This window comes from Myotis myotis, unplaced genomic scaffold (assembly GCF_014108235.1).
Source record: "Myotis myotis isolate mMyoMyo1 unplaced genomic scaffold, mMyoMyo1.p scaffold_m19_p_12, whole genome shotgun sequence".
NCBI classification, from domain to species: Eukaryota; Metazoa; Chordata; class Mammalia; order Chiroptera; family Vespertilionidae; genus Myotis; species Myotis myotis.
Genome location: NW_023416316.1, coordinates 44,039,110 through 44,183,288, shown reverse-complemented (window position 1 = coordinate 44,183,288; position 144,179 = coordinate 44,039,110). Strand labels below are relative to the sequence as shown.

The window sequence follows — 144,179 nt, the reverse complement described above, 5'->3', positions numbered from 1 at the left end:
TGCTCGCACCTGCTGCCGGCGCTGGCCCCGCTCACACCCGCTGTCAGCGCCCAGAGCTGGCCCTGATCACTTGGCACCATCAGGGGGTGTGAGCAGCGGCTGCTGACCCCAATCGCCCCTCAGAGCTTCTCCACCTCCCCCTGCTCCTGAGGGGCTATTGAGGCTGGCAGCCGCCTCTCGCACCCACTGCTGGTGCTGGAGCCACTGCTTGCACCCACAGCAGGTGCCAGAGCCACCACTCGCAACCACTGCTGACGCCTGGTGCCAGTCCCGTCACTTGGTGCTGTCAGCGGGTGTCAGTGGCCCTGATCACCCCTGAGGGCTTCTCCACCTCCCCCTACTCCTGAGGGGTAATTGGGCCAGCAGCCACACTCAGACCCGCTGACGGCAACGGCCCCAATTTCTCTGTGCCATCAGCATGTGGGAGCAATGGTGGGTGTGGGGCTTCCAGCAGAAAGGGGACCAGGGGCAGGAGGGGCGGTGCGGGAGGGGGGGGTGCGGAGGATGGGCCAAGACCCACCCCTGTGCCCACTGCAGCCTCGCAGCCCACATTTCCTTTCAATGTGCACAAATTCATGCACTGGGTCCCTAGTGTGAAATAATGAGTGAACTTCATGTAGGATAGTCTTTGAGAATAATATGTGTGACCTGGCACTGCTTTTTTATTTTTCTTTTATTTATTTATTTATTAAAATATATTTTATTGATTTTTTACAGAGAGGAAGAGAGAGGGATAGAGAGTTAGAAACATCGATGAGAGAGAAACATCAATCAGCTGCCTCTTGCACACCTCCCTACTGGGGATGTGCCCACAAGCAAGGTACATGCCCTTAGCCGGAATCGAACCTGGGACCTTTCAGTCTTCAGGCCAATGCTCTATCCACTGAGCCAAACCGGTCAGGGCACTGCTTTTTTATTTTTAATCAGACCTGTTGATGTCCACTCACGTAAAACTGAACACATCAGTACACTCTCAATATAGAATGTGTTATACTTAATTAAATGTAAGCCATTCTTTCATCAGTATACAATAGTTATATAAAAACAAGTGAACTTTACACATGTTTCATCATGACTTGTAGTTATAGATAGTTTCACAATTTATAATTTTGGGGTGCTTATTTGACTTTTTAATCATATGAATAAATGTCAACATTGAATTTTCAAACAAAACTATTGAATAGTCCTTAAAGTATTTAGATCAATTTAATTAAAAATATATATAAATTACAAAGTGAACCGCTGAAAACTTTAATAGTTGAAGCTACTTATTTTTATAAGTAAGGATTTTTCTCAATGTTGTATAACCAAAACAAAAAAAGGTATGACTTTAAAATCTACAATATTGATTTCTGATATTTATGCTCCTAAAAATGGCTTTAATTCACTGGATGGCTCCCCAGTGAGTAAATTTATACTAATAAAATGCTTTTATCAAGTAAATTTATACTAATTTGATTTTTATAAAGTAAATTTATACTAATAAAATGCTCTGAAAACACCCCTTTGGGATCTCATTCACATTTTTTATCAGCTTTGGAGTTGACTCCCTTCTCTGAAGTCCCATTGCTCTTCTCAGCCTCTGCTGCCCTACTTCAAGCCATCTATCCTAAGACACTTGCAACCACCTCTCTCATTAGATGTTTCGGTCCTTTACCTCTAGTTTGTGAGATCCCTGAATTACCTCTTTCACATCTGGTGGGAAGGTGGAGAACAGCAGGTTAAGCCAGCCTCCATACATAACAGAATCTGGCCTGACTTTTACAACTCCTGGAGTGGAAAGGACCCTGGGTACAGCATGCACACATGGGAAATGCTCCTAATTAGAAGAGCACTTGTTAGAGCATTTCTTAGGACGATGTTGGCTGACCCCAGAAGCATTTGCCATCCAAGGTGGTAGCCAGGGGGCCGTCTGGAGAGAGGTCACCTCCTCTCCTCCCTTCAGCATCTGGCCCATCATCTGTCTAAGCTGCCCTGGAAGTGCCGGCAGCTCACAACAACAGTGGGAAGAAGCTAGGGTCTCGGGGGGCTTCCAGCATAGGCCATGAGCCAGGTGAGCTGGAGGGAGGTCAGCTGACTCTTTCCAAGCTATAAGGGACCTCCTCTCCAAAACCTCTAGGGAGAAGTCACAAAGGTTATTATGGTTCCTGAGTAAACAAAAATCTGGAAACACATGCTTAGGAATGGATGGACCTAAATCAGAAATTCTCCAGCAGGGCTACGCATGTTTCTTTATAACCAGCAACTGCTGATTAATTACATAATATTCAGCATTTAGTTGGTGCTGCCTTAGCCTGCCTGACCCAACAGCTGCTGAACTTGGCTCCAGGCATTTATGACTTTATTTTGAACAAATCTCGAACATTTTCATTTGACTTTTCCCAACTAGACTGTACAACTCAAAATTTGTTTTAAATTTTACGGTGCTTTTCTTTCTTCTCTCTCTCTCTCTTTACTTTTCCTCTTCCCCTTCTTACAGCTGTACCTTTGGAATTTGAGTTGGTTTTCTTTAGGCAACAGCAGATTTTGCGCTGCAAAAGAAAGGAAGTTTGCAGGAGGGAAGGGGTAAAGTAGGAAGGTGGGGAAAGGTCATTTTACTAACTCTTTGGATAAGAACAAGTTAAAACCTAATACTATATAAATATTGAAGTGCACAGTAGAGTCAAAGTGTTCAATAAACATTTACTGTGAATGGAGGCATTAGGGAAGGCTTAGGCCCCGCCTGAATTCCCATGAAATTTGTAAATATTTCTTTCATTTGTTCTCCATTTACAATTAGTTGCGGTCAAGCTGATCAAAGCCAGAGGAGGCCTGTTGCATGTGAACCCGCATCCCTCACAATGACATCCACGAAGCAGAATGAAATATGGAATATCGGGTTTCTACGGATGTATGAACTTGTAAAAAATCTGAAAGAATAGGAGGTTTTTCACACTGAGTAATGTGAAACATTTGGTGCGGATTGTAGGCCTCTGAAAGGGAAAGGGAGCTCCCAAATCCATCAGGCCATAAAACAGAAGCAGGCCCAAGTGGACACAGGGTCTTCCCCAGCCAGCATCCAGAGGTCCTGGCACAGAAGCCCCCGGGCAGGGGAGAGAGGAGGTACCAGGGCTCCACCTGAGACGATGGCTTTTCAATGATCCACACTCAGCTCCACCTCTCCCACTCCTCTCCCTTTCTGGATTGTTGAGTTACTGCTCTCTGATCCCAGCATAACACACACACCACTTTAATCAATGAATTCACACCATTTCCAATCAAATAGTGAAATAGTGTTAAAGTATTTGGATAAGTACTTAGGTAGGATCTTCCCATTTTTATACACAGTCTAAGTAAACAAATAACCCAAGTGAATCCAGCAGTATACACACAATCACACAACCACAGCCTCAAAGCCTCAAAGCCAAGTATAACTGGTACCCTGGCTTGCTCGTTCTCTCTCTCTCTCTCTCTCTCTCTCTCTCTCTCTCTCTCTCTCTCTCTCTCTCTCTCTCTTTCTCTCTCCCTCTCTCTCTCTTCTCTTTTTAAAGATGTTTTTGTTGATTATTTTAGAAAGAGGAAGGGAGAGGGATAGAGGGATAGAAACATCCATGAGAGAGAAACATCATCAATTGGCTGCCTCCTGTACACCCCCTACTGGGGAGCAAGTCTGCAACCTGGGCATGTGCCCTTACTGGGAATTGAACCAGTGACCTCTTGGTTCATAGGTCTGCGATCAACCACTGAGCCACATCAACGGGCCCTTTCTTTTTTTACAGACCTCCTCCTTCCATAAAGTCTATATCACTGTTAGCTGGGCCTGGACTCACCTTTTGTGACAAGTCAACGTTTCAGTTGCTTCTTTTGTTTTCCCCAGCTATCTGACCATAATGGGGTCTGAGGCAGGAACATGGGGGGCTTATGCAGTTTACATTATTTCACCTCCACAAGTGCATAAGGCCATGAGGCAATGTCTTCTTTCTTATTAGAAAATTGAATGGCTACTACTCTAGCTTAATCAAAGATGTCATGGTCATTCACAAATATTCAAAAGGAAATAATCAAGCGTTACTGCCAATGATTTCCAACCAGCAAAGGTAGGTGGACTTTAAGCATGTGCAGCTCTCTCTGTAAAATACAAACAATCCTCCCTTCTCCCACTGCTCACCCTCCCCTCACCCAAGGAGGCTGTAATTCTACCTCCTCTCCTCCCCAGATTTGTGAGTGGAGCATACATTATTCATGGTGCATTCTAGCATCAAAACACCAGGAAGGTAACAAAGGCTGAAATCCACTATGTTTTACCAAGCAAGGGAAAGGTCTGTCAGTACTAAAGACCGGGCACAGGCAGCAGTAAACAAATAAAGCAGAACTGAGTCTTCATGAACACTGAGCCTCCCCCCACCAAATCACCCGTGCACCCTCCTGTGCTCCACTCTCATCTACTCAGAAAGGTTAGAGGAAAACCAAGTAGCCGGCACAAACAATGGATGATGGGGGTGGCGTGGAATAAGGATCACCTTTGAACTGAAAGCCACTATGTGACACAAGCTCCACCTTCAGAGGGAGTTTTCCACAGCTTGGGGTTGGAACTGTCCTGAGTTCCTACAGTGGACAGAAGCTCTTCCCATGACCTCAGAACCACTGATGCTCAACACTGTGCCATGCAGAAGGGAGAAACCTTAATGTTCATGGAAACAAAACAGGCAGAAAAACATCACTTGGCATTGCATGGGGGTCGTTGGCTTAGACAAACTGAATCATACCCAACCTCTCAGAATGTGTTGGGCAAGGCAGAGGGAGAAAAACTTTAAATAGTGTAGCCGAATCACCACAGACCTTGTGAAAACAAGTAGCTATATAAAAATTATTTTTGGCAATTTGGTCACAAATGATTTGAAATGGGTTAGGTTTGTTTTTAAATGAATATGTGTGGCTAGTTCTGAAGGGGAGAGTGCTCAAGAGAAAACTACACTGGACATTTGGTTAAAACCAAAATCGGCTCAACACATTTAGCTCACTCAAAGTGCACATCCTTTGCCAGGATGCGGGTGACTGCAGAATCATTGGGCAATGCCATCCAGCCCAAACAGAGAGATGGCTGCAGCATTTTTTTCTTAAATGAACACTCCCACCATCCATCTCAAAGCTGAACAAAACCACTTGTATATGTCACCCATTGCAACCCATTCCTGCCACCTCAGTAGGTATCCTGAAACAATCATGGAATCATTCCAATATATTCTTATTTAGTGACTTCCTTTTATCAATTTAATATTGTGTTTGTGAGATTGATCACAAAGAGGCACAAAAATGATTTTTATATTCACTGCTGTATAGTATTTCACTATATAAGTATATATCTTTCTTTGGATAAATTGGTTAGGCTTTTCCAAAGAAGCAGAAGCAATATATAGTCTATTGGCTCTGCTATAAATTTAAGTAAATAAATGATAGATAGATAGATAGATAGATAGATAGATAGATAGATAGATAGATAGATAGATAATCTGTTTATGTATATTGCAAATAATGAGGAATTGACTTTTGCAATTATAGAGGCAGAAAAGTCCCATCATCTGCCATTTGCAAACCAGAGACCAAGGAAAGCTGGTGTAATTCCAGCCCAAGTCTGAAGGCCCGAGACCAGAGGAGCTGATGGTGTAGGACTCAGTTCAAAAGCAGGAGAATACCATGTCCCTGCTCAAATAGTCAGGCAAGGAGCAAAAGGTCATGCTCATGGTTCAACACTGACAAACTCATTTCCAAAATGGGTAGACTCATTTCTACTTCTAACAGCAGTAGAAAAAATTCCCTATATCTCCATATCCTAGTTAATACTTGGCATTGTCCAACAATTGAGCATGAAATGGTAGGTCATGTTAAGTATACACCTGGTCATTAAATTCCCTTTTCCTCAGCCTTTTGTTCAACTTAGGGCTTCAATGGATTGAATGATGCCCACCCACATTAAAGAGAACAGTCTACCGAGTCTCCAGTTCAAATGCTAAACTCATCTAGAAACACCCTCACAGACATACCCAGAAATACAGTTTAATCTGGGTACCCCATGACATAGTTAAGATAACACTTAAAATTAATTATCATAATAAACAATTGGACTATTTATACATACAGTATTATTTATGTTCATGACATACAAATATGTTAAAATATTTTGCTCATAAGAAAAGATAACATTGTAAATATCTTTGTACATGTCTCCTAGTATACATATGCAAGATTTTCTGTAAAGTATACACCTGGCCATGAAATTCATATGTCATAGGTCATGCTCGTGGTTCAACACTGACAAACTCATTTCCAAAATGCTAGATTCATTTCTACTTCTAACAGCAGTAGAAAAGAATTCCCATATCTTCATATCCTAGTTAATACTTGGCATTGTCCAGCAATTGAGCATGAAATGGTAGGTCATTGTGATTTCAATTAGCATTTCTCTGACTAGTAATGAAATTGACCATCTATCCATTTGTCCTATGAAATTGGTTCCATAAAATTGCTATTTATTTCATGTGCCCGTTTTCTATTAGGTTATTTCTCTTTCTTATTAGTTAATAGGAATTTCTATACTCTGAATAATATTTTCACTTTTTTAATGAACAAGAATTCTTAATTTTACTGTAGACTATTTTAATCAATATTTCCTTAAGTGCTATGCTTTTGTGTCATAAGTAATCTTTCTCTATACTAATGTCACAATGATATTCTCCTATATTAATTTCAAAATATTTCATAAGCCTGAACAGTGTTGCTCAGATGGTTGGACCATTATCCTACCCCTGGAAGGTCAAGGTTTTGATTCCGGGTTAGTGCACATACCTAGCTTGTAGGTTCCATCCCCAGTCGAGGCATGTATGGGAGGCAATAGATCAATGTTTTTCAATCAATCTCTCTCTCTCTCTCTCTCTCTCTCTCTCTCTCTCTCTCTCTCTCTCTCTCCCCCCTCTCTTCTCCCTCTCTCTCTTTTTCCCTTTCTCTTTCTCTCTCTCCCTCTCTTCCTCCCTCTCTAAAATCAATGAAAAAAATGTTATAACCTTGCTTTTCACATTGTCTTTAATGTACCTGAAATTAACCTTTGAATATGGTGTGAGGTAGGAATCAAATTTTTTCTTTCACTCTGTCAAGTAATCATCACAAATTCCCTTGTATTTATGGGTCTATTTCTAGTCTCTCTATATTATTCAAGTGGTTTATTTTCTACCCATCTCCCAATAACCATCTACTTAGTAGAATGAGTCAGAGGAAAAGATATGTAGGGCCTTTACAGGGCCCAAAGCAAAACTGATAGCTGATCTAAAAGAAACTGCAGAAGGAAGGAGGCAGAAGGAAATAATGTGCCCAAGTATAATTTTCTTCTTATTTTTCTTGTTTTGGAATAATGACACCTCTTGAAACTATAACTTCAAGTCTTTCATCTGTTTTGGAAAATTCTCAGCCACTACCTCTCCAAATGTTTCTGCCACATTCTCTCTTATCAACTTCTGTTAAACAGTTTCAGTTTGTCCCATATATCTCTTATGCTCTTTTTAAAACTGTCCATCCTTTCCCATTTCATTGTTCAGTATAGATATTTTAGTCTGATCTTCCAGTTTACTCATTCTCTTGGCTGCTGTGTTTAATCTGAAGTTAAACCCATCCAATGTGTTAACATAAATATTGTATTTTTTTCTCTTTTAAAGTATCCATTTGATTTTCTTTTTTAAAAAAGTTTCTCATTCTTTGCCCACATTCTGCATATTTTCTTTTAACTAATTAATATGCTGATCACAGATTTTAAAGTCCATATCTAATAACTCTAATAACTGGACCTCCCCGTGGGGTCTGCTTTTTACTCTTATTTTTCAGTCAAGTCTTATCTTTTTGAATATCTAATTATTTTTATAGTAGGCAGGATATTTTTAGGAAAAATTATAGACATAATATGTGGCTCTAGATCAGTGATGGCGAACGTATGACAAGCGTGTCAGAGGTGACACGTGAACTCATTTTTTTAGTTGATTTTTCTTTGTTAAATGGCATTTAAATATATAAAATAAATATCAAAAATATAAGCCTTTGTTTTACTATGGTTGCAAATATCAAAAAATTTCTATATGTGATACGGCACCAGAGTTAAGTTAGGGTTTTTCAAAATGCTGACACGCCGAGCTCAAAAGGTTCGCCATCACTGCTCTAGATGATATTATTCTCCTCCAAAGAGGATTTAATTTTACAGGTAAATCACAGGCAGTTAATATGGAAACAGATCACCTTAAATCATTCAGGATTAAGTTGATTTGCGGTTTATTCCTATAAGGACTTAACTACTTCTGGTTCATGCACATTCCTAGTGTGTAGCCCTTTCATGTCCTAACTAAAGCTTAGGATGTTTAACAGGGCATCTTCTTCTTAAAGGGCCTTGAACTCTACTTTTGTCCCTCCAACCCTAACAGTCCTGAAAACTTGGTCATTTCTGGGTGTCTCAGGCATTGCATTTGCTTTCAAAATCTATAGTTGTCTCAAGATGAAAACAACACCCAAATTCTGTGCTCACTTCTTTTATGGCTTCCCTGTTATTCCAGATCTTGGACCTGAAACTTCTCACTGTAACTTCAAACATTTACTTTTTGTATTTCACCCAGCTTTCCTCTGAGGGTTGGTCTGTGCTATCCTCATGAGCCATTACTAGAAGTGAAGCTCTGATACTTGACACATTTGATCCTACCGTAAGTGCTATCTTTTTCAAATAAATTTTTAATTGGATTGGTGTACAGAAATGTAATTGGCTTTTTAAAAATTTATTTTTATATCCAGCAACATTACCAAATTCTCTGAGTAATTCCAATCACTTATGTATAGATTCATTCGTGTTTCTAAAAAATAACCAAACAAACAAAAACAAAACAAAACACCTAGTGATGCATATCTTCTGTGAATTATAACTTTGCTTCTTTCTTTCTAATGCTTGAATTCTTTTTCTTGTTTTTCATGTTGATTAGAAATTCCTATACAATGTTGAATACAAGAGAACATGTGTTCTCCATCAAGTCTGATGTTTGCTGAGGGTAATTTATAGAGGTTCTTTATCAGGATAAAGAAGTTTTCCTATAGTTCTGGTAGACTAAGACTGGGTGTGCAGAAATCAATGTTGGCTCAGGTGTTTAGCAGACTCGAGGTGCACCAACTTTTGTCAATGTGTGACAGTATGCAGAATTCCAGAACAATATCTCACCCCTCATATAGAGACAGCAAGTTACAAGAGTCATTTATTTATCCTTTGGAATAGGGCCTCAAATTCCAGATATATTATTAAAACTTGTTTTTGCCTCTTAGGCCCCAAAGTAACATCAGCATATATGTTCCTTTTCCTCATATGCTTTTTCACATTTTAGGTTGGAAAGTTCTTTCTAATGTTTATTTTATATTCTCATCTCTTTCTGGCAAAATAAGGATCAGCTAATCTCCATCTTTCATGTAATAGCACTTTTTCCTACATTTGAAAAATGTTAAATATTCCCCTCAGTCTTCTTTTCAGCATGCTAAATAAAATAAACCTTTTTTGCTTTACTTTGTAGCTGATATTTACTAGTCAGTCTCCTCTAAAAGTATTCAAAGTTCATCCTAACTGCACTGCAGTCCCCAACATCCTAACTTGGACAATACAATGTCAAGGTCTAACAATGTCAAGTGCCAGGGAAAGGTTCAGTCATGATTTCTTGCTACTTACACTTCACATGCTCTGATTTTTCTCTGCCTTTTTAATCAGTCCTCATTGCTGAGTCATTGTCCACTTGTAGTGCACTTTGACCTCTGCATACTGCAGGGACAGGATGGAGGTCCTCTGAGACCCAGCAGGGCTCTTACACTCGTCCACACTTTTCCCCCTCTTGTCACAGTCACTTACATTTCAGTCCTGATGGTTTTCAGAATGTTAGCTGTGCAATTCCCTATCACTGGCTGATGGAATCTGTATATCCTAAACCTACTCCTCTAAATCACTAATAACATGCTACGTAGTACCACGTCAGGGTTCAACTCTTTCAGAACTCCAATCAATAAAGCAACATTCCCAGATTCATATGGGCACCCACCGTCTGGGATCACATTATGGACCTTTTTAAAAAGGCCAATACCTGGGTTCTACTCCACAAGAGTCTGATTTAATTGGTCTGGGGTGGGGCTACCCAAATGATTCGAATGTGCAGCAGGATTGAGACCACTGATTAATAGCGTTGATACACTATGCTATATCTGGAACTATGTTTTATCACAGTTCTCAAACTTCCCTGTACATCCCAAGCACATGGGGATTTTTTTGAAATTGCAAATGATTCTGTAGGTCTGGGATGGGACCCGAGATTAGGCATTTCCAACAAGCTTTCAGTTATACTGGTGCCATGCACCAAAATTTCAATCGCAAGAGAACAGAGACCCTTACTCAAGTTGAGCACCTAGCTCACTGTTGAACAGTCTATTCTAACTACATGGAGCATAAACATGCTACACAAAGTGTCTTTTAAGCATAACTCTGATAACTTACTCAAAATGATTGCTGAAACACCCTGAGCCTTTGCCTGGGCTTTGTGGTTATTCCCAGAATTCTCTTGCTGTCTCTGTTTTCTGATCCATATTGTACGTGACATGCTTTCCTGGGTTTGTAAAATGAGTGAGGATATGGAGCTGGATTTCCTAACCAATATCTTGGCATAATCTGCTAGTGGCTACTCATGTCTCTCTCTACTCGGACATGGGTTTTGACAAGAAGCCTCCTTCTCTGCGGTTGGCTGGGCATTCTGGAAGGAAAGGGGTTCCAACCACTTCAGTGCCTTTGCACACACACAGCACCCACAGCACACACCATATACCCTCACACACACCTAAGTGTCAGCATTTCACATGCAGAATATTGCGTTGTCAGACCCCTGCTCTCCCTGGGATCTTGAGATTTCAGGAAATGAAAGTAGTTGCTTCCCTCTCCACAAGAAGGCTGGGACCCTGGGTATGAAGGGACTCTATGCAAGGCCCTCAGCCTGAGCCCTGCCTGTTTTCAATTCCATCATAAACACTCCTCTCTTATATGCCTTGTTTCCTCCTCCCCAGTGTTGGAGCCATTCAGGGATGTGTACCTGGATGCTTGCAGCCAGTATACTCAAGAGTATCTTGGCGTTTCTTTCAATAGCTCTTTGGGGGAACCCATGAGGCTTTTTAAGGAAGACAAGAATCCAGCTCAGTCACTAGCAGTTTTATGAACTTGACAAATTATTTGATTGCTCAGGACATCATTTTCTTCATATGAAAACGGTGCTAACAGTACCTACCCCACACGATTGTTGTAAAGATGCACATGAAATGTTCCTACGGTGTCTGGTACTTAACACGGGTTCAATCGAGGCTAATAACCTACATCAGAAGTCTATGTGGGTCCTACCTAGGATGCTTCAAGCCCTATTTTGATGCTTCACAAATTCTGCTAAAGGCCTAAGAGAGGTATATAACCTTTGTTCCCAGACTAGGTCTCATATTTATTAAGCTCTGAACCACCCTGTACACACTTCCACTGAATTTCCCTACCCCTACCCAACATTCTCTTCCCTCATATACACGCACAAACAGTAAGAAAAAGAAATTAGCATCAAAAAAATGAAATAGTTTTATCTTTTTATCTATGCTAACCAAAATCAGGCATTAAATGTAGGCATAAGCATTCCAGCAGACATCACTCACTTTTATAGTTTCATTTTTCTTTTGAAGCCTGAAATGTTGACTCCTGAAAGGACCTGAGGGGAGAATAAGAACTAGGCCTTTCCTGGTGGGGGGTGGGGGGGGAGGGGGGAGTGGTAAGAGATCAACTGAAGGACTTGTATGCATGCATATAAGCATAACCATTGGACACAAGACACTGGGGAGTAGGGGAGGCCGGGGGAAGGTCGGGGGGGGGGGGGAGGAGGCATATGTACTACTCTTTGTAATACTTTAAGCAATAAAACAAAGTTAAAAAAAAAAAAAGAACTAGGCCTTTCCGAAGGGCAGAAAAAGTAGACTGGACTGTCCTTTCTTTCACAAGGAAAGTGATGAGAGAAGCTAGAGAGTATCTAACGATGGGCACTAGGGCTGCTTCCAAACCATGGCTATTGTAAATAACTCTGCAATGAACATAGGGGTGCATATATTCTTTTGAATCGGTGTTTCTGTTTTTTCAGATATATTCCCAGAAGTGGAATTGATGGGTCATAAAGCAGTTCCATTTTTAATTTTTAAGGAAACTCCATATTGTTTTCCACACTGGCTGCAACTACCTGCACTCCCACTAACAGTGCACAAGGGTTCCTTTTTCTCTATCTCCTCGCCAACACTTATGGTTTGTTGATTTATTGATGATAGCCATTCTGACAGGTATAAGTGATATCTCATGGCTTTAATTTGCATCTCTCTGATGATTAGTGACTTTGAGCATCTTTTCATGATTATTGGTCATCTGTATGTCTTTACTAGAGAAGTGTCTAGTCAGACCCTTTGCCCATTTTTAATAGGATTATTTATTTGTTGTGTTGCATTCTTTAAGTTATGTAAAAATATTGGCTATTGACCCCTTATCACATATATCATTGGCAAACATGTTCTCCCATTCAATGGGCTGTCTTTCATCTTCTTGAAGTTTTCCTTTGCTGAGCAAATAACTTTTAGTTTCATTTAGCCCCATTTTTTTTCTTTTGTTTCCCTTGCCTGGGGAGATATATCAGAAAAAACATTGCTACAAGAAATGGCTCAGATTTTACTGCCTATGTTTTCTTCTAGAATTTTTATGGATTGGAGTCTTACATTTAAGTCTTGGCTTCATTTTGAGTTTATTCTGTGTATGCTGTAACTTTGTGGTCTAGCTTCATTTTTGTTTTGACCTTGTCTGTCCACTTTTCAAAACACCATTTATTAAAGAGACTGTCTTTATCTTATTGTATGTTCTTGCCCCTTCAAATATTAATTGACTACATAGGCACATGGGTTTATTTCTGGGCTCTCTATTCTGTTCCATTGATCTACATATCTGTTCTTATTTCAGTATTATGTAGTTTTTATTACAATGACCTTGTAGTATCAATTGATTTCAAACAGCATAATTCCTCCAACTTTGTTCTTCTTTCTCAAGAATGCTGTGGCCATTGGGAGTTTTTTGTGGTTCCATATAAATTTTTGGAATATTTGTCCGAGTTCTGTGAAATATGCTATTGTTATCTTGATAAGAACTGCATTGAATCTATAGATTGCTTTGGGTAGTAAGGACATTTTAATGAAGTTAATTATTCCTGTCCATGAACATGGTATATGCTTCCACTTATATGTATCTTCTTCAATTTCTTTCTTCAGAGTCTTATAATTTTCTGGGTACAGGTCTCTTACATCCTTGGCTAAATTTATTCCTAGGCCTATATAAATAAAACTACAAAATATTGGGAACATAAAGCAATAAAATTTGATAAATATATATAATTTCTATTTCTCAATAAAAATACTCAATGTCAAAAAATTATTCCTAGGGCCGAGACCGGTTTGGCTCAGTGGATAGAGCGTCGGCCTGCGGACTGAGGGGTCCCGGGTTCGATTCCGGTCGGGGGCATGTACCTGGGTTGCGGGCATATCCCCAGTGGGGGATGTGCAGGAGGCAGCTGGTCGATGTTTCTCTCTCATCGATGTTTCTGACTATCTCTCTCCCTTCCTCTCTGTAAAAAATCAATAAAATATATCTTTAAAAATAAAATTATTCCTAGGTATTGTATTTATTTTGATGCAATTGTAGATGGCAGTGCTTCCTTAGTTTACATTTTTGATAGTTCATTATTGGTGAATAAAATTATAACTGCCGAAACCGGTTTGGCTCGGTGGATGGAGCGTCGGCCTGCGGACTGAGGGGTCCCGGGTTTGATTCCGGTCAAGGGCATGTGCCTGGGTTGTGGGCACATCCCCAGTGGGGGGTGTGCGGGGGGCGGCTGATCGATGTTTCTCTCTCATCGATGTTTCTGACTCTCTGTCTCTCTCCCTTCCTCTCTGTAAAAAATCAATGGAATATATTTTTTTAAAAAATTATAACTGATTTCTGGAGATTTATTTTGTATCCTGATATTTTACTGAATTCAGTTATTAGTTCTAATAGTTCTTTGGTAGAATCTAGAGTTCTCTATGTACAATATCACATCATCTGTAAATAATGACAGTTTTACTTCTTCCTTTCCAGTTTGGATGCCTTTTATTTCTTCTTTTTCTCTGAATACTGTGGCTAAAACTTCCAGTACAATGTTGCATAAGAGTAGTGAAATGAGACATCTCTCTCTTGTTCCTGATATTAAGAAAATTCTTTTAGCTTTTCCCTGTTGAGTGTGAGCTTGACTGTGGGTTTGTCATATATGCCCTCTATTATGTTGAGGTATGGTCCCTCTATTCCCACTTTGCTAAGAGTTTTTATCATAAATGGGTGCTAGATTTTATCAAATGCTTTTTCTGCATCTATTGATATGACCAGGTCATTTTTATCCATTATTTTATTTATGTAGTGTGTCACTTTAATTTATTTGTGGGTATTGTACCAATTTGCAACCCATGAATAAAACCCACTTGGACATGGTGTATGACCTTTTTAATGTATTGCTGGATTCAGTTTGCTAATATTTTGTTGAGAATTTTTGCATCTATTTTCATCAGGGATATTGGCCTATACTTTTCCTTCTTTCTTGTGTCTTTAGCTAGTTTGGGAATTATGATAACACTGGCCTTTTAAAATGAGCTTGGAAGTCTTTCCTCTCTGGAATTATTTGGAATAGTTTGAGACAGAAAGGTGTTTGTTCTTTGAATGTCTGGTATAATTCATTGGTGAAGCGATCTGTTCCAGAACTTTTGTTTGCTGGAAGTTTTTTTTATTACTGCTTCAATTTCATTAGTTGTAGTTGATCTGTTCAGATTTTATGTTCCTTCTTGACTCAGTTTTGGAAAATTGAATATTTCTAGGAATTTATTCACTTCTTCCAGATTGTCTAATTTGTTGGCATTTAGTTGTTTTCTTAAAATCCTTTGTATTTCTGTGGTTTCAGTTGTTATTTCTCTTCTTTCATTTCTGATTTTATTTGCTTAGGTCCTCTATTTTCCTTGGTGAGTATGGTTAAAGGTTTATCAATCTTGTTTATCTTTTTAAACAACTAGTTCTTGGTTTCATTGAGATTTTGTATTTTTTTTAGATTCTATTTTATTTATGTCTGCAATGATTTTTATTATCTGTTTGTTCTACCCACTTTGGGCTTTGTTGTTCTTTTTGTAGTTCCTTGAGGTGTAAAGTTAGATTGTTTATATGAGATTGCTAATATTTTGTTGAAGATTTTTGCATCTATTTTCATCAGAGATATTGGTTTACACTTTTTTTTGAAGTAGGTCTGTATTGCTTTGAATTTCCCTCTTAGAACTTCTTTCGTTGTATCCAATAGATGTTGTGTTGTGTTATTTTCATTTTTCTCAAGATATTTTTTGATTTCTTCCTTGATCTCATTGTTAACCCATTCATTGTTAAGTAACATGTTATTTTCCCTCCATGTGTTTGTGTGTTTTTCAGTGTTTTCTTATCCCTAAAAAATTTTAGTTTTATACCATTGTGGGTGGAAAAGATACTTGATATGATTTCAAACCTCTTCAATTCATGTTTTGTGTCCTAACATGTCACCAATCTTGGAAAATATTCCATGTGCACTTCAAAGGAATGTATATTCTGCTGCGTTAGGATGAAATGCTCTGAAAATATTGATTCAACTCATCTGGTCTACTGTGTTATTTAAGGCAACTGTTAGTTTTCTGTCTGGAAGATCTATCCATTGATGTCAATAGGCTGTTAAAATTCCCTAGTATGACTGTATTAGTGTCAATCTCTCCCATCAAGATTTGTTTTGTTTTGTTTTAAATCTTTATTGTTGAAAATATTACATACATTCCCTTTTTCCCCCATAGGTGTTCTTGTGTTGGGTGCATAAATGTTATATTGAACCCTTTTTCATTATATAAGGTCCTTCTTTATCTCTTATAGCCTTAATTTTAAAATCTATTTGGTCTTATATAAGTATTACTTGCCAAATTTTATTTTTATTGTCATAAAATATCTTTTCCATCCCTTTACTTTCAGTTTTTGCATGTCTTTTATTCTGAGGTGAGTCTCTATGGGTCTTGTGTTCTTATCCATTCAGGTACCCAATATCTTTTATTGGAGTGTACAATTTTTTACATTTAAAATGATTATTGATAGGTATATATTTATTATCATTTTATTCTTTATAACTGTGTTCCTCTTTTTTCTTTCTTCTTTTTAAAGAAGTCCCTTTCATATTTCTTATAACACTAGTTGGGTAGTAATGAACTCCTTTAGCTTTATCTTGTCTGGGAAGCTCTTCATTTCTACTTCCATTTTAAACAATATTATTACTGGGTAGAGTAGTCCCCTCCTTCTTTTTCCCTCCCTGAGGTCTCAGGCCCAGGTCTTGGCATCCCTGCTTTCCCAAACAAAGTTCAAAGTGAACAAGGTAGCCCTGGCCAGTGTGCTCCGTTAGTTGGCCATTGTCCCATGCATCAAAATTGTGCTAGTTCGGTTACTGTTCAGGGCGCATGCCTGGCTTGCTGACTCAATACCCGATAGGGGTCGTGCAGGAGGTAACCAATTGATGTTTCACTCTCACATCAATGTTTCTCTCTCTCTTTTCCTCTCTCTCTAAAAATGAATAAAAATATCTTTTTAAAATGGACAAGTTGACCTAAGATGTACAGAACTTCCCCCAATACCTTAAAATCATGTTTACGTGAGACCAAGAATCTCCACTTCTAGGACATGTCCTAAACAAATAAAGATTTATGGATGCAAATGTTCCCTTCAGCAGGATGATGGGAGTGAAAAATCAGAAATGGCTCATGGTCCACAGCAGGGGCTTCCAAGGAGTCTGATGAAGAGCTGGAGGTGTGGGCACCTCCAGAGGTCATGTCACCTCCAGCAACCACTCCAGCTGCAGCTGTGGAGTCGGGACCGGCCTGGGATGCACCTCCAGACCCCTGGATGAGGAGCCCTCCCTGGAATATGCCCTGGGTCCTGCCTCAGGGGAGGAGCTGCCTCCTGAAAACCTAGCAGGGCCAGCTCCAGAGCCACTGGCTGAGACTGCTTGCCGTCTCCCCTCAGAAAAACTTGAGGTATGCCCCCTCATTGACCTTTTCCTCTTCTTTTCTTTTTCTGTTTTACTTTTCTTCATAAAGTGATTCAGTTATTTATTTTTAAATTTTTATTATTTGGGGTATTTTGGGTATTTTCCTTTTCCTCTGTTCTTTTATGCTTTGTTTCTCCATGGGGTGATTCAATTTTGTAAATAAATAAATAAATAAATAAATAAATAAATAAAATTATTGTTTGTATTTTAAATGATACCATTCCTGAGCAAGAAGGACATTTATGATGCTGTGCAAGCATCACCACCATCTAGTTGCAGGATGTTCCATCCCCCAAAAGGAAACCCTGCACCAACAGTAATCACTCCCCACTCCTCCTGCCCCTGGCAACCCCTGGTCTGCTTTCTGTCTCTGTTCAGTTACCTGTTCTAGATGTGCCCTATACATGGAATCTTACAATAGGTGCCTCTTTTGTATCTGCTCACATACTTTTGTTTCTTTTTATCTGAAATAGTATTTTTGTTATTTGAAAAGGAAATCCCATGCAGATTTGAGGTCAGATGTAGGAGGGGCGGAAGAAGCCCTTTTGGTAAGTGTGCGCATCATCTCAGGGTAGAGACCGCTGTGCTAAGTGTGACCAAAGGGCCAAAGCTGGTTGGGCCATGGCTGGCTCTTCCTGTGCCAAAACCAAAATGAGAAAAATGCAGAAATCTGGGGAGACAAACCACAAGCTGAAAAGCATTCCTCCCCATCCAAGGCCAGATAAAGGTGCTGCAGAGGACTCTCACAAGTGGGTGTTTTCTAAAGGAATAAAAGGCAAAAACATGCACTTCCAAGGAGAGGCAGTGCACACACACACCCCACATGTCCCCACCTCTCTGATGGGGACACATGCACTGCCAACACTGGGGAGAGAGCAGTGTCACCATCAGACTGGCAGGTTTCTGGTAGGAGGTTACCCCACAGATACTCTTGTTCAATCATTCAAAGATATATATTTTTAAATTATCCATCAGAGCACTGATGAAATAACTGAGAACTGAAAATACCACTAATGTCCATAGAGAGGGGATGGGATCCACCGATCCTGGCCCACATGGACAAGAGAAGCTGAGCAGCTGCTAAAGTGGATGCAGGTGCCTCTAGTTGCTGATATATAAAGACCTCAGGCATCCTCTCACATGAGTCACATGGACCAACTCTCTGCATCCAGGATCCCACCTGTTAGACCACATACATGTGTTTTTAACTGGCAGACACCTATATGTGAAAATGATTTGATACTATATATAGAGAACCCTCAAATTTTACCAAAAAACTATTAGAACTGATAACTGAGTTCAGTAAAGTAGCAGGATAAAAAATAAATATCCTGAAATCAGGTGCATATTTTATATACCCATAATGAAATATCAGAAAGGATAACCATGAAAAAAATACCATTTACAACTGCATTTAAAAAGTATTATAGTACCTAGAAATAAAATTGGCCAAATATGTAAAAGACCTGTACTCAGAAAATTATAAGACACTAAAGAAAGAAATTGAAGTGGATATAAATAGAAACATATACTGTGTTCATGGATAAGAAGAATTAATATCATTAAAATGTCCATATTACCCAAAGCAATATATAAATTCAATGCAATTCCTTTCAAGATATCAATGGTGTATTTCACAGAACGAGAACAAATATTATAATTTCTATAGGTCAGAAATTTAGAAACAGCTTATCTGGGTGGTTCTGACTGATAGTCTTTTTAAAATATATTTTTATTGATTTCAGAGAGGAAGGGAGAGGTAGAGAGAGATAGAGACATCAATAATCAGAGAGAATCATTGATTCTACACACCCTACACACACACCCATACTAGGGATCGAGACCGCAACCCGGGCATGTGCCCTGACCTGGAATTGAACCAGGACCTCCTGGTTTATAGGTTGACACTCAACCACTGAGCCATGCTGGCCAGGTAGACTCATGGTCTTTAAAGAAGTTGTACTCAAGATGTCAACCAGAAATATAGTCAATGGAGGCACGACTAGGGTTAACAATCTTTTATGGTTATTGAAAGAACTCAGTTCATTGACTCATGGATCTCACTATGGGGCTGTTTGAGCGTTCTCATACACAAACTAGCAACTAGATCCTCCTAGAGTGAGTGATCCAAGAAAGATCGAGGGTATCCCAAAAATTTATATGGAACCACAAAGGACCACAAATAGGCACAGTAATCTTGAGAAAGAAGACAAAGTTTGAGGAATCAGGCTATCTGCTATCAAACTATACTACCAGGTCATAGTAATCAAAACAGCACGATACTGGCATAAAAACAGATATATAGTTCAATGGAACAGAATAGAGTGCCCAGAAATAAACCCATGCCCTTATGATTAATTAATATTTGATAAAAGAGATAAGAACATACAATAGGGTAAAGACAGTCTATTCAATAAATGGTGTTGGGAAAATTGGACAGACAGGTAAAAAAAAAATGAAACCAAACTTCCTTCTTACACCATACACAGAATAAACTCAAAATGGATTAAAGACTTAAATGTGAGACTTGAAGCCATAAAAATCCTAGAAGAAAACACAGGCAGTAAAATCTCAGATATTTCTTGTAGCAATATCTTGTCTGATACACCTCCTCAGGCAAGGGAAATAAAAGAAAAAATAAACAAATAAGACTATATACAACTAAAAAGCTTTGCACAACAAAGGAAACCATGGACAAAATGAAAAGATAATCCATTGAATAGAAGAACATATTCTCCAATGATACCTATTATAAGGAGTTAATTCCCAAAATTTATAAAGAACTTACACATCTCGATACCAAAATAATAAACGATCCAATTAAAAAATGGGGTAAAGACCCAAATACACACTTCTCCAAAGAGAACCTATAGACAGATGGCCAATAGACATATGAAAAGATGTTCAATATCACTAATCATCAGAGAAATGCACATTAAAACCACAATTAGATATCACATAACACCTATCAGAATGGCTATCATCAATAAATCAACAAACAAGTGTTGGAAGGGATGTGGAGAAAAGGGAACCTTCATGCACTGTTTGTGGGAATGCATACTGGTGCAGCCACTTGGAAAACATAATGGAACCTCCTCAAAAAATTAAAAATGGAACTGCCTTATGACCCATCGATTCCACTTCTGGGAATATATCCAAAGAAACTCAAAACACTGATTCAAAAGAACACATGTGATAATTATCTTTCTCTGACTGACTTATTTCGCTTAGCATAATGGTCTCCAGCTCCATAAGCATAACCAATGGACACAGACACCAGGGGGGTGAGGTCATGAATGGGAATGGGGTGGGGGGGCAATGAGAGGATAAGGACACATATGTAATACCTTAATCAATAAGGGGGAAAAAAGAAAAAAAGGAAAGAAAATCCAAAAAAAAAAGAACACATGTACCCCTATGTTCATTGCAGCATTATTTATAACTAGAGGCCCAGTGCACGACATTCGTGCACTGGGGGGGTGGGGGGGGGAATCCCTCAGACTGGCCTATTCCCTCTTTCAGTCTAAGACCCCTCAGGGGATGTCCGATTGCAGGGAGTAGGCCTAAGCCAGCAGTCAGACATCCCCCAAGTGATCCTTAGCACTGCTGCAGAGGCAGGAGAGGCTCTCGCCACTGCCAGTATGCTCACGAGCTATGAGCCCGGCTTCTGGCTGAGCAGCACTCGGGGAGTGCACTGACCACCAGGGGACAGCTCCCGCACTGACCCCTGGTGGTCAGTGAGCATCATAGTGACCAGTCATTCCGCCGTTTGGTCCATTTGCATATTAGCCTTTTATTATATAGGATAACCAAGATTTGGAATCAGCCCAAGTATCCATTAGTATCTGAGTGGTTTAAAAAGCTCTGGTTCATTTACAGGATGGAATACTACTCGGCTGTGAAAAAGAAGGAAATTTTACCTTTTGCAACAGCATGGATGGACCTGGAGAGTATAATGCTGAGTGAAATAAGCCAGTCAGAGAAAGACAAATACCATATGATTTCACATATGGAATCTAATGAACAAAATAAATAAAAATTGAAACAGACTCATACATACAGAAAACAGACTGACAGTTGTCAGAGAACTAAGGATTTGTGGGGTTGGGTGAAAAAAAAGTGAAGGGATTAAGCAATAACAAAAACCCATAGGTGGAGACAGACAACAGTATCATGATTACCAGAGGCAAAGGACGGTTAGGGGAGGTAGAAGAGGGTAAATGGGTGGGGTGGGGAGATAAATGGTGATGGAAGGAGACTTGACTTTGGGTGATGAACACACAATACAATATATAGATAAAGTATTAAAGAAATGTACACTTGAAACCCATATAATTTTATTTACCACTGTCACTCCAATAAATTCAATTTTAAAAGGAAAAGGCAGAATGGGTACACAAAAGATAGCAATTCTGTGCTTCTGGACAATTTAGGAAGACTCTGGATGAGTCTGTAAGGAGTCAAGCATTGGGCTGGTTTGGTTTGATGCTGTTGGCTAATCAAGCAAGTCACTCACAGGACAGACTCCAACTCCCTCCATCTCAAACCCTGAAAAAGCTCCAAATGCACGAGACCTATACTAGGTAATATCAAGACTCTCCAGATCATCAGTACCCCCTGTTTGTATTACCTAGCACACCACCACATTTGTTTTTGCCCAGGTTCATACAGAGAGTGAGAGAGGGAAGGGGGAACTATTTTTTAAGGTTTTTTTAATTGGAAAAATAATGCATCCATCCTTTTGTAAACATCTACAGTAATAAAAGAGAAACATGCAAATTGGTGTCACTCCGCTACACTTCCCATTGGCTAATCAGGGCAATATGCAAATTAACTGCAGGCCAAGATGGCGGCCGGCAGCCAGGCAGCTTGAAGCGAACATGAGGCTTGCTTGCTTCAGTGACGGAGGAAGCCAACTTTCCCCGCCTGCCGCTGCCGGCCTCTGAGCTTGCAGTCTGAAACACTGTTACAAATATAGAAGCTAAACAAAACCCCAGAAACCTGCTTTCAGCCAGCCAGGCTTCAGCCAGCAGGACCGCAACATTGTTTCAATTATAGAACAAACGCAGATCCCTGCTTTCAGCCAGCCAGGATCTCAGAGCTGGAGTTGAAACAGTGTTTCGATTATAGAACCCAAACAAACCAGATCCCTGCTTTCAGCAGCCGAGGCCTCAGAGCTGGACCAAGCCTCAGAGCTAAAGCTGGCCCAGAATAAAAAAAAAAAAAGAAAAAAAGGAGCAGTTGGGAGCTTCAGTCACCCCCCAGCCTGAAAACAGCCCTTAGCCCCTCACCCAGACTGGCCAGGCACCCCAGTGGGGACCCCCACCCTGAAGGGTGTGTGACCAGCTGCAAACAGCCATCATCCCCTCACCCAGGCTGGTCAGGCACCCAAGCGGACCCCCACCCTGATCCAGGACACCCTTCAGGGCAAACCAGCCGGCCCCCACCCGTGCACCAGGCCTCTATCCTATATAGTAAAAGGGTAATATGCCTCCCAGCACTGGGATCCGGGGAGCCACGAGGCCTCCCAGCACCGGGATCAGCGTGACAGGGGGCAGCGCCCAAACCCCCTGATCACCCCTGCTCTGTGCCTGGTAGGGGGGAGCTCCCCAACCCCCTGATCGCCCTGCGGCTCTGTGTGTGACAGGGTACAGCGCCCCAACCCCCTGATAGGCCCTGCTCTGTGTGTGACAGGGTGCAGTGCCCCAACACCCCCTGCCCCCACGGGCCCTGCTCTGTGTGTGACTGGGTAGAGCCATAACCTCCCCATTGGCCCTGCCCTGAGTTTGACAGTGGCGGCGCCCCAACCCCCTGATCCGCCCTGCTCTGTGTGTGACAGGGGGAAGCTCCTCAACCCGCTGATCGGCCCTGCTCTGTGTGTGACGGGGGGAGCTCCTCAACCCCCTGATCGGCCCTGCTCTGTGCGTGACAGGGGGGAGCTCCCCAACCCCCTGATCGACCCTGCTCTTGGCGTGACAGGGTACGGAGCCCCAACCCCCCTGATGGGCCCTGCTCTATGAGTGACAGGGGGCAGCGCCCCAACCCCCAATCGGCCCTACCCTGAGCATGACTGAGGGTGGCATCGCAATCTCCCAATCCGCCCTGCTCTGTGCATGACAGAGGGCAGTGCCCCAACTCCCCAATCAGCCCTGCTCTGAGCCCGACCAGGGGCTGCACCTAGGGATTGGGCCTGCCCTCTGCCCCCCGGGAGCAGGCCTAAGCCAGCAGGTCGTTATCTCCCGAGGGGTCCCAGACTGCAAGATGGCACAGGCCGGGCTGAGCGATCCTCCTCCTCCCCTAAGTGCACAAATTTTTGTGCACCGGGCCTCTAGTGATCATTAATAAGATCCTAAAAATACTCCATCTAACAGAAAACAAACACATGGCTGGGACTTCTCTACCTTTCCTTTTAAAGTTGGAAACTGCTGTCAGAACTTAATCTCTGGTGAAGGCAAATGTCAATTGTGCTGAGATAGTACTGAAAACTGTCAACATACATTTATACCCTGCATATTTTTCTAAACCAAAATTCAGAATTCTGAGTTTTGTAAGAATATACTAGTATTCTGATTTGTGAAAAGAATTAAAAGGTTTTTAAATAAGAAGGACACATATGTAATACCTTAATCAATAATGAAAAAAATATTTACAAAAAGATTATAATTAGCATATTTAGTTATCTATTTAGTGGACTGATTCACCCCCTCCCCCAAAATTACATGAAATTCTCCGTCATAGAAAATATCCTATAAAATAAAAGCCTAATATGCAAATTGACCGAACAGTGAATGACTATTCACTACTATGCGCACTGACCACCAGGGGGCAGATGCTCAATGCAGGAGATGCCCCCAGCTCACAGGCCCCAGGCCAGCCAAGGAGGGTGCCAGTGGGGTACCCCTGATCACCCTGCCGGTCGCCCCACAGATCGGCCCTGATCACTGGCCAGGCCTAGGGACCCTACCAATGCACAAATTTCATGCATCGAACCTCCAGTATAACAATATAAATATGCTAACTCAGGAAACTAATCTTCAGATAGCAGTTACTCTGCAAATGCACTGCCACACTGTGGGTGGACAGGATCCCAAGTCTTTTCCATCCTTCAAAATCACTGATGGCTGAGCAAGTCTAGAGAAGGTGAAAAGAAAGCTACAACTGTTTGAATTCAACTGGCAGTCTCTGACCTCAACTAAGTTTAGTTGAGACATAAGACACATACATGCCTGAAGAAGAATGAAAAAACAATACAGATTCTTTTTGGTTAGGATTGAGATTTTCAACCCTGTAAATCTCAATTTCAAGAACATTCTCAGGTACATAGAAGGTACTCAATAATCCAATAATTGCCAAATGAATACATAAATGAATGAATTACATATTACTGAGTCCTGACAAAAATTAAAATGCTTTTAGCTCAAGCACAATAACCTTATTTTTTTTCCCAGAGTCATGAGAGATTTGTAGCATCCTGGGCTCAAAAGAATAAAATCTAAGTATTCACACCTGAAGCATAAGGAGAAATGGGAGAACGAACAGGGATTCCAGATGAAAGAACAGATAATCACATAGGAATCCAAGGCAATCTGGACACCTCAGAAGACAGTTAGAGGTTGGAGATCTCCCAAACCCAATGGTGTTAAGCCAGAGCCCAAGATAGAACCACTGTGGAATTACCATACATAAGAATATATACCCTAAGGCAGTAGGGTCCATAACCTACTTGAAGGCCCAACCAGTCTTTACTACATATTAGTTGCTACATATATGGCCCTCTTTCATTAAAGAGGTCAAAGATTGCCCTGACTTGGTGGTTCAGTTGGTGGGAGCATCGTCTTGAACACCAAAGAGTCATGGGTTTGATTCCAGGTCAGAACAGTCAGGGAATATACCTAGGTTTTGAGTTTGAGCTCTCATCAGGGCACCTATGAGAAGCAACTGATCAATGTTTCTCTTACACTGATGTTTCTCTTCTCTCTCTCTCTCTCTCTCTCTCTCTCTCTCTCTCTCTCTCTCCTCCCCCCCCCCCTCTCTTTCTCCTTCTCTAAAATAAATAAACATATCCTCAGGTGGGCAGGAGAAAGGAAGGGAGGGGAGAGAAGGGGAGAGGAAGGGAAGAAGAACAAGGTCAAAGACTGATGGTGAGGAAAGGGGGGACACAAAGGCCATCTCAAAGCTCAACTTTGTTTCATATCTTTTCTATTTGAGAGAGAGAGAAAGAATGCAGAAAATTTTTCCAGTATTTGAGCTTTTAGGTTATGTAGACACCAGAATTTATGTCTACAATTTATATGCCGGGTTCATATTAGTTTGCATCTTTTAACACACATCATCTGTCTAGAGGAGGATAGTTAATGGCATCCTGGATGAGAAGAGGAAGCCTACTGTGGTTTCAAAATCTGCTACTGACATTTACTAAGACAACAATGTACAGACAGATGGACAAATGCTGACAGGGCTTCAGTGGGTGCTTGGGCCCTGAGACTTGCCATCACACTGCCTGTGCATCCCTATACAGGACACAGACCCAGCACTTCAGCGGGAATATCCCGCTGAAAGGGGAGAGCCAAGTCACACACTCTGGTTCAACTTGTCCAGAGAATTCTGTGGGAGCAGACTCCACACTGAGCCAGGTCAACTCAACTACTTAGTATTGAACCAACTAGGAGATAGAATTAATGGTGTTCTGAGTATAGTTAAAAGATATGTTTTGCATTTGCTCTTAAGTGATAAGAGGAAAGGAAACGTCTCAGAATCCTAGAGCCAGAAGGAGAAGAGAGAGCCAGAGAGAGGCGTCCACAGCCCAAGAAACAGAATAAGAAAACTAACAGCAGATAGATGGTTCTCAAGTGAAAATATAATCTATATTTTTGGAATCTATGAAATCTATAGTTTTGGAAATTTTTGAAGTATGGATAATGTTGAGCATTCACATTTTAAAAAGTCATTTATTTATGTGGTTCTACTGTCTAACCTTTATAGGTCCACTAAAACTTTAAGTAACATATATGTTATCACTATAAATAAATAGAATTTTGGTAAATTACTCCTCAGTAAAAACATTATCCATTGGTAGACAAGTGGAGCTTAAATTCCGATAGGGCAGGAACCTGAGTGCCCTCTTTGCACACAGTAGGTAACGCAAAAGACTATGGGAGTAAGTAGGGAAGAACTGCAACATCCTTGTATCAATCAGTTTGTTGTGATGGGATTAACATGCAAAACTGTCCTTGAAAAATTATTGTCCCTGACGCCCTCTTTCATAAATATTAGTCCATAATAGAAACATCTGATATCATATTAGTACTCTACAACCTGCTCTTAAAATTCTCCATTTCTGAGACCATGGGGAAATATGGTCACCAAATGGTACAAGCGTGGCAAGCATAACATATTTGTGCCTCCAAAGCTGATCCCACCTTTGGATGACCCCTCACCTGCCCCTCAAAATCGAGAGAGCTCTCCGATTCATGCCTGGGGAGCTGTGCAGACTCAGGTCCGTCCACACTTGGAGTTTATTGAACAGGCTAATCTGGGATTACTAAGAGCGGGTGAACCATGTGGCAGCTTTAACATCAAGAAGGTAGTTGAACAGAATGGGGCCATGTGGGACCAGGATCCTGACATCACACAACTCCACAGCTTCATCTGGACTAAGTGTTCACATAGATGATAACATAAAGGATGCTTCCAAGAGTTACACCACACAATCCTGTGTGGGAAAATAATCGGAGATCGGACCCACTGGACTGGTGCTGAAGATTCCAGAATGAAAATTTCTAAGGCTTCTGAGACCCCATATTTCACATCATAATTTTTTAATTCAAAAGAAAAATGGTCCTCAAGCCTATGAAGTAACCAAACCAAGCAAACCCTCATTCTTTATCGCCATAGAGGGCCACCTAATAGAAATTAGGGATAAGTAATAGATTACAGCCTTTAGAATCTAACTAATTAAATGGATTTTTTTTATTTGAAATATAGGTTCTTCTATGTTTTTTCTGCAGACAAAAAGTGTGGCCTCTGAAATAAAAAATATCTGGTTTCATTACTTTCTAGTTCTATGATCTATTGATCCTCAGTTCTCTCATCTGAAAAAATGGAAATGAAAACAGTAAAGACAACATCAACATGACTTATATGTTGTCATGGGGATCCTCCAGGTACTTCCCTCCTTTGATTCTCATTAGTAGTCATTAGCTATTAGAATGCTCCTCGTTCTCCCCAAACAGGGCTGTTTTGACTTACGGGGAACTTGTACCTCCTCAGTTTCCTTTTATTTATACCCTGTTGACCTCTACCTTCATTCCTCTTTGTCTGCCCCCATCTCATGCCCACTTCTGTCCCAGCTCCAGTTCTGACCTTCCAGGCCCCACGAGGATCATATTTCATCACATATTCCATATTCCTAAAAATTCTACAAGTTCCTGAGTGTTAAATCTCTGGATTCATAAATGGCTTTCAAAAGTTAAACAAAACTAAGCCAAGAAATGAGACTTAACAAGCATAGAGCATGCAAAGAACATGTCCATCCTATTTGCTTTATCTCACAATTGATGTCTAGTTAGTACATTTAAAATTTCTAAGAGCATGTAAATAATAAATAATTGGTTTCAAAATATTCAAATAGATGTCCCATATAGTTCAGGATTTTCTCTTTTGATGTTAATGGGGTCCCTTATTTTCATGATACTTTCCTTCAGCTAATAAGATAGGTTTTTATGATGTGACAACTGACCCATCAATCATGGGGAGGTGGATCTATTACAAGGGCTCTCCTGCAGAATGCAATTAATGTCAGAGAAGCCTATTGAGGTTGAGCTTTCAGCAGCTTGATTGTTGGGTGTTACCTATCATAAGGTCTGAGGACTGTGAGAGCAGGATAGACATGAGAGAGGAAGTACTAGTAACTTGGTCTGCTAAATGCCCACAAATCACTAAACTCTGTTCCTATAGGATTCCTAAAACAAGTCACCTCAGAGGTCACTGCTGAAACTAAGAGAGTGATGTCCAATATCAGGGGCTGGTCCTTTCCATTTTGCACAGGCTACTCATCAAAGAATGAGAACTACATCAGGCTCTGCAGCTGTACAACACATCTGATCATATGCATTGCTGTGGAGACCAATTGGTGCTCTGGGGGAACATCAGCACAGTATCCAGCAGACGCATGATTCGCAGCACCAGAATCCAATAAGGCAGAGGAACTGAACACTGGGTAAACCTGGTCCAGAAAAGCCACAGAAAGGGCAAAGTCAGGAAAGTAAATATTTGTCTAGTAGCATGTGGTTTCGTGCTTGTAAATTAGGCCACACAGTTAAACTTTACTTAGGAGCAATAAAAGTTATTCCACTGTAAAAAAAAAAAAAATCCAAAAAACATCTAAATAGAGGATACATTATCCTCAGACCTAATGCTATCACAAGATATCAATTATGTTTCTACTCTTGGGATTGGATCCATAGAGAAGATCAGACAAATTTCCTTCCTTAATGCCAAACTGTCAGGCAGTTTTCAAAGGCAGTGGGCTGATTCCTCTCCCTTCTCCTGACAAAGATGACTGTGTCCCAAGGATGTTAAAATCATCAGTCATTTCAGTGGAGAAAAAAAAAATTTTTCTAAAACAAAACAGATGTTTGACAAAAATAACTATGTTTTAAAATACTAATAGTCATTCAACCAAAACCAAATACTTTGTATTACTAGTAGTAACACAGTCTTAAAATACCGAAGTCTGGACTCTCCCACAGCCAGTGGGCAATGCCTCACTGCTCTTTCGGGGCATTCAACAATGGTGCGGGGAACATTAGGGTAAAAACATAAATCCTGCCACCAAAACCAAGATAAAACTTTCAACTTAGCGCCAATTTGGATACTGCTGTATTGCCTATTTCAACTGTGTGTTAGCCCTTCTACTCACCCTTACACTGCACCAACCTCAATGTGCCCATGTCCCCCTGCTGTGTCGTCAACTGCTCTTGATGTCTCTCCTGTGGGCCCACTCAGCATGTTCCAAACTAACACATCCTCTTACCCTGGAAATCTGCTTCTTCTTCCATGTTCCCTGTTCAGTCAAAGTCCCAGCCTATCTCCCCAATCACTGGCCTCTACTTCCATATCCATGTTCACAATATTTCCCTCCTCTCTTTTCCCCTTTCCCGTTCAAGGTACTCAATGTCCCTGACCTGTGTTATCTCAAAAGCCTCCTAAATTTTCTACCCTCCTCCAGCCTCTGCACATCCATCGTATGCATGATGGTCTGGCTAATCTTTCCGAGGCATTGTTTTGTTAGGCCACATTCCTGCTCAAGAATTTCTGGTGGCTTTCCATCATTCCCAGAGAGTAAGGCCCACATGCCTAAGCTTGAACCAAGACATCCCTCCCTCCATGCTCTAACTTGATCCAGTCTATCTTCTCAACTTATTTTTCTACTGCTCCCTTTCATATACCACACTTTGAAGCCAAACAACTTTTTTTTTTGCTATCACTCACCACTATGTAATTAACACATAACTCTATTCACATTGTTTCTTTCTCCCAGAATTCCTTTCTGAGCACAATTTTTTTTTTATTGCTTAAAGTATTACAAAGGGTATTACATATGTGTCCTTTTTTCCCCCCCGCCCTTGACAGTCCCCTAGCCTCCCCTATCCCCCAGTGTCTTATGTCCATTGGTTATGCTTATATGCATCCATACAAGTCCTTTGGTTGATCTCTTACCCCCCTCCCTCCTGCCCCCCAACCCTCCCCGGCCTTCCCGCTGCAGTTTGACAATCTGTTTGAGGCAGCTCTGCCTCTGTATCTATTATTGTTCAAAAGTTTATAATGGTCTCTATTATCCATGAATGAGTGAGATCATGTGGTATTTTTCCTTCATTGACTGGCTTATTTCACTTAGCATAATGCTCTCCAGTTCCATCCATGCCGTTGCAAATGGTAAGCGTTCCTTCCTTTTTACAGCAGCATAGTATTCCATCATGTAGATGTACCACCGTTTTCTAATCCATTCATCTACTGATGGGCACTTAGGCTGTTTCCAGATCTTAGCTATGGTGAATTGTGCTGCTATGAACATAGGGGTGCATAGATCCTTTCTGATTGGTGTTTCTGGTTTCTTGGGATATATTCCTAGAAGTGGGTTCACAGGGTCAAATGGGAGTTCCATTTTCAGTTTTTTGAGGAAACTCCATACTGTCTTCCATAGTGGCTGCACCAGTCTGCATTCCCAACAGCAGTGCACAAGTGTTCCTTTTTCTCCACATCCTCTCCAGCACTTGTCGTTTGTTGATTTGTTGATGATAGCCAGTCTGACAGGTGTGAGATGGTACCTCATTGTTGTTTTGATTTGCATCTCTCGGATGATTAGTGACTTTGAGCATGTTTTCATATGTCTCTTGGCTTTCTGAATGTCCTCTTTTGAAAGGTGTCTATCTAGGTCCTTTGCCCATTTTTTGATTGGATTGTTTAACTTCCTTTTGTTAAGTTGTATGAATTCCCTATAAATTTTGGAGATTAGGCCCTTATCAGATATGACATTGGCAAATATGTTTTCCCACACAGTGGGTTTTCTCGTTGTTTTGTTGATGGTTTCTTTTGCTGTGCAGAAGCTTTTTATTTTGATGTAGTCCCATTTGTTCATTTTCTCTTTAGTTTCAAGTGCCCTAGGAGCTGTATCAGTGAAGAAATTGCTTCGGCATATGTCTGAGATTTTGTTGCCTTTGGATTTTTCTAGAATTTTTATGGTTTCCTGTTGTACATTTAAGTCCTTTATCCATTTTGAGTTTATTTTTGTGTATGGTGTGAGTTGGTGGTCTAGTTTCATTTTCTTGCATATATCTGTCCAATTTTCCCAACACCATTTATTGAAGAGACTATCTTGGCTCCATTGTATGTTCTTGCCTCCTTTGTCAAATATTAATTGAGCATATTGGTTCGGGCCGATTTCTGGGCACTGAGCACAAATTTACATGTATCAATTATATCCCCCTTCAAGGGCCAATGGGAAGCCACCTCCTCCATAAGACTTCTCTGCTGATACAGAAAATTTTATTCCCTCCTCTGAATCTCGAAACACTTATACCTCCTCATAGGACACCTGCCATTTGCTTTCTTGAATTATAATTTTTTTATGTAAAGCCTATACGCTCTACTAGACTTTAAGCTTTTATGGGTAAAGAAGCATATTTAAATTATATTTTATCTTCCAAGTTCCGTACATAATGCCTTTGCATAGCACATGCTCTATGACTATTTTTAATCGACTAAATAAAGAGATAATTATAAATTGAGGTTAAAGACTATGTATTAGAATGTGGCCCCACAATGCTTAGAATGAACACGGCTCAAGATATCTTCTGTTATGAGAAGCCACACAGCATAATTAAGGAAGGGCAGAAACTGGAACCATTGATGGGCAATCACTCACCAGCTGTAGTGACTTTGGGAAAATAATTTAACCTCTCTCAGCCTCAATTCTTTTTTTTTTTTTTTTATCTGTACCACTTCCTTTACAGAGTCATGGTAAGGGTTATAAGAAAAACACCTGGGCCAGATTTTGGTGCATAATAAGTATTCAATAAATATTAGCTGCTGTTGGGATTCATGACTTACTTGCTGTTTCCTCTCTGCTCCACAAGTCAGCTCCATCTGGTCAACACCAACATGGGTTTGAAGTAGAACTGGCTGGTGTCAGGCTTCCAGAGTGAGAAGATTTACTCCCATCAGAAGTGAGCCAGGTAAGTTCCATTTGTGGAGACATGGGCCAAATCTGTGTGTTCAACCTGAACTAGACCAGTCCCAGCATAAAGTAAGTTATTCCATTTGCTCGTAATTGTAGAAAGACAATTTATTAATGTAACCCGCTAGATATTTTATAATATGTATAGCTCATCATGTATCATCCAGATATTTAGAGTATGTCAGTCACTAATGATATTGCCCTAGCCTGCCGTAAAATGGACTGTGAGGCCTTTTTTTTTTTATATCCTTTCATAGTTGTGAAATTTTTCCATGGAAAATATTTTTCAGTTGCTTAGTTTCCTACTAGTTTCAGGTTTCAGTCCTTTCTTAGTCATTGCAAAGTGAACAGTATCCCTTGTGGATTGTCTAGTACAGTAGTTTTTCACACTTTTTTTCTTTTCCTTTTTGTAAAGGGAATCTCAAAACATAAAACAGAAACACGGGGCTATTCTTGGTGAAGCTATGGACGGTACAGGGGAGGGAGCTGACACAGGCTGAGGGGAGGGACCCTTCTTCCCCCTGGCCATCTAGAAACTGCTTAAGGGTCTCTGTAGCCTCCAAGGACTCATACCAAGCACCATTCATTCATATCACATCAAACAACATTAACTCACATCAAACAATATTGACTCATATCAGACAATGTTAGATCTGCTGCAGAACAGATAAAATGAAATCCTTCCTCTCCCTTTTATAAGAAAAAAGCCAAAGTGATAGATTGCTCAAAAATTCACAGTAGAAACAGGGCAAAAGCAGACAGGAATCCACACCTCTGGAGATCAGACCAGTGTGATTGTCACTATTTCTAGCTGCCCTCCAATGAAAACAAAATCTCCCTAGAAAAGGACTATGTTGGAAACAACACATACCACAAATCACATACACTCTAAGCTTTGGTATCATGGGAACCCCTGGACCTGTACTAAAGGAGATATATGCATATATACATACTTTGCTCTGAGATTGAGACTTAGTCATTATCTGTCTTTCAGATCTAATGTTCTTCCATCCCTCCTGCTTCCTCTTTTGTGATACCCATTATATGGCAGGAAACAAGAGAAAGCATGACTGGGCAGGGAAGTCTATGGGGTGTCTCAGTCTCAACCGCTTGGATGTCTCCATGTCACCAGCTTACTAGAGGTGCATTATCCTTCAGATGTAAGTAAAGTTGACTTCAACCCTCATTTCCTAGGATTCAGAAAAAAAGCCAGCATTCCTCCCAGTAACCTCAATCAGCTCAACTCCCAGTCTCTGCTTCTATTCAATTTCTTCATTCTGCTTTGTTTGGTTTTATTAAAATACTAGAGGCCCAGGGCACGGATTCATGCACCAATGGGGTCCCTCAGCCTGGCCTGTGGGGATCAGGCCAAAACCAGCAGTCTGACATCCCCCAAGGAGTTCCAGAGTGTGAGAGGGCACTCTGCAAAGTTGCTGTTGCTTGGCAGCTCCTGAATTGAGCGTCTGCCCCCTGGTGGTCAGTGCACATCATAGCTACTGGCTGGTCGGCCAGTCAGCTGGCCACTTAGGCTTTTATACAGATAGATATTTTTTATTAATTTCAGAGAGGAGATAGAAGGAGAGAGAGATAGAAACATCCATGAGGAGAGAGACATTGATCAGCTGCCTCTTGCACATCCGCCACTGGGATGGAGCCCACAACCTGGGCATGTGCCCTGACCATGAATCAAACCACAACCTCCAGGTCAATGCTTAATCACAAAGTCATGCCAGCTGGGCTCAATTCTCTCATTCTGCTTTGAGTTTTGCTGGATACCTTCCTGGTTTTTTTATAGTCCACCTCTCCACTGGACCTAAGTTATATACCTCATACAAATTTCTAACAAAGGAGAGAGGGTGGGGATAAAGATAAGGTGCAGTGCAGAACTGCACAGAAAACAATTTAAATGTAAGAAATAGACATTCTTATTATTAAAAGTCCCTCAACCATTTATTCATCTTGGGAAATTGTACTCATTTCTTTTCCACTCAGGGGCCATTCCCTATCCATGCTGCTGGATTCCCTTGCTCTTCTTTCCTTACTGCTTCCTAGCTTCGCCCCCTTAAGTACCCCCCAAATCCTTCTTCATTCCTTATGCAGATGTTAAATATCTCTTAATCTTATTGCTCCCCCAGCCTATCCATATCCTAAGGCTGTGGTCGGCAAACTGTGGCTCGCGAGCCACATGCAACTCTTTGGCCCCTTGAGTGTGGCTCTTCCTAAGCCTTAGGAGTATCCTAATTAAGTTAATAAAAATGTACCTACCTATATAGTTTAAGTTTAAAAAATTTGGCTCTCAAAAGAAATTTCAATCATTGTACTGTTGATATTTGGCTTTGTTGACTAATGGGTTTGCCGACCACTGTCCTAAGGTAATGGTTTTCAAATTGTTTTATTGAGCTCAATAGAAAAAATTTATATTTTATACTGTGAACACATACAATTGCATACACATATGATAAGCATATGCATACAAAAAATTATGTGTGCATGTATATGCATGTGTGTATAATATATATACCAAAACAAAGGTTTCCTGAAAAAATACTTACCATTGCCGGCTGGTTCAGCTCCCCAGTGAGGGCTTTCTTCCTGGCTCACCTGGCTCTCTACCTTCTTGCTGAGTTCTCACATGGCAGAGAGGGAGCATCTCTGGTCTCTCTTCCTCCTCTTATAAGGACACTAATCCCAGCCTGGGGGCCCACTCTGATGACCTCATCTAAATCTAATTATCTCCCAAGGGCCCCACCCAACATCACATTGGAGTTAGGGCTTTAACATATGAATTAGGGGGGATGCAAACATTCAGTTCACAACACCCACAGTTTGAAAAACACTCCTTAGGGCCTATCCTTGCAGGGTCCAAATGGTCCATAAAAGGGTTTTGCTAAGAAGGGTACCTCTAGTCTCATAAAAACATGAAAGTTACATCAGAAAAACTTGGCATATCATTCCAAAGTAAGCAATAGAGTGTAATAATAAAAACGGATGGGCTATGGAATGATAAATGGCTAGATTTAGATCCTGGCTTCAACTCAGTTCCTAACGTCTGTAAGTTTTAGTTTTCTTATCTTTCAAGTATACTGTTACAATGATCACTAATTCACAAGAATATAGAGTCTCAAATTAAATTAAAGCATGTTATGTAAAATGCAGAGCATAAAATTTCCTACAAATGACTGATTAAATGGTAGCCATTATTATTATTCACAAATGCAAATTATATCTGGAGTCTCTGCTTATTGAACCTATCTGTGCCATTGGTTGCTTTTAGTAGCCTGTGCAATGGAAATTTGGCTGCTGTCTGTGGTCTGCACTTCTCTGGCAAGATAGTTCCACAGTATATGTTACCAAAGGAGAATAGTTCAATGTGAGAAGGAACACATCAGGTTTTACATTTATTTCCAAAACCATCACCACATTTCATTGCTTAGTCAGAACCAGAATTTTGTATCCAAGCAAATTTGAAACTGAAAATGCAACCCATTGGGAAGTAAACAGAAAACGTTTTAAACAACCTCCATGATCCTACACGTGGTTTCCTTGGCTCCCCATCAACTATGAGAATATGTCACCCTGTGGGAAGAGACAAGAGAATGGGATAAAAGCTACTTCCATGACTGCATCACTATGTGCATGTGGTTTGCAGAGGGCGTGGATCAGCTATTTCGAAGCCAAGAACCCACAGGCTTTTAAGTAGAGATTCCGAATCTCCTATAATGGGGTGATAAAGGAAAGAGCAGGATTTGCTTGAGCAGACCCCCAATTTCTAATATGCCGGTCTGACCAGTAAGTATTTTTTTATGTTTTTCTTGCTTGTAGAGAGAGAAACATTGATATGAGAGAGAAACGTTGATTGGTTGCCTCCTGAACATACCCCAAACAACGATCGAACCCACAACCTGGGTATGTGCTCTACCCAGGAATCAAACCAGTGACCTTTTGGTGCATGGGACAGCACTCAACCAACTAAGCCACACTGGCCAGGGATAATATGCTATTCTGATCATCAGAGCCTATGGCTTTCTCATCATTGACCTGGTGACTCATCACTGGCAAACAATTGAGAAGCTTGGAGGAGAACCTATCCGAATGGTAATATTCAATGTCATCCACCTCCTCAGCAGCACACTTGAGAGCTCACCTGTCAATTCTTTGGGGCTCATTCACTTCTGTCACTTTGGGAAACCTATAGAGCCTCACACTCTGCCACATGTGGGCATCAGAAACAAAAGTAATTTTGTTTTGTTTTGCTATGATCTAATAGACCAGTAATAAAGGAATGTCAATAAAAATTCTTTACCTTATTCGTCTTGTTCATAAAGCTCTTAGATGTGCCCAAGTCACCATCCCTCTCCCCACAGAGAAGTGATAACTTCTTAGTAGATAAACATCCATTTGAGGCTTCTTAAACCAGACTCTCCAGGTTAACCGAGCTGCTACTAGAAACTTAACCTAGCACATTAAAATGACTCATTGGGGATGCTGCCCTCTACAGACCCACGCCAACTCATGCAACCCTGTCCCATTGGAATCCGTAATCATTAATCTAAACACTAATTCATAATACTGACCAAATCTGGGAAGTCCATGTTCTAAGGTCAACCTGGAACTTCAGCTCTCTCGTATTAATCCATGTATCAAGGAGAGCTCTCCCAGACTACCATCTGTGTGTGTGTGTGTGTGTGTGTGTGTGTGTGTGTGTGTGTTTATTGATTTCAGAAAGAGGAAGGGAGAGAGAGACAGAAATAGAAACATCAATGATAAGAGAGAATCATCGATTGGCTGCCTCCTGCATGGCCCCTACTAGGGATCGAGCACGCAACCTGGGCATATGCCCTGACCAGGAAGGGAATCAACCCTCCTGTTTCATAGGTTGATGCTCAACCACTGAGCCACACCAGCTGGGCCAGAATACCATCTTTTGACTCTGTAGCTCCTACCCCTATCACAGTGCCTGGCACATTGCACATTGTCAACAAATGTTGGTTGGGTTGAACTGACTTGACTTGTGAAAGCCAAAATAATACCAACAGAACAAGTTGAGGCATTTCAATTCAGTGCCTTAACTTTCCATATTGACATTTTTTTATTAAACTTTTAAATAAAAAACAGGCATATATATCACCCTAAATTATCTGATAACACTGCATACCCCAAACCACCTAGCTCTCCCTGACTTTTATGAGCATAAATCAGAGTCTGTGGTACTTGAATGGGGTTCTTTAAGGGTCTAATCTTATCTCAATATCATATTAAATCTGCATTTATTAAAAGTATGTCACTTTACAGGCCATTCCGGCCTCAGTCCAGCTTATAGGAAGATGTAAGAATGAATTTTTTATTTAAACCCTTTTGGAAAACACGAGCAAATGATAACCAGTTGTGATACTTTTCCACATTTTTACAATGTTTAAAAATATGTATTCAGATATCCAAAACTGAGCCCACAATTTGATTTATTCACAAGTCCCCTGAAGTGCTTAATAAGTACAATATGGTACAATGAAAATCATGCTTATTACTGCTATTGGGTTGGTAATTCTCCAAGATGAAATCATACTTTTCAGGTTATAAATATACATTTTATTGTTGATTTTATGCTGCATTTTGAAATACTGCTTCTCTGCTTTCATATTTTCAGGGCCTTACAAGGGCATCATAAATCAGCCCCAAGCTGGAGGAATGCTAATTGATATCAGGTGATTTCAAAATAGGCTAGGTTAAACTTGCTATGTTTCATGAATTCCAATTCTTGTGGAACTCTTTCAAAACCAAGACATCCAAGGAATTCATCTTCCAAGGTTAATTAGTTAAATGTAAGCACATTAGATATTTTAGATATCTAAAAGGGAGCTTAAAGGAGATGTGTGTGCAATTCAGCTTCAATGCCAAAACATAGAAGAGGTAGAAGAACATACATATGCATTGTCATAGGATCCAATGCTTTCTCAGGGAACAAGGAAAGTTCTATTACCCATAGCTTGATCTGAGTTATTTTTCTATCCCTCCTAATGCTGATTTCTAGCTCTTCTCATCTTATAATCTGTGTTACACAAAGTTTCAGGTGGAGATCAATGGGTGTTACTGGGAAGACAAGGTTACCATTTCTCACAGCTTTCTGGAGCAAAAATGAAACACTTCAAATTTTTTGTGGCTATTGGTAAATAGCCTATGAACCAGCATAAATATTGATATATCAATTTATAATCCCCACCAGATTAAGTTATTCAAGCTAGAAAAATTAAATTTGAGTAGTTGTATATTAATCTCTCTAAAAAAATACCATAGCAACATTTCTCAAAATGTGTTATTACATGCAAGAACACACACAAAAATGTTAATAGCTGGAGATTCGGCATGTGTGTATTTGTGTGTGTATGTATTTATCATCAAGTCTGCAAATTCTCAAATATTACTGTGGAGGAGGAGGAGAATTGTAACCATGACTGAAATATAAAATATTAAGCAAATTATTGTCTAGTTTAGATGCTGCATAGACAACGGCAAAAATATGGACTAAGATGACATAAAAATTAGTTTATTTTGAGACATATGCATTAGAACATACTCCAGAAAAACTGTATTTGAATCATATAATGCTAAAACTCGAGATGTTAGAGACCAATGATGTCTAACTCCCTAATATTACAATGTGGAAACTGAGGACTGGAAAATCAAAATATTAGCTGAAAGTTATAAGTTGGTTAGCAGCAAAGCAGGTCAATAACTGAGGTTTCCTGCCCCTGGGCTAGCTCTCCATTTGTATGATGATAGTAAGGACAACGAGTGGACCGTCTGCAATCTCTCCCTTTCTGGAGAGTAACAAGGGAACTTTCTCACCTTGGTCAGCTCACAGGGTGACACTTCTCAATTGGGACACTTCTCAATCTCACCAACAAAAGTTCTGCTGAAGGAAGGCAGTAGTGTTTGTGTTCATTTATGATCTTTTACAAATTATAAAGAGAAATCAACACCCTACACAGACTATAAGCCATGGACTGTAGAGACATATTTTGATAACTTTTCTTCAATGACTTCCTTGTAAATTTTCTCTGATACCGTCAGAGCATCATCCTGCAGTAAATATAAGAACCCCATCCTCCTCCCACCTCTTCTCTCCTCCTCTGTCTCTGATGGTATTATACAGAGTGAGTAAGAAGATCAGAAAGGTACATGTAATGGCTAACTCAATTTCATAGATACCAAGTTCACACTCTGTGTGTGTATGTGAGTGTGTGCATTCCTGCTTTTGCACATGACTGGGTGCTCCCCTGGTATGTGTGCTCACAATGTGTGTAATGTATGGTAGTTGTTATCTCCAATACATACATTCTTTTCTAGGCATATTTTCTTTGATCACCAAGAGAATAGGCCAAAAGTCCATTTCTGCCTAGTAAAAGCTACAGCAGTCTAAGCTCCAACAAAAAAAGGAAAACTAAATTACATATTTGCAGCTCCTCTGAGGAGAAAGTGGTTAGTTTTCAATATATGGAGGGCAGGGCAGGGGAAGCAAATAATTAAGTACTCACTATGAATCAGGACTTGAGATATGTCTCATGAATACTCACCTTGACTTGAGAGGGAAAAGGTATCATCCCTATGTTATAAATTAAGGAAATGAGGATCAAAGAGGCTAAGAACTTGCCCAAAGTCAGCTAGGTCTGTCTGATGCCAAAGCCCATTCTCTAGGTCCAACTTAATCATATAGTTAAGAAAATCAAGATCCAAAGAGATGAGGTACTGTCTAGGGTCACAGGCCAAATAGTGGCAGAGATGAGAACAGAATCCTTGACTCTAGTCCAGGGCTTTTTCTACAACGTTTAGAAAATTTTGTAACTTGCAAACTCAGAATTAATAACAAAACAAAATACACAAATTAGTACAAGACTGTTTGAAACTTCAAAGCAGCAAAATAAAATAAGACATAATACCAATACCAACATGTGAAGCATGTTAATATAGGGGAGTGTGTGTGTGTTGATATGGTTGTATACATCAATTTGTTATGTATCTATGTCAGCTACATGTGTGGTAGGGAAAAAAATAAACATTAACAAATTGTACTTCTCTTTTACATTTCCATTACCAAAAGCTAATCATTTGGCAGAGAGAAGAATTTTTTTTCCTTAAGAAAATTTATCCCTGAACTACCTAAGTAAAAATAAAAGGGTGCACTTTAGCTGGTATTTTGGAATGAACTTATTTATGACTGATGAAATGTAAACATTCTGTGTAAAGCAAACAATTTCTGTAGTCAAAAAATAAAAAACTAAATAATTATATGCCATTCCTGAGGATTAGACATTTAAGTACACTGCTGGTATTTCACTAAAAAATTAAATTAAAATTTTTGTGTCAAATTATCTTTGCAGTTAATGTTCATTCTATTATAACCTTATCAATCTATCTTATGGATTTATTAGTTTTATATTAAATTTTATATTTAATTTTTTATGCCACCATTTCTGCCACACACTAAATGAAAAGGCAGAAACTCCAGAAAAGAATTAATCCAAAACACTAATTTGAAAAGATATATATTCATCCCTATGTTCACTACAGCATTACTTACATTAGCCAAGATATGAAAGCAACCTAAATGTCCATTAATAGATGACTAGATAAAGGAGATTTGGTACATACATACAGTGGAATATTACTCAGCCATATAAAAGAATGAAATCTTACCATTTGCTACAACATGGATGGATCTGGAAATTATTGTGCTAAGTGAAATAACTCAGACAAAGAAAGTCAAATACCATATGATTTCACTTATATGTGGAATCCAATAAACAAACAAGCAAAGCATAAGCAGACTCATAGATACAGAGAACTAACTGATAGTAGCCAGTTGGGAGTGGGTTTGGGGATGCATTAAAAGGTGAAGGGATTAAAAATACAAATTGGCACTATTAAAGTACTCACTGCGATGTACAATAATATGTTAATAATAACTATATATGGTGCCAGGTGGGTACTATACTTATCAGGGAGATCACTTCATAAGTTATATAAATGTCTAACCACTATGCTGTATACCTAAAACAAATATAATATTGAATGTCAACTATAACTGAAAAAAGTAATTAAACAATATATATTCTTAATAGACTGGCAAAGACAAAACTAACAGCCACAGCAATTAATATCAAAAACTCAGTGGTACTACCCGTATGTCATTCATGTTATATGTAATAGAAATCTCTGAGACAAAGGTTTTCTCACTGCTCTATACATACTTTCATTCAAGAGCCTAGGACTTTTTTTATCCCATGGCTTAACCAACTTCCAGGGATTTGGGGTCCTCTACTATTGTATCCTTGGGGTTGAGGTGGTAGACACAGGAACAGTGACAAAGTATGGAGATTGGTTGAGAAGGTTTCAGGTGCCAGGATTAGGTACCACTGAACAAAACCTAATTATATGGACCCACTCAGCTTTTCTATATGCTGAGAAATAAAAATATTGTGGGTTTTGGTGTGCAGATAGCAGTCTTAAATAATTAAATTTTGATTCTAGAAAATTATATGTAAAAAATAAGCAATAGTCTATAGAAGGTAGAGAAATAAGAATGAAATAGCTTAAACTAGTTCTAAATTTAATTTTTTTCTGTAAGTTGTGTCACATGTAATACAAGTGTGTGCATGCACACGAGTATGTTATAAGAAATAATCAGACAAAATCTAAACCTACATCATATGGCCACCAAACTTCCTCCTACAATACCTACTCTCTTCCATTTTCCCATCGGATTTTTCCTCCAGATCACATTGCATCCTTTGGTATGAATCCTCCTATCCCAAGCACATTCCACCTATAACCTGTATTCTAAAGATGGTCTTGTCTCTATCCCCACTATACTTCTTCACTAGAAAAGTTGCCACACCAAAAAGACACTGCTATGAACCAAGAGAATACCCTCTACACCAGCTATATTTGAACTGACCAAAGATGGATGCCTGACCCCAATGGGCCAAGCAGTCATTATTCTAGGAATTTTCAGTTGAGACTAAAGTCAGTAATTACTGAACAGGGTTCCACAAGAATGGTCAAGCTGCCTGCCTGTTGAAATGCCACCCTTAATTCAAGTACAATTCAAAGTTATGGAAGAGGATTAACTAAGAGCCTTGCAAAAGAAGACACTGCACATTGAAGCACATGCTAAAAGAGTTAACTGAGAGAACAAGCACTCCAGAAAAAGAGCAACAGAAACAGGAGCTTCCTGAGACAATGACACCCAGCTGCACCTTGTGCCAGTGGGATCCATGAGTCTCCCCGGCCTGGGTCCACTATCACAGCACCTGCCCAGACAAGAGCAGTGACTTCACTTCCTTGTGAACACTGACCTCACTTCCTGAAAATGGAGCACATCAGAACTTGGAAGCCTGGTAACGAGGGAGCCCCATTCTATAACTGCCCCTTCCCGGCTCACTCGGATAGAGACATTGGAGAGGACACCATGTTTTCGTGTTGTCTCCCCGTGTCCCGAGGCCGAGGCCTCAAGAGAGGCAGTGATGACAGTAGGTTCCGCAGTGGCTGCCGCTGGTTCGGGACTCAGCCCAGACCCCTATCGCCATTGACACAGTTGGAGCCAGAGGTAACACAGGGAGGCCCAGGGTGGTTATGTGAGGGCCAGGCCACCACTCTTAGCCCAATGTCCACTGAGCACGCGCGCGTGCGTGCGTGTGTGTGTGTGTGTGTGTGTGTGTGTGTATGTTTAGGAGGGGGGCTCACATAGAAAGGGCCTGAGCAGAAACCTGCTGAACCACTCATGTTCACACCCAGGGTCAAGACTGGCTGGGTGGATGTGGAGTGTGGTGGCACCCTCTGCCCGAGGTCTATCCCGAGCCCTGAAGGTGAATCTCATTTCCCCTGGGTGGAGGTCTGTGCAGACACAGGGCTGGGCCTAATCCGGGAGCAGAAGGTCCAGTGGACAGAAGCAACAGCTGCGACTAGGGCCAGGCAGGACTTGAGGCCTCTTAACCGGCTTCCGGTCACTGTCATTGCAGAGCTCAACCCCAGTCCTGGAAGAACAGCAGCTGGTCCATGAAGACCCCAGCCCTGCCTTCACCATTGAGGGGCAGGTGGGCCATACTACTGAGGGCCAGAGCAGGCCGGAAGTGCATATGGCCAGCTGGGGGAATGGGGGACCAGGGTCCTTGAGTGGACAGAGATGGAGTCCTCCCCAGAAGCCCATCAGGTTCCACAGACCTCCGTCATGGAAGCTGCTCAGTCAGCAAAGACAGATCGCACTTTGCAACCCCTTCCTGGAGCCCCCCAGGCTCCAGAGGAGGTTCCCAATGTGTAATGCCTACCTGGAGCACCAGGCCGATGTGAATCACACTGGGCCAGAGGACCTGCAGCCCCAGGAGGCAGAGCCCAAGGGCGAGAAGGTGGAGGAGGTGGCGGGGATGAGGGGTGGAGGTGCATGGGAGCTTAGGGGGAGGTCTCAGTGCCAGATACACAGAGAGCACCCCCAGTGGCTGGCCAGGGGCAAAGACTGGCCCCAGACTACCCACCTGCTGGACTGCCAACAGGGAGGACGTCCTGTGGTGGGTCCTGAGCCATGGCTTCTCTGGAAGGCTATGGCTTCTGTTATGTCCTTGAGGGGAGATGAAAGGGGCACATAGAAAAGCAAGCACATGGGTGATCTTTTCTCCTCTCACAACCACAGCACCAGCCCAGGAGGCAGAGAAGACTCCTGCAGTAACACCTGAATCCCATCCTGCGGTGCCTGAGGCAGAGCTGGGGTGTTGCACCTCCAGAGGTCCTGCCACCTCCATAAGCCACTCCAGCTGCAGCTGTGGAGCCAGACCGGCCTGGGAAGCACCTGCAGACATGACTGAGGCCCCACAACCCCTGGATGAGGAGCCCTCCCTGGACCCTGCCCTGGACCCTGCCTCAGGGGAGGAGCTGCCTCCTGAAAATCTAGCAGGGCCAGCTCCAGAGCCGCTGGCTGAGACTGCTTGCCATCTCCCCTCAGAAAAACATGTGCTACCCTCCCCTCGTTGATCTTTTCCTCTTCTTTTTTTTTCTTTTTCTTTTTATGTTTTAGTTTGCTTCATGGGGTGATTCAGTTGTTTATTTTTAAATTTTTATTATTCAGGGTATTTTGTGGTCTTTTTCTCTATTCTTCCTTTTTCATGCTTTGTTTCTCCATGGGGTGACTTAAATAAATATATATATTGTTTGTATTTTAAATTGTGCCATTCCTGAGCATGAAGGATATTCACAATGTTGTGCAAGCATCACCACCGTCTAGTTGGGGGATATTCCATCACCCCAAAAAGAAACCCTGCACCAGCAGTACTCACTCCCCACCCCTGCCCCTGGTGAGCCCTGGCCTGCTTTCTGTCTCTGCTCTGTTTCCTGTTCTAGACGTTCCTTATACATGGAATCTTACTCTAGGTGCCTTTTGGTGCCTGCTTACATAAATTTATTTTTTTTATCTGAAATGATATTTTTTATTTGAAAGGGAAATCCCAAATAATTAGAGATAAGATGTAAAAAAGAAGCCCTTTTAGTAAGTGCGTGCATAATCTCAGGGTAGAGACCTCTGTGCTAAGTGTGACCCCAGGGCCAAAAGCCAGTCAGGCAATGCTAGCTCTTCCTGTGCCCAAAACTAAAAGAAGAAATACAGAAATCTGGGGAGATACACCACAAGCTGAAAAGCATTCCTCACAACCCATGGCCAGAGATTTATAAGCCCTGTGGTGCAGAAAACTCTAGAAAGTCATTTTCTAAAGGGACAAAGAGCAAACACATTCACTTCCAACAAGAGGCAGTGCACACACTAGTACCTGTCATAGGTGCCCCACCTCCCCGATGCGGGACACATGCACTGTCAACACTGAGGAGAGAGCACTGTGACCATCAGACTGGCAGGCTTCTGGGCTGGTGGTGACCAGCCTGGGGACAAAGTGAGGCAGCAGAGGCCCCAGCAGGTCCCCTGGGGAAAAGGGGGAAAGGCCCCTCCTCTGGGAGAACAGTGAGCAGGACCTGCCAAAGCTCCACAGGGGCACACCTGCACCTGGCAGTGCTCCCCCTAGGGGTTACCCCACAGAAATTCTTGCACAATTGTTCAGAGATGGATTTTTGAGACTGTCCTTCAGAGCACTGATGAAATAGCCTGGAATTGGTAAAACCACTAATGTCCATGGAGAGGGCATGGGATCCACCAGTCCTGTCCACATGGAGGAGGGAAGCTGAGCAGCTGCTAAAGTGGGTCCATGGGTCTCTACTTGCCAAGAGATAAAGACCTCAGGGTCCTCACATGTGAGACACATGGATCAACTCTCTGCATCCATGATCCTACCTGTTATTTCAAGAGGCAGGCACACATATGTGAAAATGAATCTGCCTGTGACAGAGACAGACAAACAGATTGAGAAAGGGAGATCCTGAGAGATACCCACCTAGGCACTCATGATGATCACCTAGCAGACAACTTGCAAATCTCTTAGCTTCTTCAGGTGATAATATCTAAATTTTTTATAATGCATGTATGACTTTGATAGTTCTAAAAATATTAAAGTTACATGTTCAATGTTATCCACTGATCACTCATCTATGGTGTAAAGTACATTATTTAGTTTAAGTTGTAAAGGATTTATGACAAGAAAAAAAGGCTTATTATGGCACAATAATGAATTCTAAAGCAATTCAGAATCAAGTAAAGAACAAAGTCCTCCCAGGGAGGAGAGCCCTGACGGGCGCGCTCACAGTTCCAGTCCTTTCCCTGTGTGTGCACATTATGTCTGCATGTGCACGTGTGTGTACCTGTGTTCCCATGCTCATGCATGCATGTGTGAGCGCCTGTGTGTGTTCACATGGGTGCATGCTCACTTGGGAGTGTTGAGCTGGGAGGATTCCCTGGCATGTTCCCTTCTGGAACCTCATTTCCCTAGGGGTGGACCCTGCAGTCAGTCCTTTTCCTCTGTGGCATTTTCTGTGTCCCCACATTGGAATTTATGAAGCTCCTGCTGTGGAACATGAGCCATTTCAAATTTTTCTTTCACATCATCTTGCTGAAGGGAACATCTGTGTCCATAAATCTTTTTTTACTTAGAACAGGTCTCTAGGAGTGGAGATTCTTGGTCTAATGTAAACATGATTTTAAGGTGTTGGGGGCAGGTCACTACATCTGAAGTCATCTTGTCCACTTTGAGACTTTTGGGGGAAAGCAGGGGTGAGGAGACCTGGAGCTGAGAACTCAGGGAGGGAGGAGGAGAAGGGACTTGGAGTGACATGCCCAGCTAGAAGATCCATCCATCTTGCCTCTGCCTTGCCCTTTGTTCCACTCTTAACCCCCGCCACCTTACTCCCTCCCACCCCAACCCCCCCACTCCATAACTTACCTGAGCTGAGCAGCCTGACCCTGCCATCCAGGACACTGGAGGGTACAGCCTACACATTCTGGCCTGCTCCCTCTCCCTGCAAGCGTGAAGCCCCTTCCTCTCTGTCAGGAAAGCCAGTTTAGGGAGGTTCAGCCTGTCACAGGGACCAGCATGAACATGCTGTAACAAGTTCTCAGTTGCAACAGCAGGACCCACTTGAGCTTGTGTGAGCAGAAGGGACCTCACATGGGGCCTTACGGAAGGTAAGCCGGAGCATCAGCCTTGAGGTTTTGGGGCAGGACACGGCACCCAAACCACAGAGGTCCTCCAGCGGTGACATCTGCCCCAGTCCTGTGCCAGCCCAGCCCACATACCCAGCACATCCAGCTTCTGTGAGTGGAGCTCTGCTCAGTGGGGAGAAGGGAGAGAGCTGTCATCTCATTCAAAGTCATGTCAAGTAAAATACACTTAGTCTGAGGCTGCCAAGTCAGAGACATATCTCTTGTCTACCCCCACTGAGCAGAGAACATAGGTCCTTGAAGTGGGGACTCGTTAGACTCTCCCTGGAGGAAGAAAAAGAAGTCTCTAATGATAGAGGGACTAGGAGAGAGGGGAAAAGAGGACACTTTTGTGGATGTCAGTTTTCTACCTATTTTAACATAAGCCACAGACTCAGAGAAAGTGTTTTCAAAATCAGATCTGAGAGAAAAAACTTGTATCAAAATATATATTTAAAACTCTTAATCCTCAACAATAAGGAAACAAACAACCCAATTAAAAAATGGGCATAAGGTCTGGACAGACACCTCAGCACAGAAGATACACAGATTGGGGGGATGCAAGATGGCAGGGGAGTATATGGAAGGTACACACACCTCCTTCTAGGACAAATGGGAATGACAACTAAATTATAGAACAATCAACCTGTATAACCAAATGAAGATTAGTTGAACAGAAGTCTTATAACCAAGGATTATAGAAGAAACCACTTCTAGTGTGGTTAGAAAGACAGAGACACAGAAAGGCCTGGCCCTGCACCCAAGTGCAGCGGTGGGTAATAGGCTGGGATATCTCAGCTGCAAAGATCCCCCCTGAGAAGCAAGGGGTCTCCACCCCACACTGGGCTTCCCAGCTTGGAGCACCAGAGTAGGAAGGAGGTTCCCACATAACAACTGGAGGTGAAAATCAGTGGGGATTCCATCTGTCGCCAGGGAGAGACAGGGGGTTAGGCAGTTCTGGTAGAAAAATCACGTGCCTTTATAAAAGGCCAGCACACAAAATCTCCTTTGTCAGCACTCCACTGGGGCTCCAGTAGAGAGACTGGCAGCTCAGAGCAGACTGGAGTCATACAGGGAGAGGGCTGGAGGAACAGCTGCCAAGGTTCCTGTCCTGAATCCATGTCCCACACTACCCAAGGTGCCATCTTTCCTGGGTCGAGCATTCCCCTCCATAGGGCATCAGTCCTGACTCACTGTGGCCCCACCCTGTCCAGCTCCCACCCTGGGCCCACATTGCAGACTTTCTTGAAGACTCTTGAGGAGGTCTAGCCAGACTCAGAAGATGACAGAGAAGGACAAAGAGAGACTGAGTTTTGTGGCTCTCCGGTGATGGCCATTTCCCCCTCACATGCCCCATCTGCACCACAGTTTCTATGCAGAGCCCTCCCTACACAAGGCCAAATATTAATCTGTTTTAGTCTGATGAACTCTCCTGGCCACTCCCTGACACCCCCCTAAAACCTTGCACCACCACAAAGGCCCCAGGAAGGTGGCAGTTGGCTTGGTGTACACTGAGACTTTGCTGAGTGGCCTCAGGTCCAGCACAGTCACCAAGTTTGAATCTGTGAACACCACTGGTAAACACCACTCGCCACTACCTTGTGACTTATTGAGGACCTACTCACACAACTGTGTACTCTTTCAGTAACTGAGCCTAACAAGCAGCCAGCAAGAGGAGGCAGGTCCCAGGGTGCTTTGAGCCTTTTGCTGACCTGCCCCAGGGTTGGGTATTGGTGGAAGCCAGCCTTGGTATGGAGCCTGCCTCCTATCATGAACACCCGGGCGCAGCAGGGGCAACCACAAACTGTAGATCTCTTTGTAGCTCCAAACAGGTATCCCAGGACAAGTCATAGGCAGCATGTAACATTGGCCTGCAGGAGAATCTTAAGAGCAGCAAGAGAAAGACAGTTATTTATCTACAAGTGAGCTCCCATAAAGCTGTCAGCTGGTTTCTAAATATAAACACTTCAGGTCAGAAGGATTTCACACAAAATATTCAAAGTGATGAAAAGAAAGGACCTACAACCCAGACTACTCTATTCACCAAGGCTATTGTTTAAAATGGGAAGAGAAAATTAAGAACTTCCAAGACAAGAAAAAGCTAAAGGAGTTCATTACCACCCAACCAGTATTACATAAAATGTTAAAGAGACTTCTTCAAAAAGAAGAAAGAGGAACATCATTATAAAAAATAAAATGGAAATAAATATGTACCTATCTATAATAACTTTAAATGTAAAGGATTAAACACTCCAATCAAAAGATACAGCATAGTTGAATGGATAAGGAAACAAGATTCATATATATGTTGTCTACAAGAGATCCACCTCAGAATGAAAGACACACACTGACTGAAAAGAAAGACATATTTCATGAAAATGGAAAATTTCATGAAAAAAAGCTGGAGTAGCAAAAGTTATAGCAGACAAAAGATTTTAAAACAAAATCAATAATAAGAGACAAACAAGGACATTATATCACAAAAAAGGGATCACTACAACAAGAAAATGTATCCCTTTATGAACCAAACATAAGAACACCTAAATTATAAAGTAAATCCTGATGGACACAGAGGGAGAGATTGGCAGTAATACAGTCATGGTAGGGGATTTTAACACCTCATTGTCATCAATAGATAGATCTTCCAGACAGAAAATCAACAAGGAAAAAGTTGCCTTAAATGATACAGTAAACCAGATTGAATGAATTAATATTTTCAGTGCAGAATATACATTCTTTTCAAGTACACATGGAACACTTTCCAGGATAGGCCACGTGTTAGAACACAAAGCAAGTATCAGTAAATTGAAGAATATTGAAATCCTTTCAAGCATCTTCTCTGACCACAATGGTGTAAGACTAGAAATCAGTTAAAAAGAAAAACTGAAAAACACACAAACACATGGAGGCAATAACATTACTAAAGAATGAAAGGGTTAACAATGAGGTCTAGGAAGAAGTCAAATGACACCTTGAAACAAATGAAAATAAAAACACAACAACACAAAATCTGTGGGACACAGTGAAAAGCAGTCCTAAGAAGGGAAATCATAGCAATACAGGCCCTACCTCAAGAAACAAGGAAAATCTCAAATAAACAATCAAACTTTACACTTAAAGAAACTAGAAAAATAACAACAAACAATGCCCAAAGTGAGTAGAAGAAAGGAAGCTCATCTTAACTAATAATATCTGCAACAAACTTACATATAAATAAGGTCACATTCTGAGGTACTGGGGGTTAATATTTCAACGTAAGAATTGGGGGAAGGAACAACACAATTCAACCCGTAACAGCTAGAAAGCAGTATAAAGTGGAAAGAGAGCTTTTGAGGTGAAAAACTTGAGTCAGCAAAGATAGGAGCAGAAACAAGGTTCGTATAGCAGGGCCAATGCTCACCATAGGAAGCACTGAGGAAGAAAGAGCAATAAGGTCGATTGGGTTCAGCTTGGGTCAGAAAGACCCTCCAGGAATCTTTCCCCAGAAAGGTTGTGGCATACACCTAAGGATTATGGGAGCGAATGTGTTTGCAGGCTTTTTAATAGCCTTGGTCTCTCACTGTGTTACTCCAAATAGCAAAAATAATCACATGAAATAAAGGGTGAATGTTTCTATTTAAAAGGAATTAAAAGGCATCCATAAACATCATCCAGGATAGAACAAATGAGGGACTCTTCCCAAAGGAGGAGGAAGGGAAGGAGCTCTTACAGCAAGTGAAGACGCTCTCAATGCCCACCTCACACCCTCTTGGCCCACCTCTGAGTCCAGCTCCCACAGTGAATTCAAGATAAGTGTCCCACTTCAAGTGCGTGTACGTGCCGCTCTCTGCCTCGAAACCTTCTGTTGACAGGGGGACTGGAAACAGTGCATAAATGCCTCAGCCTCTGTCCTCACGCTGGAAAGTCTGGGAGGCACTCTGTATTTTTCAAAGAAATTCCAGCAAAATAAACTCCGCACCAATGTCTATAGCAGAGGCCTTGATAATTCTCCCTCATGTTTTCTCTTTCCCATTTCCTGTCCCATTGTTACCTCCCCCTCACACTCCTTCTTGGAATCACCTGGAAAATATGCTACCTGCACCCAAGTTCCTACCTCAGGTTCTGCTTTTGGGAAAAATCTAAGCTAAAGCAGTAAAGAATGACACAGAGGTCAGCTAGAGGGATCTCAGCACTTAAAAGTTACCTACTGTGACTGAGAGCTTGCTCCCCAAGGGCTGAATTCAGTAAATAGTTTGTGTGTCTGCTATATGCTAGCTAGATACTTGCAAGATGCTGAGAATAGAAAGTGGAGAAAAACATGGTGTCTGCCCTCAGGAAGTTTAAAATTTGCAAAAAAAAAAAAAAAAAAAAATTATGATGTGGACTATCCTCTTAACTCTGGCTGAAACCCAAAGATCCATCTTCATTTGATATTGTGATCCACAAGGTCCCCAATTATTGCCCCCAAATCCACTTCTCCTGCTTCAGAACATCCCATTCAATTTACAACCCAGGTTCCCATGGCTCCAATTTACATGTGATTCACATAACATCTGTTTAATTTTAAAGTTTATATGGCAGCTTTTTGAAATCCCAGGCACTTTTTCAACTTTTTCCCCTCTTCCCTCAAACACCAAGAGGATGGAGAAAATTAATTTCCTGTTTAAAAATGCAAGATGACAGCAGGTCTAAGGTTAAACCTATTTACAAAGGAAATTGTTGCCAATGTTTAGAAAAGTCTGTTTTTATTTGAAAATTTCAGTGATCTACCTGGCTTCTAGTGTCTCATGGCATTTTATTATGAAAGAGTTTCAATCTATAAACAGCAATGAAGAGAAAAATGGTCAGCATTTGCTTTTCCCCAGTGTGCAGTGAACTGTTGGCTAATAGACCAATCAATTTGTTTTGCTAAACAGCCGCCCTGGGAAGTTCCTCACTTTCCCTTTTTCTGGGGTTGCCTGAGAGTCCCACACCCAGAGCCTCAGGTTGGCCTGGCCTCCCCTACCTTCCCGAGGCTTTTCTCTTTTAGTGCTAATGGCATGAACAGTTCTGGACTTCATTTCTGTCTGGCCTGGAGCAAGCCAAGCTTTGTTCACCTGAGTCCACGCTCCAGACACTACGCTGGTGGAGAATGGAGAGAAGAGCCGAGTGCTCTCAGAGTCGGAGAATAATTGAGATCACTTTCCTTCCTCCACATTTCCACGTATATGGAGGCTCCATTCTTTCTCAATTTCTGTCCAAAAAGACCATCTAGTTTGAATCTTACTCTGAGTTTAGGGGGATCTTCTCAGTGCATGAACAGGTCCTGCTGCTCCAGCACCAGCATGGGGTTTCAGGAAACATCATGAGCCCTCTAAGGCCATGTCTCTTGTAAGCCTGCTTAGCCACACAGGACCATTTTGCTGCTCTCTGCCTCCTGTAAGGTGAGGCTTCTCTGTCTGTTCCTGCCACCTGGTCATTTCCACTTTGAGGTCTTGTCATCTACTCGAGGAATGTGGCCCACATACCCCCAGTATGTCAGGGATTGTGCTATGGGTTGAATTGTGCGCCCCCCCCCCCACCAAATTAATATATTTAAATATTAACCCCCCAGTACCTTAGAATATGACCTTTTAGTAAATAGGGTTGTTGTAATTAGTTAAGATGAGGTCATAGTGGGATGGGTGAGCCCCTAATTCAATAAAAAGAGGAAATTTAGACACAGAGGCACAAACACAGGGAGAATGCCATATGAAGATGATGCATCTACAAGCCAAGAAAGATCAAAGATTGCCAGTCTACCACAAGAAGTTACGCATAAGGCATGGGGCTGATTCTCTCTCACAGCCCTCAGAAGGAACCAATCCTATCAACACTTTGATCTTGGATCTCCAGCCTCCAGAACTGTGAGACAATAAAGTTCTGTTATTTAAGCCACTCAGTTTATTATATTTTGTTATGGCAGATTTTATTATTGCTACCATAGATTCTTTCCCTAAAGCAATCAATATTTCCAGTCCATTTGGCTGAACTGGAAAAGAGTCAAAGGGACAAAATGCATTGGGGAAAATACCAAAAATATTTTCATGCTACCATCTATCCTATCTAATAAAAGAGAAATATGGTAATTGGCATACAACCACTACCCTTCCCATTGGCTAATCAGGGTGATATGCAAATTAACTGCCAGCCAAGATGGCAGCCAGCAGCCAGGCAGCTTGAAACTAACATGAGGCTTGCTTGCTTCAGTGACGGAGGACTCCAACGTTCCCCGCCCGCAGCTGCAGGCCTCTGAGCTGGCAGTTTGAAACATAGTTACAAAAATAGAAGCTAAACAAAACCCCAGAAACCAGCTTTCAGCTAGCCGGGATCTCAGACCTGGAGTTGATACAGAGTTTCGATTGTAGAACCTAAACAAACCAGATACCTGCTTTCAGGAGCAGAGGCCTAAGAACTGGAGCCTCAGAGCTAAAGCTGGCTCAAAATAAAAAAAAAAAAGAAAAGAAAAAAAGGAGCAGTTGGGAGCTTCAGTCCCAGCCTGAAAACAGCCCTCAGCCCCTCACCCAGACTGGCCAGGCACCCCAGTGGGGACCCCCACCCTGAAGGGTGTGTGATCAGCTGTAAACAGCCATCATCCCCTCATCCAGGCTGGCCAGGCACCCCAGTAGGGACCCCCACCCTGATCCGGGACACCCTTCAGGGCAAACCAGCCAGCCCCCACCCATGCACCAGGCCTCTATTCTATATAGTAAAAGGGTAATATGCCTCCCAGCACCGGAATCAGCGGAGCCGCGAAGTCTCCCGGCACCAGGATCAGCATGACAGGGGGCAGCGCCCAAACCCCCTGATCGCCCTATGGCTCTGTGTGTGACAGGGGGCGGGGCCACAACCTCCCTATCGGCCCTGCTCTGTTCCTGACAGGGGAAGGCGCCCCAAACCCCTGATCGGCCCTGCTCTGTGCCTGATAGGGGGGAGCTCCCCAACCTCCTGATCGCCCTGCGGCTCTGTGTGTCACAGGGTGCAGCGCCCCAACCCCCCAACTCCACGGGCCCTGCTCTGTGTGTGACGGGTTAGAGCCATAACCTCCCCATCGGCTCTGCCCTGAGTGTGACAGTGGCGGCGCCCCAACCCCCTGATCAGCCCTGCTCTGTGGGTGATAGAGGGCGGCGCCCCAACCCCCTGATGGGCCCTGCTCTGTGTGTGACAGGGGGTAGCTCCCCAACCCCCTGATGGTCCCTGCTCTGTGCGTGACAGGGGGCAGCGCCCCAACCCCGATTGGCCCTGCTCTGTGCGTGACAGGGGGTGGTGCCACAACCTCCCCATCGACCCTGCCTTGAGTGTGACAGGGGGCGGTGCCCCAACCCCCCAATCGGCCCTACCCTGAGCGTGACTGAGGGTGACATAGCAACCTCCCAATCCGCCCTGCTCTGTGCATGACAGGGGGTGGCGCCCCAACTCCCCAGTCGGCCCTGCTCTGAGCCCGACCAGGGGCTGCACCTAGGAATTAGGCCTGCCCTCTGCCACCCGGGAGCAGGCCTAAGCCAGCAGGTCGTTATCTCCCGAGGGATCCCAGACTGCGAGAGGGCACAGGCCGGGCTGAGGGACCCTCCCCCCTCCCCCCCGAGTGCACTAATTTTTGTGCACCGGGCCTCTAGTATATATATAAAAGCCTAATAAGCAAATTGTTCCCGTGGGAGTTTGACCAGGAGACCAGGAGTTCGATCGCTCGCTATGATGTGCACTGACCACCAGGAGGTGGCCCCAGCTGGCAGCTGGAAGGCCCCAATCGGGCCTGATTGCCAGCCAGGCCTAGGGACCCTACCCGTGCATGCATTTCATGCACTGGGCCTCTAGTTTCACCTATAAGAAAGACCTATACAATAAGAATTATTTTGGATTTCAATTAGGAAAAGCTTAGCATTTTAACATGTTATCAGCATTTTCCAATCTTCATAAAGTGACTCCTGGGTTGTTTTAATACCCAACATAATATTATTACAAAACATTATTAGCTTGTCACCCTGGCCAGTGTTTATCAGTGGTTGGAGTATTGATCTGTGCACCAAAATGTCACAGGCTCAATTCCTGGTCAGGTCATGTACCCAGGTTGCAGGTTCAATTTCAGTCAGGGAGCATGCATAAGGCAACCAATCAATGTTTCTCTCTCTCTCTCTCTCTCTCTCTCTCTCTCTCTCTCTCTCTTTCTTTCTCCCTCTCCCCCCCTCCCTTCCTCTTTCTTTAGAATCAATGGAAAACATATCCTTGGGTGAAGATTAAAACAAATTTTATTAGCTCATGGTTTGCTTGGTAGAGTCTGTGGAAAAGATATTGGCCCATAGGGGCCCAATGCTAGTCCCAACATTTGTTGACTAGATGGGATCTTGGGCAACACAAAATCCCTCTCAATACAGTGGGGCCTTGACTTACGAGTGTCCCGACTGATGAGTTTTTCAAGATACGAGCCATCTCTCAGCCGATTTTTTGCTTTGAGTTGTGAGCTAAAATTCGGGTTATGAGCCAGCTTCAGATACCCCACCGCTAGTTGGCGCAGCAAACATCACAGTGAATGCCACAACATCAGCCCAGCATCACGTGTCTCATTCGTTCACTTTTTGATTTGACATATGAATAATTTGAGTTAACGAGCTCCATCACGGAATGAATTAAACTCGTAAGTCAAGGACCCATTGTATGTTTTCTCATTTGTAAAAGAAGAATATTTCCTTGCAGAGTTATTCAGGAAAGAGATAAAACAATTTATATGAAGCACAATGCCTATCTAATACTTAAATGTTCTTTTTTTTTTTCATAGTCCTTGCATTTACTGTACAACCATCTGAAAATTTAGAAAGGAAAAATTGGTGTCAGGACCAAAGAAACAGTAGTCCTTTCACTTTATTGAGAAACTATGTTTGTGCCCCACCATCTTATGTAGTACCTACAATCATTAGTAAGCAAAAGAACCTTCACAACACCCATGCTTCCCTGAAGTAAACCAAGTGATTCAAATGAATTTTCATCATCATAAATCTCCTCCTTATACTAACAAAATATAAAAAGAAACTCTTAAGGAAATAAAACCTACAAAATAAGATTTATACAAAGTTATTTAAATATTGTTTCCACTTGGGAACAAGATCACCTCTTTGATTCTAAAGACATGTTTCTGAATTTTCATCATCCACGAATGAAAAGATGACATTCCCTGAAAATAGAGATATTACTTTTGGAACTCCAGAAAGGGCCCCATCATTTAAGGGGATCCCCAAACCAATCCAGTTGCTGCCTTAATATGAGCAGAGTGGAGGCACCTCCTTCAGTTGGCAAGGGACATTCACAGATGTCTCCTGGGAGAATGCAAGTATCATTAACAGCCTGAGAATCCAAGGTTGGCAGCTCAACACTGATTCTCAGACAAGTCTGATGAGCATTGAGAGACTTAGGAAACATGCTCTAAGTAAATAAATCCAATTGGTTAAGAGTATATCCTTTTAAAAATTAACTAAGGGATATATATGTATGTGCATGTATACATTTATGTGTACATTTCTCTGCGTATATATATACTAGAGGCCTTTTGCATGAAGAGATTCGTGCAATAGGCTTTCCCTTCTCCTGGCTGCCGGCACAGGTTTTCCTCCGGCACCCAGGACCCAGGCCTTCGCTCTGGACAGAGCCTTCAGTCTTCCATCTTCGCTGCTCCGGCCGAGCTGCCTTGAGTCTTCTGTCTCCGCTGCTCAGGCCAGAGCTGCCTTCAGTCTTCCATCTTTGCTGCTCCAGCTCGCCTTCAGTCTTCCCTCTGCTGCTTGGAGCCTACATATGCAAATTAACCGCCATCTTTGTTGGTGGTTAATTTGCATATCACACTGATTAGCCAATGGGAGGCATAGTGAAGGTACAGTCAATTACTGTGTTTGTCTATTATTAGATAGGATGTGTAATATAAAAACATATACAGATATTCATATTCAAAAGTAATCAAATTATTCTGCAACCTACTTTTTTCCACTTAAAATACACATGCATATCTTCCCACATCAACACATATAGATCATTCCCAAATGATCTAACATCATTTTTAACAACTATGTAGTATTCCATTGTGTAGCTATATTTTCATTTATTTAACCAACTCCATTTTTTTTCTTTATTTATTTATTGTCTAAAGTTTTACATATGTCTACTTTTTCCCCACTTGATGTCCCCCACAGCCATTCCCACCCCCGGACAAGGCTATTCGGGGTCTTTTTTTTATTCCAGATGAATTTTTGGAGAGTTGGTTCTAGATCTTTGAGTATGCCGTTGGTATTGTAATGGGGATTGCATTGAATCTGTAGATTGTTTTGTGTAGTATGGACATTTTAATGATGTTGATTCTACCAATCCATGAACATGCTATGTTCCTCCATCTGTTTATGTCTTCCTCTATCTATTTTTTCAATGTCCTATAGTTTTTCGAGTATAGGTCTTTTACCTCCTTAGTTAAGTTTATTACTAGGTATCTTAATTTTTTTGGTGCAATGGTAAATGTGGTTTTTTTTCATTTCTTTTTCTGTGAGTTCATTATTGGTGTATAAAAAGGCCATAGATTTCTGGGTGTTAATTTTGTATCCTGCTACATGGCCAAAATCACTTATTAGGTCTAGAAGGTTTTTGATTAAGTCTTTGGGGTTTTCTATGGATAATATCATGTCATCTGCAAATACGACAGTTTTACTTCTTCTTTTCCAATTTGGGTGGCCTTTTATTTCTTCTTCTTGTCTGATCACTATGGCTAGCAATTCCAGTACTATATCGAACAGGAGTGGTAAAAGTGGGCATCCCTGTCTTGTTCCTGTTCTCAGGGGAAATTAGTTTAGTTTTTGCCCATTGAGTATGATGTTGGCTGTAGATTTGTCATATAAGGCTTTTATTATGTTGAGGTATGATCCCTCTATTCCCACTTTGCTGAGAGTTTTTATTAAGAAAGGATGTTGAATTTTATCAAATGCTTTTTCTGCATTGATTGATATGATTATGTGATTTCTGTCCCTCATTTGTTTATGTGATGTATCACATTTATTGATTTGTGGATATTGTACCATCCTTGCATCCCCGGAATAAATCCCACTTGCTCATGGTGTATGATCTTTCTAATGTAATGCTGAATCCGATTTGCTAGAATTTTGTTGAGGATTTTAGCATCACCAACTCCATTTTAATAAGTGTTTGGATTGTTCCAGGTTTTTTCTATCACAGAGTTGCATATGTTTGATACAAGTACAAATACATCCAAAGGATGCAGTAGAATTACTGGTTCAAAAGAAAGTGTATTTCACATTTTGACTGAATTAAATTGCCCTCTCAGACAAGAGTCCACTAATTACCAGCCTGCCAGCAATATATGAGAAGACCTACTAGGGATGAGCAGAGGTAATTTTTTAAAAATAGAGATGCTGAAGCCATTATAAATTCTGATGAAGTGTTTCTCAAGTGAAGTCCAAAGTATCTGTATTTTTCTTAAGTTTCTGAGGAAATGGAATGATTAGCCAGGATTAGGACCCTCTGATGTAAACCACCTACCCATCCTTGCAGGAGGTACCCATTATCTATGTATCAGTTATTCATATATTTAGGAATTACTCACACATGTGGCTCTGACCTGTGTAGAAAAAGTAGCATTGGAAAAGCAGCTGGAATTAGTGCCAGAGAGACAAGCCCTGTCTGCTGATTCTATTTCCCTACACAGAGCTGCAAAATTTCACAGTTTATATTGCTGGGATCTATTTTGAAGCTAAAAAAATAATATTTTATTCTAATACTTTATTTAGGAATAGAAAAGAAAATAATATACCGTTGTTATTATTCTATTGGTGGTTCAGTGTGTGAGTTAAAGAAACCTAGTGCTTCAGAAAAGATTCATGACCTTGGATGGAGCATTTAGTTAGTGGATAGTGACAACAAAGGACATTTGCTGCTACAAGCATTACCCTCCAGTGTGGTGGGAGAGTAAGTATTGAACTGGACCCCTGTATGGTAAATGGGAACGGGGGGCCTTTCTCATGCTCCAACTCCCCATCCCACACTGTGGGAATATAGTGAAGACCATCTGTAAGTAGACAGTGAGACCTTGGGAGCCTGGCCAACTCCTTGGTCTAAGAAAGGCCAAAGAGAAACTACTTCTAGATGTGAGCCCGATTGTAAACAGCTAGTGTTTTATCTCACACAGCTTGCACATGGGCACGCGCACCTCCCCCTGCATGCCCCGTTTGCTTTGTATTCTGTACTCTGTAAAACCTTGTACTGGGAAAGTCTGGGTTGTGATAAAGCAATAGCACCGGTCTGGTGCCCCCATTGCCAGCCGGTCCGCAAGCCAGAAGGAACTTGAAAAACTTCACTAGTAGTGGCTGCCACCAGTGCAGCAGTGAGTTTCACCAATCGGCTGCCATGGGTGCGCATGTAAGTCCTAATAAACCATGTCTTTCACAGCCAGTCCTCCAGGTTATTTCTTTGGAATCCACAAACAATATGCTGAGGTTTTCTCAGACATTGGCTCTTTGCATAGCAACCCCTTACCTGGATGGAGAAGAAACCTGCCCTCAGCCTTCCCAGCGAACTCCGGGAATGAAGAGTAGAACAGTGAGGAGTGCGACCTCTCACTCGGGAGAATGAGTTGATGCACACAGATAGTTACGATGTTCATTATCTAAGACACATCCCTACAACTGCCTTGAAAGATAGCAAAGGACATTCATAACTTCAAAGGCCTGAAGGACCTCGGTAAACCTCCTCAAAAGCCTAGCCAAGCAGTTCTCAATCCTGGATGCACATTAGACCCACTTAGGGAGCTGCAAACATTTGTGACGTCTAGGCCCCACCCTCAGAGACTCTAAGTTGGTCTGGGGTGGAACCCCGGCAGTGGCATGTTCTAAATGAATGCATAGAATTTAGTGTGCAGCTGGGATTGACAACCACTGTATAGCCTATTGTGCATGGAACAAACCTAGCATGCCTCCAATCCCTGCTTTGCAATATTCTGGTCTGAATTACGATACCTATGACAGAGAAGAGTAGGGATGGAAAAAGAAAAGTTAAATGAAGCCTAAAGAGATTTCCTGGGCACCCCTTCCTTTTTCTCTCCACCCCAGCCACCCCCACCAGATTCTCTCAGCTTCTAATTATGTCTCTATGAAAAGAGTTTTGGAGCACAGTGACTTTTAAGCAGAAGAGTGGGGAACTCAACTGACCCCAGGGGCTAGGCAAGAAACAAAGATGAGGGTGCAGCCATATAGAACTGTAGCAAACAGCCCACAGGTTACTAGTTAGTTCTACCCAAACACTGACATGTAATTATTCAACCCCCATAGCCCCAGACAAATTAATTTTCTAAAGGTGCCAAAAATACAATGTTACCCGAAACGTCCCCATTTGTAAAGATTGGAACTGTTTTCTTTTTTATTTTTAAACCCTAAATAAGTGAATAAAACACATCTGTGGGTTAAACGAGGACTAAAGCCTACCGGCCTATGGCCTGTGATTTCAAGGAACCCACCACTTTTCATGGTTCAAGTCTGGAAGCATTGATCATAGAAGTGATAACAGGAAAATTCAGCTGGAACCCAAACAGTGACAGGCTGGGTTAACTTATTAAAGGGCATACCTGCATCTCTTAACCAGATGTTCTTCAGAAAACCACAGGTAGACGGTGCAGGGTTTGCATTGAAAGTTAACCCAGATGAACTGGGTGGAGCTGGTTAAAGGTGCATCTTCCCTGGAAGTCATTTCCCTTTCATTCCCGGCCCCTCTCCCATGGAAGTCCAGGTGCACTTTCCACTTTGTTGCATATTAAAGGAGAGACTCTTTCTAAATTACCTTCATTCCTTTGGTCACCATCTGTGCCCCTAAACCCCACTTTCAACACCAACACAACAGAAACATTTTCCATAATACATGCAGAATAGTCTGCTGATAGAATTTGCCTTCAGTGCTGACAAACCTAAAGGGTGTAAGACAAATGGACCATAGCATCAATTAAACTATAGGGTGGGGCAAAAGGAGGTTTACAGTTGTTCATGTGGAAAATAATACAATAATTAATAAATAATAATACAAGAATAAACTCTGTGTTTTGTGTACTCACAACTATAATCCTACTTTTGCCCCACCCTGCAGTAAAGAAATATATGCAACCAGAGGTAAAGGATTGGGATGCCTTTCCTTTGAGAAAGACATTCTGTGGCCAGTGACAGAGGAAACCTTATAATTCTTCTATTTCCCTTCTCTCATCTGTGAAGGGGGCTTTAGAGCTCTGTGCTGTCTGTTTTCCATGGTTATTTTGATTATCAAAGATGTGTGAAATTGGCCGGAAAAGTGGGATTATAAGATTCTGGCTGGGTAGTAAAACAAGATTGTGGAGGATGTGCTCATAAGGTTCCTCTCCCCAGAAAAAGCAACTGTGTGAGTCCTGGCCACTTGGCCAACTGAGGGGAACTTGCACTGGAGACTGGTTGAGGAGGAAGAGAGGGCCAGGCAAAGTGACTAGGCCTGATTCCTATACCCACACCCACCACTGTCTCCAGTGAACTGCAGGCCTTCACCTACTACCAGGTTGGAAATACCGAGATTGTCATGGAATGAAGGCTCTCATTTCTTACATTACTCAAGGCTCCAACATAGCCATTCCCAGACTTATTGTAGCCACCTAGAGACCCAAGAATTGTGGCACCATCAATCTGAGTTTCTCCATCACAATAGCTACATGGTTATTACGGTATGGATGCAATGCAACAGTTTTTGAGGATACACCTACCCCATGCCCAGAACAGTGTTGTACTAGGCACTGTGAAGGATTCAAAATTATTCCCTTCTCTCTAAATGGTCAGAAAGTCTAACTTCATCTATGTGAGAAATGTCAGAGAGCTACTCACTGGGGGAAAAATAAAAGTAGACTCAGAAGGATGAAAGAAAGGGGTCCGAGAACCAGGCTCCACTGTGTGAAACACACACAGATTTTTTTTTTTTAATTTTGTATTGATTAAGGTACTACAAATGTGTCTTTATCCCCCCATTGTCCCCTCATTCCCCAAGTCTTGCCCTCACCCTCACCCCCTGTTGACTGTGTCCATTGCTTATGCTTATATGCATGCATACAAGTCCTTTGGTTGATCTCTCCCCCTTACCCCCACTCTCCCCACACACAGATTTTAAGGGGGCAACAGATTTGCTGAGATGAGGAGGAAAACTTCTTAGTTTGTCACGCAATGCCAGGCCTTTGGTATTTGTAGAAAGGTTAGAGTAAAATTTAATGGATGTTCAATTTCTTTTAGATGTTGAATGTACATAGTTTCTGAATGTAATTCTATTGGGACTGGTCAGAAGGAGGATCAATTCATTGTGAGTTACAAGCAAGAAAGTTAAATCAAACACAGAGTTGATTTATTTATTAAAGTGACAAAATAAGATTCTTACGTCAGTAAAGGTTATAGGTGATTTGAACAGTGAGAGAGCAACATGGTCAGAGCACTGGATAAAGCATTATAAAGCAGGCAGAACCGAGAGGGCCCTGAGGGTGGAAAGTATTTTATTAGGCAGAGAAGAAGGGATGGGGGGAGGTTGCCAAGATGTGGAAAAAGAAAATAAGCAGGGACACCCCTCCTGTGAAGCCATAATGACTATGAAAGCCCAAGACTTCCCCCAGGGTAAAGTGCTTGCATAACCATTATTGTTCTGATCTGCACAAATCCATGTGTCTATATACAGCTACTCATTTTATATATTAGAAAACTGATTTTAGCACCCCATTTTACAGATTAGATAATGGGGTTTTAATTTTAAGTCTTGCTCAGTAAATGGCTCTGACTCATAGCAGGGATCTTTCCACCACACTTGTCCCTAAAGAGAAGCTAGGATCTGCTGAGCCCTGAATGTGCTCCAGCATTGAACTCTACAACTTCCAAATCTGGTCCATGAGGCAGGTGGGTCAGCAAGCAGTATTGGAAAGGAAGGTCTCTGGGGAGGAACAGGAGGTGTGGTAATAAGGAAGGGGAGAGGCTAGTTGATGGGAGGCATTGAGAACAAAAAGAAAATAACTTGTCCTTTATCCTGAAAGCATTAGCTGGCTGAGCACTAATAGAGATATTTCTAAATACACTGAAGGTATGTGCTATGTGGTTCGCTGGGTATTAAAGAATAGATATGCACTCAGACAAGGACTCTCCCTCGCTCTTCTGTGAAAAATAATGAAAACATACCCACCTGCAGCAGCTGGAGCCTTTTGGAAGAAAGCAATCCATCCATGCAGATGAAAGAAGCTACATCAACATACTTTTGCTGTTGCTGGTGAGAGAGACGTCAACATACCATCAGCTCAAAAACCAAGCTGGGAAATGTAAGGAAATTTGAGAAGTCCGGTTGTGCCCCAGTTCAGAATGCAAGGCCTCAGAGGCAACAGAAAGTATCTACATTCAGCACTTAAAATTAACTCTCTTTCTCCTTTTCCATTTGGAGGCCTTATCAGGTTGGGAAATCAGACACTGTCTCTAGTCTGTCCTGAAAGGCATTTTCTTTTCCACATACGCACAAACACACGTTGCACAGAATTATTCCATCCAATAACCAGGTAAAAGGTAAATCACTGCTTTCATTGAAGGGTTACTAGGTGTTCTTCTGGCCACCCCTGTTTCCTTTGAGAATGTTAAGCCTCTGGAAGGAGGTAAAGCAAGCTAAGCTTCGATTCTTGGTAACACCACCATGGCAGAGAGCAAAGGCAGGTGAGAAAGAAAGAAAGGATGGTGGAATGAAAATGTTAGATTCAGTATCTGCAGAGATTCTGTTCTGTTTCAGAAAAAAAACTGTGTTAATTAGATGAGCTAGCCATAAACTTTGCCCCACTCCCTACTGTTTCCTGCCTGTCTCTTCCCAACAGGTTCCTTTGATGGCCCATATAATGAAGAGCCCATTGTTTTTTACATGTTAGCTTTCCTAACCAAGCATCACACAGTGCTTCCCCGCTAGTTACCAGCTGAGTGATGGTTATAAAAATAATCCCCATATTTATGTTGAGGAGAAATTTGTACATTATGGGGCCTCCATCAATACTCAGCATATGAATCTAGACAACCCATTATCTCATGCAGAAAAGTATATCAGGATAGGGACTACTTATTTGAAGAAAAATTCCTTGAGATATTCAGATGACTGAATACTAAGAGTATATTAATTTATAGACATCTATGGGAAATCAGACACTCTGTCTCTGGTCTACTCTGAAGGCATTTTCTTGTTGTATGTCATCATACACAAACAAACACAAGTTGTACAGAATTATTCTACCTGATGACTCAGAAATAGGAAAACATCACTGCTTTCATTGGAGGGTTACTAAGTGTTGGCCACTCCTGTCAGCTTTTAGGAACCCCTGTTTCTTTGGGACATTAACTGAGATGTCTCTAAAAACAAACAAACAAACAAACAAACAAACAGGTTTTTCTAAAATAAGATGCCATTATCAAGCATAAAATCTTCACTTGGAACAGAAAAGGAAGTTAACTGAAATGTATTGGGCTTTACTCTCTTGTAGACACTGTGGTAGGGATGTTACCATCTGTGTTATCCTCACAACACCCTGCAATGGAGCATTCATCTCCATTTCACCCAAGAGGAGCAGAAAAATCAAGGGTGGTTCCCAAGCTCACCAACGCTCCCATACCTCAGATTGTGTAGCTCTGCTCATTCATTCATTTGCTTGTTCACTGATTTATTGAGCACCAACTCTGTGACTAGCTCTGTGTTCAGCACTATAGATAGAAAGCTAATTAAAACACATTCTCTCACTCATGAAACTTCATATCATTTGTTTCTTTGTCTATTGTAATTTCCAAAACCAAAGAAAGTATATTTGAATAGCATAACATAGTGCCTACATTCCCCAAGAAGAAGATACTGTCTATAACTGATGCTTCCTCTTCTCTCATTTTTGTCTTCTTTCCTTCCTTCCAACATTCCCTCCTTCCTTCCATTTCTTTCTTTCATAAGAGATAAGGGAGTTATAAAACTCAGTACATTTGATCTATGTACATCTATGGTGCAATGTATGATGATTACTGGAACATAATGTCCCAAATCAGTGTTCCCCATAAGACTATTCTAGTGAGTCAATTCCAGGTATAACAGAAACAAAAAGGGCTCCATCGTCAAGAAAGTTTGTAAAACTGGGTACACAGTACTTCCCTCTGATGACTCACACACACCCATTTTCAAGGCCTCCAAAAGTATTTAACATTGCTCAACATAGCAATCTCCAAATTTTACCAAGGATTATAATTCTTAATTAACAACTTGACAGTTTTCCAAATATTAGCCTTCAGGGAAATATTTGAACTGGGGCACAGTTAAATACTTTAGGGGAAAATATGTGGGCCTTAATTCAAGGTAGCACCTTATGAAGGAGCACAGAAATGGATATCAAAAGCCCTTGCTTCAAGTCCATAATCTATAGCTACATTAACTTGGGCAAGTTACTTAACCTCTTTGAGCATTTACTCCCTTTTGTAGTAAATGATTGGATAAAATATACCTTACATTTACTATCACAAAAATAGAGATGATGTATATACATTTTTAAAGGCCTAAAAGTGCCTGATAAATAAGTTCACAATAAATGATGCCCATTTTCAAATATAGAATATTTGTTACATATATAGAATATATTATATTACAATCTAATACAATTAAAAAGAAGTCCTCACAACATTGTAATCTATTGTTCCATGATTTATGAATGCCTTTGAGCTGCCAACCATTCACATTTGTGCCAGAGATCGACTGACTAGAGTCACTCTTACATTCAATAAGAAAATTGGCCTTTACTGTGATCAGCATCATGGTCCACTCAACCTACCTAACTAGCAGGAGACTGACAGGAAATTACAGAAAAAGAAAAAGAGAACTTTGCATGAGGAATTATTTTTTTTTATCGTTTATTTTCTGTTTTTGTGTTTTTCCTTTGTATTGTATTTGCTTCATTGCTATTTTTTTCTCTCCACAATGGTTTTGCTTGTGTCTTCACTACATAAATTAAACAAAGAATTTTTAATCTAATTATCAAAATAAAAAATAAAACAGAATTTTTATATTCCATTATCTTCTACAAATGATTTGGCAGTTTATACTCCACACTCCTACCTACCTTCATTCCTTACTCTTTGTTTAATATAATCTGGTAGCTAAAAACTAGAATATTATTATAAGACAATTCTTTTTAACTTTCAACAATTTGTATTTAGCATTATAAACATATTTACAAAGTTATTTAGACAATCTTTATTATCTGTTTCAATCAAGACTAATATGAAGAATTAAGTAAATTTTAATACCAGGTTAAGATGATCTTGAATGAGGTTACCAAAAGTCTGCATATAATAACCCCATATCCCTGTAGTTAATAAATAAAAATATATTTATCTTCATAGCTCTATATCAAAATTATACTAATAATGGTTATGTCTAGAAGGTGAGATTATTTGTGACTTTTAAATAGTTTACCTACCTTGCATTTTCTAATTTTTCTAAAATGAACACACAGAGTTTTTTTTTTAAATAAAGAATAAATGGACTACTAGATAAAGGCAAAGTGAGTGCTTGTCTTTGCATATAGTGCCCAAATATTCCCCACTAAAATGATAATAAAAGGGTCTTTATAAAGATATAAACCCATTAGGATAAAGAGAACAGGAGAAAAGACAACAGCAACAAAATTTTGGAAGCTGGAAAGCAGATGGCCCATGATAATTGACTTAGCAGACCCAAGAAAGCTGAATCCTAAGCTGACAGTGGGAAAACCCATGAAAAACCCAATTTACCCTGAAAAACACCCAAAAGACTCAGAAATTGGCAGCACCAGGTACCTCTGTTAGTGGGAGGTGAAGGTCAGACTAAAGAAGGATTTGTGCAAGTCTGTTTAATAAGTAATGAGATCCCCATATCCCTCCACCACTTCATGTGGTGAGGCAACTGGCCACCCCTCCCCCCAAGTTCCCCTAACTCACACATAAGACTGGAAGTTTAATCTCTACCTAGGATATAACAGAAGGCACTGGGCAAGGATATATCAGATACAGGTGAGAATGAGGGTCCTGAGCCATACAGGAAATAAAGAGATTAAGCAGACATTCCGAACCCCACCATCCCTTGGTGCCAGCCTCCTTCCCGGGGGAACTTCCCACAATGCAGGCAACCAGGTCTGATGTCCACTATAAGCAGAAAGTGCGAAAAGCCAATCTAGTGTATCTGATCTGTCCGAAAAGAAAGACTGAAACTAACAGTGGTTCCCAGTGAAATAGTCCAGTCAGCTCAAAATACAGTACCACTAATAATCCATAAGCCCATCCAAGTTGCTCCTTGGCTATGAATTGTATTGATGGAGTAATGAGAACATAAATTCTGAATAGAAACCAAACCAAGATTACACTGTAAATATACAAATATATCAGGAGAAAATGAAAAGGATGTATCTGCATGGGGTGAGGATCCTGAGTATGTCTGTGTGGTTGTATGTCTCTGGAGAAATCAGAAGAATAAATCTTTGTCCTCCACTGTGGAAAGTAGCAATATTAATATGTCATGTGGCACACGGAGGTAAATGCCAAAAGCATCTACTGAAAGGGCTGGAAGTGGTAGCCTCTGAGAAGGGCAGATGGTGGGAAGTTGGGGCCAGAGAAAGATGCCTGCTCTTTATAATAAGCTCTACAGAATTTTTTGATTCTTTCAACAATGCTAAAAACAAAAGGAGTGAGAAAATTATTTTGTTACATGATGAGACCCAATGGAAATCCCAATGAATTAAAAATATAGGCCACATTCTTTAAACATATTACAGCAAATTTAGAGATTAATACACCAATGTTAAAAAAATAAATGTACAAACTCCTAGCAGATGAGGTGGGGCAAGAAGAGAATATCGTGAATGATTCCACATCAGGGTTAGCACACAATCAGTCCTTTCTCTATTAGCTCTGTGCAAAACAATTCAATAACAAAGGAGAAAGTTTCTAGAGCCCTTCTATAAGACCTACATAAGCCTTCAGCCCCAGAGGTTGGTTCTCTATCAGTCAACTCAAGTAAAGTTAGAGTCTTATCTTACCAGTATATGCCAAAACAATATTCACATAAGTTAAAGAATCATACACTTTAAAAAGTATGGCATAAGAAAATATAGGGAGCTATTTAACTGATCTGAAGAAAGCCATTCAAAATATAAAAAACTAGTCAAATCACAAAGTAAATATTGGCATATTTGAATACATTTAACTGTCTTTTAAACTTCTGTATGCCTATAACAGAATCTAAGTAAATGTTAAATTATTAATTAGAAAAAATTATTAGCTATAAGCACAATAAATGGTTAATAACTATACTAAATTTACAAATCAACAAGAGGAAACATTAATACGTTAATAGAAAAAGAAAGAACATAAGCAGAAATTTTATCAAATAATAAAATGGACACAAAAGTTATATAAAAAAAAGGAAAACATGTTCAACTAGTGATTTTTTTAAAAGACAAGTTGAAATTTCTATCAGATCAAAATATGTTTTTAAATACAAATAGAAATGAAAAAAGATGGTATTCTCATATGATAGTATTAGACTATTAACTTGGAAAGCTATTTGGCAATATATATTAAGAGCCATAAAAATGCTCAGACTTTTGAATAAATAATACCACTCCTACAAATCTATCCTAAGTAAATGAGAGATGTAGTAAAAGATTTATATATAAAAATATTTATCACCTAGTCATGATCTCACAATAGGAAAAAGATTCAGTAAATTAGAGTACAGCCTTGTAATAGAATATTAGGTAGAAATTAAAAGTCATATTTTTGAAGAATATTTAATAGCATGGGCAATGTTTATGACGAAATATTAATGTTAAAAACATATGGTACAAATTATGTACAACAATGATTCCAATTTTCTAACATACACATATATCAAATTTAGTTTCATATGTATATATGCTCTATATGTGTATTTGAAATTACTAGAAGGAAATATATAAAAATTAATAATAGTTAACTCCAAGTAAAAACATCATGGGTGAACTCTACTTTTCATTACCTTTCTAAGTTTTCTAAACATGTTTCTAGCAAGTATGAATTAATTTCAAGTGAAAAATGTAATAGAAGTAAAGTAGTAATTAATCTTTCTATACAAATAATATATATATATATATGTGTGTGTGTGTGTGTGTGTGTGTGTGTGTGTGTGTGTGTGTGTGTATTCTAAATATCCAAATGGCCCTTGGCAGAAAAATAGTTCCCCACCCCCAATCTAGATATATATATATCTTCACAGAAAAATTTTAAGCATCCTCAGAAATTTTTGACATATAATACACATATAAGCACCCTTACAAATTAATCTTGTATCTTATCATAAGCCTCCTGATTGCTATTAATCAGGATTGTTGGAAGGAAGAAAGGAATTACTGAATGATAGCTTCCAGCCATAGGTATATTATGATTTTTAAATCAATATTTCATGTATTCATACTCCTCTTAAGTAACTATGTTGTGCTGTAGTCTCTTTCCCCACTTGCTTTGATATGACAATCATTAAAAGTTAGTATCAGCAAGATTCAATCAAGTCAAATGCAGGATCTAGATGGCCTCTCCAACCTTTGTCCATACCTGGCTCCCCATAAAACAGACCATGACAGGTTTATAGGCATGTTAAAATGCTTGTTGGCTTTGTTATTCAGATAAAAGCTCCAGCTCTGAAAGACTAGATTGCATCAGCAGTTGCTTCCACGTGAAATACTGCAGAGAACCTAAAACCCAAGTCTACAGGGAGAAAGGCAAACTCTCTGGCATAGCACACAACCAACTCCAATGAATGTTCATCTAATGAAAGTGCACTGCCTGCAGTAGCTTTGGGACTTCCATGGCTAACTGTCCTTTCAACAAACCATAGTAAAGAACCAAAGTGCTTTGACCCCAACACCTGCCACAGAAAGAACAGATGACTCACAACCCAGAGGTCTTGGTTTTCAACAGGATGCTTGTGGCTCAAATTATTCATGGAGTGGCTCTGCTCTGGTGATTAAAGCAAAGTGGTAATACTTTGCATATGTCTGTGCTACAGGCATTTTTCACGGTATGACTGCAAATTTCTTATAGGAAGACCCAGACTGGGGTAAATGAGAAGGACAAATCGTTCAACTCAATAAAAGAGGGCAAATTTGGAAGAAAAACCTTGTTGGCTAAAAGCCAGAAGCTTAAAACAATGAACAGAATCACAACATAAAGCTTTGTGTGTGATAATATATAAATGACAGAAAATAAAATATTTCCACTTTGCGTATCTCTTAATTAAACCCAAGGTTTTGCCCTGCCCAATTTTCTCAGTGGTTAGAGCATCGACCCCATGATCTGAAGGGTTGCTGGGGCAATTCCTGGTCAAGGGCATGTACCTCAGTTGCAGGTTCCATCCCCAGCCCCAGTCGGGGCTCTTCCAGGAAGCAACGAATTGATGTGTCTCTCTCACACTGATGCTTTTTTCTCTCTCTCCTTTCCTCCCTTCCTCCCTTTTATTCTCTAAAAATCAATGGGAAAAAAATATTCTTGGGTGAGAAAAAAACAACAACAACAACACAACAATCATGGTTTCTACATTCTACATATATCTATATATCATGAAGAATTCACAGGGGTACCATGATATACTCATAAAAGATAAGTCTCCACAGTGGCACATAACTGAGAGCCAAGGGAGACAAGAACACTTGATGGGTAAAGGATAGTCTCTTCAATAAATGGTATTGAGAAATTGGATAACCGCATTCAGAAGCATGAAATTGGACCCCTATCTTATACAACCCTGAAAAATTAAGTTGAAATGGATTAAAGTCTTAAACACATCTGAAATTTTAAAACTTCTAGAAGAAAACAAGGAAAAAAGCTCTTTGACATTGGTCTTAGCAATGATTTCTTGGATTTTTCACAAAAAGTAGAAAGTAATAAGTGGGACTACATCAAACTAAAAAGCTTCGCACAGCAAAAGAAACCATCAAAAAAATGAAAAAGGAAATCTACAGAGCAGGAGAAAATACTTTCAAATGACATATCTGATAAGGGGTTACTACCCAATATATTTTTAAAAAAAAAACAACTCATATACCTCAATAGCAAAAAAAAACTAACAACCTAATTTAAAAAAGAGAGAAACTGAACAGACATTTTTCCAAAGAAGACATACAAATGGACAACAGGTACGTGAAATGATGATCTACATCACTAACCATCAAGAAAATGCAAATTAAACTGATAAGAACAGATACTACACTTGATCTCAGCCAAAAGGCCGAGAAGCGATGAGAAAATGCAAATTAAAACAACATTGAGGTACCACCTCACACATGTCAGAATGGCAATCATAAAAACAAGAGGTAACAAGTATTGGTAAGATGTGGACAAAAAGGAAGCCCTTGTGCACTGTTGATGGGAATGTAAACTGGTACAGCCACTAGAGAAAAAAAATATGGAGGTTCTAATTTTTTAAAAATTAAAAATAGAACTACCACACGATCCAGCAACCCCACTTCTGGGTATCTAAGTCAAAGAAATGAAAACAAGATCTCTCTAAGAGATACCTACATCCCCAGGTTCATTGCAGGATTATTCTAAGTAGCCAAGATATGGAAACAACCTACATGGCCATCAACAGATGAATGGATAAAGAAGATGTGAAGTGTACATATGATGAAACATTACCTAGCCATGAGAAAGAAGGAAATCCTGCCATTTTTGACAAAACGGGTGAAACTTGAAGGCAATGTGCTAAGTCAAATAAGTCAGACGGAGAAAGGCACATACTATATGTATGACATCATTTATATATGAAATCAAAAAAATCCAGCCTCATAGGAAGAGAGAGTAGAGTGGTGGTCACCACAGAACCACTTGGGAATTTACATGTCACCTCTTCTGTAGACTGAATAATGTAAAACTAAAAGGTAAGTACACAGTGCAGTGCCTGCCTTTGAGAGGCAAGGCTGAGATGAGCAGAAATCATGATGATTGAATTGGACAGCCCTGGGCTACTAGTCAGGCTTTGCCACTTGGGCAGTTATAAACCAGCCTGAGCCTCCACCTTCTTAACACTAAAATAGGCTACTAACACTTTAAAGGGTTATTTTGAAGTTTAGCTGCAATGAATGTAATTAATGTGCTTAACAGACAATAGGTGCTTAACAAACTGTTACCACTATTACTAGATACAAAGGATTGAATATATGAAATAAACATAAAATCCTTAGAGAACACACAAGATAAACACTGAACTATATAGAACTGACTACAAATGCAACAGAAATCCAGAGAGAGAATAAACTAGGTGGGCTGGAAGAGTCAGGGAAGTCTTCATGGGAAAGGCTAGGAAAAGAGCTGAACCTTGAATGACAGGCAAGTTCATCAAGGAGGAAGATGGTGGGAGCAGAGGCCTGCATACCTAACAGAAAGTGGCTGTGCCTTCGAGGGGCATACTCAAGCGGAGCATGCATATGAAGGGAAAGCAGAGGAAAGGCTGTATTGGTAGATGAAACCACATTAGAAGCAGTTCATCTGGTTTCTCAACAATAGGCTAGACTAGAAGGTCTGCTGTTCAATCTATTGCTTAGTAATGGTTTTCCTAAATCCATCAAAAAAGAGGTTGTAATAAAGAAAAGTTATGGGGAGGAGCAAAGGCAGGTAAATAAATTTTGTCCTATAATTCTTAAACATTAAAAACTGCATTGTTTTCAGGAACTTGGATCTCTGAAGTAATATGTTATTGTGGATAATTCTGTTTTATCAGTTAAATGGATTTCCACACCCACTTACCTATACAGCATCTCAATACTTCAGTGTTTGATGGGAACTAGAGGCACTTCGGATGATCAAGTGCACCAGAAACATCCATCCTCTACCCCAAACTGCCCAAGGAAGCCTAGAGAAGGTCCACAGTCTGTGTCCAATCCCAAAGAGAAACCTAGCATGAGGCTTCCTGGGTCAGAGTAAAGTGAGTCTGAAATGTCAACAGAAAGTATAAAATCCCACATTATATGACTCACAAAAACCCTCTAGAAAAACAGCAGTCCTGGAGAGTTCATGCAATGGGAAGGTTGTGACTTAGTTAAGGAGCCTAATCCCTGAGACCTTAATAGAGAACCGGGGTCCCAAAGGCCCACCGGCAAAGGTGGATGTTAGTTTTTATGGCTTGTGGTTCTGAGGGAACCGTTGATGAGAAAATATAATTGTTCATTTGTCAATGCCAACATTCTTCTATCAGAAGAAAGAACTTAATTCTCCTAGTGCTTTCAGCTGAGGAGACATAGAATCCCTGAGGCAGGATCTCCTGAAGGCACAAATTAGCCATTCTAATGCAAATTTTCACTGGGCCATCCTTTCTTATAGGTCCCTTCAGAGAGCAGCATGCTGCATGCCGCCCCCCCCCCCCGCCCCCCCCAACACTCCAGCAACGTGAGCTGTGAAGTTTCAAAATGCTGAAATCTGGCCAGACACTGGGATAAAGGCCTTGGTTCTCTGGGCAGCTATGGTGGGCTCTTACCCAAAAAGTGCAAGGGCTTTCTTCACAAATGAGGAATGTTTCCACAGTATGCCCCACCCCACCCCAGACAAGCTGCTGGGTACAAGGAAAAGACTTAGCCTCCTTCCCAGCATGGCTGTGGCATCCTCCAAGCCTCCCCCACCACCTGCCATCCCATTTATTTTCCAAATCTCTCATGCTGGAGACTTAGCAAAACTTTCATTTTTTTTTTCCCCTGCAGGATCAGAGGCGCATCTGTAGATGTCATTTTCTAATTACAGAAGCACCGACATAATCTGTTGATGTTACTGTTTTTCTTTTTGCACACATGCTGGGAAGGGAAGTGTGGAGGGACACACATGAAAACCAACCAGGACCAAGGAGGGTTTTATGAGGAGAATGAAGAGGATGAAAGAAGGAGGGATGAGGAGTGTGGAGGAAGAGAGAGAGAGAGAGAGAGAAGAGAAATGAAGAGCCCAAAGAGGAAAGAAGTTTTTATAAACCTTAACTGCTGTCATCAACTTTCATCTTTTCGTCCAGTTCCTCACAAGATTTTTACACATGAAATTTAACTCCAGCCTGTTTAGTTAATTATGAAAAACCAACATGGAAACCATTATTTCAGCGTGTAAATTTATTCACCAGGTGTTATCCACCCACTGCCCTCCTGTTCACAAGCTGACAAGAGTAGCCCGAGGCGCCTGAAGATGGAGGTGGGGGATCCACAGGGAGCCCTCACATTATTCCAGGAGATGCCAGGTGGAAGAAGCAAGGCTGCGTTTCCCCACCTACCGGGCTTGAATTTCTAAAAGATGACTATGTGGTGAAAGGGCAGCCCTGTATCCCCCCAGGATCAATGTGAAGAGGGATTCACCTGGCTTGAAGTCTGACACACACACACACACACACACACACACTTACCTCAGGGTGCCTTGGGAGCCTGTGGGAGCCTGTGGGAGCCTGTAGGATAGTGTCCAGGCTCACAGAGAAGAGCTGCCTGTTCAGAAACCGCTCTACTGCTGGTCAGCTGTCTTACATTGGTTTCCCTAGAAGCAGAAATAGAAAAGAAGGATTCTTGTAGAGTCTCAGGAGAAATCTACACAGGAGTTAGGAGAGCAGGATAGGGAAATGGCCATTATCAATAAAACTGGTAATAAGTGTTTGAGAGGCTGTGGAGAAAAAGGAACCCTCATTCACTGCTGGGGGGAATGTAAACTGGTACAACCACTATGGAAAGCAGTATGGTGATTTCTCAAAAAAAAAAAACAACAACTAAAAATAGAGTTACCATATGACCCAGCAATCCCTCTTCTGGGTATTTACCTAAAAAACTCAAAAACATTTATTCAAAAATATGTATGCACCCCTATGTTCATTGCAGAATTATTCATGGTGGCCAAGACATGGAAACAACCAAGGTGTCCTTTGATAGAGAATTGGATAAAAAGATGTGGTACATCTATAATATGGAATACTACTCAGCCATAAGAAAAGACAAAATACTGCCATTTGTGACAGCATGGATGGTCCTTGATAATATAATGCAATGTGAAATAAGTTAGGAAAAGCTATGAATCACATGATTTCACTCATATGTGGGATATGAAGCTGAAACTCAGGCACAGACAACAGCCTGGTGGTTACCAGAAGGAAAGGGTTTGGGGAGACAGAGGGTAAAGGTGGCCAAACATATGACAACCGAAGATTATTCGACTATGTGTGGTGGATACATGATGTAATATACAGACCATGTATCATAGTAATGTGCACTTGAAACCTATATGATCCTATTAACCAATGTCACCCCAATACATACATTTAATAATAATTTTTTAAAAGATTATTGAAAAGAAAAAGAATTTAAGCAAAGATAGGGTTTCAGCTGATGTCAACCTTCAGCCTAATGCTATTGGCAGCTGGACACGACCAATAACTACTATCATACCATGCAGTCATTGGTTACAGGTTGCCCTTGCAGGAGGGGAGATGCATAACCACCCATCTCAGGAGAGGTTTCTCTGGATATGAATGAAGCTGTGAGCCTTAGCAGTCACCACAATGCACAAGGAGATAGATGCACCAGCCCAGCAGAGAGGATCTAATGAGTCTGCCTCCTGCACTGCTCAGAGCCCTGTGTTTCCCAGTTTAAGTTTATCCTTCCATACACAGCTTCTCCGAGATTCTGAGTCATCAACATTTCTAGGGAAATTTATAAGAGGAAGATTTGTTTGAAGAAGTACAGTCTCCAGTGCTCAGTTAGTCTGGAGCCAGAACTGATACTCATCAATTCAGCACCCACCTCTCCCACCATTCTAGATCTTTTCACCTTCAACTAGTACTTCTGATCAAGGTGACGTGACTGGTGGAGGATTCTGAACTCCTCCCTGAAGACTCTGAGGCTCTGCTTATCATGTCTTCACCAAAGGAGGGCTGCTAAATTGCCCATTTAGTTAGAACTCAACATGAAGGGATGCCTCAGTGAATCTTCTAAATGCAAAAACATTTTCCTGGCCACCATGACACAGCAGCAGCCCTGCTTCCGCACAGTGATCAGTTACCCCTAATTCCCATTTCTGCCTGCTCTTCCCCTGGCATGACGAATCCAAATGACCAGTTACAGCCAGAACTTTAAATTCAGTATGCAACCCTTGTGCAAGTACTCCTCTCTGGGAATCAGAACCTGTACACCCACAGAACCTAAAATTGCAGAGACAGGAAGCAAAAATCCCCAAAGTGGATCCCTAGAAGCGATGGGGAGGGGGGCCATTCCTATTTCCATCCCCAAGTTGCCAGAGCCATGTATTCTCTCCAATGGTGTGGGTTAGGATGTGTATCATATCCTGAAGGTTAGCTCCAACCCCACAGGGTGTCATCTATCAGTTGGCACTTCAGCTTTTGCCTTCAAGAGGTCATTCCACCATCATAGCAGGCCTGTAATTTATGGATGGCATGGCATGAGGCAGGACCAGTGGATCCCATGATCTTGTGCTCGCTGACATGGCACCTTCGCCCTTTATTCAAGGTGATGTTTTGCAGAACTCCTGTCAGTTTTTCAGATACTCTGTGAACTGTCAGATAATCATGCCAATGAAGTCACTTTGGGAAGGAAAGGAAAAGCCATACCTAGAATACATGTTAATCTTGTGCAGGATGTTTTGTTGACATTTCCAGGTGGAAAGTTTCCAATGTAATCTACTAGCCAGTGAGCTGGCCAAGGAAAGAGCTGGCTGAGATCCTGTTCACGTGGTTATTTAGTCATATTTCTGCAGTGAATATTCTCTGGTGGACACCACTATGCAGTACTAAGTTCCCCACACAATGTTCCTACTCGCACAGGCCCATCCATATGCTTCTATCCCAGACCACCTTGTCCCCAGTCTTTCCAACCACGCTCTTTGACCTCAGACCACTTCTCCCTCCACGGAGAATGACCAGCTTCTCTCCCTGAAGCTCTGCCCTCCGTGGGGATTGCCCTCAGCAGTGTCCTTTAGGTCCACTCCTAGGTGAGGTGGTAGTGCAACAGCTATCTTAGGTTTGCACCAACCCATCCATGAACCAAGCTCAGGATTTCTCCCTTTATATCAGTTGGTCATGGAGAAACCATGGGCATACATTGAAGAGGCATTAGTGCAAAAGCGGTAGGTGACATGAGATCTACGCCATCTGTCCACTCAGCTATGTGTGCCCTTTGAATTTACTCAAGCCAATACTAAATGGAACGCTTCCTTCTTATGTTGAGTCATGGTTTATTGGGTTTGATATGCCCAGCTCATAATGGACAGTTCTGACCACATGATCACTTGCTGTTCCATAATTAGACACTAAGTTATCTTTTAGGGTCTCATAGCTTGCCAAAAGCTGCTTTTCAAATAGCAAATAGTTCTCTGCTATGGATGATATGGCCTTGCTCAAGAACCCTAGGGTTCTGTTATGTGACTCCGCACCTGCGGCTGGTCAGAATTTCCACATGACTTCCTTACCTCAAACTCCTCTAATACCTTGTGACTACTGAGTCATATGACTCAAGTACAAACAAGACTATCTGTACTACAGCATAGGCCAGTGTAGAGCTCTGTCTGTCTCTGGGGTCCACCCCAGCCTAGCAGCCTGCTGTGTCACCTGATATAGTCAGAGCAGTGTTCCCAGATGTGGAATATATTGCCATTCCCTCCTCTGTCTGTCATGCCCATGTGGATATAAAATGATAGAGCTGGTTCTTAAAAGCACCAGGGCTCACCCTGGCTTGTTTGGCTCAGTTGGTTGGAGCATCACCCCCTACACCAAAGGGCTGCAGGTTTAATTCCCAGTCAGGGCACACATCTAGGTTGTGGGTTCCATCTCTGATCAGGACATGTATGGTAGGCAACCAATCGATGTTCTCCCTCACATCAATGTTTCTTTCTCTTTCCCTTTCTCCCTCTCACTCTCTCCGCCTTCCCCGCTCTCTAAAACACCGATAAGCATACCCTTGGGTGAGGGTTAAAAAAAAAAAAGCACTCAAGGTTCAGCCCATGAGGGTGTTCTGCCTCTTTTTAATGCTTTGGTTTTGCTCTGATTTCTCACAATGATAGCAAACTTCCCATTGAAGCTCTACCATGGGCTCCATGGTAGATGCAATCCAGATGAAAGGGAGTCACTCCAAGCCCAAAACAGAACCACATCAGCCCAAATCCATCACAATCAGCATTCGGAGATAACTGTGGAAATAATCTAGATCACATTCTCTCTGCCTTGCTTGGCCCCTTTCAGTGGATTCCCCAGCTTTCCTGAGCGTAGTATTCCAGCCCTTCCTGATCTGGACCCTGCCCAGCTCTTCAAGCCTTACGTCCCATCTCTCCCCCAATATGCCACCATGTTCCATACACTCTAACCATACTGAGCTAATTATTGCTCCTCTTGGGCAATATTCCAGTGCATTTGGCCTCCTTAACCGTGTCAATTGGGAGGGCCATTACTCATCCCCCTAAACACAACACAAATGGCCTCTTCTCCCCCGGTAGGGTCAGGTGCCCCTACTACTCTGCTTGCATAGCCCCTTCCTTAGAACTCCACTGTGATCAATGGTTTACAAGCCTGTCTGCCTCCTTCCCGAGGCTGTGTGCTGCTTCAAGTTACGTACCTGTTTCTGTTCAGTCTTTTCATCCTCATCAGCTTCTCCATAGCCTGGCACAAAATATGTACTCAATGGATGTCACGTTAATAAGTGAATAAATGCATATAGGAAAAAGTACATCTCTCTCTCTCTCTCTCTCTCTCTCTCTCTCACACACACACACACGATCCACATTACAACAAAATAATTCATAAACATCCATGACTAAAACTCTCTCTATACACCCTTGCCTAATCTTCTCATTTGAGAATCTAAGATATTTGTAGGAATGGAGGGTTGCAGGATATTTCTGATCATTTGTAAGTGGTCTGAGTCATGCTCACAACCCTCAAGATTTCCTAGTTGCAAGAATGTTATAACTTGCCCCTCTCTTATTTTCACTGACCACCATTGCTGTATCACCACACAAGCACCAACACAAACCCCCAAAACATTCACCCTTCTTTGCTTTCAAAATGATGACTCCAGCTGGAGTAGAGAAACAGGCTAGATATTTGGAGATTCTACCTGTTTTCTGCTCCCAGTGGCCACTACTGCTGCTCTCTGGCTATGCCAGCCACTGTCCTCTCCGATGATTCCCAGCCATGGGTACAGCTCAAACCATCCCTGATAGGTTGGTTATTCCTCTAGAGGGCAGTAGGTCTGCTAAGTCACAGGAGTTTTTTTTAGTTCTTTCAAGAACTGCCTCTTGATGAATTTGTGAACCCCATAAAATCATATTTTAATGGACCACAAAGGCAGGTGAAGGCCCTCTGAGTCTCCCATGATGACAGGGTGAGTTTGCCTATTCTTGAAAAGACTACACAGTGGAGAGCATCACAGCATCCTGGCACTGCCCAAACTAACATCATGAGATAAGGCTCAAGAAGCAAGACTGTACTGCAGTCTAGACCAGTGATGGCGAACCTATGACACACGTGTCAGAGGTGACACGTGAACTCATTTTTTTGGTTGATTTTTCTTTGTTAAATTGCATTTAAATACAGAAAATAAATATCAAAAATATAAGTCTTTGTTTTACTATGGTTGCAAATATCAAAAAATTTCTATATGTGACACGGCACCAGAGTTAAGTTAGGGTTTTTCAAAATGCTGACACGCCGAGCTCAAAAGGTTCGCCATCACTGGTCTAGACCACAATCCCCAAATTTCCATGTATCATTTCATAGAGAATAGAAAGGCACATATACAAACTAGATCCCAGAAACAACCTCTGGTCTCCCTTAAGGGAGCTAGACTCACAAATATTTAGGTTGACCAAAAGCTGACATGTTTTAATATAGTAATAATCATTCCTAATCTCAATAAGGACTTACTAGCTCTCAAACCTTGGTTTTGAGAAATCCCAATGTCTCTACTTCTCACAATAGGTATTTCAGAGGACAATAGTTCTATTCAAAATTGATGTTATTAATTTTGATTTTAGAAAGACCTCAGCTCGGGGCCACTTGTATAAGGCTGTATCTCTCCTAAGAACCAGCTTAGGCCATACCACACTGGAATTCAATTCACATCAGAATCACCGCTAGGAGAGACAGGACATATTGGAGAATTCCAGCCACAATGGACCAGCATGGTGACTGCACTTGAACCCAAGTCTTAATAAGATTCAGGGAATGGAGAATATCAGTAAATCAAATCAACAACATGTGGGTCATACTCCCCCCAAAAGGCAGTAAATCACTAGTCTAAAATCACAGTTTCAGTTTCTTTAATTTCTTTTTGAACTTGAAGTTTGCTGGAGAAATTTGGGATTCTCAATAGGGGACGGACGATCTGACTGATTTGTTTCTCAAAGGTTTTAAGGGCTTGCAAAAGAAATGTGATTTTAATTTACAGCTTTTAAAACTCGCTCTGCTTGAAGTGGTTTGCACATTAAGGTTATAGCTACATGTCAACACAGCTTGTTGAAAGTTTAAAACATCAGTCTTTAAACTTTGTTGGTGGTGGTTCTTATTCCTTTGGTTGGTTATACATAAGAAGTCAAATAACCAGTTTGACTAGTTTCCCCCTGAATGATTTGACAGCTGATCTTGGTGTTATTGTTGAAACAATCTGGGAGCTGCTTTGGCTCTCAACGCCCTAAAAGTTAAACACTGAGGGCAAAGTTCCTAATTGTATAAATCGCCTTCAGGCTTCTACCCTGAATTCATCATGGACTTTTTATCAGCTCTCACAATGGGCTTGTTACAGTAGGACTAGAGGAAAACATTACTCAGTGATAGACTTATCTGTCTACATGCCTCCTTATCTATAAGGGCAACTCATGAAATGGGAAATAGAATGTGTAAACCATGGTCGAACTTTAGCTAAGTGTCAGGTTTAATTTGTCTGTTTATAGTAGAACCATTTGTAGATCTTATCCCCCAAATCTCTTTCTACCCAAGGTCATCATAGACACAATCTCTTATGAACAGCCAAGTATACTCTTATATTCTCCACTTCCCAGGTCTTATTCTCTCTTACCCACAATTAATTTTCAAATTGACAAAGAGCATGAAAACAGAAAAGTTGTTCCCATTCTGTATGTCTTCTGTTGGCCTCTCCCTCATTTTTTTCTCCTTGAGAACACAGCAAAAAGAATCTTTTCTCTAAATTAGAAAATTTTCAAACTTCTCATTTTGCACTTTTATCTCACTGATATCATGTTTCCTGCATCCCAGTCCTATGTATCACACTCTCAGAAGGTCATTGTCAATGCTGTGTGTCCAAAACGTGATGGGCTACCTTGTGTCTATCATTGCAGGTTTTCAAACAGGTGTTGAATGACATTTATCTGTGATATTATAGAGTAGGAGGTTGTGTTACATAGGTCTAAGGTCCTATTCAACTAGGAGAGTCTAGATCTGATTATTGAAATCCATGTTTCCTCAGACCAGGTCAGCATATTGGGATGTATGGTGTTGCATTAACAGCAATAAAAAAAACCTCCAATTGCCAATACAGACACCCAAAGTCACTCCTGGTTGTTCCTAGGAGTCTCTAGAGGAGTTTCACTTTTATTTTTTGCAAGTCCTACTTAACCTCCATTACACTAAACTGCTTGTAGGCACTTGCCAGTTTCCAGAACACAATGACCAGGTGCCCTTACCGAGTACCATTGGCCTTGCTAGTCACTGCCATATCCTCTTCCACTTCCATGAAACTCAGATACAGTTTATGGAAGAGTGGGTCATTCACAAATATGAAATCTAGATCTAGGTTCCTTCCCTACTTTATGATTGAGCAGAGCTCCTAACAATGGTTTACAAACTAGGTTCCCCAGATCTCTAGAGATTCTGCTAAGCAGCTAAAATGACATCCATTGGGATCCTTACTTCTAAGTGCTAAAAAATTATACCAATGTGTAGGATACCCTCCCTCATCCTCCCAATACTCCAGGCAAACCACAGTATCCTGGACATAAGCCATATTTCTTTATCTTACTCGTGAGAGTTGACCCCACTTTAATCTCCAACATGAAATATTTTATACCCCTCACCAGTTCTTTTAGACCCTATTCTCACAGCAATAAGTACTTATTGAGTACCAAGCAATGAGTTGGGTACTGGGAATACAGGGATAATAAAAATCCAAGAATCCCTGACCTTACAGATTACACCTTAGAGTCATGGCTGCTGGTGCTCCAGACAGGACTTTCCTTGAGAGTGAAAAGTCTATTTTAAGCTTTCTTTACCCTAGGCTGTAGGGTCATAATCAACAACATCATTTTGACACCTGGTCTAATTTGCAAGGTAAGTCTTCACTCCATATCTCAGCCTCAGCCTCCTCATTCTCCTATTTGGGCCCCCTCTTTGGACTTGAAACTCCCAGATGGCTAGAGAGAGTATCTACCTGCCATTTTCAGAGCTCTCCTTCCAGTCATACCTTTGACACTCACAGCAGTACCCCAAATATGTACTGCAAAGTTCTTTGCCAAATACCTTATCTAGGTTACAGTGGGGTATAGGCATTAGTGAAGCTATGTTTGCACATCAGTGCCTTTCCTGGATGTTTTGTTACTTCTCCTGAATTTCCATATTCCAATTTCTTTTACCCAAACCTTTTTTCTTCTTCTAACCTCTCCAAGGTATACCCAAACTTTTGATTCATTAGAAGTGGCACCTCTATGGACTTTGTTCCACCAAAAAGTGGCCATCTTTAATGACCATAACAAAATGATTTCTGATGTCCAGAGTCTCAGGGCTTTTTCTTAGAAGCATTCCTTTTTTAATGCCTTCTTCTTTGTGGCTGGCAATTCATTTCCAAGACACTGATTTAAAGAGGTAGATCCCTAACTCAACACACTGTTACAGCCCTCTGTAGCTTTCCAAATCTAGCACACTATAAATTGGGTTTCCTCAGCCTGAGAAAGTGGTTTCCGTGCCAAACACAGCTGGCCTACTTTGCCCACCCATCTTCCTTGCACTAGGAGCAGGGATATAAGAATCATAAGATGCCAAGGCCTGTGACCAGGGGATAGGAGGAAGGGTTCTGGGGTGAGCGTGGAAGAAAATATTATTTGAGTCACCTAGAAAGAAACTAAAGCAAACCCAATATATAAAATATAGCTGTAACAATTTTCAATGTAAAAAATATTAACATTTTAAAGTTAAAGAATAAAGTATAGAAGAATTCAACACAGCAGTTCTATTCCATAATACTTACATTAGCCACCCCAAAATCATACAAGGATATTTTCATAAGAAAATTTGAAGAGCTTGCAAGACATCCTCATTTGAATCTCCTATCCCCCTCAACTTTCTCAAAGCCAAAGCCAATCATATAATGCAAAAGATGGGGGTATTTCTAAAAGAGATAGAAGGGAAATTTTTAGAAAAGTTATATAAGATACACCATGCTGGTTCATGCCCTTGGAGTCACCATAAGACCCACTGGAGTTAACACGAGAGGAATGCCAGCACCCAGGTCAAAAGGGCAGAGCTTCTCAATAGGATCTTGGGAAGACTCATCTATCTCTGTCCAAGGAAAAGGCTATTTGTACCTCACAGTGACAGAGGGAACTCTTTATTATGCAAGAGAGTGACTTCTCAGGCCAGCCCAAGTTAGCCTAAGCCAGCATGGGTAAGATTCTCCTCTCAGCTGACACAGGAGGGCTTTGTAAGTAAGAATCCAGCCCCAGTCTGGCTGTGACAGGCACAAGTATGAGCAGAAGAAGCTATAATATTTAGCCTGCCTGCTCCCCAAGATTTGGGGGCCCTTTTGATTATTATCCTGTTCAATAACATGTAATAAGCTCAAATGTCCAGATCACAAATGATACAATTGAGAGATTTCACGAGCAAGTGGTCCTTGGCACCTCTCAGGTAGGACTCCTGCTGAAGGACGGGAGGAGGGACTTAAGAAGCCACATGTTCATATGAATAACCTGGGAATTTGTTATCGTGCACATTCCTAAGCCCCACTCTGATATAATCTAAAATGATAGGCCTAGGATGTGGTCCCCTGGTGGGTATGCTTAACAAAATCAAAGATTCTCATTCGGGGCTGCCCTGCTCACACTTTAAGGGATAATGGTAATAGGGAAAAAACAGCTCAAAAGAGCAAATATTCAATTCTAGGCTTGAATATTTAGACTAGATGAAGACTTCCCTGAACATCCACACACTGACCGTGCTTTGAACAGGGCATCTCCACTTTATTAGTCTAAGTTTCTAAAACAACGCCTAAACTCTATATTGAAAAGAAGAGAGGCTCGTTTGTGAAACAAACTTTAGTAGCTGGTGAGATGATTCCCTTTCAGTGAAATCTAAACCTCTGAGGGGTCTGCTAAATCTGTTTTGTTGTTCTAAGTTCCTGGTCTTTCCAGGACTTCCCCAGTTTTAACACTGAAAGCCCCAGGCTCATGGAAAACCCTCTTCCTGGGCCTAATAAGAAAGTGTAATTTACTGTACTCCCAGAATGCCGGCTTGTCTAAAGAGACCTCATCAGCACGTTCTGGCATTCTCTTCTGCCTTGTCTTTCTTTGGCCAACATCAACTATTATAAAATCTCTTGAGGCTGTCTCTCCATTTCAGTGCATCCTGAAGGGGAAAATGGGCTAGTAGACCCTAACCTTTAGTTCCCCCACCCATTCCATTTCTTTCCAACTGTGTTACCCCAGGACTTGTGTGCCCAGCACTGACTTAAAGAGGACAGGACAGGCTCTGGCTCTTTAAGTGAGGCATGTCCTCTCTCATGTGCTTCCAGGGTAAACTGCCTCTCTTAACTTCTGCCTAATGTTATACGAGCAAGAAATGAAATCCTAGAACACCTGCATCTAGCAACTAAGCTGGCTTCATACTCATCTCCTCAAAATGAATGTAGATGTGGAAGCCTTCATTAGAAACACCTTTACTGTCCTATGCACACTAGTTTAGACACACAAGTCTTTCACTGTCTGTTTGAGTTAGACCAAATGAGTTATAGAACCACTCGATAGTTTTGCAAAAGACATGAATCTCACCTGATCATCATTTGTCACTGTTCAGCTAGATATAATTATTAATAAAGGTGGTTGGCAATGACCCAAGTAATGACAATTAAATCCTTTTTTAAAAGACAATCTGATTTATACAGTAAAGACAAAAAAAGGAAAGAAAAGAAAAACAAAATGGTTAGAGAACATAAAGGCTTCCTGAATTCTACTCAATTTTGAGCAAGAAGAAAGTTAGTACACACATCACTACAAAACTTGTTGATGGAGGATATTATTAAAATGTCTCTTTAAAAGTAATGCTCAATTTTTATTTCTAGTTTCCCAAAACTGAAAACTCATCAACAGTAAAATGGGAAAATAAATTGTGATATATTCTTACAATGAAATTCTACACAACAATGAAAAGAATAAACTACTGATATATACAAAAACATGCATAAATCCTAGATTTGTTACTAGATGAAAAAACCAGGCACAGAAGGATATCTAGTGTAAGATCCCATTTGTATGAAGTTTAAGAAGAAGCAAAAACAAATCTGTTTGATAGAGATAAGAGCACCTTTTTGTATTCTCCTGTGGATGGAGAGGTTTGAGGAAGAGGGCACCCCCTTACCTATAGAGAGGATATAGGAGAGGAAGAGGGCATCCCCCTTACCTGCAAAAGAGAATGTAGGGAGAGGAAGAGGCACCCCCTTACCTGTAGAGAGAATGTAGGGAGAGGAAGAGGCACCCCCTTACCTGTAGAGAGAATGTAGGGAGAGGAAGAGGCACCCCCTTACCTGTAGAGAGAATGTAGGGAGAGGAAGAAGGCAGCCCCTTACCTGCAGAGAGAATGTAGGGAGAGGAAGAAGGCAGCCCCTTACCTGTAGAGAGAATGTAGGGGTAACCTTGCAGAGCCATAAGGATTCCATGACCCTAGAATGCCCCTGTGCCTCTACACTAATTTCTCCCTCTGATAATAGTGCTCTTGAACATAAATGTGCTACTTGGAATCTATTCTCATCCTCAATAAAGAGTTTCTATTTACATACCTCATAGGAACCAGGCCTTGATTTCTGCCAGCCTAAAAAGTGCAAAGGTGTCACTCTATTTAATAACAGAAGTGGGGATAAGAAGGAAAAGTAATTCATGTTGCAAATCACAGGTGTTATAGCCAAGGGGCTTAGGGAAGGTATTAGCAAACACAGACCACTTAGGCTATACAAGCCCTCTTCTAAGTGCTCACTCAATCTTCTCAATAACCTGGGAGGTAGATACTATTATCCCCATTTTCCAGGTCTGGAACTTGACACTAGGAAGTAGTAGAATGGGGGTTTGAAACAGGCAGTCTGACGCCAGCTCCGTATCCTTAAGGAGTAGATATTATATTGCTTATAATCTGCTTGACATTTCTTCACATTTTCCTCCAATGTAATACTGTACTTACTGAAATGCAACAAATCGGGTTGCTTCATCATTATACTTTTTGTTCTTAAAGCTTCGTGCTAGACATATGTCTGGATGTCTATATCTCTTTTCATCCCTCTCAAACTGTTTTCCCTTTTGCTCTTTGCAGGGAGAAATGGAAAATCGCCATTTCTTTTCCATCTTCTCATGCCACTTTGACAAAGGCCAAGCTTCCCCAGTCCGCCAAGTCTAGCATTTCTAGCCGTAATCTAACGTGCCATAAAATGTTTCAGAAAGCTATTCTTTTACTCCTTCGAGTGCTGATCAAATTCTCCTAAACAGAATCAGAGTAAATTTTAGACCAAACTGAGACCAAACAAGGAAAGAAGTTGAGGGTCTCTGGTTCAAGGTAGGGTTAGCTGAGCCCTTTCTGCTCCCCCCTCCACAGTCAGGAAAATAGGGCTTTAAATCACAAACATCACTGTCAATGAGTACTAGAAAACTTAATGCACCAGAGGGCAGGACGATCAAAGCTTAGCACCTGCAGAGTTCCACATGGTGTAGATTAATAAAACAATGCCCTCCATTACATAAATCTTGAGCAAGGCTGCTCATGGGCCCACACCCCCAAAAAATTACTGTAGGGGTCAGATAACTGATATACAATACATACAGCCTCCCTGTCCAGGAGCGTTCTCTCAGCCTAGCTCAGTTGTTGACACAAAGCAGGGAGACTTTATTCTGTTTTAAGCTCCTTTTGTCTAAAATTGACATTACAGATTTTGGACCTGGACACAGCACATCTGCAAGCCAGCGGAAATACCAAGATCCTGCGAGCTCCTTTGATTGTTACATTTAAGATATCATGTGTGCTACCAGCTCAGCTGCTGCAAAGCATTAGAGGCTCTTACTCAGGGCTTGTAAAGTACTTTGGAAATACTATCGACCAGGATTAGAGACGATGAGTATTCCACATGGTTTCAGAAGGGATGATAACCAAGGGCAGTGCCATATAGTTAAATTGATCTATGATCAACATGTGGAAAGTGAATGTGTGTGTTAGTGGTTTTGAAATGACCATGTTAGTCCAGCTCTAGAGAAAGGTGTGTGTGTGTGTGTGTGTGGGAAAGGGGGGGTCGGGGGGGGCGCAGGCGGGAACAGGGAGAAGGCTGGGAAGGGGAATACATGTGTCCAACCCTTTTGTATTTTTTTTTTTTTTTGGTGACAGTGAAAGAAAAACCAAAACAGAATCCAACTATCCACTGCCGAATGTTACTTAGGAATTTGGCTGACAAGGCCTGTGGCTTTTTTATAAGTGAGAAGCAAATCATATGGAAGTTGTGAGCCCGAGTGTAAGGTAGCCGAGGTTTCAGTATTACATTCTACGTAGGAAACTTTAGCATGTGTTGATAACGTCCTGGAAACTTTCCCAGTGATAAAAATAAGATAACTTTCATTTGCGTAGGCTATTTAATGCTGCTAGATCCCAAACAGTGCATAAAAGTCTATACAGGTATGTCTAAGAATTACAAGTCATTGATTCATGACAGTCATAAGGTTCATGCACACACAAGTTATTTATATATGATGCTCACAGAATGGAGACAAACAGGACCTAACAATGTCCTACTATTGTGTAACATGGCCTCCAAATGCTTTTCTCATTTGAACCTCACAACCCATCTGTATGTTTCGAAAGACAGATACTAGTTATTATATCCAATTTACAAATATAGACACTGCATCCCAAAGAAATTCAGGGATTTACCCAAGCTTTCATGATTATTAACAAAACTTAATAGAACTCAAGTTGTCTTCCAACAAATTCCCCATAAATTCCACAATACCATGTTGGGGGCACAAGAAATGGGTTTTATCTGGTCTGCCCAAAACCATTCTCAAGAAATTTGGGGACATAGAGATGCCATGAGTAATGGAATAATGAAAAACTCATCCAAAGTCATTTTGCCATCATTACCTCTTTAGGAAAATATAAAAAGAGTTCAGGCAGAGGGGAGTGGGATGGAGGTGGGAGTGCAGGTAAGAAGTCTCCCTGTCAACTGTCATCCTATACATAAAATCTTCCTCCTAGGAAGATGTCTTACACAACAAATCCTTCTGTTTATGTAATGCATTAATTTTGAGATGTTTGGTAAGGAGGAAGCAGAGAATTCAGAAAGGCCTGTTCCAACTGAGTTTATATTTTTAATGTCCTTTTTTAATTGTCCCTTATAAGAAGCAATACATAGTCATGCTGAAAAAATTAGGAATATACAGAACATATATTCATTCTGCGTATAGTTTTCTCTTTGAGTGCATTAAAGATATAAAATATTATCCAGTAAATTTAATTTCAAAACTGTCACTTCTATTATCCCACAGCAAACAAAACTAGAATGGCTGAGTGGGAAGGGGTTAGATATTGAGATGGGGAGCACTGGGATGTTACACCCAATGACCTAGGAGCTTTTATATTGTTTTCAAACACTGAGGGTAGACCAAGGCCCTGCCCTACAATGCATGTTCCAACAGGCAGGCTGTCTTTATCAGGGCTGGAAAAACGGGATGCACTGAAAAAGAAAGAAGATTCAGGCTCTAGAAGAGAGTTTAGAACTGACTTAGAAAAACAGCCAATCAGACTAATGGAGAACTGGGGCACAGAATCAGAGATAGCTTTTTCTTGAGATCTTACTACCTTCTGAATATGTTTTATCTGTTCTATTTATTTGTTTCGTTTTAATCTTGTATTTTGTTTTACCATTTTCAACAAATCTTTGGGGTACAACCTATTTGCATATGCATTTCACTAATGAATGAGGTTCAGAAAGAATAAAGAGCCTTGCCTCTCAACCGAAGCAAGTGAACCTAGTGCCGAAGTAATCAAGACTGAATTCTTAAAAAAAACTAATGTTTATTGAATTGAATGATTTCTAAGACATATATGCTTTGCTTTTCTCTCTCACATCAGCTTTCACTTAATCCTCAGCCCATCTTCCTAAGGTAGGTATACTAGCCCCATTTGAAACAAGAAAATTGAGCCCCTGAGAGAGTTGGAGTCTTATCTAAGATCATCTTGCTGTGAGAACTAGCAAAGCTGGATTTGAACCCAAATCTGATGGGTCCCAAATCTTGCTTTTTTTCCTCAGCATCACACCCATTCTTTGGCTCATGTGGAGAAGCCAAAGACAAACTTCACCCTCAGTAAGAAGTACCTTCTTTATGTTATTCAGCCAAGAAAGTGTTATTTTTATGTTGTGTCCCTCTTTCCATCAACCAAAAGTCCATTGTCTCTAGTCAACCCATTTAAACTCCCATTGAACCATGGTGTAAATATATTTAAAAACCTAACAAAGTATTTTAAACCAAACCCAGTCATTCAGACTAGGATTTTAACTGTCTTGTAACTGCCATTCATGAAAGGCCAGGCATGACTGTGGAAGGCCACAGAACTTTCTGAACAGCTGGCCTAGCAAAGGCAGATTGAGATGCCTTATGCTGATTGCTTTGATCCACATTTCTTCAGTTCCAGTCCTCCCTCCTGCAAGCAGCCTCCCATTGAAGTCTATGAGAGCCTGGAACCCCTGGGAAAATGGCTAATATAAAATACAGCCCTTTGTTCTTTAGCTGTCCTGTCAAAATTCTTTAATTTAAAATAAATCCCTTTTCTCACTTGCATTCAATTATTCCTTTTTGGCTAAAGTGTCTTTCTGAGTGTGTGTTATTTCCTGCTTAGTCTTTTAAGGTTTTATAAAAAAAAAAATTCCTTCTATCTTGGAGAATAAGTGTGTCTTGCACAGTATGAAGCAAAAACCATACCGACAGAAAGCTTCTTATTTTTTCAAATACATTAGCTGCGGTTAAAACTTCAAACCCTGGTAGGGTTTCAATCACATTGGGATACATGCAATTTATGGCAAAATAAAATAATACCAGGTCATTTGGAATAAAAAAATATTCTTAATTTACCTTTTTTTTGCAATACTGTAAAAAATATACCTTTGTGACTAAGTGAACATATCAAATTTTAAAAGTTATTTTCTCCACAATCCTAATAAGGATTCGGGAGTTAGGGCTCTGAATGGCTTTTCCATGAGTTTTCAGGAAACTTGGGTTTCTGTCCAACAGTTGGCTGTAGAGAGGTTTTGCTGAATGTGCTATATTTCCATCTGCCTCCCGACTCTAAATTCTGAAGGACACAAATTACTAGCCATAAATCTGCCTTCTCTGCTAAGAACAAATCCATCCAGTAAAGTCCCGGCATTTTGGTGATATTTTCGTTGTTGTCATTGGCTATGCTGTAGGCATTTCTTTGGCTTATCTATTTGATAAACTAGCTCCTATTCCTCCAATGAGTTATACCTGCATTGTTTTACAATGTAATCTAGTCTTTCCATACTAGTTTGACTTCAATCTTCTTGTAAAGAATGTTAACAGATCATATCAGTGTTTATCACAGTGGAAATTCAATGGTCAGTCCTTTCAGATGGTTAAATCAATAAAGACATGCACTAATCAGGCTTATCATCCTGTTTAGTTACTGCAGAGTCAGTGTTTAGCAATAAATGCTACCAATTAATGTTTTAATATGAATTCAGTCATTTTTCATTTTTAATATGGCCAAAAACAGAGGAAAAATACATGTGAATAAATTTGTATATTTATGTGTGTGCATGAGTATATTCAGAGGATATACATATCTATTTATATACACACACATACAAATTACATAATTATGTTATATATAATGATGTCATGTCATTATATGTAAATAATGATATATCATTATATATAATGATATAGTTATATGTAATTATGTTATATATGTTATATTTATAAATACACACACACACATACATACACACACATGCATAAAAAAGCTTGTTTCAAGTCCTCAGCCAAAACTGCTTGACCATTTTTTTACTCTTTTTATAACAGGGACCAAGTTTTTTTCTTATCCCCACAAGGGAAATCAATGTCATTTCTAACTGTCCCACATGGGACCATGTCTCAGCCTCTATTGAATCTGTGGACCCACCAAGTTGTCAGAATCCACTCCCTTCTGCAGCTTGTGCAGCACATCAAGCCACAAGCTTTAGTGCTTAACAGAGATGCAGTGCAAAGGCAAATGTCTTGGCAGCCATTTAAAATGTGTGTAAAAAGCCCCGAACAGAACCTCATCGAATATCAACTCTGGCACTAGGGAGGGGGGAGCATTGAAACCTGCCCAGCACCATAATTTATTTTGCCAGGAGGTAAGAAATTGACCAGGGTTCAGAATGTAATCCTTCTTCAAATATTATTTCTGGGAACACTTTTCTCACCAAGCATGACCCCACAAATTGAATCTTGCCTTACCATCCCAGATCTACATTCCATAAGTTCTGTTCTCAAAGTAAATTGTTTATACAGGCAAGAAGCAAGTTGGTCTTAGTATACAGCCGAGAAAGATAGGATTTTCTAATAGTTTTCACTCCTTTCTTTTTACCCCCATCCAGGTTACCAAAACAACTTTAGAGCTCGTGTTTTAAGTAGATTTTTGTGAAAAACTGCCACTGTACCCAATTCAGCACTCTTAATTATTCCTAGAAATGAGAGTTAGGAAAGCATACAAAATTGCAAACTTTAGATAATACAAAAGCCTCACTTAAGTGAATAATTTCATTTGCTTTTCTTTTTCAAATTTCATACCTCTTGGCCAACAGAGCATCTGTTCAAAAGGAAATGTAAGCCCAAGTATTTCAATCAATCAAAAATAATAATGTAGTTAGCCCTGACCAGTTTTTCTCAGTAGTTAGAACATCAGCCCACAAACTGAAGGGTCATGGGTTCAATTCCAGTAAAGGGCGCATACCTGGATTGCAGGCTCAAACCCCAGCCCTGGTGGAGGCAAATGTAGGAGGCACATTGATGTTTCTCTGTCTCTACCTCTCCCTTCTACTTTCTAAAAATCAATGGGAAAAATATCCTCAGGTGAGGATTAACAAAATAAATAGTTAGCATTAATATTCACTGTTTCATATTTGCCAAAGACTGTGTGTTTTATCTGTTAACTGTCAGAGCCACACTATGAGAAGATCTTTTATCCCAATTTACATGTGAGGAAACTGAAGCACAGAGACATGACTAACTTGCTAAGTCACACAGTTGTAAGCAGTGTCTTTTGACCCAGTAATACCATTACTGGGAAGAAAAGAATACAAAAGAACGAAAAAGCTATAGACATAAATACATGAATGGCTTTGAGATATTAAACAACTTCCCCCAGATTACACAACTAATTAGTGGAAGAACCAGGTTTTGAACCCAAGAAGTAGCACCATACACTGAATTGCAATGCTATGCTACCTGTTCACAGAGCCTTGGCACCACTGTACTTTCAAGAGCTTGCATATAGCACAAGAGGTAGTAACACCAGGATGCAATTAGAAGACAAGTAAATGATGAAATTCATAGCAGATATTATAGTGTGACTGCACTGGAGTATCTTGAGAGGGGCCCTGGAGGAAGACTTGAGTCAGACGCTGAGGATAAAGGGGCTTTGAAAGACAGGAAGATACGGCACTAATGAGTAAATAAGCTATCCTTCAATGAACAGTTACCATGCACTAAGCACATTTCTAATTGCTTTCCATTTGCCAATTAATTTAACCAAACAAGAAGTAACCCTTCTCCCAGATGTACCACATCTGGAAGGTTACGGTCAACAGCTCAAAGAACCAACTAGCTTTCAACTTGAAAATTAAACCATAAAAAAGAACCACACCTATAACTATACTGTTGCTCATAAGAGATTTCCAGTGGAAAACCGTTTTTTTTTAAATAATCACCTTGCTCATTAAATAGCATTTTGGAGATGGCATGGGAGGGCTGAGGAGAGAAAAGAAAGACAACATGTGCTCCCTTTTTCCGGACTCACCCCAATCAGCTTCCAAAAACCCAGGCGCCATTTTTCTTACCTTGCTGGCTTTGTTATTTCACAGCAACATCCATCCATACACTTAACTCTAGGAGATTGTTGATATTATGATTTCCCAGTCAAGAAATATATAAATATTTTTTATTAAGAAAGGTCCTCACTAGCCTAGTATGTTTAATAGATGCTTTAAAAGAGGAAGGGGAATATGGTCAATAATATTGTGATGTTACATGGTGACAAGTGATTATTAGAATTAGTGTGGTGATCACATTGTAAGGTATAAAAATGTAAAATCACAATACAGTACACCTGAAACTAATATAACCAATATAATGTTGTATACAAGTTATACTTAAAATAAAATAAAATAAAATAAAATGAACATAAGCAGCTTTGCAATAGACAAAAAAAGTAAATGCATTTTATCTTTGCAGGGTTTAATAATCAGTATTATTCTAATGTTATTTCATTTTATTATTCGATCTCTAAACTTATTTATTTGTTGCTGTTTGATCTGTCAGATAAAGAAGCGTTAGACACATGATTCTCCCAGTTGCTCCTCATATTTCCAACTTTTTTCCTCAACTCATTTTAGCCTGCATTATTCCATACATAAAGATTCACAATTGCTATCCCTGCACTGTGAATTATACATTTATAGGTATAAAACCCTCATGGTTCAGTTTGAATACAGTACTTGTATTCACATCCTTATCTCGCAGTTAGTACAATGGCCAGTTGCTTCCTCAAGCTCTGAGTGTATAAGTGGAGTATAAACATTTAGTAACTATTATAAATTCACACTTATTTCCTTACATATGGAGCAAAAGCCATCATGGTAAGAGAAGTCAAAAGGAAGCACCTGAAGCTACTCTCCCACCCATCCTGCTCAACTAAGATAACAAAATAAGAAGCAATACCTCAAACCACCATAAAAACTTAAAGGATATAGGAATGGTGATCTCCGTCATACCCCTGTTCAACTCAACTGTCTGACTCCTGAACAAACTAGATTAATTATAGCAGATAATGGTGAATTACCATGAACTTATCATGGTAGTTATCTCAATCATGGCTGCTCTGGTAGATGTGCTATTTTCACTAGTGAAATCAACACAGCTCTGGCACATGGTATATAGCTACCAGTGTAGTAAATATATTCTCAATTCACAGTACTAGGGAAAAACAAAGGTGGCTTAGGTTCACATGACAAGGACAGCAGTACACATTCACTGTCTTGCCCCAGAACTATGTTAACTCTTCTGTTCTCCACTATAACATATGCTGTAGGTACCTTGATCTTGGCATTCTACTAGACTTTATGCTGGCCCAGTATATTAGTAACAATAGGGTGATTGGACCCAGTGAGCAAGATGCCCTCATAATTATCTGTATGCCAAACCATGACCATGGAAGTCTTGGAGAGCTGCCACATCAGTGAAGATTTTTATATATACTGTCATCTATGGTATTCCAGGATATCTCTTCGTAAGTTAAGAGCTAGTTGCTGTAAGCTAGTCATTATGGCTTACATATTATGCTTGTAAGAAAGGGACACAGTGCTTTCAGATCTCTCTGAATTTTAGAAGCAGCATTAAATAGGAATGCTGCTTTGATCCTTGTATTAGATGTCTTAGATTGGATTGCCAGCAGCAGATTCTGAGATAAGGATGTAAATACAAGTACTGTAGTTTAGTTGAAAGGAAGTCCTAAGGAAGAATGAGATAGGAAAGGGAAAGACGCCACTAAAGGACATGTTTTCAAGAAGATCACCATCATGGACACCTGAGGTTCAGTCCTACTGGGGAGTTCTGAGAGACCACGTAGACAAGTGGTAAAGCCTTCTGACATTGCTTGAGGGCTGCTTCTGGAGGCACTAGCTATCTGGCACTTCTGGTTTTCCCTGTGCATGGACTATAAATGCTCCTGTAATTGCTAAAATGCCTCATGCAGAGGCATGGTATTCACAGCAAATAGTTTTTGGTGTGTACAACTATCAAGGATATTTGGGGCAGGCATTGAGAGTGTTGGCTTCATCTGGTTACTTATAAGGCTGCCAGATTCAAATGTGGCCAGAACACAAAAGAGGTCCAGACTGTGCCATAAACTGTCCCCATATACACAAGTGCAATGTTGATGAAGGTATCCGTAGTGGATAAGGATGCTCCATAGAATCTCTGGCAAGCCTCAATAGGAAAGTTGCAGCACATGCCCCAAAGGCTCCAGAACAAGCCCTTCTTTAGCAGAGAACTACTCCCCATTTGAAAAACAGTTACTGTGCAGGACACCAAATGACCCTGCCCTTGGAGCTACCCATTATGAGCTGGGTACTGTCATATCCATCAAGTCATAAGGTTGAACAGGAACAGCACCAATTTATTGTGTAAGAAAAATTAAATATTTGGGATTGGAATCAAGAACATTTATAATAAATTACATGGACAGAGGACCCAAAATCTCCTGCCACCTACCTTTATTGACCTACTGCCTCTCTCTCAATTGCCCTCTTCCTGTGGCCTCATTAGACTCTTTGAATCTTCTTGTTCTAAGAACCAGTTCCTCTTCTTTGGGATTCAATTTGACCAATGAATCTTGGAAACTTCAATGCTCTTAATATTAGTGTAGATTTTCATGTTGACCATAGTGGTGGCTTCATATGAAGGCCTTGTAGCTCTTTAGAGAACAAGGAAAAGGTTTGGCTATATCAGATGCTCTCCCAGCAGCTAACTAGGGTTCCAGAAGCCATGAAGAAACAGACTTATGTTCCAGCTTCCTTTCTTCCATGAAAAAGCATCTATGGGAAAAGCTGTCAGCAGATCCAATGCACCCCCTTCTGGGAAATGCCCTTACGGAGCATGAGAATAACCTGAAAGTGCTAGTTCGGAAGGGGTTTCTGAAAAGTTTCCAAATATCTCATTCTTCTCTTGTCCTAAAGCTGAGAAGGAATTTATACTTATGGAAAATGCCTCTACTTACACCCAACATACTAGGCATTATATGATATGTTTTACATATTAAATCTTAATAACAATTCTGTGGTGTTGGTAATACTAAGCCTATTTTATAAGTGAAAAATGTCAAAATCACAGAGAGAATAAGCAATGGAGCCAGGATTCTAACTGCCTGAGTGCGGAAGCCCACACTTAATCACTATATTAAGTGCCTAGTCAGATGGTCAAATTTCTACCTGCTGAGATAATCTATTAGGTGACACCCTCAGGAAAATCCTCTGCCAAACAGAGCATACAATCACTGGCACAAGCAAGCAATGATTTTTTTCCCCTTCTCACAAAAGCAAGTGGAACCAGTAGGCTGTGATCATTATTCTTAACGTCCCAAATACTTCCAAGGTACTTCACACTTAAAAACTCCAGAGGCAGGCAGTCACAATCCACAGTGAAGGAGCTTTCTTCTACCTTTTTGTTCTACTATCCTCAACATATGGCTTCCCCCTCACAGTCCAGAATGGAGACTCTGAAATTGCTGTGCCCCTTCCAGAAAGAAAGATGGACTGGGGACAATCCTCTGCAGAAGGGGACAGCTGTGAGCTTCCAACATTTTCAACAGCCGGGGGTCGGAGGGTTCTGCCTCAGAAAGGGGGAGCTGAGCAAGGCATCAACAGTGTCCACTACATTATCCAACCATCAAATCCACATTCTGAACAGCAAAAAGGAGAAAGGGGCATCCTCATCCTCTTTAAGGACGTCCCAGAAGGGATGCATTCTGCTCTGCACACACGTTTCTTTTACCAGCAGTCAGCCACAAACCTACAACCAGCTGCAAGGGAAATTGCAGAGTATGGTCTATCTTATGGATGGCTATACGCCCAGCCATAGATTGGTGGTTCAATTATTGAAATATTGGAAGACAACTAGCAGTCCATAGTCCCAGTTGCCAACTTGATCCTCAATGCTCCTCTCCATGGCAGGGTGTGCACTTGCCTGTGGCTCCCAGCTAGTCTGGGCATCCTTCCTATTGAGCTAGCACCAGCCCTGGGAACCTCCATGTTGAGGTCTGATCACTGTATTATCTCCACCTACTGAGAGCTTTTTTACACCCACAACTAATAGTCTTGACATTGTTGTGCTCAAAAATCATCTACTGACTCTGTTTCCCACTGAGGATCCCTTCTCTCAACTCCAGTTTCTGAGTCTCTAAGACATTTCTCTTCCTCACATAATTGACATAAAAATATAACTTTTAGGAGAAAATGGCTCCCCACATAAACACTAATGGAACTTTGCCCTTACGTGATAGCAATTACTACAACATAATAGAAATTTCAATTCCATGCTCAGAATAACAGGAGAGCAGTTTCCTTACACACACAGATGGCAGCAAGTATAAGGCTGCTCTGGCGTGGAGAGTAATCTTTTCTCCCTCAATTCTGAGGTTAAGAACTGATTTTAAGGCAATTTATCCTCACTAAAAAGGGGAGAGGGCAGGCATGTTGCATCAGATTTTTAAATTATAAACCAAATTACGCAAAGATATAAAAAACTGAATGGAAAACAGGCTAAGAATACAAATTAGAGTAAGGAGGAAACATCTTTACTGTCTAACTAACTGATAAAGATTAAAGAGAATCACTTCAATATAGGCATTGTCAAATTTAACTGGCTGAAGTTGAAACCAGGAATCTTTGGGGAGACAATTTGGGAAAGTAATAAAAATATCTTTTTTAACATGTCTTGGCCCCAGGAATCCTCCCTGCTTCAAATTGCACAAGTGTGAAAAAAAGTTTGTACATTATTCATCTCAGATTTGTTTATAATAGAAGAAAACCCAAATATGCTAAAGGAATAGTTATGTATATAACAGAATGCTATGGAGCCATTTGACATAGGTTACATTTTAATGTAGGAAAAACATGGAGTTTACTTAGCAATACACGCTCTGTATGCAATACCATTTTTGTAAAATGTGTATAATTACATATTTATTTTTCTATATTTACAGTGTAAATAGTCGGAGGATATATACAAAAATGTTACCCATGATTTTCTCTAGAAAGCAGGATTTCTGATTATTTTATGTTTTTTTTTCTTTTTTTTGTATATCTCTTTATTGTAAGCTTTCCACACACAAAAAAAAATTCACATTACTGGAGAAATTGTTTTTATTTAAATCATAAAAAAATCTAGAAGAATATAGGATTCATCAACCAATTCTTCAGAGAGGAAATGACTTTCTAAGTGATACCACAGAGGAAAAGACTAATGCCAAATATGATAGCTTTGGTATGTCAAAAAAATAAAAGAAGTCTGAGGAAAAATCATATGCATGGCAATACACCAAATTTTATATAAGGCAATCAGAAAAACACTGTTCAAAAAGCACATGGACTATGTAAACAGACAATTCACAAAATGGAAAAACAGTAAAAAACACATTAAGAAATAAATTTCATTATTAATTGAATAAATAAAAATTAAAACAGCTATAAAATTAATAATAATTACATTGAGAATTGTGTAAAACTGGCTCTGTTGTACAAGATTAGTAGCTTTCTAAACCTATGCAATACTTTTAAAAAACCATTTGGCAACAATCCTCAGGAGCTGGGAAACTGGTTGGCCTTTGATCCAGTAATGTCCTAGAGAAACAACCCAATTAAAGAAAAAGCTACATGCAGAAAGATGTTTATGATGGCATTTTTATAATAGCAAGTTAGTGGAAATAATCTAAATGTCGACCATCGCAGAATGTTGAATTGGCAAATATACTAAATGGAACATAATGCAACCATTAAAATTATGTGTATGATGGTTATGCACTAAAATAGGAAAAAAATTATGTCAAGTGCCCCAAAACAGGATACTGAATTGCATGCTATTTTTAGAGTTGGATAAAAAGTAGACTAAAGCAAAATATAAAGATATTTTCAGAAAATTAACAATTTTTAAAAACTGTTCTCAACATTTTCCTTAAAGAGTTTGTACTTTTTATCATCTATTTTTAGTGTTGGCTTTGAAGACTATGCAGCAGTGTGGAAAATTATAATACAATGTTATCTGAAGAATGTATATTCAGTTGCATGTACATATAGGTTACAACAGCATAATATTCTTTCTTAAGAATACCATTGCCTACTATGATCATGAATTTATGGATGAATTTTTATCTCACCTAATAATCAAAATTTTATAACTTTGTAAAAATAACTTATTTAAATATAAAAAGTATATCTGGTGCAGCATAATATTTCAATAAATATACATTTTGAACCAAAAACAAAGATCTGTGAAATAAAAAGAATATGAAGTTTATATCTGAATTTACCATCTTTCCTTCTTGTGTTCAAGAATTACAAATCATTATCCAAACTTTACTTTTCTTAACAAATAAAAAATAGTTTGGCAATGATCTTGACAAGAATATAGGAAAGAGAGACAGACAGTATTTTGCAAGCTCACTTCTGAATGGCATTGAGTCGCCTGAACTGCTGGGGTGAGGAAACGGGAGTAGACACAATGCCACTTCCTAGCTCCTGAGTGTTTCATAACCAGTTTTCTGTGATCAGTCTCCAGAACCCTGGCCTGGGTCCCAGAAAAGAAAATACATGAACTTTCTACTTATTCATTGGCCTGCAATCCGGCTAATGAAAAAGAAAAGAATGCTCTGGATCTGCTCTCTTCCCTTTGCAAATATTTCCAATGTGCCAACTGTTCGCACATGGTTCCTAAACTTTCCCCATCCATCCACAGTGTCCGACAGTAATTACTACCAGTAATTCTCAGGAAATGGCACTCTCCTCGCCATCCTTCAGGGTGAGCTGGGAAACATTTGTCATGACAGCTTCTCCTGTAGGCATCCACTGGTGTCCACTTTCCCGGGGCTTTGGGAAGAACGGGGGAAAAATGGAAGGAGTAGGAAACACTGACTCCGAGCAACAATGTTGTGCTAGTCTCTGTTCAGTACCATGGTTTACAAGATGCACTTGAGAGACAGGAAAACAAGCAGCTAAGGAAAGGGCTGGCTGCCTGACAGTTTGGCCTTTGAGTTTAGTTAATAGCCATGACTTACACAACTGAGCTGCACAATGGCCATAATATTTCCAGAGGGCATTCAGCATGTTTTCAACTGCTTAGTAAGATTTAGGCCCACTTGCTGACATCTCTCTTGGGGGTTATTCAAGTGTTCAGGTATTTTTCCAAGCAGACTGGTGGCATTTCTCTATAGTACTCCAGCCTGGCAGTTCTCAACAAGTCACAGATCTGTGTCATTGCTTTCTTAATATAGATCAATGATGCAAGGTCAGATCTGACTAACTCCCCTCCCCCAAGAATATTTGCCAGAGAAGTCAAATACTAACATAATTTCTAATCATAACTATTCACAACGCAGTACCTCTAAGTGAAATGCCACTTTTCCTTCCTTTCAAGAAGATATACAGAACATCAGTGCACAGGAAACTTTCAAGTCTCAGAAATTTATTCAAAATTCAAATTATTAGGAAACAGGCTTTGCAGTTACTAGTGATTAAAAAAAAAAAAAAGATGACTTACAACTGGTATGGCTCAGTGGTTGAGCACTGATCTATGAACCAGGAGGACACAGTTTGATTCCCAGTCAGGGCTCGATCCCCAGTAGGGGGCATGCAGGAGGCAGCCAATCAATGGTTTCCTCTCGTCATTGATTGTTTCTCTCTCTCTCTCTCTCTCTCTCTCTCTCTCTCTCTCTCTCTCTCTCTTCCTCTCTGAAATCAATAAAAATATATTTTTAAATGACTTATAAACAATTAAGAGTTATGCTTTAGGTGAGACCTTCTGCTTTAACCACTCAGAAGCCCAGGATGTGTTTTGACTTCTAGAGATGTCAGAATATGCATTGGCTTCACTCTTGCTATAAGAGTGCCAAAGACAAGTTTAGTCCTGCATGACTTACATCTTCAGTTCTTTATAAAACACACGTGATGTTCCTATTGCACTTTCCATGCCTGATACTCTTGCAAAAACAAACCCATGTTTTCCCTTCTTCCATCAAGAGCTATAGCCAGCATAGGTTATGAAAGTGCAAGATCTAGTAGAAAGAACTTAGTGGTGACATAGAGCCAGGCTGCTGCTAGTTGTAGCTCAAAACCCAAACAGCATTCCCGTCAATTGATGCAACCACTATGGAAAAACACTATGGTGGTTCCTCAAAAAAATTAAAAATGGAACTGCCTATGACCCAGCAATCCCACTTCTGAATACATATCCAAAGAAATCCAAAATGCTAATTGGAAAAAATATATGCACCCCTGTGTTAATTTCAGCATTAATTACAATAACCAAGATATGGAAGCAATCCAAGTACCCATCAATAAATGGGTAGATATAAAAGCTGTCATATATACAATGGAATATTACTCAGTAATGAAAAAGAATGAAATTTTATCACTTGTGACAGCATGAATGGACCTAGAAGGTGTTATGCCAAGTGAACTAAGCCAGACAGAGAAAGACAAATACCACATCTAAAGAACAAAACAAACAAAATAGAGATAGAATTAAAGATACAGAGAACAGACTGATGAATGCCAAAGGGAAGGAGTGTTGGGGGGTGTGAAATGATGAGATGGGATTACTAATTGGTAGTTACAAAATAGTTACAGGGGTGTAAGGTAAAGGATAATGAATATAACTAACGATATTGTAATAACTATCGATGGTGCCAGGTAGATGCTTGAATTATTGTAGGGAACACTTTGTAACCTATATGAATGTCTACCTGCTGTGCTGTAGACCTTAATCTATTATAAAATTGTGTTGAATGCAAACTCTAATAAAAAATAAAATTTAAAAAAGATTTTTAAAAACCCAAGCAGCAAAAGGACACTATAGTTACACATCCTGCACTCCCCAAATATCATCTTTGCCTATTGGATATTTTCCCCACAAGTTTCAAATCCTGCCAACTATGATTTGTGGCTATGCTTATTCTGAAATATACTATACATACAAAAGATATAACATTGGTGGGCACATGTGCTGGGGAGCAGGAGTGGGCAGGGAGAGGTCAATCAGGAAAAAAGGAGACATATGTAAAACTTCCAACAATAAAGAATTAAAATTTTAATTCCTCCTAATTACTAATTTTTTTGTTTGTTTTCCTGCCTGGCTGGCTACTGCACTGGCGAGAACCTCCAATAAAATGTTGAATTGCAGAGAGTGTGGCAGACATCCCATCCTGTTCCTCATCTCAGAGGGAAAGTTTCCAACATTCTTCCATTAACTATAACTTCTGATCTAAGCTTCCCTAGTTGCCCTTGGTCAGGTTAAAAAAAGTGCCCTCTATTCCTAGTTCACCAAGGCAGACACTTCATGAATAATTCTGTTAGCTAAATGGGGTTGCTAATACTGAAACTTAGAATATAAAAGACATAAACCTATCTCATCCAGTTGTGGAAAAGCTGGCCTGAGCAGCGGGCCCTCCCCACTAGGGGGGTCCCTCCACAATATCTGAGATGGAGGCAGAGATCTTACGTCCTCCACAGAAAGACACATTCCTAAAAGAAAGGAGAATCAAGCCAAGATAAGCATGACCAATTATTCTTCTAAAGTTTACCAATCAGGTGAGTCAATACATCTCCCTTACAGCAGAGTGAGTAAAGGGGCTTATAGAGTTCACTTCACCAGAGGTGTTTTTAAAAAATGAAAAAAAAGCATTTCCCCTAAGTATATCCCATTTTAAAGTTGAGGCTTTTGCAAATGCTGAAGAACCTGTTTTGCAGAAAGTTCATGGGACAAAGATAGACAATGAGGGGACTAGGGGAGAAATCCATTGTGTCCTACTTAATTTCTCAACAAATATGCGAAGAATGAAGAAATCCAGTCATTCCCATTTCCAAACATCTGCTGAGAAGTAATAACAATCCAGGATGGAAAGAACTTCTGTTTTACTACCCTCGAGGTATTGCACCATCCTTTCTTACTTTCCCTAAATTTTGCCTGCCCTTTTATAAACAGGTCCTTCTTTTAGGTCTCTTCTAAAATTCTCCAATTTGAGTATTCCACATGTGTCTTTCTCAATCTCTGACTGATGCATTTAATGAAAGTCAATATAATAAGGTTTGAGGATTAGAATAATGGCTACAGTTGGTAATACTGTATTGCAGATTAAAATATGCTAAAATAATAGAATTTAAGTGTGAACACACACAAAAGGAAGTCAATAGAAGGTATAACTTAATTATCATGAGGGAATTTATTTTCATTGCATTTCTAAATGCCCCAGGCCACTGTTCTCCTCCACTAGTACACAAGTCTTCTCATCCTCTCTTCCATCAGAGACAGAAACCTTAACTGTGTCTATACACAAATAGCTTTATTGTTTCCACTATGGTGATAACTGATTAGTTTACACAACTGTAGTAGAGATTAATTTTAACCCACAAAATCATATCTAAAAGAGATAGCGCACCTTTCTTTTCTAGAAGTCAAGTTAACCCCTCATCGAACTGGTAGGAAACAATCACAGTGGTTCTGTGGTCACCCCTCTTTCCTTAGGTTATGCCGAAGTTCCTAGGGCAGTGATGGGGGTGGCCTGATGATAATCAGTCATTAGTCCACACAATTTGCCAAAGAGATTGCCACCTGTACCTATGGCTTCCTGAGGCCCAATTTCTCTCTGCTGTTTCCATGGTCCAATAACCTAGTTTTGGGGAGAATCTTTCTGGTCTTGTTTACCTAGACACACCTTCTTGCTCTCTCTCTTCAGGATGCAGAGTCAGGGTCCCTACTACACGAGGGCCTTTCAACTTTCCTCCCTCTGGCCCAGGAGAATATTCTTCCGGTCTGCAACAAGCCCTCTGAGGAACTCCTAATTCTGCCAGCTCACTCTGCTTCTTCCTGTGAACCACTCCCTCCTTTTCTGGTCCTTATGTGCTACCTTAAGCCCTCCCATGGGCTTGGCCTTTGAAAACAAAAGCCAAGGGAATGAATGACTTCCTTTTTCCCTTTCAACCCTGCAGTTGACTTCCCTGAGAAAATGAAGTGACTTAATACATGCAGAAAAGAAAGGGGGAGCAAATTAACACAAATGGATATCAAAAAATACATCCTGGCTACACAGTCAAAATAAGTACTTGATAGGAGGAAAAGCTATCATGTAATCTGTGACTTTGCCATGGGTGCCTGCATTATGTCTCCATGGAGAGCATAGCCTTTACTCTGCTATACTGGCTGCCCCCGGTAGATAGTGGTCCTGAAACCTGTGATCCAAATATAAAGGTTTACCACGAGACACAGACACCTGAATTGAACAGTGGTTCTACTTAAAAACTTAATTTTCTGTTATATTAATTAATTTTAAATAATTACTCTGACATTGCTTAACTTACACACACACACACACACACACACACACACACACACATTTAAGTAAAGATTTTAAAAAGCAGGAAACCTTAGGTTCACAACTCCAAACACTTGTTACACCTCTCATTCATGTCAAAACCCTTACAGCCCTTTTTCAAACGAAGGATGTTGCTTTCCAAAAAAAAAAGAAAGCAGGATTTCAACGTGAAGTTGATTACCAGAAAGATTAACTGATTGTTGTAGAAAGAATCATCACTTTAGGAGACTTCCAGTTCATTTCCAAAATGAAAGTTAGCTTTAAGGGGGTTGTATCCTTTTTTACAGATCTGATGGAGATATTATTAATAGCAAAAAAAAATAGTTAATTACACAAGTTTTCTAAAATAGCATCACCACAAGATATTACCCACATGCACATCAAATGGATTCTTTTTAACTTTTGGGCAATCATGCATTTAGTCTTTGCTGGCCAGTCAGAAATGTGTGGAGCACTATTTTGTGGCACAAAGCAGACCCTGCAGACTTTGAAGGGCTCATGAAAGGGAGGATTCTAATACTAAAGCCCAGCAGGAGAACGGGCCAGCCCCTCTCAAGCTCCCTCAAGATGTGACAGGAGCTATTGCATTTCCTGCTGTAAATGCAGCCTCCGCCAACCTCAAATATCCCGTAATCCTTCAAGTATTAAGAAAGCTCCTACCTTAGCCTTTTAATATATTTGACTTAACACACCTCCTCATTTCACCACAAGGCCTTCCCAAATCCCATCCCACTGCCCACTTTCTGACCAGAAAGAGCAGCATCTGCTGCACTTGGGTTTGGCTCAGAGCCACATTCCTAAATTCATTAAGAGCCATCCTAAAATGACCAATCACAAAAGAGTCCCAGCTGTTAAAAACCTCGAGAAACAAGACCTTCAGTTGTCTTATGCCAAAAACACCCCCAAATCCCACCCTCTCCTGTGTATCTTAGAATGGAGCGAGCCAGATAAGTGGATTCAGCCCAGTCTGTTCATCTTCTTAATTTATACACTAAGCAGGCAAAGTGCAGAGACTATGTAGTACAGCTAGCTGGCCAATGAACAACTGAGGGATGTGGTGGCCTAGTAATTGCCTTTAAGGCTATAAATACAAATGAATACTTAGCAAAATTTTTAAGACCCTGGGAAAATCTGCCAAGCAGAATCCTGTTCCTATATAGGGCAGATTTATCTCTGTATAGTGTATAACCTATGGAATTAGAAGGTAGTATCCAATGACGCTCATTATAAGCCTCAGGCATTAATCTTCCCAAGGCTTTTTAGGGAATTTCTATGTAGCTAATTAATGCCCTTTTGTTAGCTGTCAGCCTGCCTGGGAGACACAGGATCATTTGGGAGTCTTAAAAGTAGGCAAATTCTTTCCATTTGTTTGAGCTTATTTATTGACTTTTTTTTTAAGCTTCTAAGTGTAACATTCCACAAACCCCACCAACACTGTACTCCAAACACCTGGCTTAGCTGTCGAAAGGAAGAGAGTAGCTTGGAGCAGGAAGATTGAACTGAGCGAGCCCTGGCCTGTTTTCACTTATGAAATCCCTTCCATCGGTGAGCCCGCAGAGAGGCATTGCTGCAGAGACTTCGTGAGGCATCATTCTGCTTGAATTACCCAGCATCCGAACGTGGAGCTTAGGAACTGGCATTTGGAGAGAAAATACCATGTGTGTCTGGGTATGCAGTCTAGATTTACAGGGAAACCGAGGCAGGCATGTGGTTGTCTTTACAGCACATATCTGAGTGCTATAAATCACCAGCCTTATACATGTTATTCAGAGTGTCCCTACAGAGGGAATGCAGGCACTATTATAAAATTAGAAACATCTCCCCTTCCAGGGTATTTTACACCTAGCTTATTGAATTAATTTTATATAAATCATTGTTCATGTCTTTTCTTTTAGTTGTTTGCCTTATGATGTTCCAAAATTACTGTCATATTGCATATATCGATGTATTCTTAGAAAGCTCAACAAAATTAACTGAAATTTTCTTAGAATTAATAAATTTTTAAGTGTCTAACACAAAATACATAGGCAAAATTTAATAACTATCATGCCTGGCAAGAAAAATAAAAGGGAAACTATGTCTGTTTATATTAATAATAATATATTTTATAGAATAATAGGGAGAAATACAAATACCCTTAAGAAGCAAATGACAAAATTTTATTAAGGAACATTAAAAAATTTTAACTAGGTGAAAATACAGGGTGAGACAAAATAGGTTTACAGTTGTGAGTACACAAAAGAGTTTAGTCTTGTATTATTATTTATTAACTAGAGGCCCAGTGCACAAAATTCATGCATTGGTAGGGTCCCTAGCAGCTGCTGGCTGCTGGCCGGGTACTCCCTCCCTTCCCCCAGCCGCCCCCGACCCCTGGTCGAACTCCTGGATGAGCTCCCAGTTGAGGGAACATTTTGCATACTATGCTTTTATTATATAAGATTACTGTATTATTTTCCATACGAACAACTGTAAACCTACTTTTGCCCCACCCTGTATATATCACATACATAGATGGGAAGAATGAATATTCTAATGAGGTCAATAGTTGTCAAATTAACATAAAGGTTTAATGAATTCTAATCAAAATACCAATTTATGTTTTATAAAGTGATAAAGTGGTCAAAGTTCACCTGGAAAGAATAAGAACTGAAAAAGAAGAGCAAGATAGATCAATACTAATTAAAACATTGCACAACAAAAAATACAATAATTATGCATTTGCACAAGAACAAAAAAATAATCAAATAGAATTGATTACATGTGAGAAACTGGTCTTATTAATCTACTAGAGGCCCAGTGCACGAAATTCATGCACTGAGGGAAGGGGGCGTCCCTCAGCCCAGCCTGCATCCTCTCCAATCTGGGACCCCTCGGGGGATGTCCCACTGCCACTTAAACTGGCAGTCGGACATCCCTCTCACAATCTGGGACTCCTGATTGCCCCTAACCGCTTCTGCCTGCCAGTCTGATCACCCCATAACCACCCCCTGCCAGCCTGATCGACACCTAACTGCTCCCCTGCCAGCCCAATTGCCCCCACTGCCCTCTCCTGCTGGCCCGATTGCCCCTAACTTCCATCCCCTGCAGGCCTGATCCCCCCCCAACTGCTCTCCCCTGCAGGCCCGGTCACCCCCAACTGCCCTCCCCTGCTGGCCTTGTCAGCCCTAACTGTCCTCCCTGGCTAGCCATCTTGTTGTGGCCATCTTGTGACCACCTGGGGTGGCCATCTTGTGTGGGGGCATGACAGTCAATTTGCATATTACCTCTTTATTATGTAGGATACATTTTCTAAAATGCAAACTTAACAAATTTGTGGAATCACCAATCAGTGGTTAAGGCTGCTGCAACAACTAGCTTAGCCCCTTGTGGTCACCCAATCTTGTGCACATTCTCCCTATATTTTGATAATTTCCCACATTTTGAAAACTGACTTCCCAAAATAACTTCCAGAAAAATTGCTTTCCCAATCAGGTGCAACCACATGAGACTTTTCTCAAAAGTAAATGAGAGACCCAGTTCTAAGTGTGGTCTGTCCTGGATTTTGCTGGTACAGGAGGGAGCAGAGGCTGTAGCAAATTCCTCACCTATCCAGTCCTCTGGCACAGTTCTGAGTACCATTGTTGAAAGTTACCACCCTGCCCAACCCAGAGATACTATGAGCCACCTAAAATCCTCAGAATATTCTGAATCTCTTTAAGCTAGCCAGTATGGGTTCTGTAGTTTACAACTAAGGTGTTGATAAAATTTGGTTATTGATTTAAAGATAAAAAATTTAAATCCTCACTTCACAACACACACATTAAAACAAATTTCATGCAGATCAAGGAATAAATTTGTTTTCAAATCAAATCATTTTTTAAATCTTGGGCGGGGGGGGCGGAATATAGATGAGCTTTGGATGGAGAAAGACTCTCTGAAGAAAGAAAACAAAAAAAAGAAATATATTTTAGACCTTAAACTGTTAAATTTTTCTACCATCAAAGATAGGAGGGGATGAGGAGAACCAAGATGGCGGCATAGGTTAACGCTGGAGATTGCTGCCTTGAACAACCAAATCAAAACACACCTAAAAGAGGGAACGGACATCATCCAGAACCACAGGAAGGCTGGCTGAGTGGAAATTCTACAACTAGGAGGAAAGAGAATATCATACCCAGACTCAGAGGAGGCGCAGTGCTGAAGTGAAATACTCAGGTACGAAGTGCATGCGGAGCGGACTGGCGGTGGACGGCGCGGTTGGTGCTTTCAATCGGGAGGGAGTCTCAGATTCTGAGCTCCAGATCCGGGCAAGTCTCTAGGGACCCAGAGTCAAACGGGAGAAGCGGGACTGTCTGGCTTCAGTCGGAACTCGAAGGCAGCTTTCTCTCCGATGTTTGCAGCGGTTGCTGGGACTCTGTGAGGCAGAGCCTCTAGGGACGGAACTTAGAGCTGCCATAACTGCTCTCTTCAGCCCACCCTGTTGATCCCGAGCCCGAGCGACCCACCCGCCCCGCCCAAACCCTGCGCAGAGCCATTTGCCAGATAGCCTCAGGCAAAGGCTAGATTAGCACCTCCCTAGAGGACAGAAGTTTTCCCACTGCAGACACAGCTGATTCTCACAGCCAGCTGGCCTGGAGGTCAAATCCCCCCCAGCATTAACTACAACAATCAAGGCTTAACTACAACAAGACTGAGCACAAAGACCACTAGGGGGTGCACCAAGAAAGCATAAAAAAAGCGGGGACAAAGAAACAGGACAAAACTGTCAATGGAGGATATTCAGTTCAGAACCACACTTTTAAGGTCTCTCAAGAACTGTCTAGAAGCCGCTGATAAACTTAATGAGATCCTCAATAAATCTAATGAGACCCTCGATGTTATAATAAAGAACCAACTAGAAATTAAACATACACGGACTGAAATAACGAATATTATACAGACTCCCAACAGCAGACCAGAGGACCGCAAGAATCAAGGCAAAGATTTGAAATGCGAAGAAGCTAAAAACACCCAACCGGAAAAGCAAAATGAAAAAAGAATCCGAAAATACGAAGATAGTGTAAGGAGCCTCTGGGACAGCTTCAAGCGTACCAACATCAGAATTATAGGGGTGCCAGAAGATGAGAGAGACCAAGATATTGAAAACCTATTTGAAGAAATAATGACAGAAAACTTCCCCTACCTGGTGAAAGAAATAGACTTACAAGTCCAGGAAGCACGGAGAACCCCAAACAAAAGGAATCCAAAGAGGACCACACCAAGACACATCATAATTAAAATGCCAAGAGCAAAAGACAGAGAGACTCTTAAGAGCAGCAAGAGAAAGAAACTCAGTTACCTACAAGGGAGTACCCATACGACTGTCAGCTGATTTCTCAACAGAAATTTTGCAGGCCAGAAGGGAATGGCAAGAAATATTCAAAGTGATGAATACCAAGAACCTACAACCAAGATTACTTTATTCAGCAAAGCTATCATTCAGAACTGAAGGTCAGATAAAGAGCTTCACAGATAAGGAAAAGCTAAAGGAGTTCATCACCACCAAACCAGTATTATATGAAATGCTGAAAGGTATCCTTTAAGAAGAGGAAGAAGAAGAAAAAGGTAAAGATACAAATTATGAACAACAAACATGTATCTATCAACAAGTGAGTCTAAGAATCAAGTGAATAAATAATCTGGTGATCATAATAGAATCAGGGACATAGAAAGGGAATGGACTGACTATTCTTGGGGGGGAAAGGGGTGTGGGAGATTCGGGAAGAGACTGGACAAAAATCGTGCACCTATGGATGAGGACAGTGGGTGGGGAGTGAGGGCGGATGGTGGGGCGGGAACTGGGAGGAGGGGAGTTATGGGGGGAAAAAAGAGGAACAAATGTAATAATCTGAACAATAAAGATTTAATTAAGAAAAGAAAAAAAAAGATAGGAGGTACAAAAGGCTAATAAACATGTATTTGCTTGCTTATTTATGTATTTTTATAAAGCTCACTAGTAGTTTTTAAATGCATTAAAAATAAGATATTTTTACCAATCAAGTTAGTAAAGATTTTATTAGTAATATAAATTAAAATGTATTCATTTACTCAATTGGCAGGAAGGTGAATGGGTATAAGCTTTCTGGAATATAATTTCACTATAAAATATTTATGCTCTACATGAACCTAGTACTTTTACTTCTAGGAATCTGTCCAAAGAAATAAATTATTTATACTTTTCTATATTACTTTCATAAGCAGAAAAACAAAGGTATTTCAAAAGTACTAAATAAAGGTTTAATAAAGAAAGAGGCTACAAGGAAAGGCCACACTGATTTACCATAATACTGCCCACCCAAACCTTTGCAATTACATATGAATGAATGAAAGTAAAGAAGGGCAAATGTAGCCTACAAATCAGAAACCATAAAAACAAGGTAACCATGCACTTCATGCACATCAGGAGAAAACCCAGTTCTCTCTGTTCTCTCTCCCATTCTTCTCTCTCAGAAGGGGAAGAAAAGGAAGGCACAGACAGGGCTCAAGAGTCCCTGTAACCCAGGCATGTGCAGGAAAAAGCAGGAAAGGTTTTTAAGCACTCTGAGGATTTCCTCCAGTCCTCACTGCCCAGAAATGCCATAGGGGGACTGAAAGGAGATCATGAAAAACGAGTTCATCTTTTCTAGGGTAGGGGCCTTAATAACTCCAAAGTTATTTATTCCTGTGCAAAACCAAAGACAACAACCCGTCCCTGGAAGCGAATGGCAGAGACCAAGGAACAAACTGGACTGGGGTAGGAAGGCCCACAAATGTCCAGGTAAATCTAGTACCAGACCAGGAAGGTTGACAGTCTTCCTGGAGCAGCGCAAGATAGGGAGAAAGGGAAGACAGAAAAAAAGTGTGAACTACATTCTAGTTAAAATTGGGACACACAGTCTAATATTTCCCACTGTATTTATAGGGATAGCAAGACAGACACTAACACGGGAACTATTCCAGAACACCCAGTCATATGGAATCTGTGCTTCTAACGTTTTGTCGATATTTACAAAACAGTGTCCTAACGGGACCTAGATTCAGGGTAAGCCAGGATATTTTAGACTGCTCAGGTGCTCATAGGATACAGCCTCTGGCTTAGTTTAGTGATAGATATAATTAGCTAAAAAATAAGATCCAAAATGTAGTATAAAGTTTTAGAAGCAAAAATAAACGTAAGTCTAGATACAATGAATCTGAAAAGTATAGTAAAATATAAAATAACAGTCCCTCACCTGAATTTTCATTAGTAGTGTTGACACGATCACTTAAATCTGGAAGTTACTTATTTCAGGAATAAGATACTTACATTTTGGATAATTCTCCAAAGACTTTTAGTAAACTATTCTATTCCCCATTTTTAACTCTCATAATGGTTTTCCAGTATCAACTCAGTTATAAGATGACTGAGATATCTGGGTCAACCAATTTCAAGATGCCACAACACACTTGAAACTAATATAATATTGTATGTCAACTGTAATTGAAAAATTTTTCAAATTATTTTTAAAATGTTTAATAAAATTACATTTTTTAAAATGATGCCACAAAACATCAGCACAAGGCAGAAAAGACTAGGACAAAACGGTTCAAAGATACAAGTAACACAAGTGGGTGTTGGGGAAGCTGGGAGGGGGGTACACCTCTGGTTTGAAACTCCCTTCTGCAGAGAAGGGAGGTACTGTACCTATCTTCCCAGTCTCACCCGCATGAATGGAAGTAACATCAGTAGCACTTTTAATATCCTCTGAAGACATAAGGGACAGATTCAGGGAGGTTTTATTTCTCATTCTATCAATTCTAAGTTTTCCAACTTTGAATCTATCTAATGCTGGAAACATAATTGATATATAATTAACTTTTTTTTTAAATCTTCACCCAAGGATATTTTTTTCATTGACTTTTTAAGAGAGAGTAGAAGAGGGGAGAGGGGAGAGAGAAACATTGATGTGAGAGAGACACATTGATTGGTAGTCTCTAGCACATGTCAGACCTGGGCTGGGGATGGAACCTGCAACCAAGGTACATGCCCTTGACTGGGAATTGAACCCACAACCCTTTGGTCCAAGGGCCAACACTCTAACCATTGAGCAACTGGCCAGTGCTATTTAACTTTGTTCCTACAATGATGACCACAGGTGACAAGTAATCAGAGTGGAAAACTCAATTTCAGAGACAGAAATTAAGAGACAGCTGCCACAAGCAAGGAGAGCAAGCAATACACAAAGGACTCCTGCCCCAGGGGGAAAGTGACAAAAATAACAATACAGGAGTTTTCTAAGACAGAGCCAACCATGATTCAAAATTCCAGATTGTGCGCTATTGCATAACTAGAAAATAATCATCCTTTTCTTCATGAAGGGAAAGATTTCAGTGTTTAACTGAAGGTATACTCTATATGTCTTTAAAAACCATTTTCAATATTATTTATCAACACATGAAACAAAAATATATCTCATGTAATATGAGTCAATTAGTTATTTCACCAGTTAATGCAGAAATGAGTTCAGGCCAGGGCTTTACTCTGGCATGAAGTAGAAAGGGCCTCCTTTAAGTGTTATCCTCATTCAAGGAATATATTTAAGAGATGTTTTGTGAGAAAACATAGGGCTAAAACCAAAGAGTGTCAAGATCTCTCTCTCCAACACGAACATTTCTCCTCCCTATTCTACCATACTCCTCGGCAAGTTCTTCCCCATTCCTGCTCCTCTCCACACAATCCAGGCTGAGGACATGAAGACAGGCCCTTTTACAAGCAAAAACAAAATGAAATCTCTGGTGTGAAGGAGACTCATCTTGTTTTCAAGGCCCTTCTTGGTATGGATGCCTCATTAGCCTGTTATCTGCCACTTATGGCCCTTTCAGCTCCTGGAAGCTAATTCTCCCAGTGGTTGGCAAACTGCGGCTCACAAGCCACATGTGGCTCTTTGGCCCCTTGAGTGTGGCTCTTCCACAAAATACCACGTGTGGGCGCGCATATACAGTGTGATTGAAACTTCATGGCCCATGCGCAGAAGTCGGTATTTTGTGGAAGAGCCACACTCAAGGGGCCAAAGAGCTGCATATGGCTCGCGAGCCGCAGTTTGCCGACCACTGCTCTAGGCTCTTAGTCACTCTCAGCTTTTCCTACACCCACTTGTGTTTTGTGTGTGTTAACTAGTCCACCAGCACTCAAACCACCCTCCCCTGTCAACCAAAGTTTTCTCCCTGCACCCCACAGTAACTCCAACAACTAAAATGTTGGGAGGTCCAAGACCCAGCCCAATTCCTGAGCCCATGAGGATGAAGATGAGGACATCAGCACCCTGCTGCACCCCAACCTAATGGAGCCAACACTAAGTCAATTGTATATAGCCAAGGGACCTAGTAAGGCTCTTTCTGAACTATTATCTCCCCCATCTCTCATCATGTTGGAGCTCTTCAAAGGGTAGGGCTTGTACCTCAGTTTCCTGGTTTAACACTCTCATTGCTCTTCAGCACTAGAGCCATTATACATCATAGCCTGGGCCCGAGAACCTGTGTAGTTTTGAGCGGCCTTCTCCCTATGGGCTGGATCTGGCTGCCCCTGACTTGGTCACAAGTAGACAAATTACCTGGTACTAAACAACTGCCATCTGGATGAGTTTGCATATATGATGGTCATTCTCTGTTTTCCCCTCAACCCCATCCACTCTCCACCCTTCTGTGCCTTGCTTTGCACCCCAGGCTGACCTCATGGATTTCCTCACTGCTGTTTCCAGATGTGGTTGGCTAATGTGAAGTACCAGGAGGAGGTGAGAGTGAAGAATAAGAGGTCAGGGTATTCCTTCTTCATGTCTTTACTATGGACTGAATATTTATGTCCCCCTAAAATTCATACATTGAAATCCTAATGCCCAGCATGATGGCATTAGGAGGTGGGTCCTTTGGGAGGTACTTAGGTCAAGAGAATAGAGCCCTCATGATGGGATTAGTGCTCTTAAAAATCCCAGAGAACTCTCAGAGATCCCAAAGAGCTCTCTCCTCTTCCTACCAGGTGAGGACACAGTGAGAAATCTGCAGCACAAAAGGGGTCCTCCCCTGACCATGCTGGAACCCCAATCTCAGACTTCCAGCCTCCAGAATTGTGATAAACAAATTGCTGTTGTTTATAAGCCACTCAGTCTGTGGCATTTTGTTATAGAATACTGAGCAGACAGACACCCTCCCTGGTCCAGATCTCCTGTCTAGCAGAGGCTGTGGCCCTCTGTAATTGCAACACTGGCCAGTCAGAGCTCCCATTCTCACTGGGCTGCAAAAACATCATCCACCTCCATTCCTGCTCCTTCAGACATAGAGTGGTAACAGCTCCCAGCTATTGCTTGTCCCTGAATACTTCACCATCTCTTGTTGGCTCCCTAAACCCTGTTCACGCCTTTGTAAATTGTTCCTTCTGAACTAGTCTGTTTCTTACAAGGTCGCTATCTCATTCTATTATCATATCCTTCTTGCCACCCCATCCACTTGCCATGTTCCCCACCATCCCCCAACTAAGATAACTCTGCCCTATGGATAGGGAATTCCCAGCCTCTGCATCAACCAAGTGTCCCAATCTAGGCATTAGGCTCTGCCTAGTCAGAACACTGCACAAAAGTCTCTGCATACGCCAACTACGGAAGCAAGACACCCATGATTTCACTGTCTACCTGGACCATTTCTGATATGGGACTGTCCCAAAGCACATTATTCATGCACTCCATGCTTCTGACCCACCTTGCCCTAACCATCAGTGCAGTGGATGTACCTCAGTCTAGACTCTTCCCCTTATACTGAAGCCAAGCTCTACTCTGACTCCCTGCTTCCTTGTGACGCTCAGGATATGGGCTACCCCCATATCTGCCCTTCCATCCTGTAACTCTGCTCCAGCTACTACCTTGTAATCCACTGCAGTACCGGATCTGCCATGGGAAGAACAAGGAGATGCAATCCGAAAGAACTTCCACTGAATAATATGCTCAAATTCTGGCAAATTCCATATCCATAAAACTGAACTATATTTGGGATTGAATGTAGACCTGTTGTGGTCTTGGGTGACTTTGAAATAACACTTACTCTTAGAATTCTATGCTCTTTGGACTTCCCATTCTTGCTAAAGAGGTCTTCATGAGTCACTTTTATATACTCTCTTATCCAGTATCTGACCTCACTCTCTGGGAGGCCCACTCCACTCTGGCAACCTCTACCTCAGACATCAAATGAAACACAAGTTCTGCTCCATGAGAGCCTCCTCTTTGCTCTCTAAAATGCCACTCCCTCTCTTCTAAGCCTCCCAGCCCTTCCCTACAGACATCCCCCTACTCCTTAATAAATAATTCTTACATCTTTCTCCAAAACTCTTCCTTTTTCCCTTGCCATTTTCATTTACATACTGATGTCAAAAAGGAAGTGGGGGGTGAAGGAATATTGCCAGGAAGGAAAAAGATACATTCTTCCTTGCATTTTACTTACAGGGTCTTCTTTTTTTTCTCTCCTTTCAAAAATTGAAGGGAGCTACACAAGCTGGAACAAATTTCTTTCAAGCCTGTTTAGCCTTTCTTTTGCTTTTTCCATTATCATTTTTATAGCGGAGATTTCAGTGAGGATTCACAGTGAGTCATTTTATGAGGCAGCTCCATCTGTACCATCTGCAGGCATGACTTTCTCATCACTCTAGACATTACGTATCTCCTTATGGCAGCCTGGACAGGGGGTGGAGATTGCCAAGCTAGGTCACATGCCAGGAGTCCATCACTCATCTGAAGGGGGCGGGCAGGGTCTGCTTACAATTAGACTCAACTCCTGGTTCTGAATATGTTCCTCTGGCTTCAAATTCTTTCTTACCAGCTCCCTGCGGGGTCCTGTAGGAGATACGGTCCTGCCTTTTTGGTTTCTCTCCTTTTCTTTCTGTCTCTCCCATCCCCCCTCTCCTCCTTTCTCATTCTCTATTGTCCTCATCGTCTATTTCTCTTTCTGTCTTTCTATTTCTATCTATCTCATTCTGTATTTCTTTTCATCTCTTTCTCCTTCTCCATCTCTCTCTCTCTTTCCATCTCTCCTCCACCTACTTCCCACTTGGCCTTATTCTTCAATTTCCTGCTCTTTTCTTTCCCTCTTTTCTGTCCTTCTCGCTGTCCCTGGTCCTTTGCAAAGGACATTTTCATGTCACACTAACAGGGAACACAGCTATTTCTCACAATGTAACCAGAATTCCAGGATGCAGAACAAAAACTTGTTTTAAAAGTCTGTTTCCGAAGCGAGAGAATCTCATATTTAAGATATGTGTGACTCATCAGGGCTGGTATATAGTGTTAGTTTCTGGAAAATAAAATCTAAGCCTTTAGGGTTAGGGGTAAAAAATTCATTTGTAAAATGAGGATGGGGGAGCAGTCAACACCAAATGAAGAAGCAGAACTTTTCAGAACAGTCATTTCAAAACTATTGGTCACTAATATAGCCCCAAATTTAATTCAGAATAAACTTCTGTAGTGTCGGTCATCTTTCCCATATTCTATTTCATTCATCATAAAGCATCATAACCAAAAATGAAAGGGTTAAACAAAAATGCCCTTTTATATTTATTTGCAAATAATTTGTATCTTGCTTGAAAATCTATATAAATACATAAGCAAAGGTTTCAAAATTTTCAGCACTATCAATTTAATTTAAAAGATGTCTAATGCTGGCAAAAAAAGGTATTTTAATAACTAGAACTAACACTTTATTAACCAGATGAACCCACTTCATAATTTTTGACACCCACCATGGCAAATCTCCTAAACATTAAGTAGGCTTATTGGGGCTTTTATATTTTAGCATCCCAGAAGTACCCATGCAGGTTTGCATTAAGACACTCAGTGAGTTATCAAAGTGAAATCAATATTCATTCAAACCCCTGCTTTTCCAGCTTACATATTACATGGCAATTACTTTACCCTAAAAGTCTCATTTTCTTCATCTGTGAGTGTGCATAGTGACACCCATCCTGTAGGATTTTTAGGAAAATCTAATGAAATACTCTTTCTCTACTCTAAGAGGACTTATACATAATGCCTGAGACCTTACCCTTCTTAATAAGCTACTCTATTAGGTTCTATGGATTAAGTCCTCAATTAAAATCACCCAATGACGTTGGTGGATGTAAATAATCGTGTTCTCTAATTATTTGACAACTTTTCACACAATTTATTTTATTGTCTCACCCTTAGAACTTCAGGAACAGTAATAGCAAGAGCTAATATCTATTTACCCCAGTGCTGTCTTGGTGTTTTACCTACATTAACACGTTTTGTCTCACAACATTTTAAAGTATTTTCCTCAATTTTCACAAAACTGAGGCTCACACTTACCTAATGTCACATAACTGATACGTGGCACAGCTGGAAATTTAAACTCATGCTCTTATCCCTAGACAATGTTAGGACAAGGGGGTAAGGTGAAGAGTTCAGCTAATCCTAATTCCTTCTAATAACATGGCAATTACAGAACACTGTCATCACAGTTGATTTGGCTAAAAGATAGATTCCTGAGGTGTGGTTTCTCTTTTTTTTTAACTATGAACAATCTAGAAAGCTAACAGCAATGTCTAGTCTGAACTAACAACAATGCTGCCTTGGCATTTCTCCATCACAAGATCAAACCCTGAGATGGTAGGAAACCCATTAAAAAGGATCCCGAGTCCTGGATTTGAGTCCCAGCTCTAACAGTGAGCATGTGCCCCTGGTAAAATCCTATCACTTCTCCAATCCCCCCTTTCCTCACCTTTCAAATGTTAAAATAGGACTAGTATAAAAAGTACAGATTGGAACTAAACAATATCAGTAAAAGTATCTTTTATGTAAATGTAAAGTATTTTTATTTTCCAACACAACTTTTCTAAGCAATTGACAGTGTGAAAAGCTGAGTTTCCCTGAGATAAGTGTGAGGCTAAGAGATATTAGGTCTGTGGGTCACCTGACCAAGGTAAGAGCATCAGATCTGCCTTTACGGATCATCTAAAAACTCCATGCCCAGCCAGTGTGACTCGGTGGTTGAGTATCAAACTATGAATCAGGAGGTCACAGTTCAATTCCTAGTTAATGTACATGCCTAGGTTGCTGACTCAAACTCCAGTGGAGGGCATGCAGGAGGCAGCCAGTGATTGTCTCTCATCATTCATGTTTCTCTCTCTCTTTCCCTCTCCCTCTCTTATATCAATAAAAATAAATAAATAAATAAATAAATAAATAAATAAATAAATAAATAAATATTTCACCAATGGGATGGTGGAACTTTTGAAAATACAGCAGTAAAAAAAATAGAATGTATATGCTAATTCATTATCGGGGGAGGGGGGAGTGAAACTTGTGGCAGAAAAAGGGTCTATACTTTTTCTATACATTAATATTTTTTTACATTTTTATCAACACATTAACATCATTTTGTCATTTATGGAGTTGAACTTGCAAGTTATTCCAAGGCCTAACATGCATATGAAGTTATGGAGTTTGATACTATTTGCCCAAAGATGGCTCATGTCCATCGACACTTGTGGTGTCAGTGATCACAAGTGTCTGTTAATTCATCTGCCAACTCTTCAGGGGGTAGATGAGTCACTTTCTGTAGCCCTTGTCTCTTCTCTCTTGGGAACTTCCAAAGGATTTGGGGTATAACAAATGCTTTCCTGGGCCCTATGTGGGGAGTTTCCATCTTGCCATCACTCATTGGGGATGCAACATGGACATGAACCTAATGTAGGAACTGGCTTGTACTATAGATTCATGGTTGTGGAATCATCAGAAAATAGAAGCATGACTCTTCCTGTCCTTTCTGTTGAATCCAGGTGGGAGATTGGCTCCCTAAATCACTTCTCATCAGAAGGTTGCTGAACTGAGATGAGGATGAGGAAAAGGAGTGGGCTGATAACCAACTGCACGAAAATCAGTTCTCAGGTGGCGCCCTCATCAGTAATTCAAGGACCTGATCTGAAACTCTGAGTGTGACCCTGGCAAGTCCCTTCCTCCTCTGATCTCAGTGTTATCATCTGTAAAATTAGGTGTCAACGAAATGGTTTCTTTCTAAGCCCAAGATTCAACCCAGTAATTTTCAGCGTTAACTGGATTGAGCAAAGCTAAAATATTATTTTTTTATCAGACTCATTGTATTATTTACTCCAAGAGGAAGAGAAGATTCATTCTTTCAAAAAAAGATTAAGAAAAACAAACTGTCAGCTCTGGAGAGGGAATTCCAATGTGATTTCCATTGGACTTCAGGGTCAGAATGCTGAGTGTAATCTTTACCCTGCAATGAAATGTGGATGTAAACTATCTAGCACATGGTCAGGGCCAAGTAAATGTTAGTTCCCCCTTATACACCTTTTCACAGGGTCTTCAGTGTATTTCTGACACTGAAAAAGTGAAAGCTGCCCAAAGTCTGCTTCCAGAATCACATCTCACCCGTGCAACGCCAGCAATAACAAAAGAAATCCCAATTTTAATGCAGATGTTGTGGACACTCATTGCTTCCTTGCCTGCTGGCACAGAAACTGAGATCCTGATACTTGGGGCATCCTTTTTTCTTTGCTTAGAAATAGCTAAATTGATTTGTCTCCAAAGTGGCACACATGGAAAAAAGGAAAAAAAGTGAAGTGGGGAGTTTCTCTTTCTCTTGTGTGTAGTTTTAGAGCGTTTCTTTCTGCTCAAACTTTGTTTCACTAGTAGTAGTGTAGTAATGTGAAAAGACTACTCAAAATTAGGCTCATTTTGGAGGCCAGGTATATTTTTAAAACTAAGTCCCTCCCACCCCACCTTAAGAGAGAAGACACAGAGGGAAGAAATCAGGACACCATCTTCTGAGAGCTACTGCACTGTCATCGTGACCTAGTTCAATATCTGAATCCCTACACCAAACGTTTCAGGCCAACCTACTGACTAGGACTACAAATTACAAAGCAGAACTGCCAGATTCCAACAGACTTATTCCCTGACCCAAGTTCAGTGGCAACAACACATGATGCTGATGAAAATAGTATCTAAATAAATAACACAATTTTAAAAAGAAACACAGAGGCCAATAGAAAAGAAAGCAGCCTCCTGGTACACTGACATGTGGCCACGGGCCAGACACAATCGTGACGGCAATGGCAGAGGCCCCTGCTCTCCCCATGAGTCAGCTGATGAAAGATGTCAGTTAACCAATGGCTCCTCTCCGTGGCACCGACCAGAATTTAAGAGGAGCTGCCTGTCATCGTCTTTGCAGCCAAGGCCTACTGTCAGCAGCTCCATTCAGCTGCAAGAAGCAGCCTACTAGACACCTTAGGACAACAACAGCAGGAAGCACACGTGGCAATGGACCAGTGCCGACAAGAGAGTTCCTCACTAAGGGAGCATCCCTGATATTATCAACATAAATAAACTATGTTTTTATAGAAAATAGTCGGGTTAATGTTTTGTAAAAAGCAAAATCACCCATATCCTTACCACCTTTGCATGTTTACATAGGTCTTTCAAGAATTTATTCCCATAAAAATATGAATGTATATTCCATTTTATAAAAATGGAATCATAGCACATACATGTATACTGTGCTACAACTTGTTTTTCAGACTCAGTCATACATAATATTCTATAGTACTTTTTTAAACCTCAAATCTCCTATTTTGGCACATTCATGGTGTTTCTAACTTTTCTCTCTTAAAATGCAGGGCATTAAATTCTGGAATGACATATACACAAAATATCACACCATGATAAACATCTTTGACCACATATCTTTTAAATGAGCATCTTTTTTCTAAATTTTTCTTTAAAACATTTCAAGAGGTAGATTCTAAGTCTATGCACATTTTTAAAGTTACTGAGACTTATCCCCAGCCCATAATGCATTCTTCGTCCAGGGAAGCCCGATGCTGAGCATGGCGGCATGCAGAATGCCCAGAATTGGATATTATGTAGCATGCAAATCCCAACTGCCAAGAAGCCAATGGGAAACAAATTGGAAGACTTTCTAAAGCATTAAGGTGATTATTGCTTAGTACCCAGAGAACTTTCAGCAATTTCATATAAAAATATTTCTTTATGTCAGACCCATAATCACCTTTTCAAAATTGTGCCGTGGAGAGTCGTCGATGTGCGCTTGGTGTGCAGGGCATAAATCTTTCAGATGCACTGCAACCTGCAGGGCCTCCCTCCCACCGGAGCAGGGCTACTCCAGGACCAGCCAGGGCAGCTGAAAAGCATATGTTTTGGTATTCCACTCTCACCTCCTTTCCCGCTGCCACTCCTCCCCCAGCTTCCTTCCACCTTTGGGCTTGCACATTTCTCCTTGATAAATGCTTTCAGAGAACTATTTTACAAGATGCTTACCTATGCAAATCTGTCTTTCAAAACCATTAGCCACAATCACACCTAAACCTCACAAAAGACTATATTCACTGGGTGCCAAATGGGAAGGTCCAATGACCAAAGGTGAGTGCTGACACAGAGCCCAGAGCCTTTCTGGCCTGTCATGTGTCCAGAGGAGTGGAATGCAGTTGCCTTGATGTCCAATTGAAGACACACACACACACACACACACACACACACACACATGGACCAGGTAGAAGCTCGATCAGGCAAGGGTCATTCTCCAAGAAGTTGGCATAAAAGATGACATATGAGAGTAGCCTTTCTCACAGTCCTAGGGTGTTCCATCATCAGGCTGAACACCTCTTACTCTAGAAAGAAAAATGTAATCTAAGTATAAACAGCTTTCCAAGCCTTGCGCTGAGGATTCTGGCTCCTCCAAAATCTGCCAAGTGTCCCCATTCATGTTTCCCGGAGTTCTCTGCATTCAGACAGGCTTGGCTGCCCTCACCTATGTGAGCACACCGGGCTACCCAACCCTGGCTTGTCTGCCTGCTGCATTTGCTGACACTGCACATGAAATAGCTGTGCTAGTATTTCCACTGTGGTCTCATTGCCAATGCCAAGTGACCTACAAGCACCTGAAATACATCCTGAGACCTGGCATGGGAGGACTTCTTAACGTCCATGTCTATGGGGTATTTGAGGAAGGTCCTCGAGCTTTGGCTGGTGCCTACGTTCATTCTGAGTTCATTGTGGTCCTCAGATGTCAGAGCCCAGAGGCAGCTACTGGGGGTGGGGAAAGCTGGTAAGACTTATAAAGGACCGTAGCTGTGTTATGGCAGCTGTACAAAGCTAGCCCTTCTGCGGAAGTCAGGAGGTAGGCAGGTCTGGGAACTCCAGAGGCTGCTTAAAGAAAATACTCTTCACCCCTGGTGAGTGGGTATCTTTCTTCAACCAGACTCTCAGAAGGAGTGAATGCTTTTATCTCTGCTTAGCAGCTCCAGAGTGATGACAAGTTTATCAGCGAGATACCCACACTCAGAACAGCCTCAGTTTAGTCTCAATCCCTAGGCACCATCTTCTGATAGCCCAAACCCATTGATGGGTAGACAGCAGTTGCTGCAGGCAGCCAGACAGAGTGACATCAATAACAGTGCACTTCTTGTAAATACAATTGTACCCACTTTACTTAGTCCTCCCTAAGCCTTTATGAAGTTTTATTACTCCTCCTTTTATAGATGACTGTCCTGAGGCTCAGGGAGGTTACACTTATTGCCCAGGTCACATAGCTAGTAAGTGGCAGAGTAGGGTTTGAACCCAGATCTGTCTGACTCAGAAGCACCTGCTCTTAACCTCTGCACCAGGCATACACCTGTCTGCTAACTCAGAACTGAACACCAGGGCATGTACTACTAAGAAGGGAAGATGGTGCATTGTTCACACTTCTTTCCCATCAGCAGCTACCCAGGTCCTATCTCCAAATGGTTTACTGGACCATGTCATTTAAATGCTGCCCCAAACCCACATGGCCACCCAATCTTGCCCCCAACAAAATCAGCCTCTTTCATCCAAACCATTTCCTTCTTCAGTTCTGACCATGGAACCACCATTATCCACATCAACCAGGTGTGAAACTACAACATCATATCTATCTAACCCTTCTTCCTCATCTCTAAGCAGTCTGATAAATCCTGTATTTCCTCTTTCAAAATGGTTCTTCATGGCAGATGATCATTGCTTCCTTATTCTAACTGCCTTGCAGGTTTGGCCCCTGCCTCCAGCCCCTCAAATCTATCCTAAATACCACTTCTAGACTAGACTTCCTTTAGCAGCTCTTCTGCCATTTCACACCTCCCCCTAGACCAGTGATGGCGAACCTATGACACGCTTGTCAGAGGTGACATGCGAACTCATTTTTTTGGTTGATTTTTCTTTATTAAATGGCATTTAAATATATAAAATAAATATCAAAAATATAAATCTTTGTTTTACTATGGTTGCAAATATCAAAAAATTTCTATATGTGACACGGCACCAGAGTTAAGTTAGGGTTTTTCAAAATGCTGACACGCGAGCTCAAAAGGCTCGCCATCACTGCCTTAGACCCACAATTTCAAGGCTAAATGCCCCACCCTACCTTTTAATACTCAAAGACACCCTTTGTTCTACCAAATGAGACCACCTCTGCCAATCCCTTCACCAACAAGATCCACCCGTCAGTCTGTACTAGTCCAATTCAAAGCACTGTTCAAGCACCAGGGTGTGTCTCACTTCCTCCATGAAACCTTTTCTTTCTCCTACCACCATTGCCCCAACTTTTCTCTAATCAGGACTTCTGGTCTACTTGGAACAATTTAGCATTTACATATTTACTCATATTCTTCACTAATTTCTTTCTAAATAAACCTTGGTCTTCTCCTCCCAACTGGAGAGTTCTTGAAAGCCAGAACTCTATCTTTTATTTCTCAATACATACTAATGAGATTATTAATAACCCTGCTTTCTCATGATTACACAAATTTTATATTATAACAGAGAACCCAGTGTATAGGTCTCAGTCAACACAGCCACTTCTAAATTAACTATAATGGAGTCAAGACAATTTTCCTGAATCAAGAGGCTTGTCTTGGCTTTTTATTAAACAAATTGTGGCCTTCGGTTGACTGTAAGTTTCAGTGAACCAGTTGAGGGACACTGACACTGCAAAAGCCCCCGCCAAGGCAATCTGGGCCTGTGTCATGAGAAGTTTGATGCTCAGATCATGAATATAGGTCCCAAAACAGTCTGCACTGAGCAGGGCAGATTCTGAGTGATGCATGCAACTCTGAATGCCCTGTTCAAATTCGGTGTACTACATGGTCAAGCTATTGATTGTCCATAGGAGTGGGGTAAAACCAAGGAAGAGATATAGAAATGATTACAAATGAGAAGCCACTGAAGGAATCTGTATGTTTAAAAGACCATCCAATAGACATGACATTGTAGCAAAGACAAGGAGTCATTCTATGTTCCTCCATAGGGCAGAACCACTAGGTGAAAATTTTAAGCAAGGGGTACAAAAGATCCTAGTTTAATATATGTATTAAGGCTTCATATTAATAGTAACTCCCCTATCATTAAAAGTGTCTAGGTAGACATGAAAAGGCTATGTCCAGAATGGTTTGGAAAGGATTCCCACATTGAGCAGTAGCTACAATGAGATGGTCCACTAGAGGCCCTACCATCTGCTTTCCTGCGTTTTTTGCGGATGTTGAGGAGGTCCTGGATTTCTCTTGCCTCCTAAGAATGCGATAGCCATTTAGTTCCAATATTCACAGGCCACACTCCTTTGTTTTCTGAAGCAGCTATAAGAAGAGTAGAAAACCCAAATGCCTATAGGCAGGTAATTAATTGTCTGTATCAGATTGAGAATAAAACAGTAGAGAGTCCTGGGTAGAACTAATAAGTCTAGGCACTGCTCAAATGTATTCAAATTCCATTTATTTTTAAACATTCTACCAGGCAAATCAGAATAACCAGTTTGCAACCCCTGAAATAATCATATTACAGAAATAAAGTACTTAAGTATTTTTAGGGCTCCTTGATTAAGTAATTTTGGAAAATTATACACACTATAGAAATATTCTTGGAATTTTACAATTGACATTCACATGCTAATAGCACCAACAATATGTTAATTTGCTTTAGGCTGGTACATATGACCATAAAACCTCTGGCCTTTGAAACACACATCTAATAACCAAAGATCCAGCCTTTTTATGAATTCACTAGAGGCCCGGTGCACAAAAATTTGTGCACTCGGGGGAGAAGGGGAGTCCCTCAGCCCGGCCTGTGCCCTCTCGCAGTCTGGGACCCCTCGGGAGATAACGACCTGCTGGCTTAGGCCTGCTCCCCAGGGGATTGGGCCTAAGATGACAATCAGACATCCCTCTGGCAGCCCGGCAGCCCTCAGGGAATATCCACTTGCCAGCGGGGAGCAGACCTAAGCTGCAGTCGGACATCCTTAGCGCTGCTGAGGAGGCGGGAGAGGCTCCCACCACCACCGCTGTACTGGCAGCCATCAGCCTGGCTTGTGGCTGAGCAGAGCTCCCCCATGTGGGAGCACAATGAACACCAGGGGGCAGCTCCTGCATTGAGCGTCTGCCCCCTGGTGGTCAGTGTGTGTCATAGTGACCAGTCATTCCCAGTCCTTCTACTGTTAGGGTCAGTTTGCATATTACCCTTTTACTGTATAGGATAGAGGCCTGGTGCACAGGTGGGGACCGGCTGGTTTGCCCTGAAGGGTGTCCCGGATCAGGGTGGGGGTCCTGCTTGGGTGCCTGGCCAGCCCGGGTGAGGGGCTGATGGCTGTTTGAAGCTGGTCACACCCCCTTCAGGGTGGGGGTCCCCATTGGGGTGCCTGGACAGTCTGGATGAGGGGCTGAGGGCTGTTTTCAGGCTGGCCAAGCCGGCAACGGAAGCTCTCAGCCTCTCCTTTTTTTCTTTTTATTTTTTATTCTGGGATTTATTTACCTTCTACAATTGAAACTTTGTTGCCGCTCCAGCTCCAGGCCAGGGCCTGCTGAAAGCAGGTATCTGGGGTTTGTTTAGCTTCTATAATTGCAACTTTGTTACTTAGAGTGGAGCTCAGAGCCTGGCCGCAGCAGGGAGGAAACTTGGCTTCCTCCATCACTGGAGCAAGCAAGCCTCCTGCTCACTTCAGCTGTGTGGCTGCCGGCCACCATCTTGGTTGGGTTAATTTGCATATCGCCCTGATTAGCCAATGGGAAGCATAGAAGAGGTATGGTCAATTACTATGTTTGTCTATTATTAGATTAGATTTTGGGAACACATTCTTTTTGCAGTTTCCAATTTTCTTTCTCAAAATAGTCACTCTTTCTCCATTAATACCCATTTCTACTTCCAAAAAAACAAGGATTTGAAGCAAATACTAAATGGGTCAAAGAAATGCATTTCTCTAGAGATTATAAACCTCAACCTCCTCTCTTCACTAGATATTTTCCTTCCCAAATCCACTGCAAATTTCCAAACCCAGCATTGGTATCCATATCTTCATCCTGGTTCAATAGTACCGAAGTCTTACCAGTACACATGCTCTGTCTATCTGGTCACCTCGTCTGCACTACTGAATATCTATGACACAGTTCCACTTTCCTAGGATATTTTCATACCTCTCTAGGTCAAATTATTCCAACCATTGTTCTACAAGTTTTAAAGGACAAAATGGTAATATAAGACACATACCCCTGAGCTTATGGAGCTTACCTCATACTGGAGGATCCAGATCTACACTGATGTGGGAGTAACAAAGGTTAGAATTCATGAACAAACTCTGTGCCTGATAGGTGATCTGAGAGGTCTCCCTTCATCTTGACATTGACTTTCTGCATTGCATTTTCAGTGGAATAACTTAGAGGAATGATCATTATGATCCCAAGGCAACAACCACCTCAGGGTGAGTAAGGGGCACATCAGACCTCTAAGCATCAATGATATGGTTCAACCTGGGCTGCCTGAGCCTAACTAGAGAAATGTGGAAGGTTTGCTTTCCTTTGGATCTCAATAAATAGGTTCCTCAATTTCACCCAAAACTTGCTTTGCTTCAGTAAGAACTCAAGAGAAAACAGCTTATCTAATGACATCGTCTAGAAATCAACTGTGGACTAATTAGCTGGGAATTCTAAGTTTGGCACAGTTTGGATAGAATTTGGGTTATCCAGATTTAGTTTGGTGCAGTCCTTATTTAGGTCAGCCTATGAGACTTCCAGTGTTTGGAGTGTGATTTTGGGAATGATGAAGGTTTATATAGGTGAGGAAAGGCTCATTCATGAGTTACAAGTATGGAGAACATCTGGCCCCTAACATTGACTCTGCTCAGGAGAATTGCCCTTCAGTGTACCAAGATGCAATAAATGGTCCTGCAGTTCCCCATCACTGGGACCACTGGGAAACAGTCTGGCAGGAAGTCAAGAACAAGAACACCAGGGACTCAGTCACTTCACTTGGAACAATTATTAAATTAACATTTGAAAGGTTCTACTATATATTGTTTATGAAGTAGTATGACATGTACTATTTAATTCTCACGAGTTTCCTTTGAGCTAGGATCACTGTCTCTTTTTTACAGAGAAACCATAGCTCAGACACAGAGGTAAAATGGTTTTCCCAAGGTCCCATATTACAGAAGTGGCAGAACCAGGGCCCAAACATGGATCTTCCTGAATCCAAATTCTATGTTTGTTTCCTCCTCCGAGCACTTGATGGTAGCAATGAAGTCCAGTCAAAAATTAAAGAGGAGCCCTGGCCAGTGTGGTTCAGTTGATTGATCATCATTCAGTACACTGTAATGTGGTGGGTTCAATTCCTGGTCAGGACACATGCCCAGGTTGTGGGTTCAATCCCTGGTCAGGGTGCATGCAGGAGGCAACTGGTCAATGTTTCACTCTCACAACGATGTTTCTCTCTCACACTCGCTCTCTCTCTCTTAAAAAAAATCAATAAAAAGCAAGTCCTTGGGTGAGGATTAAGAAAAAAAATTAAAGGTGAAAAGACAGCAAGTTTTCCGTGCTCACTAAGTCACTTCAACAAGTGGCATTCCAATGTCAGCAAGCAGAAGAAAGCTTGCTCATGACTTATGCAGTCCTCCAGGTCTGCCCCACCCTTTATGACATCCCTGTCCCCAGGAAGTAAACCCACCATTTCAAAATCACATGGGTGTGGCCCTAGCCAGTGGATAGAGCATCAGCCTGCAGACTAAAGGGTCCTGGGTTCAATTCCGGTCAAGGGCACCTACCCGGGTTGTGGGCTTGATCCCCAGTGGAGGGCGTGCAGGAGGCAGCCTATCAATGATTCTCTCTCATCATTGATGTTTCTACCTCTCTCTCTCCCTCTCCCTTCCTCTTTGAAATCAATAAAAATATATATATTTTTTTTAAATCACATGGGTGTGTTACATCCAGAGAGTGAAATACTATCTAGACAGATGGGAAAGAGTTTGGGAGGAGGGTGAAAAAGGTCAATGAATTAAGAATCACAAATTAGTAGTTACAAAAACAGTCATGGGGATATAAAGTATAGAAAATATAGTCAATAATATTATGATAACTATGTATGATGCCAGGTGGGTACTAGACTTACCAGGGGGATCACTTCATAAGTTACATAAATATCTAACCACTATGCTCTGTGCCTGAAATTAATATAGTTTTGAATGTTAACTGTAATTGAAAAATAAAACATTTTTAAAAAAGAAATGAGCTATCAAGCCATGAAAAGACGTGGTGGAATCTTAAATGCTTATTACTAACTGAAAGAAGCCAATCTGAAAAGGCTGCATATTATTTTGTTCCACCTATACAACATTCTGGAAAAGGTAAAACTATGGAGATGGTGAAAAGATCAGAGGTTGCCAGGGTTTGGGGGTTGGGGAAGATATAGGCAGAGCACAGAGGATGTTTACGGCAGTGAAACTATTCTGTATGCTACTAAAATGATGGATACATATCATTATACATTTGTTAAAATCCATAGAATGGCCAACACTAAAAGTGAAGCCTAATGTAAACTATGGATTTTGGGTGTCAAAGCAGGTTCCTTCATTGTAACAAATGTGCCACTCTGGTGGGGGATGTTAATAGTGGGGGAAATGTGTATGTAGGGGCAGAGGGTATAATGTAAATCTCTATACCTTACTCTCAATTTTGTCATAACCTAAAACTGTCCAAAAAATATTTTGTAAAGTAGCTTCACATACCCAAGTTGTTCCAAAGAAATTTTACAAGTAACCTGTGATGCACCTGAGCATCAGTTTTTAAATTTAAATTAATTAAAAATAAATAAAATTTCAAATTCAAAACAAAAACCATATGGAAATCACCATCAACCCTCATCCTCATTTGTTTCTAAGTACAGGCTCCTTGCAGTCCCATCTTCCCAAAGGCAATAGACCACTCTGAGAATCTGTTACCTAGATTTGGAAAGTCTTTCCAACACCCTTGCAAAAGGGATTTGTTGCAGTTGGAACATTACCCCAATATGGAACCATTCAAGGGTCCATGTTCCCCCTTCACAGCATCACCCCAAGCCCCAATATTAGCAGGAGACTGTGGAACTGTCTTAGAGAAGTGGAAGCACATTGCCAGTTGTATGAGTCATCCTGGTGCAGCCAACATCTGCTTCTCCCACCAGAAAATGGACTCTTCTTCCCCTCCCTCCTCATCCACTCCCGGAAAACACCTCCTAATGATTGTGGATGGTGCCCATGAGAGGAGGAGGAGGGAAAGAGTCACCTTCCGGACCCGGCAAGCAATCTGTTCACACCTGGCAGCGTGAGCTTTGATTATCCTTGACTCAGGTTGTATTAACTACAGATGTCTCTAATTTTCACAAAGGAAAGGAGCTCTTGTCTGGAATAAATGATATAGATAAATTAGAGGGGGAAGGGAAAGAGTCAAAGGTGTCCCCCCCTACTTTTCATCTGTGGCGATCGGGGCGCTCTAATCTATTGTACAAATGTCTGCACACAGCATGCCAACACTTGCTTGTAAACTCACAGGAGAAATATCACCTGGAGACAATGAATAATGTCTGTTTCATGCCTTTCGCCCCTAATATACTTTTTGTTTTGAAGGCATCATAAGGATTAAGTTAGTAACACCCATCCTCACATTTTCAAACCACTATCTCCCCCTAAATCATCTCTCTTTGGAACTTGACAGGTTATCACACCTTGTCTCATTTCATGCTGCAGCTTCCCATGAGCAGATTAGTATTGCTTCACAAATCACAGGCTCTTTTCCTGAGTGAAACACCTTCAAAATTATAGCAACTTTCCCCAAGGGGTATTAAAATTATTTTTTTTCCAGGGTCTGTGGTGTTCCACCAAGGAGCTTCATTGTTCTGTAGAGCCCCGCCTTGGATCATCTCCTTGGCTAAGGGTATTATCATAAAACAGCCAGAGGGAAATTTGCCAAACCTGTGATAACTTCATTTCCCTGTTTAACAGGGTGTCCCCCAGGCAGGGCTCCAGGCAGCCTCAGCCTTGTGAGCCTTCCGAGGGGCAGGCAATGCCTGGAGCTGCTCTCCCAAGTCTAAGGGAGACAGAAAGACAGGAAACAGATCATCAGCATCATCCTAGTGGTTCTCTGGTTACGAAGTTCAAGCACAACTGCTTGTGATTTGCCAACTCATTCCAAACCATGGTTAAACCAAATACAACCATATGCACCAGTTTGTGTAAATGGACACCATAGAAGAGTCAAAGAATTTGACCAATTCCCCCAAGTGCTCCTATGATAGATTTTGTATTTGTAATGGTCTTATGTTGCTTCCTCCTATCAATATCCATTCCTTCGTTTCCAGCTATTAGCACCTCAGTTTCTCCAGGGAAGATCATGTCTTAGTTGACACAATCTGAGTAGAGCCCACCCCAAGGTCCTAGTACTCAAGGTGAATATTTGGCCAGGCCTACCTAGGAGAGGAATCCATCACTCAAGCCACAGTGATTGGTTCAGTGACAGACATGTGATCCATGTCCAAGAACTTCTTCAGGAACTATGAGATGTTCCCTTTCCACAAGGAATGATAAGCTGGTAATGTAAGTATGGATCTGCTGGTGGACATCTTGCCACCAGGGGTAGGGGTAGGGGAGATCCTGTGGAAGAATGATGCCCTTGAAGAAGAAAGCACTGTCAAAAGTGAGAGACATACATAACATTGTCTGACATTGGATCCAACCATGCCTGAATCACTGCCTCATTTTCATCATGAAAATGAATAAATTTCCTTTCTTACTTACCACAGTTTTAACTAGGTTTCTCTCCTGAAAACAAGAGTTGTGGAGGAAACTAAGATGGCGGCATAGGTAAACACCGGGAAATTGCCGCCTCCCACAACAATCGAAAATTACCGCAAAGGACAGAGCAGACATCCTCCAGAACAACAGGAAGGCTGGCTGAGTGTAAATTCTACAACTAGAAAGAAAGAAAAGCACGCTGAGAGCCAGAGGAGCTGCGGAGGTGAAGTGCAGAGGTACAAGTGCAGAGGTACGGCGGCTCGCGCGCGCACGCGTGCGCGAGGAAAGGGGGTGGCACCTGAGGACTCGGCTGTCTTTTTGAATCACAAGCTCCCAACTTCTCTGAACTCCGGTTCCGGGAAGTCTCTGGGGACCCAGGACTCATATGGGGAGAAGCTGGTCTGTCCGGCAGCGGGCGAACTTGAAGGCGGCTTTCCCTCAGAGGTGCTTGCAGCAATTAGCGGGTCGCTGAGATGCACGACTCCACGACTCCGGGCGGAGAATCAGCCATAGCTCCTTGATCAGTCCTTTGATTCCCTGAGACCCCGCCCCACCCAGGCTGCGGCAGAGGCTTTTGCATGTGAATGTACCTAACTGCAGCCCAGCCAGACAGACCCGGAACTTCCAAGAGAAGGCCCAAGGCCCCGCAGCGGCTTGCATTGCTTCACAGCTGAGCCTCTTCGTGGCTCCTGCTGTGTGGCCTCAGGCAGAGGCTGAATTAGCACCTCCTTAGATCCAGGAGCCACTGTACCCAGTGGTCAGAGGGGGACCATCCAGATTGCAACTCCTCAGATCCATAAGGGACACACTCAGGGAGCAGACTCAGTGAGCACCAAAGCCCCACTGAAGCAAGTCTTGCCCCAGAAGGGTGTCTTCAGCACAGAAGTTCTCCCACTTTAGACACAGCTGATTCTCACAGCCAATTGGCCTGGAGGTCAATTCCTCCCAGTGATCCTACAACAACCAAGGCACCAAGAGTGCACCAAGAGTGTCCACCCCAGGTAACTGGGGAGGCTGAGCCACTGGGCCCTACAGGTCACCTGGCGCGCAGGGCCACTCTATCAACACAGGGAAGCAGCCAAAATGCGGAGACAAAGAAACAGGTCACAAATGGCAGAAATGGAGGAAAGCAAACGATTGGATATAGAGTTCAAGGCCACGTTTATAAGGTTTTTCAAGAATTTTATGGAAACCGCCGATAAATTTAATGAATCCCTCAATAAGTATAGTGAGACCATGGAGGACATGAAAAAGGACCAACTAGAAATTAAGCATACACTGACTGAAATAAAGAATAATTTACAGAGATCCAACAGCAGACAAGAGGATCCCAAGAATCAAGTCAAAGATTTGAAATACAAAGAAACAAAAAATACCCAACCGAAAAAGAAAAAAGAAAAGAGATTCCAAAAATATGAAGATAGTGTAAGGAACCTCTGGGACAACTTCAAGCGTACCAACATCAGAATTATAGGGGTACCAGAAGGAGAGAGAGGGCAAGATATTGAAAACCTTTTTGAAGAAATAATGACAGAAAACTTCCCCTACCTGGTGAAAGAAATGGACTTACAAGTCCAGGAAGCGCAGAGAACCCCAAACAAAAGGAATCCAAAGAGGACCACACCACGACACACATCATAATTAAAATGCCAAGAGCAAAAGATAAAGAGAGAATCTTAAAAGCAGCAAGAGAAAGACAGTCAGTTACCTACAAGGGAGTACCCATACGACTGTCACTGATTTCTCAACAGAAACCATGCAGGCCAGAAGAGAGTGGCAAGAAATATTCAAAGTGATGAATAGCAAGAACCTGCAACCAAGATTACTTTATCCAGCAAAGCTATCATTCAGAATAGAAGGTCAGATAAAGAGCTTCACGGATAAGAAAAAGCTAAAGGAGTTCATCACCACCAAACCAGCATTATATGAAATGCTGAAAGGTATTCTTTAAGAAGAGGAAGAAGAAAAAGGAACTCTTACCATTTGCCACAGCATGGATGGAACTGGAGAGCGGATAAATACCACAGGATCTCATTCATTTGTGGAATATAATGAACAACATAAACTGATAAACAAGGACTGATCCAGAGATGGAGAGGCATTGATTGGACTGTCGGGCCTTGGAGGGAAGGTAGGGGAGGGTGGGGGTAAGGGGGAAAGATCAACCAAAAGGACTTATATGCAAGCATATAGGCCTAATCAATGGACATGGACAACGGGGGGGTGAGGGCATGAGCGGGGGGGGTTGGGGGGGTAGAGGGTAACGTGGGGACAAGGACACATATGTAATATCTTAATCAATAAAAAATATATTAAAAAAAAAAGAGTTGTGATAAATACATCACCCAATAACTTGAAGGAAATTAAAGATGTAAGCTGCCCCAAATGATCCACACATTAATTTATTCTAAAAGCTCATACTGAACACTTCATGTAAGTCAAACTCAATATTTGGTGTTCTGAACCCAGAGACAGAAAAGACATAATTCTTGCCTTAAAGGTTTTATAATCTAGTATCCAATTTGGCAACAAATCCAATTTCAAGAGTTCAAGGGACAGATTCTTGAGTTTATTTTTATTAAAAAATGAAATAGCAAGAATTAGCATAAGTATCTACCAACTCTATGTAATCCATATCATTATGCTTAGCACTTAATATGCAACTTACTTACTGCAAGTTTTTGTGAAAAGAGCTAAATACATATTTTAAAAATTCTGGCAAAAAGGAGAATGTGTTGCTTATGCCTGCACAAGGTCCATTCCTTCTTCTTTTTTTTAATTTAAATTCTTTATTGTTTAAAGTATTACATAAGTCTCCTTTTTCCCTCCATTGACTTCTCCCCAGCCGCCCCCACGCCCCAGCACATGCCCTCACCCTACTACCTGTCTGTGCCGGGGTCCAACCCCAGCAGGTCCAGGGGTTCCCAAAGGTGTAGACGGAGTCGGCGAAGAAGGAAGGACACGGAGACAGCGTTCAGTTGATCAGCCGCCTAGCCAGGATCTCTAGCCAGGATCTCCAGCCAAGTTCTGGTCTGGATCTCCAGCGAAGTTCTGCCTCAGGATCTCCAGCCAAGTTCTGAGTCCATGTTCTCTTGCTAGGTTCTCCAGGTTCTCCAGCCAGGTTCTGTAGCCATGTTCCCTCGCTAGGTTCTCCAGCCAGGTTCTGTCCAGGTTCTCCAGCCAGGTTCAGTCACCAGGTTCTAGTCAGGTTCTCTTGCCAATTTCTGTAGTCAGGTTCAGTCCAGGATCTTTTGCCATGTTCTCTCCAGCGAAGTTCTTCTGTCTGTAGGTTCTGTGTAGGTTCTGTCTTCTTAGTTCTGTGTTCTAAGCTCTGTATTCTAAGTTCTGTGTTCTAAGTTCTGTCTCTTGCTGTCTTATTGCATCTGTATTTATACCAGTTGATTCAATCCTATCAATCTCTATTACAAAGGTTAGGGCGTTTCTTATCTTCATTCCAGGGAGTAAAGATTATGTAGCTTAAGCACGACTGTTCGTAGTTAAAGTGATTAATTACCCGCCTGGCACTTAGTTAAGAGGTTTTATTCCCTCCCTAACTTCAGGGGAAAATCCCTACCTGGGGAAACAACCTTTCTCAGAGAGGAGACCTTGGTTAAAACACATAGTGCCAAGGTGAGCAAACATATTAAGAACAATATGCCATATATGCCAGGTCCCTTGAAACAGCAAGGATGGACCGGCTCCCGGCAAATTCCCCCTTTTTTATTTTTTAAAAGCAGGCATTAAGAAGAAAAACCCCAAATGCTCTCTTGTATCCATTTTAAGAGTAGGATTGGCGCTTTCCGCTATTACCTGAGTCCTGATCTATCACCCCAGGGAGAGCTTGCCAATCCTGCACTTTCCCGGGGTGGAAAGGCTGCAGTGGGGTTAAGGATAAGGCTCCTTGGGCCTACCTTCTCCCATGCCTTTACATTTACCTTTCCTTCCTCAGAAAAGCATGGACATACTTCTTGTATAAAACGTTCTGTCTGACTAGGAGTAACCTTAATTCCTCTGCTAGCAAGCATATGTGTTAAAAGATCATTACAGAGTCTTTTTTCTTTAGACTCAGTATGGCACATCTTAATCTAAAGATCAATACAGAGTCTTCTTTCTTTGGACTCAGTATGGCACATCTCAATCTAAGAATCAATACAGAGTCTTCTTTCTTTGGACTCAGAATGGCACATCTTCTCAATCTAAGTTCTGTACTATCCACCTTCTTACCCTACTTATCCTCTGTAGGGGGGTCTGCAGTACCCTGGTGGAGTCCTATCCGTCCCGAGTGTGGGGGTTCTCAATGAGGGGGGGGCTTACCTAGGGGATTCCTGTTCCAGGGCTTCCCAAAGGTGTGGACGGATTCGGCGAAGACTATCCACCCTCTCCTACGGTGGAGTCCTATCCATCCCGAGAGTGGGGCGCTTACCTAGGGGTCCCTGTTCAGGCGCCATATGCTGGGGTCCAACCCCAGCGGGTCCAGGGGTCCCCAAAGGTGTGGACGGAGTCGGCGAAGAAGGAAGGACACGGAGACAGCGTTCAGTTGATCAGCAGCCTAGCCAGGATCTCCAGCCAGGATCTCCAGGCAAGTTCTGGTCTGGATCTCCAGCGAAGTTCTGCTTTTTATTGTCTTGTTACATCCGTATTTATCCCAGTTGATTTTAATCCTGTCAATTTCTATTACAAAGGTTAGGGCGTTTCTTATCTCCATTCCAGGGAGTAAAGATTATGTAGCTTAAGCATGATTGTTTGTAGTGATTAACTACCCGCCTGGCACTTAGTTAAGGAGTTTCATCCCCTCCCTGACTGCAGGGAAAAATTCCTACCTGGGGAAACAACCTTTCTAAGAGAGGCATCCCCTCCCTGACTTCAGGGAACAATTCCTACCTGGGGAAACAACCTTTCTCGGAGAGATGACCTTGATTAAAACACACAGCGCTAAGGGGAGCAAACATATTAAGAACAGTATGCTATATACGCCAGGTCCCTTGAAACATATGCTGTGCAGATGTTTCTTTCCTGCAGCGACTGTGTCAAGCAGGAAGGATGGACCGGCTTCCGGCATGTCTGTGTCCATTAGTTATGCTCATATGCATGCATATAAGTCCTTTGGTTGATCTCTTACTCCCTCACCCCCCACCTTCCCTCATAGTTTGGCCAGTCCGTTCGATGCTTCTATGAGTCTGGTTCTATTTTTGTTCATCAGTTTATGTTGTTCATTACATCCCACAAATGAGTGAGATACTGTGATATTTATCTTGCTCCAACTGGCTTAGCATATGCTCTCCAGTTCCATCCATGCTGTTGCAAATGGTAAGAATTCCTTCTTTTTTATAGCAGCGTAGTATTCCAGTGTGTACTAGTAGATATACCACAGATATTCCACCCATCTGCTTATGGGCACTTAAGCTGTTTCCAAATCTTAGCTATTGTAAATTGTGCTGCTATGAACATAGGGGTGCATATATCCTTTCTGATTGGTGTTTCTGTTTTCTTAGAATATATTTCTAGAAGTGGGATTACTGGGTCAAATGCAAGTTCCATTTTTAGTTTTTGAGGAAACGCCATACTGTTTTCCACAGTGGCTGCACCAGTCTGCATTCCCACCAGCAGTGCAAGAGGGTTCTTTTTTCTCCACATTCTCTCCAGCATTTGTTGTTTGTTGATTTGTTGATGATAGCCATTCTGACAAGTGTGAGATGGTACTTCATTGTTGTTTTGATTTGCATCTCTCAGACAATTAGTGACTTTGAGCATGTTTTCATATGTCTCTTGGCCTTCTGTATGTCTTCTTCCGAAAAGTGTCTACTTAGGTCCTTTACCCATTTTTTTATTGGGTTATATTCCTTTTGTTAAGTTGTATGAGTTCCCTATAAATTTTGGAGATTAAACCCTTATCAGAGATAATATTGGCAAATATGTTCTCCCATGCAGTGGGCTTTCTTGTTGTTTTGTTGATGGTTTCTTTTGCTGTGCAGAAGCTTTTTATTTTGATGTAGTCCCATTTGTTTATTTTCTCCTTTGTTTTCATTGCCCTAGGAGCTGTATTGGTAAAGATATTGCTATGACAAATATCTGCTATTTTGCTGCCTAAAATCCTTCTTTTAGGATTTTTATGGTTTCCCTTCTTATGTTTAAGTCCTTTATCCATTTTGAGTTTATTTTTGTGTGTGGTGTAAGTTGGTGGTCTAGTTTCATTTTTTCTGCATGTATCTGTCTAATTTTCCCAACACCATTTATTGAAGAGACTGTCTTATCTCCATTGTATGCTCTTGCCTCCTTTGACAAATATTAATTGAGCATAATGGCTTGGGTCAATTTCTGGGTTATCTGCTCTTGTGCCAGTATCAGGCAGTTTTGAAAAAAGCGGCTTTGTAGTATAGCTTGATATCTGGTATTGTGATCCCTCCAACTTTGTTCTTTTTCCTCAAGATTGCTGTGGCTATTCGGGGTCTTTTTTTTTTATTCCAGATTAATTTTTGGAGAGTTTGTTCTAGGTCTTTGAAATATGCCACTGATATTTTAATGGGGATTGCATTGAATCTGTAAATTGCTTTGGGTAGTATGGACATTTTAATGATGTTAATTCTACCAGTCCATGAACACAGTATATTCTTCCATTTGTTTATGTCTTCCTCTCTCTCTTTTTTTTTAGCATCCTGTAATTTTCTGAGTACAGCTCCTTTACCTCCTTGATTAAATTTATTCTTAGGTATCTTAATTATTTTTGTTGCAACGGTAAATGGGATTGCTTTTTCATTTCTCTTTCTGTGAGTTCATTAATTTTGTAGCCTGCTACATTGCCAAATTCATTTATTAGTTTTAGTAGTTCTTTTATGGAGTCTTTAGGCTTTTCTATGTACAATATCATGACATCTACAAATAATGACAATTTTACTTCTTCTTTTCCAATTTGTATGCCTTTTGTTTCTTCTTCTTGTCTGATCACTATGGCTAGTACTTCCAGTACTATATCGAACAGGCGTGGTGAAAGTGGGCATCCCTGTCTTGTTCCTGTTCTTAGGGGAAATGGTTTTAGTTGTTGCCCATTGAGCGTGATGTTGGCTGTAGGTTTGTCATATACTAGTAAGGCTTTGATTATGTTGAGGTATGATCCCTCTATTCCCACTTTGCTGAGAGTTTTTATCAGGAAAGGGTGTTGGATTTTGTCAAATGCCTTTTCTGCATCAATTGATATGATTATGTGATTTTGTCTCTCAATTTCTTTATGTGATGTATCACATTTATTGATTTGTGGATATGTGCCAGCCTTGCATCTCCGGAATAAATTCCACTTGGTCATGGTGTACGATCTTTCTAATGTAATGCTGGATCTGATTTGCTAGAATTTTGTTGAGTATTTTAGCATCTATGTTCATCAGGGATATTTGCCTGTAATTCTGTGTGTGTGTGTGTGTGTGTGTGTGTGTGTCTTTATCTGGTTTTGGGATTAGAGTAGTGCTGGCTTCATAGAAAGAGTTTGGAAGTGTGCCTTCCTCTTGAATTTTTTGTAATACAGTAGGTCCTCGGGTTACGGATTACATCAGAGATCCATTCCTACAGCGCGATATAATACGATTTTTGCTGTAATTCGGAACCCACCTACATAAGCACCTACATCACTCACATGGAGCACATACACAGCAGTAATGAAGTGAAACAGTAAAAAATAAATAAATAAAAGAAAGATAACAATTCCTGACCTTTACTTGTGGTAAATAAATGATAAAAAACATAAAGCACATATGTACATATGTCGAAATGACAGAACTTTTTTTTATAAATAAATGGGAGTTGGAGACATAACCATGAAATGATGTACGTTGAGTCCAACGTAACCCAAGGACTGTCTCTAGTCTGAGAAGGATAGGTTTTGATTCTTCTTTGAATGTTTGATAAAACTCTCCTATGAAGCCATCTGGCCCTAGGCTTTTGTTTGCTGGAAGCTTAATGATGACTGCTTCTATTTCCTCCTTAGTTTCCTCCTTTCGGCCTGTTGAGATTTTTTTATTCTTCTTGTTTGAGTTTTGTAAGGTCATATTTTTCTAGGAATATGTCCATTTCCTCTAGATTGTTTAGTTTGTTGGAGTTGTTCATAGTATTTTTTTATAATCTTTTGTATTTCTGTGGGGTCTGTTGTTATTTCGCCTCTTTAATTTCTGATTTTGTATATTTGGGTCCTCTCTCTTTGCTTCTTGGTGAGCCTGGCTAGAGGTTCATCAATCTTGTTTATCCTTTCAAAGAACCAGTTCTTGGTTTCATTGATCTTTTATATTGTTGTTGTTTTTTTGGTCTCTATTTCATTTATTTCTGCTCTGATCTTTATTATCTCCTTCCTTATGCTCACTCTGGGCTTTTCTTGTTGCTCTCTTTCTAATTCTTTAAGTTGTAGAGTTAGATCATTTATTACCAGTTTTTCTTGTTTTTTGAGGTAGACCTGTAATGCTATGAACTTCCCTCTCTGGACTGCTTTCACTGTGTCCCATTGGATTGTTATGTTTTCGCTGTCATTCATTTCCAGGATGTTTTTACTTTTTTCTTAGATCTCTTTGGTAACCCAATCACTGTTTAAAGGCATGCTATTCAGCCTCCAAGTGTTTGAATTTTTTTATTGTTTTTATTGTAGTTGATTTCTAATATTATGCCACTGTGGTCTGAGAAGATGCTTGATATGATTTCAACCTTCCTGAATTTGTAGAGACTTTGCCTGTGACCCAATATGTGGTCTATCTTTGAAAATGTCCCATGTGCACTGAGAAGAATGTATATTCTGTAGCTTTGGAATGAAATTTTCTGAAGATGTCAATTAAGTCCATCTGATCTAGTCCATCTGAGTCATTTAGGACTGCTGTTTATTTACTAATTTTTTGTCTAGAGGATTTATCCAGTGATGTCAGTGGGGTATTAAAGTCCCCTATTATGATCATATTGCTATCGATCTCTCCGTTGATATCTTCCAGAAGTTTTTTTATGTATTTGGGTGCTCCTGCATTGGGTGCATTTGTGTTTACCAGAGTTATATCGTTTTGTTGTATAGATCCCTTTAGTATTATATAGTGGCCTTCCTTATCTCTTGTTATGGCCTTCACTCTGAGGTCTATTTTTTCAGATATAAGTATTGCTACCCCAGCTTTTTTTTTCAGTTCCATTTGTCTAAAAGATATTTTTCTATCCCTTCACTTTCAGTCTGTGTGAGTCTCTTGTTCTAAGGTGGGTCTGTTGTAGACAGCATATATATGTGTCATGTTTTCTAATCTATTTAGCCATTCAATGTCTTTTTTTGGAGCATTTGGGCCATTTACATTTAAAGTTATTATTGATAGGTACTTGTTTGTATCCATTTTCATTTTTTGTGCCTGTGTTCCTTCTTCCCTTTTTTTTTTTTCTTCTTTTTACAACAGTCCCTTTAGCATTTCTTGCATTACTGGCTTGGTAGCGATAAACTCCCTTAGCCTTTTTCTGTCTGTGAAGCACCTGATTTCCCCTTCAATTTTGAATGATAACCTTGCTTAATAGAGTATTCTTAGATTCAGTCCCTTGCTTTGCATCACTTTGCATACTTCCTTCCATTTCTTTATGGCCTGATGTGTTTCTGTTGAGAAATTATTTGATAATCTAATGGGAGATCCCTTGTAGGTAACTTTCTGTCTCTCTCTTGAAGCCTTTAAGATTCTCTCTTTGTTGTTAATGTTTGCCATTATAATTACAACATGTCTTGGTGTAGGTCTTTCTGGGTTCATCTTGTTTGGGACTCTCTGCTTGTGTGACTTTTTTATTCCCCAGTCAGGGAAGTTTTCTGACATTATTTCTTCTAACAGGTTTTCTAACCCTTGCTCCTCTTCTTGTCGTTCTGGCACCCCTATTATATGTATTTTGCTTCATTTCATGTTGTCCCAAAGCTCCCTCTGGCTCTCCTATCTTTTGATTTTTTTCTCCAATTGCAGTTCAGATTGGGTGTGTTTTGTTTCCCTGTCTTCTAATTCACTAATTCAGTCCTCTGCTTCTCCTAGTCTACTGTTGGAAGCTTCCATATTGTCTTTTATTGTAGCTATATCACTATTTCCTCCTGATTCTTACATAGGTTGTTGATTTTCTCATCCATCCAGTTTATGAACTGTATGATCTTTACTCTGAATTCTTTTTCTGACAATTTGCATGCCTCCATTTCATTTTATTCCTTTTCTGGCACTTCCTCCTTTTCTTTCCTTTGGGGGTTGTTCTTCTGTCTCCCCATTTTTGCTCTCAAAGATCTAGGTGAATTGCAGGGGGCCTGTGGCTGCAGCAGTGGGCTTGTGGCGGGTTGCACGGTCATGGGCAGCGGCTGCTCCTTGGGCGGTTGTGGGTAGAGGCTGCTCCTCAGTTGCGGACAGCTGCTGCTCCATGCATGGTCACGATGGCAGCTGCTCACAGAGTGGCTGCTCCTCAGGCAATCGCAGGCAGCAGCTGCTCCTTATGCAATCTCAGGGTGGCTGCTCCTCATGGGGTTGTGGGCGATGGCTGCTCCTCCAGCGGTCACAGGCGACAGCTGTTCGCACGGCTGCTGGAGCGGTCACAGAGTCCAGGGCTGCTTCATAAGGCTCGGTTGTTTGTGCACGCAGTTGCAGAGTCTGGGGCTAAAGCGTCTGGCTGGCAGAAGGGGAGCACCCTCCGGAACTCACAGGAGCTCTCAGCTGGGGAGGCTGGGTCCCAGTGTCCTTGGGTTGGCAGCCAAAGCAGCAGGTCCCTGGCCGGAGTGGCTGCAGGATCCTGGGTGGTATCTGAGAGCACCCTGGGTGGATGTGAGGCTGGGCTCCCAGTCACAGCAGCTCCCCCCTTCAAGATGGCGCAGCCTCTGCGGCAGAGCTGGCGCTCCAAGAGAGATTATAGCAGTAGCAGAGGCTGCCCAGCTATGCAAGCCAGGTCCGCCAGCCCCGAAGGTCCTGTGAGATCCAGCTATCACACACACACACACACACACACACACACACACACACACACACCACGTCCACACATTCCCCTTTTGTTCCCTCACTCACTACACTCTCTCCCTCACTGCCATCCTCCAGGCCGTCATCTTTGAATCTCTCCATTCCTTCTGAAAATGACTGTGGGACCACCTTGACCACTGTTTACAGTCTTGTTGAAACTGTCAACTTGGTAAGCTTGCTCCCACTCCCAGACAAAGGCATGGCCATAAGATACCAGTTAGTCCAATCAATTAGATCACTCCTTCTCCCTTTAAAGACCTCCATGCTCCCACCACCACCTAAAGCTTTTCCTCTTTTCCATCTATACTTACTCCCAAGTTAATCTCAATCAATCTCATGGCTTCAAATACCACTTATGTGAATTTAAAATATATAGCTTTAAATATCATTCTTCAGTACACACCTCTCCCCTGAACCCCAGATTGCCTACTTGCATGTCCAACTGCCTACTCCTGATACTTCTACCTGGTCTCACCCTTAACACACCCAAACCAAGCTCCCAATCCCAGCAACCTTGCTATTTCCTGCAGTCTTTTCCATCTTTAAAACTGCTCAGGCTAAAACACTTGGGAATCACTGTTGACTTGTCTCTTTCTCTCAGGCCCTACATCCTGGCTGCCATCAAATTTTGACAATTCTTTCTTCAAAAGAGATCCTGAACCTAATCACTTCTCATCATCACCTCCACTGAGGTCATTCCGGCCCAAGCCCAAATCATCTCCCACCTGCATGATTACATGAGCTTTCTCATTGGTGAGCTTGATTTAGTGTTTGGCCCTATTCAGTATATTCTCATCATGAAGGATATGAAAAACTTAATAGGTCTTTTAACTGATTGAGTTCAATTTTCACCAAGAGAGAGAGAAAGAGAGAGAGAGAGAGAGAGAGAGAGCGAGAGAGAGTGAATGGAAATATACCAGAACATTAGTAATGGTTCTAACTAGAGCGGTGGTTCTCAACCTTCCTAATGCCGCGACCCTTTAATACAGTTCCTCATGTTGTGGTGACCCCCAACCATAAAATTATTTTCGTTGCTACTTCATAACTGTAATTTTGCTACTGTTATGAATCGTAATGTAAATATCTGATATGCAGGATGTATTTTCATTGTTACAAATTGAACATAATTAAAGCATAGTGATTAATCACAAAAACAATATGTAATTATATATGTGTTTTTCCGATGGTCTTAGGCGACCCCTGTGAAAGGGTCGTTCGACCCTCAAAGGGGTCACGAACCACAGGTTGAGAACCACTGAACTAAAGGAATGGTGATTATTTGTATTTTCTTATTGAACCCTTCCTGAGTTTTTACAAGTTATGTAGTTAATAAAATTATCAATAATAAAAGAATAAACAGTATTCCTTTGGAATTTGAAAAATCAAAAATATTGAAGAGTATGAGAAGAATCTTAAAATTGTTGTGCCCTTTGGTGAAGCCTCCCAACTACTAGTAGAAAGTCACGGGAGCTTAAATGAGATCCTCACCTTCAGACACTCCTTTCTTTCTGGGAATCACCATAGCACTGGCACAGGGAAGGAGAAGAAATAAAGGGGAACAGACTACAGATCAGTGCTTCTCAAGTAACACTCAGAAAACACTGCAACAGAATTACCAGGGGCATTTGATAAAAATGAAGATTCCTGCCTACTCAACATGACTCAGTGGTTGAGCTTCAACCTATGAACCAAGAGGTCATGGTTCATTTCCCAGTCAGGGCATATGCCCAGATTGCAGCTCGATTCCCAGTATGTGGCATGCAGGAGGCAGCTGATCAATGATTCTCTCTCATCATTGATGTTTCTACCTCTCTCTCCCTCTCCCTTCTTCTCTGAAATCAATATATATATATATATATATATATATA

The 144,179-nt window shown here is 41.1% G+C and overlaps 1 pseudogene; it reads right to left on the bottom strand.

Annotated features, from left to right (window-relative positions):
- Positions 1-70,755: 70,755 nt before the first annotated feature.
- On the bottom strand, positions 70,756-70,864 carry LOC118667823 (annotated as a pseudogene).
- Between the last annotated feature and the right edge of the window lie 73,315 nt (positions 70,865-144,179).